Genomic DNA, 144179 nt, shown 5'->3' with positions numbered 1-144179 from the left:
ACACTCCACAGTTAGGCTTTGGGCCTCATATGAACCTATGAATCTATGTGCCTATGCAGGACTCACAACCTGTTGTCCCCCACATGGCCTGCTGATGTCATCTACCATAAGTATGCAGCCATGTAAAAAATCAGACTTGTGTCATGGTTCTTGTGTAAAGTACTGAGTTCTATAGTCCATTTTCATCGATAGATAGGGGTTTGTTCTCACTGCAGTCAACTGGGTTGGTATGTGTATGCCTCTACTCAGCAGAGTAGATGTGCTATCCTACAGTTACTTCTCCAATGGCATAGCTTGCTAATCTTTTCATACTTGCAGAAGCCTGCACATCCATTTCATTCAACCATCCCAACCTCCTGTCATGCATGGAATACATGCATATGACCGAGCGACCAATAGTCGAAACCTGGTTTCCCTAAACCTATATGTTGAAGCTCCAGGTGTCAAATGCTCGGAATGTCATAAAAAGTTTGGAATTCGACATTTCCAACTACTCTATCACCTAAACAAGCGGTACCATGGGTGAAAAAGGAGGGGATGTTTTCCGGTTTGACATAATTGCATTCACAATTATGCAAAGTCACCATACTGCCGTCAAACATTTTCCAGTCAGCAATCCACCATCTGACCAAATGCATGTATACCATCACACACATAGCCTGCTGATGTCATCCACTTTAAGTTGACCTTCAGACATGTAAAAATCAGACTTGTGCCATGGTGCTGGCATATAGTTCTGTGTACTGCAGTCTGTATACTTAGGTAGGTAGGAATTCTCTTCTCACTGCAGTCAACCATGTGTGTGTGACAGATGATACTTGATATTACAGAGATCCTTTTACACCAGCATGTGAGACACTTATCACCATATGCTCAACAGACAATGCTGATGTACCATCACATGCTCAACAGACAATGCTGATGTAATCAGCTTTATCAGATTATTGCATATGCAACCATCCCACCAGGGCAGGATGAGACACTGGCCTGGAGCCCAGTCAGATGTCACTTTAGGCTAATAAGAGGTTTCTAGGTAGACAACTGGTGACAGGTATACTTTGAGGTATGTCTGGTGGGGATTGGGAGTGGCGTTTGTCCCAAACTGTCTGGTAGCAGGTTGGTGATGTCCTCAGAGTCAGTATGAGTGGTACCATTCTCTGCTAGTTTGGCACAAAGCTGGCCCTTCACTTTTAGATTTCTGATGTAGCTAAAGAATGTCTTCTGATTATATTTAGTTAGGGATGCTATTTTAGGTTTGTATGTAGCTTTAGAGGACTTTTCAAGATAGCTAATTTCCTTGTTCAAGCTGTGGAGGGTGTCCTTCCTCTGCTGAGTCAGTTTCTTCTTGTTCTTTGACATTACTTTCTTCCACTTGTATAACCTATGTATGCTGATGTCTGCCAGGATAGCTTGTTTCTTTAAGGAATGTGTGTTTATCTGTTCATGTTCAGCTGGCTCTATACATTTGTACAGGTGTTTATACAGGCCATTTGTGTACATCTCTATACCAGCCATTGTTAACAATAGTAGCAGGGAGTTTGCAACTCTTTATGGCATTGGTTATTAACCTATAGTTTGCTTTGGATAAATGTTTCATCCTTTCTGCTCTTGATGGGGTGTTGGGTATGATTGCGAAATTGAAGAAGACTGAATTGTGATCTGACCTGACCAGGGTGACCAACACACAGGGTTTAGTGCAGAGAACCACTATGTTGGTCAGTACTAAGTCTAGGACATTCAAGCCCCTTGTGGGGGTGCAGACTATTTGTTACACAGCATGTGTATTAACAAAGTTCAAGAACCTTAGGGTTAGTGTGTTTGTGTACATATATGACTCAAAATTGATGGAATGACCAAGTAGGTCAAAGTAGGCAGAGGTGAGGGACCTGTAGCTAACAATGATATGGAAGGGGGTTTTACATGTAGTTAGCTGGACTTGGAGTAGGGCTACCGAGTTGTATTGACCAGTCTTGCAATGTATTTTCTTTAATGAAGATGTATACACCTCAACCATTGGTTCGTCTTTCACACTCATTTTGATGTGTGAACATTTGGAAAGCATTTCACCCTTGCATGGCCAGGGTGCTCTCTGTGGCCTTGAACCATGTCTGTATGACTGCACAGATATAGGCATCTTCCAAGCTAAGGACGTCTTCCACTGAGTGCAGATTCTGTTTTACACCCCATGAATTAAGCAGCATAACATTGAGCTTGTCTGTAGTAGATTCTTTTATGTTGGGACTTTAGGTTTTCTGACATTGCCACTATGGGGGAGGCAAGCACCTTCATATAGTACAGTTAGGTACGTCCCCAGTCATTCACTGCAACATGGACTATGACAGAGTCATAACAGTACCTGTTGCGAGACTTGAGTGTGTACATGATCTGACAGACCCTGGCATCTGACAGTCAGCTGACTTTGACCTTCTCTTTGTCCAGCCTGGCAAAGGGGACATCTGTGTGTCTCACTATGGAGTCTGTTATGAGCAAGACATTTGGTTTTGAGGTGTTTTGCCTAAGGGGCTTAATGACTGAGACACTGGTGTGAGTATTATTATGTGTAGTGGATTCTATTGGGTCTGTTCTATGTGCAGAAGGTTTGATCTTGGGAAGTCTCTGATCTTTAGTTAGGTTTCTAGCAAGTACCTCCATATATGTGGGTGTATGTGTTGTGAGCTTATGTGAAGAGGTGAATTGAGTTTGTTGAAAACATGTTTGCTATCTGGTGTGTTAAGTGAAAGAGTTGATTCCAAATTCATAGTATAGGTATAGTACAGCTTTCATATGTTGTATTAGTTTGTTTTAACTGTAACTGGTTGCCAGTATACATAAGGTAATTGATCTGTTGTCTTAGGATGCCCATATAAATGAGGCTGCTTGGAGAATAGTGGAAAATTGTCATCCATTATGGAAGGTATATACTGTAGTAACTAGTGGGGCTTGGTCTAGCTGGACCAGGTTTTGGTGTAAGACTAACAATGTGTATATTCCATGGAGGGCTTGGGTTACAAAAATGTGTCAGTGTTTCACAATGCACAACTGAGTTGCTCACAGGGCAGCAGTGCCAGCTCTGAGCAGCTACAGTAAACTGAGTGCAAGCCCATCCCCCAAAACACAACACTGGAATACAAGTAAAGTTAAACTATTTTAAACAAGTAAACAAAGGGAAAGGCCAACAGTGAGCCTTATTCCAGAAATCCCCAGCTCAGATGGGTTCTTGGCTGCATAGTTCTGCCACAAGGGTGAAAGGGGTCCTTCTTAATGTAAGATGGCTAGTTTTAGTGCTCCAATGATACCAAATAGTCTGGATTTGACAAGCCTGACTCAAGCCTATGCTACAAAATGCAGAGGTACTACAAATGCAAAGTGCAGAAAAACGCAATCACAACAGAACAAACAGTTTAAATAAAGCAGCAATTCAGTGGAATACTCCAGCAAGAGTATAGACAGCAACCCTTCCTAGTGTGAAATAAGTGGTGTGGAACCCAAGTGCTTAAACTTGAAGTAAAACACTTTCAAAATAACAGAAACAATAACCCTTCAAACAGCAATTCCCAGCTTAGAAGGGTATAAGTTATCCTCCCCTGCCACAAGAGTCTACACCACAAATCTTCCAAATGTAAAATAACTGGTTTGAAGGCTGAGTGCTTAAACCATAGCATAGACTTAGAACAACAGCCATAATCAATTAGATCGACAGCCACAATTAGCATTCAACCAGCAAGTCACAGCTCAGATGGGCAGAGGCTACTTTCTCCTCCCACCAGATTGTAGAGTACAAACTTTATGAAAGGAAGCCCAAGTGCTTAAACCAAAAGTAATAGGCTTAGAATAACAGTTACAATAACAGATACAATATAATGCAATACCAGACAGATGACAGTGAAATGTCTTTTAATCTACCCACATGCAGCATGTCATGGTTAGTAGGCCTGTGCTATCTTGATGAGAAAGCCTTGTGGTCTGTCCAGCTGCTGCATGTGTCTGGTGAGGTTCATATAAAACAGCATTATACTGTATTGTTGCTCTGATGAATTTGACTACAGTGCTGTCATACTATCTTGAGATTTGAATGTGATGGCTCTTCTTGTGTGTGGCTGGATATCAACCTCAGTGTCAGATTCAACCTGTGCACCCTCCAACTGTGCCTCAATTTTGTCACCATCATCATCATCAGTGTCTGATGAGATACTGACATCAGGTGGCACATGGCCCACACTCTCACTGCCATGATCACCTGTGATAAAAAGGGAGAAACACAGGCATACATTAATACTTGCATTAATACCTGCACTACTATAGTGCAATATATGCAAAACAACTAACAGTGCTACCACTATTACAAACAATACAGCAAAACACAGAACAGGCCTAATATGCCACAGCTTTTTCCCAACATTCCTATCTCTCTCTCTCTCCCTCTCTCAAAAAAAAAAAAAAATATGGGCACCTGTCCCACAAAAAATATCGTCACATACATAGCTCTCCATTTTGCACATATCTACATGACACACATGATCAGCCCAGTTCCCTTTACAGCATATTATGTTGTTGTCACCTCTCTCTCTTTGGAGATGACAGTCCAAATTTAGCCAAATAACACATTATATTCCTAGAAATTGATCTGCAGTACTGAAAAAACTTGATTTGGCTAACTATCTATCTGCAGAAGGCCTATGTTGATGGATTCCTGATAGTCCTGGAATAAGTTAAGCAAGAGGCAAGGCCAACATCACCATATTCAACAGTAAGACAGTGGGTACTACATGTATGAATGTATGTATGAATCAGCATGATGTGTTACTTCAACAGAAATGTGGCTGACAACTCCAAACTGAAGTTATCACTATACTAATATTCACCCCCCCAAAAAAAATCACACGTGACACAGAAGTGCCTTTTATTTCAATTGTTTTACTATACAACAGTATTGAACTGGTTATATAATAAAGCCTACCTGTAGGCTTTCCTGGGACTGAGAAGGAGGGGCACCGACATTAATCACATTGTGGGCCACTCTGCTGTGAGTTGTCCTGTTGTAGAAGATTTGCCAGGAATTCCTCATTAGGAGAGAGAAGAGATTCTGCAGCAGACCCACCCCTCATTACCCTATTGTCTCAGGCAACAGCAGCTGCACCCTTCCATGCAGATGTGGACATGTCAGTGGCCCTGTGGCACACCTATTCACAAGTACAGCCATGGCTTCCCATGGCATTTATGTTTGCAATGATCTGCTGCCATGGTCTCAGCCTCTCTGGCATATTGGGACAATCCCTTCCAAGAATAAAAGTGCTATGTTGATGGAGAACATCCACTATGATTGCGTTCTCTGCCTAACTAAAGGGGGGTCTGTGCCTCAGTGACGTTTTTGTTCCTAAAACACAGCAGAATGATAACACATATAACTATCACATAACTACAAAGTTACTGTTACCAGATAAAATAGTTAAGGTAGGCAGTCAGTAGTACCCACTGGAAAAACATAATACATATAACAGATGCAAAATACTAACAGGCAGGATACAAAACAAGGAGAGTAGCAAGGCAAACATATCCTTGTATGTGCCATAGCAGTAACTCAACTGTGCCCCCCCAAAAAAAGAATAGTCCATTCTAGTCTGTGATATAACAGTACCTTATCTTTGCTCCCCCCACCCACTAAAGAACAGGCACATGGACCATTTTGCTAATAAAGCACATTTGAAATGATAAACATGCATCAAAGGATCTGTCCCTGAAACAGCTGTATATATGTATGACACAGCTCACTATTTTTATATATTGTCAGTCATTTGTACCTCTGAAATGGCTTGAGAAACATGGCCATGCTATCAGTGCACTACTAATTAATGCATACAGATAACACTGTACAAGGCTTTGCATTGCATTATTCATTAATATATTCCAGCATATGCATTATGTAGATAAAAAAATGACAGCATACCTGCTGGGGTTTAATAATCCTCTGTAAAGATGGCTTGAGAAATATTTTGCTTTGGTGAACATACAGCAAGTATCCTCACCATCAGTTTGGGTATCTACACATTTGCCTTTCTATAATGGAGTAGATTATTAATGGACTGCGTCTGTCTAGCAACTCCTGACATGGCATATCTAAACAGCTGAATTGCATGGTAGTCAACCAGTCTGGTGGAGCTATTCAAGAAATTATAAAGCAACCATTTAGACTCCATGGTGGGTTTTTTTCCTGTGGATTTCAAAAGTAATGGAATACAGACGCAGAAAGTCTATATAGACAGAATGCTAGGAACAGCTGCTGCGTAACTCCATTTGTATGTGCTACAGGCTACAAGCAATGCTGCTGCTGCTGCCAATAGGCCTAGGCCTAGACAGAGAATGGTTTGCAGGTCACATTTAACTTATCACAACATACATGACATGGACATTATAGTGCTATACAGTGGACAGGGACACAATACAGGAATCCTGTGACCTCTGCCAGCCTCAACTCAGGGTCACAGCCTTTACCTCCCCATGTATTGTCTGTGTACCCATCACAGTCAGCCCTGAGCTAACACTATGGCAACTGCTGCATTTACAATGTAAATCCTGAATATCTCCTGTTTTGTATAATAGTAATATGAAATGTCCTTATATTTCATCACTTGGTACAATAAGCAACTACAAGGTGGGAAATTTGTACAGAAAGTAATGTCACATGTGACAGCAGAGAGTTATTTGACTTGTATGTGTCCATAAGCATGTAGTAGGCCTCAGGCCTCAAAGATTCACACATTGATACCTCCCCAGAATAGTGATCTCTGAATGCCCTCTGTTTAGCACCATAAATTTGAAATAGGAAATTATAACAGAGAGATGTTCGAAAGTAATGAGACACACAGCAGTTTCCAGCTTCACCACTCTCATAAGATCAAATCAGCAGGATGCAAAACAAGGAGCATAATAAGAGAAACACAGCATTTTCTGTGCCATAACAGTAGTTCAGCCTGGGTCCACCCCCTTGAAAGAACATTATACCCTTGCATGTTCTATGACAGGAACCCACCATTGCTCTCCACCCCCAAAACAGCAGTCTATGCTTGTTTGTGTCATCCAACCTTCCATTAATTTGATGACAGCTACAGATCATAATTTTCCCAGTGAACATTCTCACACATTTTAAGGTAAATGATATATACTGGATTACACACTGCATATCTATGAGGTCAAATAACTGATGAATGACCAAGAAACACAGAAAAGTAGGACACAGCTTTATATTTGCAAGGAATAATCATAGCAGGTTGTGTAATCATGAAGTACACTACATCCAAATATATCACATAGAATACATTTACAAATAACAGGTCATGCCTTGATATCAGTGTACATTCAGTTGCACTTAGTTGTGTGAGGAATTACATCATGTATTTGCTGCAAAGTGTTTGTGGAGCAAACATGGATAAGTTCCCCCCTCCTATTTTATAATGGTGCATTACATTGAGTGTTGGGATCCAGACCTATGCAGTCATGTCTCACATGTACTAACAGTTTCTCCTGTGTCATACATTGATTTTCCATATTTCAACTACATCTCCAGGTTTTATGCTTTTTTCCTTTTATTGAGGGGCCACTGTTTGTGCAATGCTCTGCTTAGCACAAACAGCTTTGGCTATGTGCATTTTGTGCATAGAGTGGCAATGCACAAACCAGATGAATGGGACACCCAGGTAGTAGATAGGACCCAGACAGCCACAAACATATACCAGATGCATTAAACTAATACTACTGGCCATCGTGCAAACACATTTCACTCCAGGGTGCACTCTCATGCAACACTTTCAAATGTTGCAAATCCAGAAAGTGTGCATTCCCAGTAAGCACTATACCTGCAGTTGGCAGGGAAAACATAATTCTATATTGGTCTTCATCTGTAATAGGCATGGCTAATGTACCTGGAGAGTTTTTGAGATTTTGTGCTCAAAGATGGAGTGTCCAGGAGTCCAAAGTGTTTGTTGGACTCCTAATGAATAAATACGGGCCCAGTTTGTTGTAGAGGGACTATCATGGCTCGGATTATAAGGCAAAGGCATGGAATAGTCTGGCCTTGGCTCTGACCAGTGCTACTGGTATCTTCCACATCAGTGAACAATGTAGGAATCACTACAGAGACCTCAGGATGAGAAAGAGGGATACCCTGAACTATTGGATTAAGGAATGTAGGACTTGGGGCACCTCACATATGTGTAAGTGTCACTTTCAGAGACTACATGTCAGAGTTAAAAGCTGGATATAGTCAAGATTGGTATGCTGAATGGAATTCTGTTCTGTTTTTTTCTGCAGTTGTCAGAGACCAGGAACTGAATGTGCAAACCCATGCTGCTAGATTGGCACAGATGCAAGACACATATGGTATAGATGCATTCCAGCAGTGGGGTTATTTTAGCATTAAAAGTTATGATGCATTTATTGGTTAATTATACAGCTGTATCAACTTGAGCATTCATTTCTTACCTGTAATAGGGAAGTATGCATGCATTACTCTGGAGGGCAAAACAACCATTCATTATTACACAGTAGGCATAGGTTCATAATCCACACTTCTCAAATATACAATACTGTTAAGGTGTCATTGATATTGCAATATAACATCAGAGCTGTAAAGCAGTGTCACCACAGGCTTGCTGTAAACTGTAATCAGTAGAACTGCAACAAACATATGTGCAATATATGCAGACAACACGGACTGGTGGGTACAATCTGTACAATAGAGTGTCTCTGTTATAAACTAAGTATTCTCAAAAGTAAGGAAAAATCTTGTTAGGAGTTTGTAGTGTTAAAACTAAAGGTAACAGAATAAAGTCAAATAACTGTATCAATGCTTTGTATGTCACATATGAAGTTATTAATATTACCCCTTTTTTCTGTCATCGCATCCCTTTTCTCTCTCTTTTTTTGTTGTGTATTTTGTTTATTTTTGTTTTTCCCAAAGCACAGAAGGGAAGACTGCCCCACAGGATCCACCTGGCCCCACTCCACCGGCACTGCTGCCCATCACATCTGGTGCAGAACCTGGTAGCAACCCCTCTGCCACCTCTGCACTACCCAGCCCCTCAGGTAGTTCTGCCCTGGAGGATAGTCCCATGGCTCCCTCCAGGAGCAGTGGTAGAGGTGGTGAGTTTATCACCCATGATGAATTGCTTGGGATGGTGCATAGCATTGTGTGTGCTACACTGTTTGTGCATGCCTACACCAGATGGAGGCACTGTTCTTCATTGTTGTATTAAATAACACAAGGAGATGCCGACATCAAACACTGCAGCCATCAACAAAATGAGGTAACAATGAGGACAGTTCACTGGGTGAGGACTCACTTCTCACTACAACTCATCTTGAGGTACATGGGTTCGCAATGCCCCCACCCTCAGCCCAACATTGGCATTCACCCACCTCATGTGTCCTTCATTGTCCCTGTCTCTTTCTTGTTAGTCTTGTCTGTCTGCAATTGCTTTCTCACCTGCCAAATTACTACATCCAGACATTCCTACATCCCTTCCCCAACAAGGGAAAGGAAGGAAAATAGTGAAATGGGGAGCAAGCAGGGGGGAAAACAAAGTGAAAGCAATGCAGGAATGTGCAGGAAGGATGTAGGAAAGAACCATAGCTATCCATTTCTTTCAGAATAAAACATGAACATATATGTACAAAACTGGCTGAATTTGGACTGTCACTTCCAGAGACAGGGGTGATCACAACACAATCTGTTGTATAGGGAATTAGAATATTGTGTGTTATGAAGATATGTGTGTGAAATGGGAAGCTATGTATGGGACATATTTTTGTTTTTTTTTTTTGTGGGACAGGTGTCATTTTTTTTGACAGAGAGAGAGAGAGAGAGAGAGGCATGTTCAGGAAGGGCTCTAGGAATGTCTGGGTGAGGTAAGTTGTGCAGGTGAGGAAGCAATTGCAGACAGACAAGACAAAAAACATGAGACAGGATGGTGAAAGACACATGAGGTAGGTAAACACCATGGATGGGGAGATGGTGGGAAATCCCAGTCCCATGTATGTCAGGGCAATTGACAGTGAGAACCTAGTCCTCACCCACTTGACTATCATCACTGTCACCTCAATGCATCACTGGCTGCAGTGCCTGATGTCTGTACTTATGACTGGTGCTCTGCAAGAAAATGAAGAACAGGTGGTCCATCAGGCATAGGCATCTGCCAACAGTGCAGCACACAGTTCTAAGCACCATCCCTGGGCAGTTTGTCAAGGGTGATAAACTCACCACCTCTGCCACTGTTTCTGGAGGGAGCCACAGGTCTATCTTCTGGGACAGAACTACCTGAGGGGCTGGGTAGTGCAGGGGCAGTAGAGGGGGTGCTACCAAGTTCTGCAGCAGATGTGATGGGCAGCAGTACTGTAGCCAGTGGAGTGGAGGCAGGTGGATCCGATGGGACAGTCTATCCCACTGTGCTGTGAGAAAAAAATAAAATAAAAAAAGAGAGAGAGAGAGAGAAAGGGGTGGGGTGATAGAAAAAAGGGAGAACATTAGAAACTTCAATGTGACATACAAAGCAGCATAAATGCAATGAATTAATTATTATTATTATATTATTAATTATTATAATAATTAATTATTGTAAGAAATACAATTATTGAACTTTTTTCTGTTACCTTTTATTTTAACACTACAAACTCCTAACAAGTTTCTTCCTTGCTATTAAGACTACCCAGTTTATAACAGAGGCACACTATAGTACAGACTGTAGCCTCCAATCCTTGATGTGTGCATACATTGCACATATGTCTGCCCCAATTATACTGACTGCAGTTTCCAGAAGGTCATTTGTTACAATTGGTATATAGGGATGAAGTTACATTCCAATAATGATTAAAACCTAACAATATTGTATATTTGAAAAGTGTAGTTTCTGAACCACAAACAATGACTATGCTAAAATACTGTACTGTTCTTTTGTCCTACAGACTACTGTATGTATACTTTCCTTTTATACTATGCTCATGGTTATTTGAGAATATGGCACCATTGCTTTGTGTACAGACTAAGGTATGCCTAGTTTATTTTACAGTTGGGATATGCATGCATTATCAATTTGATACAACTGTATTAAAAACAATTAAGTGGTCATTAAGTTTTAATGCTAAAAAATTACTATACAAATTATTATTATTATTATTATTATTATTATTATTATTATTATTATTATTATTATTATTATTATTATTATTATTATTATTATTATTATTATTATTATTATTATTATTATTATTATTATTATTATTATTATTATTATTATTATTATTATTATTATTTAGACAGAACTGTTCTGATGCATACATACCACATACTTCTTGCATCGTTACTAGACATGCGGCATGGATCAAACATTCGAGGGTCACACTTCAGCAGCTGTGGAAAAAACAGAACAGAACACCATTATGAATACCATTCTTGAATGTATTCAGCTTTTAACTCTTACAATTACTCACTGAATCTGTCCCCTGACTGAGATTCCCTGATCCAAAGGTCGAAGGTAGTCTGCTTACTCCTCCAGAGGTTATGAAAATGACGTATTTATTGCTCACCACTGCAGGGGATACCTGTTCCACTGGTGAATGCCCTGGCAACACTATTCCAAGCTTCAGATTTATATTCTGAGCCTGAATAGTCCCACTGAAACAACCGGGGCCTATGCTCTTTAACTAGGATTCCAACAACAATTTTAGACTCCAGAATATACTAATGCTGAACCCAAAAGTGTACACCCTCTCCAGCAACTCCTGACATGCCTGAGCATATCTAAACAATCCTACCTTGGTTTATAATTTACTGTGGAGTTGACTGGTAAGAGAAGTTTTATTTGTATTTACATTTTATTTGTTATCACTGTTTTTCACTGTATGTAGGTAGGAAGGGATAGCTTGTTAACAAGATTTACTTTTATTCATATTTTGTTGTTTTACCTTTAATTTCACTGTTGGTTGTTAGAAATGGATAGGTTTTAGACAGGCAAGCTCTAGCCACTCCAGGGGGCCTACACAGCTATAAAATCACAGACTGCAAAGAGGAAAATCCTGAGCATATCTAAACAATCCTACCTTGGTTGGTGATTTATTGATCTTTACTGTTAAAAAATAGTGTGACTGAGCAATAGTGAGCAGAAGCTACTGCTCACAATGTAAAGAAATTACAGTTTGTCTGGCTTGCAGAACTTGTACTGTCAGAACAACTATACTGTACTTACCTCAGTATTTAGTTGTATATTTATTGTGTGACTTTTTGTCATAGAAGTTGATTTAAGTTCTCTTTCAGTTCTGTGGATACTGATTTTGATTATTCTTTTCTTTTACAATATTTTATTTGTTTGAAGCTGAATATGGATTCCTTAAATTAGTATGCAATTAATGATTTACTAATCCACAAATATCTTGCACAGTGTAATAAATGGTATGCATATTTAAAGGTAACAGCTGATAACACTGATGATCTGTGTTCCTCGTGTCAAAAGTTGGATGATTTGCTTACCATTGTTAGAAGTAGATCTAGACTTAATGATGATGATTGCACTTGTGCAATTGGCATGGCTTGGAGAACTATTGTTTCATATATTAATGATTGGACTGGTGACATAAATAATGCTACGTAAACAACAAACCAAACAGATTTAAGAAATGATGCATCTATTGTCTGTAAAGTTCATTCAACCCCTGTGAAACAAGACAATGCCACTGACAACTCTTAAATTCTGGATGCAAGTATTCAGCAATCTGAGGATCTGGTTTGTTTAGAAGGAAACAAAAAGAATGAAAGAGAAAAGAAAGGAAGGAAGAAGTTCTCAATAAATAACAAGGAAGAAAAAGAAAGTAATGTATGTAAAGTAAAGAGAATATGTACTAAAAGGACACTGCTTTATTATGTAAAACAGAGGTTACAGGAAATTATAATATTTTTCTATCAGAAAACCTTCAGTCTACAGAAAAGGCCATTTTTCCAAAAGAGAAGATAGAAAAAGTAGGCAAGGGGCAGGTGAAAAGGAATAAAGCAAAACTGAATGTGGAAAGATTGAAGAACATTAGTGTAAGAAAAAAGATAGACACATACTGAGCACATGGCTCAGGCTGTGGATTTACAATACCAGCTGGATGAGAATTTAATACACAATGAAATCTGTGGAATTAATAAGATTACTGGTGATGAAGATCTATCCTTCATAACAACTGATAGAGCAGATATTACTGTATTAGACACTGAAGATTCTTCAGAGCTGGCCAGCAAAGATATTCTTGTAATTGGAGATTCAAATAATAATGGAACTGATACTTATATTTGCAGTGAAGATAATGAACACTGAATAGTTTTATGCTTGCCAGGAGCAAAAATAGAAAATGTGAGACAAGCCTAAGGTAAGGAAGAATGGATCAATTTTTATTCATGTTGGTACAAATTATGTCATCTGCAAGGATTCCCTGACTGTTAGTAGGGAACTGAGCGCCCTGTTAGATAGTATAGCTTGTACTGGTGTTAGGATGTATTTTTCACAAATCACTTATAGAAAGGATAGTCAGGTCACCGTGAATGAAACGATTTTTGGGTAAATACCTACATGGAAAAAATGTCCTGTTTTAAAAAATGGAAATGTGTAGAGCATCCAACACTATTTTTGAGCACACATGTTCAGACAGGATGGCATGCATTTATCAAGATCAGGGAAGAGAATTTTACAGTGGATATTTTGCAATATTTGACAAACACTAGGCAGGATTTTTGCCAGTTTGAAAGTTTAACAGTTCACAGATAACATTTGATGCATCTCTGATGGTTGCTAATGCTAGGAGCATTAGTAATAAAGTTTTCTTATTGGAAAATTTGCTACGTTCTCATAAAATTGCTGTTATTGTTGTTTGTGAAACATGGTTAAAGTACAATGATGGGAAACCAGTTCTGTCAAGGTATAAATGTTTTTACTGTAACAGACATTCTAACAAAAAATCAGGTTAAGTTGCTATAATAGGGATTAAAGATAATTATGAGACCTGTGATTATTACATGTTTAGTGATAACACCAATACTAAGATTGTGTAGCTGTGACAATAAAGACAACTTTGGAACATATAACAATTGTTGTAGTGTACAGACCACCAAAGTCAAGTGCAGATGACCTAGAGGAATTCATATATTTCTTGCATGAAACACAGAAGGGAAGATTAATATTAGCTGAGGACTTAAATTTAGCAGAAACAGACTGGAATATTTATTCAACAATGTTAGTAAGGAAATTATTTGCAATGTGAATTCAGGAACAACAATTGCTTCATATTGTAAAAAAAAACTCAGGGGACAGAACATGCTAGACATTGTCTGTGCTCCTAAAGAAATTGCTGTTGCTTCAAATAAAGTTTTACCACCGTTGATGTGCAGAGATCATGGGGTTATAAAGATTAATTTGTTGCTAGATAATTCAGCCAAACTGAAATCTAAACCAATGAACAGAAAGTTAATTACAGATTATATAGAAGCAAAAGAATCACTATGTAAAATTTACTGGAATGAGGTGTTCAGTAGAAAAACTGCAGCTGGAATGTGGAAAGTTTTGAAAGAGAAATTGTTTGAGAGCAAACTATCCAACAAATGTTTAACATCAGGATCTAAGCATATAATATCAGGGGGATATACTTCCATAAGGACAACATATCTGAATAAGGTGAGAGACAAAATGGAAGACAGGTTGAACTACAACTTGGAAAACTGAAATAAACAAGCTGGACAAACAGATTAAGCATAGCGTGAATCAAGATCAAGAAAAATTTAAAGAAAATTTGTATAAAGATATTGAGCATAATAGGAAACCTTTTTATAGATACATAAAATGTGGAAGGAGTAAAGAGATATAAATTGATAAACTATGTGCATATTCTAAAATTTATTTTCAGACACAATAGATTATATATATATTTACAAAATCTTATGCAAAACAGTTTGGCTACACAAAAGGGGTGACAGGTTGTCCTAGTGGCATCCAGTTAACCCCAGATACTGGAATCAAATTAGATTATATTGAAAAAGAACTGTGCAAACTGAATCCAAATAAAGCACAGGGAGGAGACAGAATTAGTAATGATGACCTGAGAACACTTCAGCAAGAACTTATGGTACTACTTTTATATCTATTATTCACTAGGTCATATAAATATGGGGAGATTCCTCAGGATTGGAGACATGCACTTATTAAACCTGTCTTTAAGGGAAAGGGGAGTAAGATAAACCCAAAGTCATATAGATCCTTAAGTCTACTTTCATATTGTGGAAAAATAATGGAGAAGGTAATATTGGATAAGTTATTGTCAGAACTGGATAAGTTGGGACTTGAAACCATATATCAGCATGCACATGTTGAAAATATATCCATTACCACCTGTAACATGATGTTCTATAACATTGTAGTAACGGCTATGAATGAAAAATTGTGCTGTGATGTAATTTATATAGATTTAACTTCAGCATTTGACAGGGTCATACACCAACCACTAATCAATAAATTAGTACAACTAGGTATTAATGTACTTTTGATAAGATGGATAGTTTCATGACTTATAAATAGAACATGGCAAGTATCAAACAGCAACTGGATAGGTGAAATCCTTGGTAACAGTCAAGGTGTCTCACAGGGCTCTTTCCTAGGCCCCTACTTATTTAGATTGTATCTTTCAGACCTAACTTTCATCTGAGGTGTTCTACAGTCTATATGCAGATGACTTGAAATTGGATAATCTGATTACATGTGTTACAGATAAGGCTTGTCTGCAAAATAACTTGACTAAATTGACCATTTTGGCACAGGAGAATAATATGCTGCGAAATTCATACAAAACTAAGCATATGAGATTTGGGAGACATAAATTGAAAGGTGAATATTTAATACAGCACACAGTGATTGAAACTGTAGACTCATTTAAGGACCTGGGTATATGGGTAGATCTAGTTATGAGTTTTTCTAATCATATCAACCAATTGGTTAATGATAGTTATAGAACTATAGGTTGTACAGAAATATTTATAAATTCTAAGGAATCAAAAATGATGAAGTCATTGTTTGTTAGTTACATTAGACCCAAACTTGAGTATGGAATAACAATATGGAAACCCTATAAGAAAACAACCATGAGTAAACTGGAAATAGTACAGCAGGAACATACCAAGGGCATCTATGAATGTGAAAATGTAAGTTATTATGAAAGACTAAAATATCTGAACTTGTACAGTGTCTCTTACATATATCCAAGAGGAGATCTTATTCAGGTATATAGGGCATTTAGAGACAACTAGCTCTGGGAATGTTTGGAATTATCAAAAAGTACTAGAGAATCATCAGACAACCTATGCAGAAGATTCTATAGGAATGAGAAATGTAATGTACTGATTGGTTCTCTATCAGAGTAGCTGTTGCATGGGGCAGACTATGAAATTACATTAAAGCAAGTACTAGTTTAGATATTTTTAAGAACAGCCTAGACAGTAATTATGTGAACAAGTGTTTTGTTATACTGGTAAGCTAGAAGGGCATTAATGCCCGTGCTTGAAATATTTGCATGCATGTATATATGTATGTACGTATACCTGCCATAGTTCAAGTTCTATGTATAATGAGCATTTTCCACCAATTCCATTTTATATGCTGCTGTTTTCCCACCTATTGCACATCTCGTGAATACTGAGAGTGTCCACATTTGGTTTTGCAACATTTGAAAATATTGCACATTGCTTACCATCGCCCAAACCCAGTAGGCGAGGGTGCACAATGCCGGGCACCATGATTGCTTGATGTTAAGCAATGTGCAACAGTGGTGAACAATTCAATTTCTAGATTATTAGGTATACAAGCAATTGTGTAAATATGCTAGTTAAATGTACCATATATGCAGTTCTCCTGCACTTACACCTATTACCACAAGACAGTTGAGAAAACAGTTGAGTATGTTGCACTTCTTTGCTGTAATCTGCAATCTCACAACAGTAAAACAAAATGTTCACACTTTGTACTAGAGTCCCCTGGAACATCTGCATTCCACACCTGCATTTAACACCTGCTTCTACAAGATTAGTTAGATGATATAGGTTCAAAGGTTCATAGGTTGGTACTAGGCTATCGGCCCTAGACCCTATACAAGCCTAGCCATAAAAATTCCCTGGCTATTTCTTCCCACAATATTTACTTCCCTGGACCCCTGTCTAGCTGATCCCCTGGGTGAACTTCCTATCTCCCATCCAATCGTCAAGATTCCCTTTGAAGAGGGCCAAAGAGGCACTCTGCTTGACATGTATGAGCAGTCTATTCCAGAGGCTGGGGAGTCTCTGGGTCAGAAAACTATCCCTTCAGCATGTTTTGTTCATTGTGATGACAAGGTTTTGATCCCTGGAGGATGTGGCTCTGAGGGATTGGGATTTCTTTGAGACCTGTCCAACAGCTCTGGGTTTGACATGGCCTTGTATGTTAAGCAGAGATCGCCTCTGAGTAGACAATATGTGACAGAGTATAGCTGGAGTTTTTTTTAGACAGTCAGCATAGGGCATCTGCTTTAGGCCTGTGATTCTTTTAGTGAGGTATGTCTGCGGCCTTTTCAGTTGTTGCAGATGTCTTGAGAGGTGCATAACAAACAGGGCATTGTATTCTATAATGGGTCTAATGAGGGATGAGTGCAGTGGGACAGTGACCTCCTTTTTTCTGGATGAAAAGCCCTTATTAATGAGGTGTGCCACATAGACCCCGCCACAACAGTCAGGAAATCCTTCTATGTCCCAGGGAAAACATTTGCTGTTAAATTCTCTGTTCAGAGAAACATACACACAACACAAGCACACCAAAATAAATAAACCACACTCATACAGTTAACAAAATCCAACCCCACACTAAACCATACATACATTACTAACTATCCCCTTACCTTAACCCACACCCTAACCCTATGGTCTGTAACTATCACACACATACCCTATGAAACTATACACAAACAAAGCAATTGATACACACACATACAGTTAACATAACCCAACCCTAGACTACACCATGCATACATTACTAACTATCCACTTACTTTAACCCGCACCCTAACCCTAAGGTCCGTAACTCTTGCACCACAGTGAAGGAAATAGCGAAGCCACGGAATGGCCCACCGAAATTTTGCCCTAGGTAAGCTTTTGATGTTCTGGGGCTTTGCTATTTTCATCATTCAATGTTGTGGGTTCGACGTTTTTACTTTCAATGTTTCACTTCTTCAAATTATTGATATAGACCCATTGTGGTGATGTGTTTATCAAAGGTGAGACCACTGTCCACCTGTGTCCCTAAGTCTCTTATCACACTTTTGGTGTTTAGTGTCCTGCACCTATGTGGTAATTCATGGGCATATGTTTTTTCCCAAAGGCGATAACTATACATTTCTTGGCATTGAGCTTGAGCCCATGGCTCTGGCACCAAGCATCTGTTTCTGTAAGGCCCTTTTGTAGAATAGCCACATCATTTGGGGATTCAATAATGGATCCCAGTTTGCAGTCATCTGTGGACTTTGTTAGCCAGAGTCCCTTAGTGTTGGCCTGTAATTCAGAGACGTAGATGCCAAACAAGAGCGGTCCCAGGAATGAACCCTGAGGTACTCCACTTATCACTTGTCTGGAGCTGGATTTGGAATTCGGCTACTTTTACAGTATGGGTTCTGTCAGTAAGCCAGTTGACAACCCTTCGAGTGACGTAGGGATTAATGCCCAGCTTAGTAAGTTTATCTATGATTCCATAGTGGGGGATGGTGTCGAAGGCCTTGGCAATGTCCAGATAGGCTGTGTAGACTGCCTTACCCTCGTCCACAGATCTGTTATCTTAGTAGTTATTGTAAGGATCACGCTGTTAATCTTAGTGCAACGCCACTTAACGTGTTTGTGCAATGTTCAATATTATTACTTAAATGCATCCAATTTATATGTGTGTCTGTTTGGGTCCTATGTACAACCTGGGTGGTCCATTCCTCCAGTTTGTGTACTGCTGTGCTTTGGGCAAACCAGGTGAGCACAGCTAAATATGTTTATATTAAGCCATGCATTGCCCAACCACTGTCCCAAAAAAACCAAACAAATAAATAAATAATAAATAAAGAAGAACTTAAAACTAAAAAGGAGACTGTCCATAGTTTTGCAGAATGTCCAGATATTTGCATCATATTTATGGCCTGTTCCTTGTAAAATGCGTGGTTTATTGTGAAATGTCTGAAGAGTGCAGTCAATATATAATGACATACAATTCTATTCCATACTTCATATCCTTCAAAAAATGCATGCTTGCCCTTTGTACCCCATTACGTTAGTGTCTGGCCACATTACTGACACTAAAAGGTTGGATGGAATAATCCACAATCAGTATACAGGTTTCATGGCCAGCAACACTAGGGCAAGCCATGAAACCTTGCTTACACATGCAGTACATCATTAATACTTATGGTGCGAGGCTGGACGATGTCACGTGGTAAGCAGTATCATGTAAGAGAATACAATCTGGGTAGGTTCTGTGCGGAACCTATCAGAGTTTATTGAATACCGACCCATGTGCAGAGTGTAGTGAGATGCTCACATAGTAGTAAACAGGTTTGAATTCAGTAAGCAGATCTACATGGTGTTTAGACCTGCACAGAGCTGTGCAAATAAGGTAAACACCATGTCATGTTAACTGCATAATGCTAATTGCTAATGGCATAAGCAGCTGAATTGTATGCTAATCAACCAATCCAAGAAGGAGGAGCTATTCAACAAGCTATAAAGCAACTGTATAGAGTCAGTGCAAGTTTTCCTGTGAATTCTGAAACCTATTGGAATACAGCCATGGAAAGGAGTCCACACAGAAACAATGTTAGGGGCTCCTGTTGGTTTTTTCATGTGTATATGCAACAGGCTGCTGCTAATAGACCAAGACCAAGAAAGAGAAGAATTTTCAGACCTCATTTAACTTATCACAGTCTACATGATGTAGAAATTGTAGAGCACTACAGGGTGGATAGAGCCACACTACAGGAGCTCTGCAACCTTTGTTATCCTCAACTCAGAGCCAGGACAAACCAAGGGGAACCCATAACAGTGGAAATAAAGGTGTGTAGCACTTAGAAGTTTAGCTACAGGCACCTTACAGAGACCAACATGGGACATGCTGGGGGTGCCACATTCGTCAGCATCCAGGATCCTTTATCAATTCCTGAATGCTATTCTTTAGCATGGCAGTGAACACATATATTTTCCCCATACTCGTGAGGAGAGGGCTGGAAATATACACAAGTTCTACCCTGTAGCACACTACCCTGAGGTACTGGGTGCCATAGATTTCCCACATGTAGAAGTCAAGGCACCACCCTGGGAACAGGGAAGGTTCTATATAAAAAGAAAGGGATTACTCTCTATCAACTGCCAGGTCATTTGTAATTCAAAAAGGAATCCTCTTGAACATGTGTGCTGGCAACCCAGGCAGTTACCACGACTCGCATGTCTGGCCCACCTCCTAACTGTATCATGTTCACTAGGAGTGCATCCCACAGGGTCAATTACTGGGGGATGCAGGTTATGCACTAAAACCATGGCTGATGATGCCCATTAGAAATGAACACACACCTGCTGAAGAATGCTCATGCTCAAGCCAGAAATATCATAGATCATGTGTTTGGGCTGCTGAAGTCGTGGTTCCAGTGCTTAGATATATCTTGAGGAGCCATACAGTATAATCCACATACATGTACTGAAATGTCCATTGTATGTGCCATGCTACACAACATTATCCTGAGAAAACAGCTTCAGCCTGGCTGTTCACCTATGACTGGCTACAAGATTTGGAGTGCTTCTGAGATCATCTGGAAATACAAAGCTGATATATTTATTTGCACTTGCTCTAACTGTATCAGTGATATTTAACAATCCTGTGCTGCATTTATTTATTTTGTTGAATTTATCACTGCTTTTCAGCCTGAACTTGTTAACAAAATTCCATCTACATGTTACTGTACTGCTCTTAGCTTGTTGTTTTACTAGTATTCTGTGAAAGCTGTGTTTTGTGAACATATCTCAAGGTTAGTGATTTTTTTCCAACGATCCTTGATATTGCAGGAATCCTTTTCTCTTCAGATTCTGTCTCCATTTTATTTTTTCCATCCCCCTACCCAACTGTTGTTGTATTCTTAAAACTTGGTGGCTTTTGAGTTGCCCGCTTTTACTACAAATTTGATATTGGTCACTCCTTCCAGTCTAATCACATCAGTTCATTCTCTTGAGTACAGTGAGATCATTTGGGAAGGCCCACTTCCTTAGTTTCTTAACCTTGAATTATCTTCTGCTTCCTCCCTTTCTACTTAATTATAACAAATACACTTTTTCAGCTGCTTTTACTCTATTGTGTCTGTTCCTTCTTTTTTACAGTATTTTGCTTTTGCTGGTTGTTCTTAAAAGTGTTCAGTTGTATTCATTCTACTGCATTACTTACTGTTTATTAGTAGCCTGATGAAAAATTACACTTTATTTAGCTGTTTTTACTGTATTTGTGTCTCTTCCTCCTTTATTACTTTATTTTGCTTTTGCTGCTTGATCTTAAAGTGTTCGATTGCATTTATTCTGCTGCATTTATTACTGCTTGTTAGTAGCCTGATTAAATTGTAATTGTAAGTCTCTCAATTTTAGTTTAAGGACTTGGGCTTCAGGTGAGTTACTTTACATTAAGAAGGTTTATGGTCTACACTCTTATGGATTGGAGAGCGTAGCCTCTGCCCTTCTGAGCTTGGAGTTGCTGGGTGAAGGCTTATTGTGTCTTTTGTTCTAAATGTCTTTGTTCTGTTTTAAGCACTTGGGTTCCAAACCAGTCATTTTACATTAGGACAATTTGTGGTCTAAACTCCTATGGCAGGAGATGATAGCCTACATCCTTCTGAACTGTAAATTTCTGGTTGAAGGCTCGTTGTGCCTGTTATTCTGAAAGTGTCTTAGTTCTGGTTCAAGCACTTGGGCTCCAAACCACTTATTTTACATTGGGAGGGTTGTGATCTAGAATCCTGTAGCAGGAGAGTGTGGCCTACTCCCTTCTAAGCTGGGAGTTGCTGTTGAAGGCTTATTGTGCCTGTTATTCTAAGTGTCTATTCTGGTTTAAGCACTTAGCTTTCTAACCAGTTACTTTACATTAGGAGAATTTGTGGTCTAAACTTTTGTGGCAGGACAGGTTAGCCTATACCCTTCTAAGCTGGAAATTGCTGGTTGAAGATATATTGTGTCGATTATTCTGAAGTGCCTTAGTTCTGGCTTAAGCACATAGGCTCAAAAACCAGTTGTTTTTCATTAGGAAGTTTGTGGTCTATAGTCTTGTGGCAGGAGAGTGTGGCCTACACCCTTCTAAGCTGGGAATTGCTGCTTTATTTAAACTGTTTTTTTTTTTTGCTGTTGTGAGTGATTTTATGCACTTTGAATTTCTAGTAATTCTACATTTTATAGCATTGGCTAGAAGTCTTGCTGAATCTAGACTGTTTAGCATCACTTGAACACTAAAACCAGCTCTTCACTGAAATACTGAAAAATCGGAGGCATCTGTTGCTTCCAACTAACAAAAAGTGCCTGTTTTTCTTATACTGCACTGTTAATTTTATATTGCACTTTTAATTTGTATTTGCATTCTACTGTCTGTTTGAATTGTTTAAACTGTTTTTGCTACATTTTACTGTAAATTGTACTAGTTCAGCTGTAGCATAGCCCAATTCCAGGTTTGCTGATTCTGGGTTTGCTTTGTAACTTCTGGGCATGAAATACAAGCCATCTTTTTGTTGAAGGCCCTTGAGCACCCTTGTGGGAGGGGAGTGCTGTCTGGGTCCCATCTAACCAAGGATGATTTAACTAGATCTCAGAGAGCATCCTTATTGGCTAGTTTGAGTTAAAAGGGTTATTTTTTGTTTTTAAGCCTTGTGTTTGCACTTGTTTGCATGTAGCACACCACAATGCCTGCCACATAATGGTGATTACTGTTGGTGATTATAGACTCAAACATTTTACTTGTTAAATTTTCCCTTAGCACTGTGGTCCTCCAGAGGTTTTTCATGGCCATGCTCTACTTTCAGGTAGAAAACTACCAACACACCTCTCACTCACTAGCCATTCCTAAGTGTGACCTATTTTCTTGATATAAATTTACCTAACACTATAGGACAATTTCTCCAGCCAGCTTGGTCAACATGGGCCTCCTGAGACAGTGTAGCAACTGCTTCATGTTCACGACAACCTTCTACTCCTAGCCCACACAAATTCATCTTGTGAGATGCAGCTATATTAAGAACCCTGAATTCATGCTTTCTCATTCACCAGTCAGTACATATGACAGAGTGGATTGTCAGCATGCACACCTCAATTCCTACTCTACTCACACCCACATCACACATACCTACATTTCTGGAGGTCCTCACCAGAAACATGCCTAAGCACCAGAAACCTTCCAAACACAAACATGCTACACATAATGCTTACTCTGCAGAACACAATACACATAATAGCTTATGCACCAGTGTATCACCTGTCAAGCCCTTAAGGCAAAACACAAAACCAAACATATTAGTCATAAGTCATTCCATTGTGAAACACACAGATGTCTCTGTCATAAGGCTGGATAAGGAAAAGGTCACAGTCAGGTGCCAGGTACACTATATCACAAATGCACTCAAATCTTTCAACAACAGGTACTGTTATGACTGTCACAGTTCATGTGGGTGTGAATGACTTGAGACATACCACACTGGACTATATGAAGAAAGAGATTCACTTCAGAAGCTTGAAAGTTCAAAATATTGAATTTCAAATGACTGAGAACAAAATCTTTAAAGTTCAAAAGACTGAAAACTCAAAATACTGAATCTTAGAATACTGAATCTCAGAATTCTGAAAACACACTGGATACCAACACTCACTATATTCCAGCAGAAGTACATACAGAAACAAATACAAGACAAACCATATTACTTTTATTATTTTTCTCCAAGTATAAGCATAGGGGCAAGCCCCTCTGCACCCACCATGTGGGGGACTGCACCCCCACACCTCATGCTACTTAAATATATTAACTCCAAGATCGCACTTCACTACACTAACATGAGTTATCTTGTAGTATAGCAAGTCAGAAGGTGACATGACTAAGGTTACAACAGGCAGTCATGAAATACGTAACACTGTTTGACATTTTTTTCTGTGGAGTGTGATCTTGGAGTTGATATATTTAAGTAGCAGAGGATGTGTGGGTTGCAGCCTCCCTCATGGTGGGTGCAGGGGGGCTCGTCCCCTGCTTATACTTGGAGAAGTGGTAAATGGTTTATCTTTTATTTGTTTCCCTATGTAGTTGCGCTGAAATATAGTAAGTGTTGGTATCCTGTGTGTTTTCAGTATTCTGAGATTCAGTATTTTGAGTTTTCAGTCTTTTGAACTTTCAAGATTTTGGTCTGAGTCTTTTGAAGTTCAAGATTTTGGGCTTTCAAGCTTCTGAAGTGAATCTGAAGAGAGATATGACTGAGCTCTCCGACTGTGTCTCAGGCAGGTATGTCCTTAGTCTTAAGCACCATTTTACCTTCACCTAGTATGATGCCTCAATGCAAACAGAAAATGATTGATTTCAATAATTGGTTTAGTTTCTGGTGTCATTCTGGGATGACATGATCGACAGACCTTGATGCTTTGCCAAAGGTGGTTTCATCTGTCACCCCAGGGATTTTGGCTACTGGCTAAGGCTCTTGCCACCCCTATAGTGCCTTTTTAGGCAGTATCTCAGTGACAAAATTCATGGCTTAAAAACTCCATCTAAAAATAACCTCAAGGTTATGCTGATAAATGCTAGGAGTCTTTATATGAAACTGAACTCACTAGAAGCAATCCTCACTTTGGAAGACACAGACATTTGTGCAGTCACAGAGACCTGGTTCAAGGTTGTGGAGAATACCCCAGCCATACCAGGTTACACCTCCTTCCACATGTTCAGACCATAAACTGAAGGTGTGAAAACTAAAGAAGGAGGTGGTATATCAATATTCATTAAAGATAAATACACCTCCAGATTGGTTATAAACAGTATGATTCTCTGGAGGTACTTCTGGTGTAATTGACTGTTGGTAGAACACCTATGCAAGTCATTGCAAGCTACAGTACCCCATCCATGAATCACGACACCCACCCTGCCTATTTGAATCTACTTGAGTCTATCAGGATACACCCAAGCACCATGGTTTTGGGTGACTTTAACTACCCCTCCATTGACTGGGTAAATTACTCATGCTCAAACTCACTTGCCCAAAGGTTCCTCCACTTCAACTCCAATGACCTGGACCAGTTACTTGACACCCCCCACAAGGGGTGCCAACATCCTGGATCTGGTGCTTACCAAAATGGGGACCACTGTAGCACCCCCACTGTGAGGTCTTCCCTGGTGAGATCTGACCACAAATTAGTCTCGTTCAAAGTAACTATCACACCTGACCCCCCCCCCCAGCAGCATTTAAAAACTTCTCCAAAGCAGATTATAATCTCATACTGGATGGTATAAAGAGCTTCACTGCATCCCCCCCCCCCATCAGATGGAACTGGCAACTATGCAGAGTTCTACACAAATGCTTTATATAAACACCTGTATAACTGCATTGTCTAGGCTATACCTGATAGGACCAAAACAAGCTCCTCAAGGAAGAGCAAACCTGCCTGGTGAATAACTGACATTAATAGCCTTTACAATAAGAGGAAGAAATTGCTGTCTAAGAGTAAGAGGGAGTGACCCCTGAACTGGAACACTCCCTCCTCAGCTTAAACAAGCAAATAAGACTTCTTGTGAAGTCCCCCAAAGCAAACTATGAATCCAGATTAACTTCCTCAACTAAGAACAACCATAAGGCATTATTTAGTTACATCCATAACCTAAAAGGAAAGGCATAGATTTGTGCCAAACCGGTAATTATTGATAAAACATATACTGAGCATGTGGACATAGCTAACCTGTTGGCCAACGGGTTCTTTGAAAACTTCACTCCCCTGTGCCAACCACACTTACCTCATGACATTCTTACCACCTGTCCCCTACCTTGTATCTCTAAAGACCAGGTAGCAAACACCCTCTCTAAGGTCAAAAACACAGCACTTATGGGACCTGATAACATGCCAGGCTGCATCCAGCATGGGCTCCAACAACAATTAGCAACACCATTGGGTACTCTTTTCAATTATAGTCTAAGCACCAGCTTTGTCTCAGATAAATGTAAAATGGCCATTGCTATTCCCTTGCACAAAGCAGGTTCTTCCACTGACCCCCTATAGACCAATTAGCTGGTCTAACCTTATCTACAAGGCCATGGAGTGAATCATCATGGACCTTATCAGAAAAGCTCTATGTAATCTCTAAATGCTTGAGCCTACTCAGTTTGGATTTGTCAAAGGGAGATCATGTCTATTAAACCTGGTGGACTTCTTCAAGACAGTCACCAAGACCCTGGATGAGGGAAAATCTGTGCTTACAGCCTACCTAAACTTAGCCAAGGTGTTTGACACTATCCCCCCCTCAGGTATCATTGACAAACTCCCCCAGCTAGGTATCAACTCTTATATCATTATATGGGTCACTAACTGGCTCACTGATAGAACCCATAGTCAAAATATGGGTATCCACCTCCAAAAGATGATCTATAACCAGTGGGGTTCCACAGGGATCAGTCCTGGGACCTCTGTTGTTTGGAATCTATTTTTCCAAAGTACAAGCAAAAAATAAAAGGTCTGTGGCTTACAAAGTTTTCTGATAACTGGGAGTGGTCACAGAATCTCCAAATGATATCAACATCCTACAAGAGGGTCTTACACAAATAAATGATTGGTGCCAAACTCATGGCCTTAAACTTAATGTAGAAAAATGTATTATCATCTCTTTCGGTAAGAGCAATGTTCTTGCTAACTACCACATCAATAGCAACACCTTAAGTAAGCCCTCAGTGGTAAGTGACCTGGACACACAGGTTGACCACCATGTCTACACAGTGGTAAGAAGCATTCTATATTGCTCATTTCATAAGTAAAGTTATTGCATCCAGAAAAAATGAAGTTATAACCTCCCTGTTACTCTTCCCTCACCAGACCAATAATTGAGTACAATGCCCCTTTTTGTATGTACCTTTCCAAGTAGCTGCAGCAGTTGGAGAGGCCACCAAGGTTCATTACAAGGAAAATTTCAATGTCATCTTTAGCATCTGTCCTATTTGGATCATCTAAAATCACTGTCACTTTATTCTGTTTCATAAAAACTACTCAGAGGTGATCTCTGCCTTACATACAAGGCAATCTCTGACACTGCTTTATTGTAAATGCTGCATATCTGTAAGTCAAATAGTACACAGGTTACTTGCTTTAAAGACATTAACCTGGTATGTGACATTTAATAGAACCTGCTGGAGGGACAGATCTGTCTCCCAGAGGTTACCACACCTTTGGAACAGACTCCCACTTCATGTCAAACAGAGCACCTTATTGGCCCTCTTCAAATGCAATCTGGACGACTGGATGAGTAACCATAAATTTACCCCTGGTGTTCCACCCCTCTTGGACAAGGACAGTAGGTGCTGCTCATGGAAATAAGGGGACAACTTGGCTAGGCTTGTAAGGGCCCTAGGGCCATTAGCCTAGCAACTTCCTATGATCCTATGAACAAGGGGAAGAGGCACATATCCAACCACCAATGGCAAGGCCACCACAGCCACATGCAAATGTTTGTGCTAATTTATGCAGCCAAGGGATTCTCTGAATCTTTTGTCTACATAAATGCTTTACTTAGATATTTCCAGTGGACAGCACATGGCTAATTAGCATAGGCCACTCTCCTGGAATGCCTTGTTAGCATATAGCTTGACAGAGGAGACAGCCCACTAAAGTGATCCTACAAACCATGTAGGATCACTGTGCTGATTCTGTCTCTGAATCAAAAAGGTTTGCCAGCAACAGTAGCAGCCTGTGTTAAGTTTACCTCTGGTGTCAGCCCTTTCTGAATTCAGCCCATTGTTAACTAGCTATCACCAATAATACTGAAGCTTAACTTAATTTATGTTGTTAGACTAAATTCACAGAAATTCTCAACAGCCTTCTGCTGATGACTGGTTATTGAGTAGCAACGATCTTTGCTATTTTTTTCCAATTTGCTTTAAATATTACTTTACATACTGAACACGGTTCACCTGTTAATTGACCAGGAATATAAGAAGCCAAACAGCGTCTGTAGATTGTAATGATCTTCTGTTTAAGTTATCATGGCAAAAAGTTTGAATCATCAATGAACTTACTCAAAAAAGAGTCTGAAGGGAAAAGTAGAAAAGAAATAATAAATTACAAAAGGATAAGCACAGCCCTCCAGGTTTGTGCTTCACAACATCCACAGGTGTGCAGTAATATCTGTACCATGCACACCCTGTCATGCCCCACCCTTAGACTTTAGAAGTTTACATTACTAGCTGTCTTATTGTTTTTCTCACTGAGAGGGCCATATTTACCATGTTTATTTATTTATTTATTTATTGCTTTGCAGTAGTCACTATCTCCCTGTATAGAAAGGAATAACTGGAGATCCCAAAGGATAAATCTGCTGACTAGTACTGAGGACAAGCATATCTGGTTTCAAGTCACTATCAGTATAACATTTGCCAGGACAAGTGGTACAGAAATCAGATATATTTTTTGCTGGCTGGATGGTTTGCTTGATGATACTATCTATATCATCTTTTGCATTATTTAGTCAATACTGATGAATGACTGTTCTCCATAATGTATGCACTATATATTTACTCTCCATTCCGAACTGCCTTCTTAAAATTGTTTTATTTATTTTTCAATAATTGTAGTGGATGCATGGTATGTGAGCTCATAGGATGATAGGTTTTCAGTCTTTCTGTCATCATATGGTAACATGTTTTTGTAATGCATAACACTTCATAATGGGTGCCACTAATTTGGTCACAGCATGCATTTATTCCATTCTGCTGATTAGGTTAATTTTTATCGACTGTGAAAATGGTGCATTATATTACATTTGAACTGCAACAGTTCAACTGTAATATACTTAAGGAATTTCTTTCGTTTTCTGCAGAAGTATGACCATAAAGTTAATATATTTAATTTCTGGGGGTAGTAGTGGTGAAGCCTCTTTTGTAAAAGCCAAGGTTTCATTTATTTTACTTGATGTGACATGTCTGATTACATTTGTGGTCACTTTAATTTGATGTTTTCTGGTTTTGACTGCCGTGATCATGATTAGCTTGTACAACATATTTTTTGTCATTTTGTCTATCAAGTTTTATTGATTTAAAGAAATATTATATTTGTAATAGTTCTTGTGCAGAACAATGACTGTGTAAAATTTGGACCTTTAATGCTGTCTGAGAGTTACACATTGTTTTTGGCATATTCATATAACAACAAATCTCCATGCATATCTCTGTTTCGATGATGCTGTAAATTAATTCAGTACAACTTTCCTGAATATCCTAAATAGCCTTGCATCTCCTAGAAGGAAGAGACTAAAAGCAAATAATGCAGTTTGGCTATTCAAAAAGAGTATAATGCTAATGCAGGATATATAAAAAGCATGGAAAAAATAGCAAAAATATAAAACACCACAATATCTTGAAAACTCAAGAATGCTTTGCAATTGTACAAAAGAAAGCAATTAAATAAAGACAAAAAACTATACTATAATAACTTTCAGAATAATAGCAAACGCAATCCTAAAAATTCTGGACAGCCATTAAAGAAATTGTGTGTCCGGGCCAAAAATTCAACTCTAATCCCTCTCCCAATAACCCACCACTCAGAACTGCAATACAATTCAACTCTTATTTCATAGATAGCATAGCATCTCTAACCAAGAACTCCCCAAAATCTACTTCTATTAATGGCCTTGTATAACCACATCCATTTTCACCTTCAAACCTGTGTCCACATCCTATGTAAAATACTATTAAACAAATACAAAACATGCTCTCCTACAGCTGATGACCTTACAAGTGATTACCATAAAATAGCAACTGATAATATTAACTATCCTGTCTTAATCTTTATAAATAAGTCAATCCGGAAATTTCACATTCCCTCTCTCTGGAAAAAGTCACACATTATCCCTCTGCAAAAAGGAGGAAATTCAACATACATTACTAACATTAGACCTATATCAATCTTATCTCCCCTCTCCAAAATAGTTGAAAAATGTATTCAAAAAGAATTGCTAAACTATCTCTTGCAGTAAGAACTAATATCCCCCACACATCATGGCTTCTATCCTTTGCATGGTACTAACAATGCACTTCTAACCTTTATAGATACTATCAATAATGCTGGATTTAGTGATAAACTAGTATACTCCTTATTTCTAGACTTGTCTAAAGCCTTCAGCACAGTTTAGTGCAGCTAACTTCCACATCAAATGTGTTCATTAGGTCTCTGTCAGCCTATCCTTCTGTCATTCAAAAGCCACCTATCCAATTGGTATCAGTCAATAAAATAGCACTCCACTGTCTGTCCATATCTTTCAGTCATCAGTATACTACAAGGCTCTACCCTTGGTCCCCTCCTTTAACTTTCTCACCAACACCCTCTACACATCTATACAACAGGCCTCCCTTATACAGATCAAGGATGACACCACACTCATTTGCACATCTGACAACATGGCACACCTCTAAAAATTACTTGGGAAGCATTAACAGCCACTGAAACAAGGCTTTGTAACTCACAACTTATGTGCAACCCTAAAAAAATATTAAACTCTTACTTTTTTCCCCAAATCCCTCTCATGAAAAAGCAAAATTAAGAAGTCCTCTCTCGATAAAACAACCACTGAAGTTACTTCTCAGCGCAAATTATTGGGAATGATAGTGGATGATCATTTTAAATTTAGCTTGCATATACAAAATTGCATAAAAAACATCAACAACTAATGATGCTTTCCACAGCCAAAAACGTTCTCATCAGCCCAGCTAAAACTACACTTGCCACTACTTATCTCCTCCCCAAACGTCTTTATGGCACTCCCACCTTTATTAACCACCAGGTATCACAAAAATCAAAATTTGAACAATGCTATAACAAAATTGCAAAATTTATTGCACATACACCTTTCAGAACCTACCACTGTATAGCACTAAAATGCCTAAACTGGTTAGAACAACCCCAGCAACTAACATATACACAGCTTCTTACCACCTATAAAATTATCCAGCATCCAGCTGCTTGTCCAGCACTAAATAACATTCCACTCAGCTATGTTCAGAGTCAGTCATTATGATCCAGTGACCAAAACCTACTGCAGTTCCACAAACCTATCAAATCTGCTAGGCATTGTTTATACTTATACCATGTTATTAAGGCCTGGAACTCCTTAGCTATAGGTTCATAGGAGATTACTAGGCTAATTGCTTAAGAGCCTTTACAAGCCTTGCCAATATAACCCAATTTTACCCAATGTATTGCCCATAGGAGCAAGAGGATGGCCTGGATCTGTGCCTGTGCATTGAGTATTTTATAGACTGCCCCTCTCTAAGGGACATGGTCACTACCCCATGTGTGCATTTCAGATTCGTCATATGTTGATCCAGATTGTGTTTGAAGAGGGCCAGGGAAGGGCTCTGATTAATGTGAATAAGAAGCCTATTCTGAAGAAGGGGCAATCTCTGAGACACATCTGTGTCTCCAGCATGCTTTGTTTGAGTCGCTGAGTACGTTTAGATCCCAAAATTAGATGACCCTCAAGCTGTTTGATATGGTAGTGTGTATCAGTTCCATCAGAGCTAAATTTGTGAGTGCCTTGTAGATCAGGCATAGGCCACCTCTTAATAGCGAGTTGGAGATAGAGTAAAGGCATAGGGCTTTTAGTCTAGCCACATAGTTCATGTTGTTTACACCCTGTATTTTCTTGTGAGAAACATCTAAGGTCAGTCCAGTTGCTGTCAGTGCCTAGTTAAGTACATGCCAAATGGTGCATTATACTCCATTATTGGTCTAATAAGGGCTGAGTACAGTGGGACTATAATTTCTTTGGATCTGGATGCTATATCTTTACTTATATGCTGTGCACATTAAAGGACCTCATAACCACTATGGACACATTGCAGTCAAAGTTCAGGCTAAGATCTATCTGTGCACTCAGATCTCTCACATCTGAGTCTACTTTTTGGGGGTGTGATTTTGATGTTGAAATTTTCAGGGGTATTTCACTTCCCAAAGGGTAAGATAATGCATTGTTTTTCATTTTGTTTGAGGTCATGATTCTGGCACTAACCATTTGTCTGATCTAGACAATCCTGCAGGATATCTAAATCAGTTGGGTTTTCTGTGATTGCACCCAGCTAGAAGTCATCAATAAACTTTGTCATCCAGAGGTCTTCCACTTTTGCCTTGACTTTAGAGAAGTATATTCTGAATAGGACTGGTTCTAGAATGTAGCTCTGTGGCACACCAGTAGTTGTCCTCTTGCTGGATCTGGATTCACCCGCTTAAACCACATGTGTCCTGTCCATGAGACAACTGTTTATCCATTTGGTGATGTAGGGATTTATGCCCAGTTTTTTGAGTATGCATCTGGTCAATACTCTCCCTACCATCAATCAAAACCATTCTGAAAGACTTCCTAGCCAAAAGCTGGATCTGTTTTTTCTCAACACTAGGATAAACTATTTCCCCTAAATGTGGAAACATACTTATTCATACAGTACACCTCCATAGTCTCCTTTCTTCAATCACTTCCTTACTTCTATTAATTTCTCTCCCCTGGCTTTCTAACTTGCCTTTAATTTCTTTATAAACTGGCTAACATGTCTCTACATATTAAATCATTATCATGTCACTTATGCCCATTCTTAACCAATGCTTTCATATGTCTATTTTAGTATAATTATTTAATCTGTACATGTTGTTTGTATTATTTTAGAAGACTGTAAAATTATTGTTCTTAAAATGTTTTTCTCCCTGGGACTCCACTAAAAATGAGCTCCTACTCGGTCATTCTTTCCTGGTAATCAAATGTCAATAAATAAATATAAATACAAATAAATATTCCTGGGGATTCAATAAGCTCTGTGTAGGCTTCACATGAAGCCTACATGGAGTTTGCATTTTTGCTCAGTGACCAGCAGTGCTAATTACATATTCATAACATAGACGGTGTTTAAAAGTAAACAAACATGGTTTCATGGCTAGTAACAGTGCTGCCAGCCAGGAAACTGTGGAAAGTAACATGGATAGCAGCAGACATGTAGACCTGTTTTCCTACAGGCAAACTAGGTCTGTGGGATTGCATGTAATGCCACAATGATTACCAGGGTTAATAGTATAGCAATGTATATGGTCCAAACACATTACAGGACAGGACTGCAGTACAGAGTATTGTGGAGTCCCATTTCAGGCATTCTGTACAAAAGTTGTGTAAATGATCCTAATGTTACATGGACTGCCATTTAAAATAAACAGTCAGGGGAAGTGTGTGTACTGAACAGGAGCACACAAATGAATTGTAGGAATGAACACAGGAAAAGAGGACAAGTGAAACATCTTAATGAGGACTTGTAAATTAAGACAATTGTAGCAGGAATACTAATCACATATTGACTTAATACAGTATGAACTGCACTGTGGAAATGTATATTGTATGACTGTCACACAAGGTGACATAAAAATGGAGAAGGATTTCTTTGTGATATAAGCATCCTGAAATGAACAATGGAGAGGACATCTATCAGGGATGTTATATACAATAGGGGCTATGTGAATATTGTGAAGCTGTGCAAATTAATTGTCCGAATATGACTAATGTCAGCATAGGTCTCCACCAAGTGGGACAGATAGCTACCTACCATGCACAACAGTAATCAGAAGGACGTTCATGAGAATATCAGAATAATACCACCAGTAATTCCATGTCTATGACATAACATATATGATTTTGAGTGATCATAGATGGTTCTGCATGAACACACTTGTACAACTATTGTGACATGTCAGCAATCTATAAGGTTTATCAAGTTCACCGTCCTGACAGTGTAACATCTCCAGGAGGTGTTAGGGGGACACTGCTATACACTAATGTGACATTATGTTCAATCCAGGCTAGCTGACAGATGTGCATGGCATATATATGGCACAATCCACACTGTCACAAATGTAACCCATGCCATCAATGTTGTCAAACAGCTATGTATGAAATTTGTGCATCACAGGAACAGGTATCACAGATGAATCTGTTATATCACCTTGATGGGGGTTCCACACCATCAAGCAGTAATGTTTATGCAACAAAGAGAATAACTAGGTATGGTTAATAAGATGTGTGGGAGCTCACTGTTGCAAAGGTGGTACACTTGAATTATGCAGCCTTGGAAGATGAAGAAGGGTGCATTGTACTCAGTTACTGGTGTGATGAAGGTTGTGAACTATGGAAGGATTATGGCCTTTAATACATATGGCCTGCATATACTCAAGGGTTGTGTTACATACAAGGCAGTAGTCACTACTGTGGGTACATTCTGGTGGATGTTCTACATACCATCTACCTCAGTATGCTGGTAGCATGCACTTGATATTCTCATAGGTGTGTGATGTCTGCATTATCATTTAGTTGTGCATTCGTTTTCATAATGTAAGAAATCCCCCCAAGTTTTTGTTTAATTTCATCTGTCTTCATGGCTGTGGCAGCAATCTTTTGTGTGTGTTGATACTGTCTGTATTATACAAATAACACAGCAGAAGTCTGACTTGGAGAGTGTTGGATAACAGTTTATAGGTGATGACATCAGCAGTATCTGGTGAGGAGAAGATGGCAGTAGAAGTGTCCCACCTGCTAGTGTAAAATGCTCTAATATCAAACAAGTGCACAAACACACACACACACACACACACACACACACACACACACACACACACACACACACAAACACACCAGAATTCAGTACTTTACACAAGCACCACAGCACAAGTCTGACTTTTACAAGGTTGCAGGACAATTTATAGTGGATGCCATCATCATTGCATGTTTGACAACAGATGTTGTGAGGCCTGTCTGAAATGGACAGCTAGCCATGTGAAACTGTCAAGATCTTAAAGTTCTGCATGTTACCAGACTGATGAGTGTGAAATCTATACTATTTGCTGTTGTGTTTCCAATGTGCACAGCTTTACAAACTATATGCAAACAGCTGTCCACTATTGGAAAATCTGATGAGCATGGTATATAAGAAATCATTTCTTATTTATTTCTGCAGTGTATTTGATATATTTGTGAAGAAGTACTGAGAGACCAAGTTTGAAGTCCGTGTGTGGAGGTAACAGATGGATGCAGTGTAAGTATGTTATTTGCTTAAAAAATGCCTTCCCTTTGTTTGTGTTTTACATGTACCTTTACGGGATGAAGGCTATATATATATATATATATATATATATATATATATATATATATATATATATATATATATATATATATATATATACAGTAAACATAAATAATACATGTTATTGTGCACGTTCCATAGCACACCACCGAACATCTGGGTTGCGCAACTGATGGCAAAGTGTTTGCATGTGCAAGATGCACATTTATACTGCTTTCCACATTTGCATGTTAAGTGCCAAGCAAATGCTAGCCTAATTGATAAAATTCTGAGAGTTCTGAGTACTGAGTGAATGAAAAACACCTGCTGCTTAGCTGACTCTGTTGCAGTAGGTGTAAATGCATTGACAGATTTCCTTTGGAGCCCAGATGATATAGGTTTTGAATCCAGGTTTATCTAATAGTTTTAAAAAAGTATTGATAATGGAATGAAATACTTTCTTATTCTGCATTTACTGTGTGTCACCTCTGCACAGTGTGTTTGAGCAGCACTGTATGGAGGTAACCACACCAGGGAAGAACCGTTCATTGTCGCTTGGTACTGGTGTATAATACCAAACTCTGCTCAAACAAAGATGACAAAAGGTGTAAGACTTGATTGCTTTTTTTTTTTTTTACTTATGTGCTTTGTGTGTGATTCTATTCTTTCAACAAATTAAAGGTGTTAAAATGAGGTACATAGGAAAATGATGGTTTGGGGAGCAAGTATGGGTAAGAACAAAGGGAAAGCAATATATAAGAATGTGCAGGATGGAGGTAGGAAAGAAACAAAGCTACCCATTTTCTCAACAGTGTAAATTGAAAATATGTAGAGAAAATTAGCAAAATTTGGACTGACTCCTCAAAGAGTGGTAACAGCAACACAATAACGTTGAATAGCCAATTGGATCATGTCAGGTGTCAAGAAGACATTTGTGAGAAGTGGAGAGCTATGTATTGGGATAATTTTTTTTGTGAGAAAGGTGCCCATTTTTTTACTCCACTAACAGAGGAATGTTGAGTAATGGACATAGGTATTTCTGGGTCAGGTAAGCAGGGTAGGTGTGGAAGCATATGCAAACAGACATGATGAACAAGACAAGACATAGGTACCATAAAACATGGGGACTGTGAGAACCTAGCCCTCACCCACAGAACTGTCATCATCATCCCCTTATCCACTGGCTGTTGGAGTGCTTGATGTCTCCTCCTGTGGACCATAAGGGAAAGCAGCCTCTCCAGCTGGCATAGGCATGCATCTCCTGGCAGGCGATAAAGTCCCCACCTTCACCAGTACTTCAGCAGGGTACCACAGCACCAGCTGCTAGGGTAGTGCTACCTGAGGGTGCAGGAAGTGTAGGGGCAGCAGAGGCAGTACTGCTAGATTGGGTCCCAGATGTTGCTGAGTGTTGGTGCCAGAGCAAGTGGGGCAGCCTGAGCCACTGGGGTTGGCCTACCTCCCTGTTCTTTAAAGAATTTTGTGATTTGTTTGAGATGGATGACATGGAAACAGTTTGATGATACATAGATGAAAAATAATTAGGTTTGGGGTGAGAGGAAAAAAGAGAAAATGAGTACCATCATATGTGACATACAATGCATTACCACAATAATAACAGCATTTAAGTATACTTCTTAATTTCTACAAACTATTATTAAGGATTGCTCAAAGTAATCCTTGGACTGTGCAGATATTACACATATGTTTGGTCCAATTATGCGGATTAGGTTAACAGCAGAGCATTTATGCCACTTGTGTACAAATTAATTTAATAAACTAAACTAAAACCAGTGGCTCCAACCAGTGTAACAACAAAAAGTACAAGTGCAAAAAACAACGCAAACATTGAACACCACTGAAAATTCTCTGTAGGATTATTGCCAATGGTTAATATTTTTCTGCCAAAAACAATGGCCTTCATCAGAATATAATTATTTCCTACTAATTCCTGTTATCACATTTACTGGTAGTGTGCAAATCTGAACAATAATGCCAATCATGTTTGCACAACATTAAGTGGAGCACAACAGTGCAAAGAGAGAGTAAAGCAGTTTTTTCCACAGCTGTGATTTTCCATATTTGCCACAGAGGAAGTGCTTCTCCACATAGTCATGAATTATATATAAATACTCATGACAGATTTAGAGGTTAACCATGTAGGTGAGTGACTTGACAAGGTCCTGTTTTTTACATTCATGAGTATATGAGACTTACTGAAGTCTGAAGGCTGTGCAAGGCAAGATAGCACAATTATAATTACAGAAGCATAGCAGTCTATATACCCTCAGTCATACATATAATTCATATGAGCTCCACTGCTATACATACTTATTGTTATTGTTATTTATAATTATTTTAACTTGTTTTATGTGACATTTAATACAAACTGAAATGGAACAACAGTAAAAATAATTGGAATTTCCTGTATTATTTCCCAGGCCTACTTGTATTGCAGCCCTATGTTTACACATGCTGCCACAGGAATAATTAAATAACAGTTGGATATTTCCCTATTCATTATTAACTTCTGTGTTTTAACTGCCATGCAACACTGGTTACAGTGTTTGTGTGGTGTACAAGAGAACCGATAGACTGTATCCATTCTGAAATTGTTGATTGCTTCCTCTCTGCAGGTACTGTAGACATGCATGTATTGGGAATGGTTGCTAACTGCTGTGCAGCATCACAAAGTGGTGTTGCATGATAGAAACCAAAAAATGCAACAATGTATCCTTTTTGAAATTAAGAATGTCTGCATCCTGTTGGTAGGTGATCTGTCTGCTTCATGTGTGTGCCTTTACTCCAAATTTGTGCAAAAGTAAGAATTGTGCAAACAAGATAACCAAAGCTAAACTTGTTTTAGCCTTGTGAGTAGTATTTAGTGGGTTTCATCCTTAAAAGACAAAGATAGGACCTGAACTCTGATCTACAGACAGAAAATGATGTGTATTGTGTGGATCAATGTGGTTAACAGGTGTGCTACACACAAGTGGTTCAGAAGTGTAGTTGATCTATTCATTATCAAAGAAATACTTTATATGACATTTATTGTGTTTATCTGTTTCTTGTGTTTGTGCTAAGCTGTGCACTATGCAAATACAGGCATTTAAAAAAAGGAAGAAGTCTGTAAAATAAACACCACTACAAAATATATGTTAGTACACATGAAAATGTTTACACAAGTCTAAATTTGAACTCTCACACCAATGAACCTTCAATACACAGTAAGGGTGTTGTATCTCTATTTGCCATAAAAACAGCTTTGCAGTAGAGAATAGAAATCATTGTGCATACAAGCATGTCCAAAATCTTCCACAATATCAACAAGACATATGGCACTTGTAAACTTCTGATTTGTTGGTACATGTATTCATTTCAGGTATAGTTTAATGAGTGATCACACAACCATGTATGACTACTGTTTGCAGAAATGTAGCTCTGCCTTATCTTTGTATGGTGTTCATTCTTCTCTTATCTGAGCAGTAATCTGAGACATGCAGTCTGTAAGGCATTCTGTATCATTGTCCATAAAATGTGTGAGAATATTAAATGACAGTGGTGGCTGGTGACTTCAAATTAAAGGGGGGCTGCAGGAGACACCTGAATGTGTAGGGCCAAAGGGAAGGGGGTGTGGCCAACTAGAAAGGAGTGGAGCTATGCTGAAATCCACAACAAATGGAACTTTAATTAAATATGCTGCCCTGGGTGCCAAACCGTCATTACAAGAATCAAATCAAGACAAAAATGAAGTGTAGAAGAAAAAATATTTCAATAAATTGGCTACCTGACAGCTTACTTCATATCTAGATGGAAACATAAAGGTTGTGAGGCATGAAAAATTAAATTACTTTTTAAATACATTACTGAATGCCAGTCAAAATCAAATATAAAAAAACAAGCAGCACTCAACTCAAACCTTTTCTCCTTACTCTGCAGTTCTAATTATAATTTATATTCAGCTTTATAAAATTACCAAGTAGCATGCTGAAAGTAGCAATCTCTGTGATACCCCCACTTGTAAAAATGTTTCTTATCCAAAAATGACTTGCTGCCTGACAACAACTATCTACTATAGTGAAGACATGATCAAAGTAAAAAATGAACAGCAAACAAGAAACAAGCTCAAGATAAATTGCTTAAAGGATTACTGCACAAGTTATGGACCACACATGATAGATTGGCATTCTGTTTAGTTTATGGGTAAAGCCAGCAAAGATGATTGCAATTCTCCAATAAATGTACTGAGCTTCAGAAAATACTGTAATCCTGTCTTTTATTACAAATACTGTCATATGCATTTCAATAGCTAAGGCTTATAAGTTATCTAGTTATGTAAATATTCTCTGCATGGCAACAACAAAAAGGCTTTCAATGTTGGTATTTTAACAGTATGCTTATTAAATCTTACTTGCATCTTACAGTCTCCAACAAGCTTACCTGATAGTCATTAAAGCATTGCTACTTAAACACAGAGCAACATGGCACTGCAACAGCATGCATTTTCTGAGTAATAAGAAGCATAAATTAACAGTATAAAAATATGACAGAAAACCAGAACATTCTGCAACGTCAAGGACAGATGAAAAGCCACTATCATACTTGTGTCTACCTTGGATGGGTGAATACTCAGCACACTTACACTGCATAATTGCTCCTTGCCTTGCTTGGACACATCCAGAGTCACTACATGGGGGAGTGGGGTGAAACAAATATGTCACAATTTGAAATGTCTCTGGCTGATGGTGATGGCTCTGAAACCCATACCTCTCAACCTCAGAGCAAGAAATCTGGACAAAGCCATACATAGAAGTGGGACACAGGCCCAAAAATAAGGACACTTTTTAAATATTGCTCTTATAAACTTAGAAAGCTAATAGAATAGTAGTAGATCTTGCATTAGTATGAATTTTCTGAAGGGTATGAAATCTGAAACTCAAATGTCTGCCATTATTTTCTAACTTCAATCCTTAATGATTTGCCACTAATTTGCCAGAAAACACATTTTTATGAAACACAGACCAAAAAATGTGATGCAAATATATAAAATTGCCACACAATACAGCTGGGAACCTGTCAAAGAAGGGACACCTTTTTAATATTAGTACTGTTAACTTGAAAAGCTGGCAAAATAAGAGAATTGACATGCATTTTGGAAATAAAAGTAATCTATAACTCTGATCATTATAGTTATTTATAATTGTAAACCCTCCACGTTTTCTTCCAAAATTGACATTTAGCAGAGGGATCATTAGGAGGAGAGCAACATTTTGAGCCAAAATTGGAGACAGTTGAGAGGTTTGGATATTCCTAATTCTATAAAGTGATTTATTTGCATGTACCTCTCAACCTCTTAATGCAGGAGATCTGGACAAGACCAAATATATTGGGGGAACATACAAACAGTATTAAAAATTGCTCTTGGTTAAACTTAAGACAGTTGATAGAATAACAGGTCTTGCTTTAGCATGCATTTTTCTGAAGATTATGAAGTCTGAAACTCAATGTCTGTCATTATTTAGTGACTTCATTCCTAAATGATTTGCCAGAAAACCACAAATTTTATGAGGAACAAACCAAAAATAAGAAGCAAAAATCTATTCAGTCTGCAAAAATCTGGACAGTTTAGAGCTATAGTAAAGCCGGGGCTGTCTTTGAATTTGCTGCCCTTCCCCCTCACAAAATCATGGTCGAATGAAGCCTCCCCCCTGCAGCCATTCCAATGTCCAATTCCTTGGTTATTTCACCCCATTTATCATTTGGTTATTTCACCCCATTTATCATAAACACTGTAATGTGCATACTGCTTTACTTCTGTGATGATTTGGATTTGAAAGTTTTATTGTGCATTTTACAGCACAAACACTAATAGATATCTGCTAAACAAAGCAATGCAGTCTCACGATGAAAATATATTTAGCATTAAAACTTCTCTGCTCTTGAAACTCACGTTCATTGAAACAGCATCGAAACCCACATTCAAAGAAAATACATTTTGCCAGTGGCAGATAAAGATTAACTTTGGGCTGTTTTCAAATCATAGACCCCTTGCACACAAAACATACACATGCTCTTTGATACACCTTCCTGACTGTATTAAATTATATTCCTTGTACAATACAGTACAGTTGTCAGAGGGCATTTTAAATTTATTGTTTTGAACATTTTTCCAGTAAACAATGAAATAAAATGCATGCACCTATAATGGCAAAACTGCCCAATTCAGAACATTTCAATCACAAAAGTCTACTCAAACTTCTAAAGTCCATCAGTATCAGTAAATATGCACAATCTCTGAAGAAGTAGAAGTCATCTAAATAATTCCACATTAAAGAAATCTGTAACTAATGAAGAGGTTGCTGCTAGCAAACAACTTTACATTTCATTGTTTCATCTACAAATAAAGTCCCTGTTGCCCTTGAGGAATAAATTGCCTATGTTGCATTAAAATGATACGCTAGTAATATTGCAATAGGGAATGGATGGCATACTGATAACAGGTTCATAGATACTACGTATCTTCACCAAAAAGGGCTGCAGCATCCATACCATTTACAACACAGTACAGCATCAGCAATGCATCTACCTACTGTGGGTGTAGAACCCACAGCCTTCTGCATCAAAAGCAAATATACTTCCTCTTGTGCTATTAACAATGTAAGTCAATTTAGCATATGCAGCACTAAACTTTAGTTCCCCTGCAGCTCTCAGCTTCTTGTAAAATCTACTTGACACTCAGCTGTATCTCTGAATTTTGCAGCACAAGAAATCTGGAAATTTATTGGGGGGGGGGGCAAAAGCCCCAAAACCACGGACACATTTTAAACATTGCTTGTGTATAAGTTGCTAGAATAAAATGCTGTGTTACCACCATATATTTTACTGCCAAGTATTGAACCCGGGATTCAGTGAAAAATAGTCAAAGAAACATACCACTATGCCAAATCATCTGCATTGTGAAGGAGAGGAAGACTTAAACTGAAATGGCTACCATTTAGTGAATTCAGTTTTTACCATAGCTGTCAACCTCTTAGCACAAAACACCTAAACAAAGCCAATAATGGGGGAATACAGCCCCCAAACATATTCAGTGAATTCAGTTCTCACCATAGCTCTCAACCTTAACACAAAAATCCTTGACAAAGCCAATAATGGTAGAATACAGTCCCACAAATAGGGACAACTTTCAAATATCCATGTTATAAACTTAGAAAATTGTTAGAATAAAAGGTTTTGTGTTACCATGTACTTTCTGAAGAATATGAATTTTGAAATTCAAATGCCTGTCATTTTTATTTATTTAACATTTGTTAATCAGCAAAGTCTGACTTGGAAAAAAAAGCCAATTTTCAGCAGAGGCCCAGGGAGAAACACTCTAGACATACATCTGTGTAAGGTGGAAGAACATGCAGACTCCACACAGAAGGCACCCCAGCCAATAATCAAACCAGAAAACCTATAGCTATCAGGCAACAATGCTAGCAGTGCACCACTGCACTACTGACTGCATAAGGAAACAAAAATATAGAAATCACAGACTTTATGAGGAACAGAACAGAAAAGAACAAATATGAGGCAAACATCTGCAATTTATTTTAGAAATGGTGATGGGTAGGGAATTCAGGCCCTTGCCACCTCCACCCAAGGTACAGGGTTCAAGCCTGAGGTATTCCCTACCCACCAGTATAATGCAACTGGGGCATTTCCCACACACCAGTCTTCTTTTGCTTGTAATACACTTACTTAGTTTCATAGTATGGTACTAGGCTATCTGCCCTGGGGCATTTATAAGCCTAGCCATAGTGATGTGGCTTTCGCCACCCCATGTAATGGTACAAAAGTGTACAGAATAGATTTAGAATACTGTGCCTCTGTCTGGTAGTGACACAGTGAAGACCCCCTACATAATACAATTAGTTTACTGTGCCTCTGTCTAGTAGTGACACAGAGATGACCCCTGGGGTAAACCTACAATCTCCCATCCACTCGTCAAGATTTCTCTTGAAGAGAGTCAGTGAGGGGCTCTGCCTAACATAAACTGGGATTCTGTTCCAGAGTATGGGAAGCCTCTGAGTTATGAATCTGTCCCTCCAGCATGTCCTATTCATATTTGTGCTGAGGTTCAAATCTTTAGCTCTCGTGGTTCTGATGGATTTGGATTTTTTGAGATGGAGCATGCCCATCAATTCCTGATGGGACACGGCCTTCTACGTCAGGCACAGATCACCTCTGAGTAGGCGGTATGCTACTGAATAGAGTTGGAGTTTCTTTAGTCTGGCAGGGTTTGCTAAGTTACATCCCATGAGATGTCATCAATCCTGTGATGAAGTCCTTCTTTCCTGCGAGAGCAGGCCAGCCTGCAGATGTTGCAGTCCAATCCCTTTCCAGTCTATGCAGTTGTAACTAACTACATAGACTTCTGGGATGCTCTTGACTGCTGTGTTTCTAATCCAGACTGCTGCTGAATCAGTCTGGAGATCTGTGCATGCTCTGGACTGTTTCAGCAGCAGTCTGGATGTCTTTTTTCTTTCTTTTACAGCTGGGGGAGCTGCAGTCCTGCAGTCCAATAGCATGGGCTACTCCTGTTAAATGGCAATAATATACAGTTTTCAACAAATGCAAGTGGAGGTTGGATGTTACTGAAAAGAAAGAGGAAAATGTATGCTATTTACATTTAAAACCTTGATACAATTACTTGTATATCTTTTTAGTGTAACCTGGCTGATACACCTACTGGAGGTAAGGGAGTCTGAATTGTTGTTGTGTTTTCATTCTCTCTACCAGTAATCATTTACAATTGCAATCCATTAGCAAAAAAAAAAAAAAACAGAGGGAATGCCTGAACTATGTTTACATCTGCTGCACAGAGTCAAGAATGTCAGATTTAGAAATTCTAATGAGTTCACACCTCATTTGCATCTTCAACATGCTCACAGGCCTGAATCTACACTATAAAAAGGGAACTGTGCAGTTAGGGAATTTGAAGGTGAGAAGACTTGTTTATGTGGATAAGAAAGAAGAAGATTGCTATTACTTAAGATTTATCTGCACAGAAGACTACTGATCTTGATAAGGTATGATTTTATTTTTCATTTATATACTGGATATGCTCAGATGTCACTTAGAAATATATTTTTATATATGCATTAGCAAATGCTACTTTTATCTGCATGCACTTCTTACAAGTTTACTGATGGTATAGGCATTTTTTCTCAGGGCATTTTACTTTCTCAGATGCACAGCCTTATTAACTTTCATTGTAAGTGTTAATGTTACTACTGTTTTTCTTTACACACTTCTATTGATATTTCAGTGAAATGTAAATGCCCTATATTGTCAATGACACAGGGGGGGTTAACCTTCTCGGATAGTCCATAGATATCTCTAGGGGAGTGCTGGCCACAGGTAGAAATGATTGGCAATTGCATAAATGTGCATGTTTGTGGTAAAAGAGTTCACATGATTGTGGGACAGTTTCTTTGATAGCACTTATAACAATGTACTGATCTTTTATTCATTTGTTTGGTACCAAAATGTCATTTGCCTGCTGTTTTGAGGGTTGAGGAGACATGTTCCATGTCTGTGTTGGCCCAAACAAAATTGTTTGTAAAGAAGTTTGCTTTGCTATTGTTACTCCCCTTGTTTTGGATCCAACCTTGCTTTGTAACTGTGATAGATTACAGTCACATGAATTCTTTTTTATATTTGAATATATTAAATGTTTTCTGTTTCTCCAGTGGGTAATATTGAAAAACTACTTATGTGTTGTATCTACCTAAGCAGGACTTTATTTATGTAATATTATTTATGTGCAGTATCCATCTTTTTGTTTTATTTCACCTAGATTTATGGCACCCAAGCATTCAAACCTCCCTTCAGTGACTGTAATAATGATGCCATTTTCCAAGCATTTAGGTGACATGGTGCCTTTCTGCTTAAGAGAGGATGTGGGGATATGTCTGGAAGAATTCAAATTTGGCAACAAATAGTGGAAGATGTAAACACTGTTGGGGTATGCAGCAGGACATATGATCAGGTGCATCATAGGGCCACTGACATGATTTCATTGGCTCGGATGAGAGTAGCTTCAGTGGCCCATGGAAAGATGGCTACTAGAGGGGCCTGTTGCAAAGCCACCACAGACACCAAATGAAGAGTTCCTGTCTACTGTCAGGGATCAAGAGAGCTCAGTGGAAGGAACACAACAGCATGTGACAGATGTTCATTATGCTGTTGCAGGGAGGAAAAATATGTCCCAGGAGGAGCTTCCAGGTAGGCTTACCTATGTCAATTGTTAAATATTTCTTGTATAGAAAAATATTGACAACAATACTTAAGTTTGTATAACATTTTTTTGTGGGGACTATTTATACACTGAAACAGTTAATAACAGATTTTGATTTATTACACATGGGTTTGGGTGGATGTGTTATCCAAGTTTCTGTTAAATGTATTCTTAATGGACACATAAAGTGCCAAAAGGTTTTCAGCTTGTGTTACTGTTATTGTTATGATGGTGTCTTTACATTTTGCTTAAACGTTTTCCAGCACCATTCTCCTTATGAAGTGTGGACTAATCTGCACATGGTAAACCAAATATTTTTATTTCTGTACTGATGAGCAGGTCATAGAAATATTTATTTTATCTGTATGTGTGATGTAGGTGTCAGGACTGTGTGTATATTGTTATACTGTCTGTAGCAGTGGCACTTAGTATATATTAAACTTTAGTAGTGTAGCTATTAATTTCTTTCCTGTGTTTTTTACTTATCACAGGTGATCCTGACAATGGGAGCATAGGATTCTTAATACCTGATATCAGAGCATCAGCAGACTCTGATAATGGTGGGCAAACAGAGGCACAGTCAGGAAGTGCAGAGATTGAATCTGACACTAAAGTTGACATCCATCCATTCCCTGTAATTCCATTAGACAAAGTCAGTAGGCCTATGCCAAGCCATTCCAGTGAGCCCTCAGATATTGGACAGTTGGAGAGTGAGACACTCTATCAGGACAGTGTGGTTACTGTGGCTGCACTGTCTGTTGACTCTGGCTATAGCCAAAGTGTGGGTGAGGTGCCATGCAGAAGAGTTGTTAGGGGTGTTCAGAGGAGGCCTTCTGTCCATCCTCCCACTGATCCAGGTGTGTCTTTTTGTGCCATACAGCACATGGTAAGGGTTATCATGGAGGCACAGGCATGTTACAATAGGGTCTGCAAAAAAAACATTTAGGGCTGTAGATATGGGACAGGCTGACATGTGTGACTGGCTCCACCATGTTGCTGATTCAATGGATCAGAAGAAGGACACATTGGAAGAGGTGGTGTCTGTGATGGAACGTCTGCTGGGAGGGGGATGGCATCCATGTGGCTGTAGGTCAGCCATATCATCTGATGTTAGCCAATGTGGCTATGCCCAGTCATGCTTCCATAGTGGCACTACTTCCTCTGCTCTGTAAGTGGTTGAGGTGTCCACACTCAGAAGGGATAGACTATGGGGTCGTGGTCCTGGGTATACCCATAAGGAGACCTCATCCAGCAGATATCAGTCACATTCAGTTAGCAGCAGTGCATTTGACCATAGGTGTTGGCATGCCAGTGAAATTCCTAGCAGAGACAATTTTTGTGGTCGGGTATGATGAAGATGAACTGCCACTATGCAGACCATCTCAAAAAACTCCAGCTTTACTCCGTCGCATATTGCCTACTCAGAGGTGATCTCTGCCTAACATACAAAGCTGTCAAACCCAGAGCTGTTGGACATGCTCCACTTAAAGAAATCCCAATCCCTCCGAGCTACATGCTCTAGGGACCTAAACCTTGTCAACACATTAAACAGAACATGCCAGACAGATAGATGCCTGTCCCAGAAACTTCCCATACTCTGGAATAAACTACCTATCTATATCAAACAAAGTTCCTCATTAGCACTCTTCAAGAAAAATCTTGATGATTGGATGGGAAATAGGAAATTCACCCAGAGGATCACCTCTGTGGCTCTGCGAGACAGTGGCACAGGAAAATCTTTTTCTTGGGTGGCAAAAGCCAGGGTACCTTTTTGGCTAGGCTTGTATAGGCCCCAGGGCCGATAGCCTAGTATCTACCTATGAACCTATGAACCTCTATCATGCACCTCTCACACCTGTCAACATGCCAAGACATAGATCTAGCACAGACCTTAGCTGTCTTCCCTCTCCCCCTGACACCCTCATACCAATTTCTCCTGGAATGCCCATACAAACACACACAAACACAACAGTTACATTGTTCAATCATGAGGCTTAAAGCTCATTGGCCATTTGATACTTTATCCAAATGTCTGCCTGTTTCTATTTTTTTCTCTCACTCACTTACCTTTTGTGTTAGTCTAGACACCCCCCCCCCCCCCAACAAAACCCTGGGGAAAAGATAATAAATGTGCTATATCCTTGTTTTCTATCTTTTTGATTCAGGGATACATAAGCTTTGTTTCTGATGTGCATAGCTGACTTACTGCTTAGTATATCTGTGCTTGTGATGCTGTTTTTGCTAATTGTGCTGCTTTCTCACCGATTTTTATAATGTGTACATGCCTCACACATTCTTCCAGCAATAAAGATGACCTAAGCCATAAATAAAAGTGGAACAAAGGCTAAAATAGGGAACGTTTTTAAATATTTTGCTCTTATAAGTTAGTTGATAAAGTCAAACAGTTTTTGCATCACTAGTTTTAAAATATTTTTGAGGGGTATGAAGTCTGAAACTAAAATGTGTTTCATTAATTTCTAACTTCTCTCTTTAATGATTTGCCAGTACAAAAGTATGAGGCCAAACTGAAGACATTCGGTGACCATCAGTACTTTTCGGAGGTATAAATGTTTGAATCTTTGCCTAAAGGCTATTACTTGATAGAGGACACATATATTCACATTTGTCACTGCTATCACATGTTGAAGTCATTGCTTTAAAAATCAACCACCTTTTGCTTACTTATATAACTAAGTAACAGTATGCAAGGATGTGCCATTCATTCGTATTATTGCACATTTTTTTTAATATTACAGGGTCAACACCTACCTTGTAAATCCAGCAGTCGCTGCAGTTTTAGTTTAGGGCTGAGTCTGTCTGATGTTAGGAGTACACAGCCATTACTTGGGTAGGTAAAGGTTGTGAGTGTTGCCTGGCATCAGTGTTACTGTATGTATGTGCATAGGATGAAAGTTGTAGCCCCTTAGGTGGTGAGTCACTGTGCTATGCATTGCCTCTTAGCCAGTGCAAGGGCATATTGAGCACACCTACATCTGTCTACACCCACAGCAGCTGCTGGTTCCCCCTCTGACTCCTCACCTGCATCTCACCATGGTCACCTTTCCAGTGGTGGTGGGATATGTGCCTCTTCCCCTTGCTGATCCTGCTGAAGTTGTTTTCTCAAGATAATGATGTGAAGCAAGGCACAGATGGAAAAGATTTCAGTACATGTATGTGGATTGTGCTGCAGGGCTCCTTCAGATGTATTTTGGCACTGGAGATGCAACTTCAGCAGCCCAAATACATGATTTATGATATTTCTGGTATGAGTGTGTTCCTCATTATAGCATTCTTAAGTTGGTGTGTGTGCATCTCTGAGTATCATCAGCCACAGTTCCGGTGCATAACCTGCGTCCTCCAGTAAATGAACCTGTGGGATATTCCCCTTAGTTACATCTCATACAGCTAGGAGTTGAGATATGTGAGTTGTGGTAACTGCTTGGGTTGCCAACACACACATTCAAGAAGATTCCCTTAGCGTTACACACAGTTTGGCCAGTGAATGAGTGGAAGCCCTTTCTATTTACGTATACCCTTCCCTGTTCCCCAGGTGGTGCTTTGATTTCTATATATGTAAAATTTATGGCACCCAGTACTTCAGGGTAGTGTGCTACAGGGTAGAACTACTTCATATTTGTGGCCTGTCCTCAGGTACACAGGGAAAATATGTGTACTCTCTGGCATGTTGGAGCATAGCATTTCAGGAACTGATGGAGCATCCTGGATGCTGATGCCTGTGACACCACCAGTGTAACCCTTGCTGGTCTCTGAAAGGTTCCTTTAGCTAAAATTCTAAATGCTACACATACCTTTATCTCCACAATTATTGGCTCCCTTCAGTTTGCCCTTCATCTGAGTTGAGGAAGACAGGTTTCAGCGTTCCTGTAGTGTGTTTCTATCCCCACCCTGTAGCACTCTACAATTGCCACCTCATGCATATTGTTATAAGTTAAATGGGGTCTACAAACTCTTCTCCTTCTTGGCCATGTTCTACTGGCAGCAGCAGGAGCAGCAGTGGCATAGACTTCAGCCTGTTGCACATACATATGAATTAAAGCAACAGCAGCCCCTAACATTCTTTTAGTGTAGACGCCTTCTTGTGGCTGTTTTCCAATAGATTTTGGAATTCATAGGTAATGCCAGCACTGAATCTACACAGTTGCTTTATAGCTTGTTGAATCGCTCTGCCATCTTGGATTGGTTGATTAGCATATAATTCAGCTGTTTAAACTGTAATTAGCATAACATGGTGTTTACTGCATTTGCATGGCTCTACACATCATGTAGAGCCTCTTACTGAACCCAAAAAGGTGCGCTACCATGTGTGCGTCACTCCACAACATGAACACAGTTTTAGCAGATCATGTAGGCCTTATTGAACTTGCCCCAGCTGTAAAGCAAAGATGCTTCTAAACATGGATAATAAACTTTAAAAAAATATTTTTAAAGGTAGTTAAGCACTGTTATAATGAGGTGTTCTGCTACAGCCTAGGTTTAGAAGAGCAGCAGAAGGTAAAATAGCTTTTAAAGGTAGTTTGATGCTTTGCTTTGCCACATTTATACACAAAAATGTGGCACAATGAAGTCTCTAACAAATTTTAAAGTCATTAGTTCGACAAAGGGGACTTTATTATTGCCTGCTGTCTGCCTGACATAGGCAAGTACTTTCCTAGCTTTCAAAGCCTTTGAATGGTCATAAAACAATCCTACAGTTAGTGCATGGAATAGAAAATCTCCATGCAGTACAGACAATTATGTCTGGGTCTCCAATCAAAACAAGCTTTATGAACTCTTGGCATAGCTGTGAAGATTTACTGCCCAACCTTTCCTTTCATGTTGAATTTTCTATCTTAAACACATAACAAGCTGGTTATGATTGGAGACCCAACCATAATGATCATAATTATTTGCAGTGAATGGAGCTTTACCAGCTTTTATGTACTTTAAAAGTTAGAGACAAAAAATAAATAAATAAAAGTTCAGGATCACTAAGATGTCTACAGCATTGAAAGCATTAACACATTTACCTTTGCCACATAGACAGTGGCCACCACAGAAAAGTGGAGGGAAGTAGAAACGGCTTTAAAACATACTGACACATCTCTGAGTTATGTTTTAACATGTTTTAAAGTTGTTTGTGCTTCCTGCCACTCTTCCACGGTGGCTGCTGACTGTTGTTAATGCACAAAACTAGAGCTTAACAGTTGTGAGGGTTACTTAACAAAACCATGTTAAAGTCATTACTAAAGGTACTTATGTTATAGCAGTCAGTAAACTTTAAATACATTTGTCACACCTTTAAGCCTTTGAAGCCTGCTTGTATATATAGTAAGAGTAAATGTCAACAAACCAGAGTTGTTACAACATGTTTCTGATTGTTGCAGTCTGATAGAGTAATCTACCTACAGCCTGAAGTATCTCCAACTATTATATACACTAATAATGGACTTGTAGTAACTAAAAGCAAGGGCTTTATTTGATTTTATTTTATTTGCTTAGAATTTAAGAACTGGCTTACTAGATAATTGAAATCAACGAGGCTTTCACATTTTATATCAGGTATCAGTTTTAATGACTCAAAGGAAAAGATGCCCAAGTTTGTTGTAAAATAATGTCTTTAATTCTTTGGATTATGCCTGTAATTTGGGCAATTAATGAAATGGATTATAATTTACACTTATGCTGCAAACTTTACTGAACATTTGTTGCGCTTCACTACAAAACAAGAATCTGTTTTCCTAAAATGATTTTTTTAGTGGTACTTGTAGCAGCAGTCTCTATGTTTATTTCTTATACTGTTAAGAGAACAAAATTAATAGTATCTGCAATGCATAACCTCTTTGTACCAATTATCTTCTTATACCATTTAATTTCTGAATCTTTGTTGTCTGTGAAGAGCACACCTAAGTTATTATGGCTTTTATACAATCACTGCATTTTATAAGTTGCAGAATACCATCCATATAATTATTAAAGAACAGAAACATCACATAGTATGCTGCAACTGGTAATATAGGAACAATACTGCAGTGTTAAATGTAATTAAGACAAAACATCATTTTACGCACCACTGTACTGTGCGACATTGGCCAGATAACATACTCTGTCCATACATATCTCATTCATATTTCTATTTCATTACCATTTTTACTGCATATTGAAAAGTAAAGGTAGCAGCAAACCAAATGATTTTGCTATTGTTAATGTGTGAAAAAGGCTCATCAACCCACTGGGAGGAGTGCCAGCACATATGCCTGCGAACAAAGCAACGGTTTTGGAAAAGTGTGTAAATATTATTCATTGCTAAAACAGTCAACACTTTAGATTACAAAGGTAGTTTACATCTGGTTATTTCTGCAGAGACATTATATCATGTGGGGGTTAATGGACCGTAGCTCCATGTATCGGAACAAGGTTACTTTAGATGATTATCCATCTCCATTTAATGAACAGTTGTTTGGTCATTAATTCCTGATCATTTTCTTTTGTGTACTAGATTAAGGAGACTGTATTACCTGCATTTCTGTATTGCATAGTCTGCTACTATTTTTACTCCCATTCTTAAGCAGTTTATTAATTTGAACATACTAGTCTGATTTATTAATATGTAAAGAAAAAAATGGAATGCATAAGCAAACTGTACTGCTATACAAACCTCAGTTTCAAGCCATAATGTCTTCTGTCAGAGGACAGTGCAAAATTAAATCAAGCAGCAAGGCACCGTGATCCCATCTTTGTAATAAAATGTGCATTTCTGCAAGTCTAAGTGGATGACAGGTGGCCACTGTGCAGGGAATGAATCAAGTTGTATGTCTGTATGCACTTCCTAAAATGGTCAGTGCAGTATTTTAATAGAAAGAGCCCATGGACCTTAAATCTACTAACAGACAAAATAAAACAGCAGCCATTAATCTGCAAGATGAAATCCAAGTGAAATGCTTCACCTCTTTGGCACAGCAAAAACAAAAACAAAAATTGCATGATTTTATGTATTTGAATACGTAAGGGAAAAAGGAATATAGTGTGTTTGTGTTTGTATAGACAAACTTCAAACTCACAATTTCAGTGCAGTACAACATATTATGTAGGGGAATAATTGTAAAACCTAGTTCTAACAGAGGGCCTGCCTCTGCACAATTAAACTATAAAACTAGTACCAAATTATAGATATTGACAATTAAACTATCTATATCTCTATCTCTATCTCTATCTCTGTATCTCTGTATCTCTGTATCTCTGTATCTCTGTATCTCTCTGTATCTCTGTATCTCTGTATCTCTGTATCTCTGTATCTCTGTATCTCTGTATCTCTGTATCTCTGTATCTCTGTATCTCTGTATCTCTGTATCTCTGTATCTCTGTATCTCTGTATCTCTGTATCTCTGTATCTCTGTATCTCTGTATCTCTGTATCTCTGTATCTATATATATATATCTATCTATCTCTATCTATCTATCTATCTATATCTATATCTATATATCTATATATCTATATATCTATATCTATCTATATATCTATATATCTATATATCTATATATCTATATATCTATATATCTATATATCTATATATCTATATATCTATATATCTATATATCTATATATCTATATATCTATATATCTATATATCTATATATCTATATATCTATATATCTATATATCTATATATCTATATATCTATATATCTATATATCTATATATCTATATATCTATATATCTATATATCTATATATCTATATATCTATATATCTATATATCTATATATGATGTTTGCTCGAGTGAGCAAACGACCGAAACCCAAATGGCCGGGCATACTTATGACAAAGTGCTTTTCACCGAAGAAGCACTTATGAGTAAGTATGCCTGTTGCCGAGGCTGTACTACAGTGCAGGTAAGGGAAACTTCCCTTTACCCCACTGTAAGTGCGGTCTCGGAAGGAGAATATTAAAGTAAGGGGTATGGGGGGCCCCATGCTAAAATGTAAATGTAGTGTTTCATTTTTTTTTTTTGTAACACGCTTTAAAAAAAGTGCTTTTTTGATAAAAGTGCTTTCATTAGTGTGATTGGTTATTATGGATTTGGACGTTTGTTCACTCGAGCAAACGTCCTAGATCCAGATATATATATATATATATATATATATATATATATATATATATATATATATATATGCTGCACATCATTTTGCGATTGCACTTAGTGCAATTTACATTTGTGCAAAAGTGACGTTTCGCAGAAAGAAAAAAACGAATGCCACAATGTCGAACCTTACAACAGCGAATGCAATACAGCATTCGCTGTTGTAAGGTTTGACATTGTGATGCAGATTGCACTATAGTGGGGATTGGGAAATGTACCCTCTCCCTCACTATAGTGTGATCCCAGAGTTTGTATATTTAAGTAGCTGGGGTAGTGGGGTGCAGGGGGGCTTGCCCCCCAGTGAACACGTTTTTTACTGTGCAAGTCACAGTAATATTGTTCCCAGAAGTGTGGTCAATGTTCAAATTATGTCAAATTTGAACATTCACCACTTCAGAGTTCGACTTTGTGTTCAACTGTTCAACATTATAAATTCCACATTTAGTTTTGAACTAGTAGCAATTTGCCATTGTTTAATTCGGCGAAATAATAGTAAACCATATATATATATATATATATATATATATATATATATATATATATATATATATATATATATATATATATATATATATATATATATATATATATATGGATCTACTATATTTGCTGGTCGAAAATGATTTCAGGCAGCCCACTTCACTGAAACCTCATTTGACTGAAAACACATTTGGTCGAACTACATTTGGTCGAAAATGGTATTTAGCCCCTGCCCCACTGCAGTGCAACCCTGGAGTGAGAATATTCAGTAAGGGGGATGTGGGGGCAGAGCCCCCCACATTGGGGTGTGTGGGGGGCAAAGTCCCCCACATAATTGCAGTTTATGCACTATTATGTACGTGTATCCATTAAAAATACATTGAAACATATAACAGTAAAAACTGGTTGCACATCCCCCCACACCCCCCATCTTTATATTCTCACTCCAGGGTTGAACTGCAGTTGGGCAGGGGCTATATTCCATTTTCGATCAAATGTAATTCGGCCAAATGTACTTTCAGTCAAGTGAGGTTTCAGTGAAGTGGGCTGCCTGAAATCATTTTCGACCAAATGTGATTCATCTAAAAGCAGTGGACCCATTATATATATATATATATATATATATATATATATATATATATATATATATATATATATATATATATATATATATATATATAATGTGTGTGTGTGTGCGCATGTGTGTGCATGTCTGTGTGCATGCATGTGCATATTTGTGATTTTTGTTTTAATGCTTTTCTCCCACTTAGCCTGCAAGCCATTTACTCTTCCACTCTGGACAGTCAACATACAGGCAACTACAACTATCAGGGATTTTGTGTTTAGACTGCCAGACTCTACCTAGTGAGTCTTGTGAGCATCTGCATCCCTGAATGGGCATGCTATGCCCACCCTGGCATGTAGGTTTATGATCTTTGGCTTGTAACAATCCTGTATTCCCTGAGCATTTGTCTGTTGTTGTTCTGATGAGCAATTTGACTAATCAGGACCATACTTTTCTTCCTACAGAAAAGACAAGCCAGCATAAGACACTAACAGCTTTTCCTGCCTCGCTCTTCCTTCATCCAAACCATAAGTTAAATATTGTATAATGAAACAATATTGAACTCCATGACAGAATGCTTCTTACATCCTTGAAACTTTCCAAGAAATGTTATCTTCACATAACTAAACAAAGGTTTACCTTTGAATCATATACTGAATACTACCTCATATTATGTTGGACTCCATAATAAAAAGAATATTTGAGATCATTAAGTGAGGACAGAGCCTTGCCTAGGTGGATGCTAGAATTTTTCTCAGTTACTAAGTTTGGTTTCTGTTCTACTATGCTTTTGGTTTTCAGAATGGTAATTATTACAAATCTTAATTAGCCAAAGGCATTTGTCTATCAAGTTTTAATTCCTAAAACATAGACTATTTCCTGGTCTTTAACAAGTATGTGAAGAGAAGAAGACTACAACAGTATAGCCTGTATTACTGCCATTTTAGATAGTTCACTAAGTGAATATCATCCTTTCCTTCTTATGCACATGCAATGTGTACCTGCATTCATAGTAAACACTGAACCCCTCTTTGAAGAAACAGACATCTGCAACAAAAGTTGTACAACTACATGAAAGTCAAAAGAATGCACTATACTGTGTATTGACAGAAATGTAGTAATTGTAAAATGGTTTGGCCTATGTCTCCCATCATCGTGCACACTATTATGAAAATTACTGTCATCTTTTTACACTATGTTGTTATGCTTCCTTTTTATAACTTTGTCTGTCTTGTCAGTAAAACCATGTCAAACAATATTAAGTTTATATCAAAACAACAAGCCTTTCTCATTTGAAAGTTTGAAACTGACTTGCACAGGGACTATGAACTATTTTGCAAGACAGAAGCTCTTGTGGAGCAGATAATGTTTGCATTTCTCGGTTACTATGGCTTTGATTTTTGTCAAAAAGATAATTATGCAACTCCAAATAAAAAAAAAAAAATCAATCTGGTTTATTAATTTAAACAAAATCTCATTGCTGCTCATCTATATTTTAAGCTTAGAATTCTGGCTTTATAAATCTTTTAGCTATTTATTATAGCATTACAAGATGAACATTTAATGCTGTTTTTTTATTTTCTGTCATCTGTGTTTTATACATACTGTTTCATAGTCTCCAAACAGTGCTGTATAAATTACACACATCAATGCCAAGAAACTGTAGACTTAATCTTGCAACACTGACCTGCACAGTCTATTCCTCTTCTGTTCCCCATTTCTTTTCTGACTTTAAGATCGCACCTTCTTTATATAAAGTTCTTGGGCCTAACTTCCTTTATCGCACACTCCTTGTCAAGTTGACAGGAATGTCTCTTACAGGTATTTATTTGACCTCCTTAGTTTTAGTACCACTACATGGTTGTGGATATTGCATGAAAAGTAGAAGAGCTGGTACTACTTCAGTTTTGTTGATGTTATAGCAAGAACAGTCACTCTTGATGGCTTCCAGAGACTAGATTATATCCATCAAGCATTTGCATTTAAATCAAACCTGCACATTTGCTAAGCTGCTATATCATTTTGTAAAATTTTGTGAATTATATTGTAAGCTAGGATAGCTTGTCTATTTTGAATAGCGTAAGAATAATTTTCTTTATTAACCTTAACTTTTTGAAACCATCACTGAAACAATTTTTAAATCTAGTAAAGAAGTCCGCTATATTAAAAGATGCATGCTTCCTGCACTCAGTCCACCCTTTCTTCAGACCTGACCATAAATGAGCTGGATACTAACTTTTGCGGCAGCATTAAAAAACAAAAAAACAAGAGACAAACAAAAAGGCCTTATATCCTGCATGTGCAATGAGACATTTCATTGTATTCATAGATTTGGACGTGCTATAAACAGATAAGCTCTGAATGTGATTCATAGGTTCATAGACTGTTACTAGGCTAACAACCTGGAGGGGCCTTTGTAAGTCTAGCCAAGTTTTCTGTAAAGAATAATGAGGTCCTGCATCCAAATAGGACATTGAGGGCCAGACATTTATAAGCTATCTCTGTCCATAAAGGACATGGGTGCCAGGCCAGGTGCAAATTTCCTATTCCCCTTCCACTGGTCTAGGCTGCACTTAAACTGGGTAATAGACAAACTCAGCTTCACATGGATGGGAAGCCTATTCCATAAGATGGGCAGTTTCTGGGACACATCTGCCTTGTCAGCATGTTCTAAGTCAAAGACAAAATTCAGGTCCTTGATTACTGAAAAAGACCAGCAGTTCACTAATTCAACCCAGTTATCACAAGTTCCCACCTTCTCTTCCCTTCCCAATCTTCCAGTGTTCTATCTTTGAATCTTCAAAGGTCCATGTTGAAATTTGTTCTTGCACTGGAAGGCTATTCTGAGGTCCTGTTAACATCTCTACAAGAAACAATGTTGTTAACTCTTATACAAATGTTTCATCTTTCAGCTCCCTAGCTAACAGGGTAAATAAAATTGCTAATGAAAAAGAGATAATGTATGGTTTTGCTGAAAACAGACCAAAACTGAAAGCAAACTGACAATAACCACATGCCCTATAAAATTTCTCTGCAACCTAAACCAACTTCACCCATTAAAAAACTTCTACAACTAAAACCAGCAACACTTGCCCCAGACAACATACCAGCAGAATATATTAAAACTGCAGTAGGTGCTTTAGCCTCTCCTGTATCTATCTTAATCATCTGGTCTATCACTGAAAGCTATGCTTCAATACTCTGGAAGAAATCTTACATACTACCAATCTATAAAGGAGGCAAATCTACTGACTTCATCAAGTATTAGCTCATAGCCATCCTTTTTCCATTACATAAGATCCTTGAAAAATGTATCTATCTCCATCATCAACTTCTCAACTCCATACCTGACAATAAACTACTTTCTCCTACCCATTGTGGATTTTGCCACATCACAGCACCATTGCTGCTCTCCTCAGTTTCTCCATCTCCATTAATTTACATAGAAATGGTGGTAACCTTGTATCTGCAGTATTCCTTGCCCTATCTAAGACCTTTGATACTGTGTCCCACCCTAAATGTCTGAAAAGACTGTCAACATTTGGACTAGCTACATCCTCTCTCTCTCTTATGATTGGCCAGCTATTTATTAAATGGGCAACAGGTTCTTAAATGGCACTCAGAAATCTTCTCCTTTCTTTATGTATCTGTCAGCATTCCCCAACAGTCCATCCTTGGCATACTCCTCTTCAATATTTTCATCAACAATCTACACAAAGCCAGCAAACATGCTACCATCATAAATTATGCTGATGACTCTATGCTTATCTGCACAGCCAAAACTCTTGAAATACTACAACTTACCCAAGAATCCATCATCTTTGTAGGGACATGGCTCACCAACTCACATATCCTATTGAACCCCATGAAAACCAAACTACTACTGTATACATCTAAAACATACAATGACAGGAAATCTCTTTTATTTAACTTCCTCCAACAATACCACAATTGAAATAGTTTTCCACACCAAACCTTTGGCATCCCTATCTATGAAAACATGAATTGTGATCTTCAGCTAAAAAAAGCTATAAAAAAACATCAAAAGCTCAACATCAGCTACAGAATAAAGCCCTATTTAATATATGAAGCAAGGAAACATAGCTACTGCTTATCTACTCCCATTTATTTAAGGAGCTCCTGTACTCATCAACCTACAGTCTAGTCAATCTTACCTACTTGAACAGTTGCTATAATAAAATAGGAAAGTTTGTTGCCAACATTACTGTTTATCCCTAAAACATCTCTACTGAATAGAACTCCCTCACTACCTTGTTTGCTTGCTCCCAACTATTAATTACTTACACCCTCATTTACAACCCTGGAAAATGCCCAAGCCTAGCCCATATTCTCAAACAGTATACACCAAACATAGCCCCTCCCTCGAGAGATAAACATCTACTAAACATAGCCAGATCCAGCAATATAGGAGAAGACTCCCTATTCTCATGCCACGTTGCAAAAATGTGGAACACCATCCTGTTCCCACTAAAACAACTAAGTAAAACTAAACCCTTTAAACAGCAACTTAATCCACATCTGATGGATGATTGGTTCTGCTCTTACTCTACTCCTGGCTAAAAAGAAAAAAAAATGCCACATCTTAAATTACCAGCAACAATAGCACTATGTACTAACCTGCCTCACTTGCCTCTTTTTCTCCCTGTCACTCTCACTGTTAACTGCTAACATAACCTCTGCCTCACCCCTCCATTATTACTCTCTTCATTTTCCATCTTCCCCACCTTCCCATCTTCTTCCCTTTATTGCTAATACTCTCTGCCAGGCCTGCAGTTCACTGCTCCTACTGCTCTTGCTATGTTGTTCTTGAAAGGACCTATATCAGTTTGTTGAAGTCTAATTACAATGAAAGGCTGTTCATCTAACTGAAATCAGTGAATGGCCATTCATTGAATATTAACATCAGTGAAAGTTTTTCCCAGGGAAGGAAATGATTCAGCCAGCATATGGAAATTTGTCCTTTTCCACACTGTATTGCAATCTCAGAGTTGGTATATATAAGTGGGGGGTGTGTGGGGAGAGTATCCCCCCACTTTGGTGGGTTTGATGTACTGTGGTGTGTGTGTGTGTGTGTGTGTGTGTGTGTGTGTGTGTGTGTGTGTGTGTGTGTGTGTGTGTGTGTGTGTGTGTGTGTGTGTGTGTGTGTGTGTGTGTGTGTGTGTGTGTGTGTGTGTGTGTGTGTGTGTGTGTGGGTTCATCTGATGGCCAAGTCATTTTATTCCCTGGGAAAAACATTTGCTGATGTGAACATTCGAAGAACGGCTGTTGGGTGATTTTGGTTCTATGAACAGGCGTTTTCTGTAATTAGACTTTGACAAACAGATATAGACCTGCTTTTGAATACATCTTGTAATATAAAGTCACTCGCACTAAATTAATAATGTATTCCTTAGCTAAGCCCATATAACTATCTGTTGACTGCTATTTAAATGCACCTTATATAATGTTATGGTGTGTATTCTGATTTGCTAATGCCTCCAGTTTATATTAATGTGTACATTAACTTATTCTGTTGGAGCTTTTATCTCTGGCCTTATGCTGGAAAGGAGCTCTGATCAATAGGGCTATCCCTAGTGATCAAAAATAAATAAATAAATATATAAAATTTAAGTCTGTATACCCTTTATAATTCTGCCAATTTTCATATTAACCATATCATGTCACCCTTCTCTGTTCTTTTGCCATAAACATATGCAAGAAGTACATTCCATCTTTCTTAATTATTCAGATCCTGGCCCTCTTCTATTCTGTTGTCTTGGTGATCTCAAGTTAACATTTTTTCATAAGCAGTTTCTAAAGCCTCAGGAGTAGTTTACAGTATTGCATGAATAGGTTTATAGCTGCCATGTTCAGTGGAAGAATATAAACTGCTTCCTCTTACATCCATCTTCACTAGACAACTATGTTAATATTTATCACAGCTCATTGTGTTAGATCTGCCCACAATGTGATGTTCAAAAACAAACAGCCTTCTTGTCTGCACTTGGAAAGTCTTTTATTGATCCATCAGAGAAGTCTGTAGAAGCTTCTGTACAAAGAAGCTCTTTTTATTTTAAAATGTGGCACTTTAACTCCTGTGGGGATTAATGCAGTTTGTAATTGCAAAGTTTTAGTATAGTTGGTGACTGATTAATTGTATAATTGCTTGATTGATTAATTGTGTTGTTTCTGATGTCTAAAAGATGTGGTTGTGTATTGACATTTTTACTCCATTGAAGGTATTGAGTCGAGGTGCCAGAGGATAGTAAACATTTTTTGTGAACACTGGATTGTCGTAGTTGTATTTCATCTTCCATTGTTGATGTTGTATTTGAAGTCTGTACATTATATCTGGATAAACCCCAGAGCAGTATCAAGAAAGTTTGCTGGACTAAGAAACATACCAGTTTAGTTCCCCCTCCACTGTCAATGCACAATCCTGATCATTTAATGACAACTGGCAACATTTTTTTTTCTAAGGTTGCAACAAGTCATTACAAAGCAACTTAATAAGTCACTGGTGCCTTTGAAAGATAAGAACTAATGATAGTTTGCAAGCTGCCACTGAACAATTAGAGTTGCTTAATATTTACTCACTGTCAGACTGCTCAATATTCACTGCAGGTTGTGACACAGGTTAGACAGTCCTGTGATCTCCCTCCTGTGTCTCTGATAACTCATCATCCTTTACTTTTTTACATTGAGTCACTGTCACCTTTCTGCCCACCGTATTAGCTTTACTACACATATTTTATTCCCCTGATTCTGATTTCTGAGCTAATTTGTTATCATAACAATCCAATTTATTTTGCTTTTGACACCACCTTTCGTTTCCCATGACACCCTACTAGACACTGGCTTCTAACCAATCAGCTATCAGCAGTCATGATTCTCCAATGATCTGTCTCTTATTTGATATAAAGGCTGCTATACACAATATTACATTGCCAGCTTTATTCCTCATTTTCTTCACCTGTACTTAATATTGATTGTTAGCCATTGACTTACTGAAATTGAAATATCTGATCAAAGTGGTAGGCAATTAATATCCACAAATATAATGTGCCTACTCTGAAAAGTACTTTTTATAACTTTTCCAGGTTTGGCAGTAACTTGAACTAGTCTATAATGGCTTAATGCCTTTCAATGTTCATTCCTGATACCATTACACCACTAGAGTCAAGCTACAGTTTTCTAAACATAACCTCAAGAGTCAATGGTATTGATCCACACTCACCAGTAACAGTATTCAAATAAAGATCATTCTAAATCATCTGATACCCGCCTCAAATCAATTTACCTTGACCTCAGCTTATCTGTTTCTTTCTTAGACACTTATCCAACTTGTGATTCTGCCAGCCCAGCTAGCTTGAATTTTGTAACTACTTGTATGTCATATCTGAATATTGCTATAATTTATACAGAACTGCATGTTATGCACTGAGCTTCAAGAATGTAACCACAGTGTACCCTACTGGAAAAGAAAAGAAATGTATATAAACTATATACCTGTGCAAATGTATGTTTTAATAGTAAAAGCTGGAACATGCAGAGTTAATAAATCCAAAAAACTGGAGATACAACCTTCCAAGGCAACAAATAACAAAAGGTGGAAGGAAGCACAAGGAAATCGAAGTCCAAATGCCAACAATTTATTTACCTCTAGAAAACACTCCACATATGTTTTAATTCATAAAAACTTCATCAGAATGCAAATATTACCCACATGTGATCCTAATACCCTGATTGACTCAAGACACCACATCAGAGTACTCCCCAATGGATGTATAAAAGGAATGGGAGAGGTGCTTCTAATTGATTCCGAAGAGGTCTCCAGTGTGGAGACGAAAGCGCTAAATCCATTTTACTGAGTTCTATTTGTCCAATAAACAGTGTCTTATCTGTGAAAAACGAGTGAATTTTGTGGAGTGTGGCTTTGATTTTGTGGTTTTGGAAGACAGCCTTCATTGGTACCGAACTGTACTACTATTTTTTGTGGAATTTTGATAGTTTATTTCATATGTTTGAGAGGGTATATAAACAATATAATGTTGACCAATGGCTCTGGATATTGTTCCTGACCCCCTTGTTCCATGGTAAAGCTGTAACTGTTACCTCCAAATTGTCTGCTACTAATTGTTTAAATTATAATGTTGTAAAGAACTGTTTGCTAGAATGTTTTAAGTTAACACCTGAAGCTTATAGAAAAAAGTTTTGTGAGCATAGAACCAAGGCAGTTGAAAGTGTGGGAATATGTTGCTCAACTAAGCACTTATTTTCATAGGTGGGTGAGTAGATGTCAGGTCACCACTTTTGAAGGGCTAGCAGTCCTTTTGGTGAGGGAAAAAGCCTTTAGCACTTTGTCTGACGACATGAGAATCTGGTTAGCTGATAGTCAATGCACTACTGCAGATGAGTTGGGGAAGAAGGGAGACTTATACCTGGCAAGCAGGGCATCACTGCACAGGAAAGAGATGCCCAGTGCTGCTCAAGGGTGTAAAGGAACCCATGGTGGGCAGCCCAGACTGCCACAACAGAGTCCACCAGTAGTAGGGGAAGCCACTTGTCCAGGTACACATCCACAACCAAGGGTTAAATGTTTTAAATGCAACCAGTGGGGCCATGTAGGATATAGAAGTCCATGGAGGCCAGGTGAAGATCAAAAGGTGGGAGAGCCAATAAGTGGGAATGACAAAATACCAACAGTAGGTTGTCCTGAGACAACAAGGGCACCAAACTACCATAAGTGATTATATCATATCTTAGTGAATGGGAAAGAGGCCATGGCTAAGAGAGACACAGCCACTGACCTAACCATTATGAAGCCTGCAATGGTTAGAGGAGCACTAATGCTTGGGCAGTCTACTCCAGTCAGAAACCATTCCAAATACCTTTGGCTAGGGGTCACCTTGACTGTGAGGATGGAAAAGGAAGCCAGCAAGTAGGTGTGTCTGAGTATATCCCTGCAGATGTCCTGATAGGGAATGACCTTGATAATGCAGTACAGTGTGTGCATGCAGTCACATGCAGTCAGTCTTGGAGACAAGCATGTTGGTCTGGTTCCCTGGGGAGACCCAAAAAGACCACACACTTGCAGCTAGGACTGTTGAGGTGGTTACTTCCTGTAGAGAGCTACCCTGTAGCAGTGAGACTGAAGGTGAGCCACAGCTGCTTGTGGGTACTGATGTTCCCTTGGACAGTGTGACTGGAAGGGCAGAGGTGAGTAGTAGTACCCAGGCTGACAGAGGTACCTCTGTCTAAGGATACCAGACTTTCTTGGGAAGGAGAGCTGGGAAGGGTTACTAAGAGAGAGTTGAGACAGGCTCAGCTCTCAGATCCTACATTACAAGGCCGGAGGGAGGTCGTTAGTGAGGCACCTGATTCTCAAGGGAAGGAGGAATCTGTAAACTGGGTCAAAGGTTTACTGTATAGAGAGTGGATCCCTGAAGGGCTAGAGGATGAGAGAATACAGCAGTTGGTAGTGCACAGAGCCTACCATCTGGCACTTCTAGCCATAGCCCATGATATTCCCTTGGCTGGTCATATGGGCATAAAACATATGAAAAGACGTATTATGCCAAACTTCTATTGGCTTGGGATTTCCAGAGATGTAACAGGGTAGTGCAGGACCTGTGAGCAGTGACAAAAGGTAGGCAAGGCAGGAGACAAGGTGAAAGCTCCATTGATGCCTTTGCCTGTGATTGCAGAGCCATTTCAGAGGGTAGCTATGGATATTGTGGGGCCTCTGAGTACCCCAAGTTCCAAAGAGGAAAAGTATATCCTATTGTTACCAGATACCCTGAAGCAGTGGTTCTGTCCTCCACCGAGCTAGAAAAAGTGGCAAATGTTTTGTTAGAGTTTTTAAGCAGGGTAGGTTTCCCAAAAGAAATAGTGACTGACAGAGGTGCCAATTTCATGTCAGACCTGCTGGCTTGTCTGTGGAAGTACTGTGGGGTGAAGCGCTTAAAGACCACCCCCTACCACCCCCAGACTAATGGTCTTGTTGAGAGGTTAAACTCTACACTCAAGACAATGTTACAGGCATTTCAGAACAGTTTAAGAGGGATTGGGACAAATATTTGCCCCATAAGTTATTTGCTTACTGACAAGTTCCCCAGGAATCCATAGGTTTTTCACCCTTTCAATTGCTGTATGGGCATAGGGTGAGGTGGACCTCTAGATTTGATTAGAGATGAGTGGGAGGGTGAATGTGAATCCCACAAGGAGTCTGTTGTGGCATATGTCCTAAACCTCAGGACAAGGCTCAGGAAGCTTATGGGCTTGACCCAGAAGAAACTGGCAGAAGCACAACAGCAGAACAAGGTCTGGTATGGCAGGAATGCTCGAGCTAGAGAGTATGGTGTAGGGCAGCAGATAATGGTTCTCATTTCTGTCAGACAGAACAAGCTGCAGGCAGCTTGGGGGGGGACCCTACAAGGTGGTAATGAAGGTCAGAGAATTTAACTACATAGTAGAACTGTTAGACAGGAGGCAGTGGCACAAATTGTGCCATGTTAACATAATGAAACCTTATGATGTTAGGAAGGCCCTTGTGCTGAGTATTTGCAGTGGATTGCAGGAATAGTCTGAGGAGGATCTGGTGAATGATGTCCTTTGTGATACTATGGCTAACACCTCAGTGGAAGGGGTAGAAATCTCCCATCATCTATCCTCTAACCAAGTTTGAAAAAGCAATGTTACAGGAGTGTGGAGAAATGTTCACTAGGAAACCAGGGTGCACCCACCTGGTGCAGCATCATGTGGCTACAGAACCCTAAAGGCCTACTAAGCAGGCCCCTTATAGGGTGCCTGAGAGAGTCAAACAGACTCTGAGGGGGGAAATACAGGAAATGTTGCAACTAGGGTAATTCAGGAGACCAGCAGTCCCAGGGCCTCCCCAGTGGTGCTAGTACCAAAGAAGGATGGTAGCACCAAGTTCTGAGTGGACTACAGGAAATTGAATAGTCACACAGAGTCAGATGCTTACCCCATGCATTGGACAGATGAAGCCTAGAACAGTGGGGTGGAGATAAGTATCTTACCACCATTGATCTTAACAAGGGTTACTGGTATGTGCCCTTGACTGTGCTAAAGAGAGGTCAGACTTTGTGACTCCTTTTGGCTTGTATGAATTCACAAAGATACCTTTTGGGATGAAAAAATGCTCCAGCAACTTTCCAGAGGCTGGTAGATCATATCCTAGCAGAAGCAAGAGATTTGCCCTTGCTTACCTAGATGATATTGCCCTGTACAGCCATTCCTGGCAAGAGCACCTTCAGCATGTCAGGGAGGTGCTGTTCAGACTACAGAGGACAGGGTAGACCATTAAGCCCAGAAAATGTCTTGTGGGAATGGCAGAAGTCTCCTACCTGGGACATAGAGTAGAGAGTGGCAAGATCAGGCCAGAACCTGCCAAAGTGGAAGCCATTCAGGCACGGCCTTCCCCTGTTACCAAAAAGCAGGTGAGGGCATTCTTAGGGACAGCAGGTTACTACAGAAAGTTTGTCCCCAGTTGTAGTGCCATCACTGCTCCCCTCACAGTCCTGACAAGGAAAAACAGGCCAGATAAGCTAGTGTGGACCCCAGCATGTAAGAAGGCATCCCATCCCAGAAACTTAAAGGAGCTTTGGGCGGACCCCCTGTGTTAGCCAGTCCAGATTACAGCAAAGAAATTGTTGTGTAGGTGGATGCTTGAAACCATGGGATGTGGGCTGTACTTAGCCATGTTTCTACAGTGAGAGAAGAGCACCCAGTGGTTTATCTCAGTCATAGGCTCCAACCCAGGGAGGAATGCTATGCAGCTGTAGAAAAAGAATGCCTAGCCATAGTGTAGGCACTGCAGAAACTTCTGCCTTATCTGTATTGAAGGAAATGTACTGTAGTTACAGAACACAATCCCTTAAGATGGCTACATCGAGCCAGCCAGCAAAATGCCAAGTTATTAAGGTGTAGCCTGGGGTTGCAAGCATATGATATGACAGTGCAGCACCACAGTGGGTTTAACAATGCCAGCACAGATGGGCTCTCAAGACAGGGAATGGGGTAAGGTATTCCCAGATAGGCTCAACCCTTTCAAGCAACGTTCCTCAAGGGTTGATTGAAAAACTACATTGAGTTTTCAGTGGGGGAACTGTGATGCTGCCAGCCCAGCTAGCTGCAATTTTGTAAATAATTCTGTGTTATTTGTGAATATTACTTCAATTTATACAGAACTGTATAATACGTACTGAGCTTCAAGAATGTAACCATGGTGTGCCCTACTGGAAAAGAACAGAAATGTATATAACCTATATACCTGTGCAAATGTTTGTTTTAATAGTAGAAGCTGGAATATACAGAGTTAACTTTCAAGGCTTCAAGAAAATAGGTTGGGATCAGAATGTTTTATGATGTGCTATAAAAAGTAGTTTCAGTGCAACAAGCAGACACAATGTCTTGAGCAAGAAGTTTCTTTCTATTGTCTTGGAGAGAAGTAATTACTAGGTCTAAAATGTAAAAATATTTAATTGTTTTATGACTTCCAGTTATGGGCAAACATCTGAGAGATATGTATTTTCACAGAGAAATGTTAAATTTTGTTAAGTTTCTGTTAGCCTGCGAAGTGAAGGCACATGACAGAGTGATGTCATCTAGGCTAACCCATCAGTAATGTTTTGATATTAATTTGGGAAATCTCTGAGTCTGTGCAGTTTGTATCTTGTCTTGGATCTAGAAACATCCATTCAGCATTTCTCATCTGCATTTGCCTTGCTAATAGTAAGTAACTAGATTACAGTAATATCAATTAAAGCTAGATAGGAATATAATAAGATTAGTTTAGATGTTTTCTGTATTTATTTGAGACTGTCCTACAATGTTGTTTTAAAATATTTACTGTGATTCTGAACTCTGTAGTTACAGTGTTAATAGAGTATTGTCTTGTTTGTTTATTATTTATTATTAAATATTTAAACCTTTTAATTGTGGTGGTTTGTTTAGAGATATTTAAGTTCTTAGAGTACTTTCATATGTATTTGGTGACACTGTATAGGCCACTCCAATAGCCTTGAAAGTCATGGTCACACTTACCATTTGGATTAATAGTAACATTACACAGTAAGATCGGGCACCCTTTGGTAAGGGCCTTAAAAGTAGCTGATAAGTAAGGGTGACTGGTGGCAGCTGGTACTTCCTTATAGTCTGGTCAGAAGGGGCCATAGCTAGTGAACCTGTGCCACCCTTCCTCAGGTGTGTGTTTGTATATAAATCACAACTCAAAGTGTGTTTGTGTCAGCTACTTGGGCAGGGACATGAAGAGCTGGCTGGATAGGCGGGTGGTGGAGATCTTTGCTTGGCCACTGGGCTAAGATCTTAACCCTATAGCTGTGCCAGTGGGGAGTCTTACTGGCGATGTGGAGAAAGAGGCAGAAACCAGCCCCAGACTGACTGTGATCTCTGTGTGGTCTTAAAAGAAATTGTACTTTACTGTGTGTGTACTTGTCATCCTCCCAATGTGACATCCCTTTCTGGTGCTAGTGGTGAGGATTGAGGCTCCTTGATTACTGAGCCAGTGCAGGGGTGTCACATATTAATTGGTTGTCAGTGGTGGAATATCCACATCACATATTAATTGGTTGACAGTGGTGAGTTAACAACATCACATATTAATTGACTTCTACTGGTGTGGATATTGAATTCCTGTAGCCTGTGTACAGTGGTCACTGAAGGTATTTGTACTCTCTATTAACCATGCAGTGAACATTCAGAGTTCATGTAACAATTGTTTTATTTTGTTTGTTAGCTTAGTTAGTCAGGGAGAGCAGGCAAGCATGTCAGCAGAGGAGTATGGCAAGCTGACAAAGAGCCAGTTAGCTGAGATGTGCCAGGCTAAAGGAGTGGGGCATGCCAACCTGACTAAGGCAGACACAATTGCAGCTTTAGTCACAGCTGCATTACAGAATACCAACCAGGAGCACAATCAGACTGGCCATGGCTATGTACAATTTTCGGAAAATGGACAGCTCAACTTTTCCACAGAGGACTTAAAAATCCATCTGGAGTTAAAGAGACTTGACCTAGAGGCCAAGCTTTTGGAAATAGAAGTAGCAGAGAGACTGAGACATCTTGAGGTGGAGGAAAATGAGAAACTGCAATGCCTGAAAGATGAGGAGAAGGCTAGGCAGAATCAACATGAAAAGAAGATGCTAACTCTTCACCAGAGTCATGGAAGTAATGGGGAAGGGAGTAACCGAACCCCAGAAGCAACATAGGTCAGTAAATTCCTTCCACAATTTACAGAGAGAGAATTTTGATAGTTTCATTCATATGTTTGAGAGGGTAGGTAAACAATATAATGTTGACCAAGGGCTCTGGGTAAGGTTCCTGACCCCTTTACTCTATGGTAAAGCTGTAACTGTTATCTCCAAATTGTCTGATACTAATTATTTAAATTATAATGTTGTAAAGAACTGTTTGCTAGAATGTTTTAACACCTAAAGCTTTTAGTAAAAGGTTTTGTGAGCATAGACACAAGGCAGATGAAAGTGTGTGTGTGAATATGTTGCTCAACTAACACTTATTTTCTCATAGTTGGGTGAGTAGATGTCCAGTTACCACTTTTGAAGGGCTAGCAGGCCTTTTGGTGACTTTGCCTAAGGACATGAGAATCTGGTTAGCTGATAGACAATGCACTACTGCAGATGAGTTGGGGAATAAGGGAGACCTATACCTAGCAAGCAGGGCATCACTGCTCAGGAAAGGGATGCCCAGTGCTGCTCTTGGGTCTAAGGAAACCCATGGTGGGCACCCCAGACTAGAGAGAGGTCAGCCGTTTTGACTCCTTTTGGCTCATATGAGTTCACAATGATGCCTTTTGGGATGAAAAATGCCCCAGTGTCTTTCCAGAGGCTGGTTGATCATATCCTAGCAGGAGGAGGAGATTTTGCACTTGCTTACCTAGATGATATTGCCATCTACAGCCATTCCTGGCAAGAACACCTTCAGCATGTCAGGGAGGAGCTGGGAAGAATACAGAGAGCAGGGTTAACCATTAAGCCTAGCAAATGTCAGGTTGAAATTGCAGAGGTCTCCTACCTGGGACATAGAGTGGGAAGTGGCAAGATCCAGCCAGCACCAGGCAAAGTGGAAGCCATTTAGGCATAGCTTGCTCCTGTTACCAAAAAGCTGGTGAGGGCATTCTTAGGGACAGCAGGGTACTACAGAAAGTCCATCCACAGTTATAGTATAATAGCTGCTCCCCTCACAAGACTGACAAAGAAAAACAGGCCAGATAAGTTAGTGTGGACCCCAGCATGTAAGAAGACATCCCAGGAGCTTAAAGGAGCTTTGGAAGGACTCCCCTGTGTTTGTTAGCCAGTCCAAATTAAAGCAAATAGGTTGTTGTGCAGGTGGGTGCTTCAAACCATGGGGTGTGGACTGTACTTAGCCAGGTTTATGCAGAGGGAAAAGAGCACCCAGTGGTTTATCTCAGTTGTAGGCTCCAACCCAGGGCAGAATGCTATGCAGATGTAGTAAAAGGAATGCCTAGCCATTGTGTGGACACTGCAGGAACTTCCACCTTATCTGTATGGAAGGAAATTCACTGTAGCTACAGACCACAATCCCTTAACATGGCTACATAAAGCCAGCCAGCAAAATGTCAAGTTACTATGGTGGAGCCTGGGGTTGTAAGCAAATGATATGACAGTGCAGCACTGCAGTGGGTTTAGCAATGCCAATGCAGATGGGATTTCAAGACGGGATGGGATAAGATATGCCTAGATAGGCTCAACCTTCTCAACCAACTTTCCTCAAGGGTCACTTGAAAACTAGCTTCAGTGTTTGGGGGAGGGGTAATTGTGATGCTGCCAGCCCAGCTAGCTGAAATTTTGTAAATAATGCTATGTTATTTGTGAATATTGCTTTGATTTATACAGAACTGTATATTATGTACTGAGCTTCAAGAATATAACCACAGTGTACCCTACTGGAAAAGAACAGACATGCATATAAACTAGATACCTGTGCAAATGTATGTTTTAATATTAGAAGCTAGAACATACAGAGTTAACTTGCAAGGCTTCAAGAAAATAGGTTGGAATCAGAATGTTTTATGATGTGCTATAAAAAGTAGTTTCAGTGCAACAAGCAGACACACATGTCTAGAGCTAGAAGTTTATATTGTCTTGGAGAGAAGTAATTACTACGTCTAAAATATAAAAGTATTTAATTGTTTTATGACTTCCAGTTCTGAGCAGAATTTTGAGAGATATGTATTTTCACAGAGAAATGTTACATTTTGTTAAGTTTCTGTTAGCCTGGGAACTGAAGGCAAGTGACAAAGAGTGATGTCATCTAGGCTAACCCAGCAGTAATGTTTTGATATTAATTTGGGAACTCTGTCAGAGTCTGTGCATTTTGTATCTTATCTTGGATTTTCATTAAAGGTTTTGGTGTTTCTTTTAGCCATGGTGGTCGGTTATTTTCTTTTGGTCTGACATGTAATCTACATCCAAACTATAAACCTGAGACTGATCTGCCTACACTAACACGTCTTAAGTGTATAAGCATGTTTTTCAGGCAGTGAAAAGAGTAAATATTATGACATTATCCTGATGAGAGATGGTATACCAAGAATGATCTTGGTTTATGGTTGCAAATTATGAACATGTGCTGCTCATGTAGCTAAACTGTTTTGAAATTACATTCATGTCGGCACAGTGCTAGAGAAATTAACAATAATTGAGATAATCCATTCCTCACACAGTGTTGTAACATCCAACTTGTATGAACAGAACTATACATCACTGTACATTATAGATACAGAAAGGGTATGTGTAAGGAAAATTATTCCTTGAAATTACACATAACTAGTTAATGACATACATCTTCCCTGCCCTTCATTGCAACTGTTAGTAGGCCCATCACAATCCTTCTAAACTGCAGTTTGAGTATGACTTCAATTGACTTTACTATTTCATGACAAAGCAGTGTTTCACAGAATTGTACTCTCAGTTAACTGCAGTGGCGGCTGGTGACTTCAAATCAAAGGGGGGGGTGGCAGGAGACAGCTGAACTGGTGCAGTTAATGGGAATGGGTGTGACCAACTAGAAAAGGGAGGTGCTATGCTCAAAACCACAAAAACTGTAACTTTAATTAAATACGCTGCCCTGGGTGCCAAACTATCATTATGAGAGTCCAGTCAAGACAAAATGAAGTGTAGAAGAAAAAAAATATGTCAATGCATTGGCTGCATGACAGCTTACTTAATATCTAGATGGAAACAAAAAGGTTGTGAGGCATGAAAAATAATTTCCTTTTTAAATACATTACTGGAATGCCAGTCAAAATCAAGTGTAAGAAAAACAAGCAGCACTCAACTCAAACCACTTCTCCTTGCACTGCAGTTCTAATTATAATTTATATTCAGCTTTATTGTAGTACCAAGTAACATGCTGAAAGTAGCAATCTCTGTGATACCCCTACTTGTAAAAATGTTTCTTATCCAAAAAAGACCTGCTGCCTGACAACAACTATCTACTTGTTTCATGGGGAAAACATGATCAAAGTAAAAAATGAAAAGCAAACAAGATACAAGCTCAACATACATTGCTTAAAGGATTACTGCACAGGTTATGGACCACACATGATAGATTGGCATTCTGTTTAGCTTGTAGGTAAAGCCTGCAAAGATGACTGCAAGTCTTCAACAAATGTAATGAGCTTTTTAAAATAATGCAATCCTGTCCTTTACTACAAATACTGTCATATGCATTTCAATACCCAAGGCTTATACATTATATAGTTATGTAAGTATTCTCTGCATGGCAACAACAGAAAGGCTTTCAATGTTGGCAAGTCTTTAACAGTATGCTTATTAAAACTTACTTGCATTTTAAAATCTTAGACAAGCTTACTTGATAGTCATTAAAGCATTGCTACTTAAACACAGAACAACAGGCACGCTCTGAATAATAAGCATAAATGAACAGTATAAAAATATGACAGAAACCAGAACATTCTGCAAAATCAAGGACAGATGAAAAGCCACTGTAGTACTTGTGTCTACCTTGGATGGGGGGATAATCTGCACATTTACACTGCATAACTGTTCCTTGCCTTGCTTGGACACATCCAGAGTCACTACATGGGGGAGTGGGGTGCAACAAGTATGTCACAATTTGAAATGTCTGTGGCAGATTGTGATGGTCCTGACACATTTGTCATACCTGTCAACCTCAGAGCAAGAAATCTGGACAAAGCCATACATAGAAGTGGGACAAAGGCCCAAAAATAAGGACAATTTTTAAATATTGCTCTTATAAACTTAGAAAGATAATAGTAGGTCTTGCATTAATATGAATTTTCTGAAGGGTATGAAATCCGAAACTGAAATGTCTGTCATTATTTTCTGACTTCAGTCTTTTATGATTTGCCACTAATTTGCCAAAAAAACACAATTTTATGAAAAATGGACCAAAATTTGATGCAAAAATATAAAATAGCCACACAATACAGCTGGGAACCTATCAAAGAAGGGACACTTTTTAATATTAGTACTGTTAACTTGAACAGCTGACAAAATAAAAGAATCTACATGCATTTCTGAAATAAAAGTAATCTATAACTCTGATTATTACAGTTATTTATTAATTGTAAACTCTCCATGTTTTCTTCCAAAATTTCCATTTTGTGGAGGGATTATTAGGGGAAGAGCAACATTTTGAGCCAAAATTGGGGACAGCTGAGAGGTTTGGATATGTCTAATTCTATAAAGCAATTTATTTGCACGTACCTCTCAACCTGTTAATGCAGGAAATCTGAACAAGGCCAAATATATTGGGGGAACATATAAACAGTACTAAAACTTGCTCTTGTATAAACTGAGACACTTGATAGAATAACAGGTCTTGCTTTAGCATGCATTTTTGTGAAGGTTATGAAGTCTGAAACTCAGTGTCTGTCATTATTTAGTGACTTCATTCCTAAATGATTTGCCAGAAAACCACAAATTTTATGAGGAACAAACCAAAAATAAGAAGCAAAAATCTATTTATTCTGCAAAAATCTGGACAATTGAGAGGTATAGTTCAGCCAGGGCTGTCTTTGAGTTTGCTGGCCTTCCCCCCCTCACAAAATCATGGTCGAATGGAGCCTTCCCCCTGCAGCCATTCCAATGAACCATTACTAGGTTATTTCACCCCATTTACCATAAACACTAATGTGCATACTTCTTTACTTCTGCAATGATTTGGACTTCATTTGAAAGTTTTATTTTGCATTTTACAGGGCAAAGACTAATAGATATCTGCTAAACAAAGCAACACAGTCTCACAATGAAAACAGACTTAGAATTAAAACTTCTCTGCCCTTGAAACTCACATTCATTGAAACAGCATTGAAACCCACATTCAAAGAAAATGCATTTTGCCAGTGACAGATAAAGATTAACTTTGGGTTTGGGCTGTTTTCAAATCACAGGCCTCTTGCACACGAAACATACACATGCTCTTTCATACATCTTCCTGATTGTATTAAATTATATTCCTTATACAATACAGTACAGTTTTAGAGAGCATTTTAAATTTATTGTTTTGAAATTTTTCCAGTAAACAATGAAATAAAATGCATGCACCAATAATGACAAAACTGCCCAATTCAGAACATTTCCATCATAAAAGTCTACTCAAACTTCTACAGTCCACCAGTATCAGTACATATGCACAATCTCTGAAAAAGTAAAAGTCATCTAAATAATTCCACATTAAAGAGATCTGTAACTAATGAAGAGGTTGCTGCTAGCAAACAACTTTATATTTCATTGTTTCATCTACAAATAAAGTGCCTGTTGCTCTTGAGGAATAAATTGCCTATCTAACACTAAAATGATAAGCTAGTAATATTGCAATAGTGAATGGATGGCAAACTGATGACAGGTTCATAATTACTAGGTATCTTTTCCAAAAAGAAATGCAGAATCCACCCCCTTTACAACACAGTACAGTATCCACAATGTATTTATTTACTGTGGGAGTAGAACCCACAGCCTTCTGCTTCAAAAGCAAGTATACTACCTGCTGTGCTATTAACAATGCAAGCTGACTCAGCATAATTAGCACTAAACTTTTGCTCCCCTGCAGCTCTCAGTTCCTTGTAAAATCTACTCACTCAGCTATATCTCTGAACTTTGCAACACAAGAAATCTGGAAAAAGCCAAAATGTATTGGGGGGGGGAGGACAAAAGCCCAAATACCAGGGACACATTTTAAACATCTTGTATACTGTTGGAAAGTTGCTAGAATAAAATGCTGTGTTACCATGATACATTTCAGAGGCAAGTTTTGAACCCTGGACCCTGTTCAAAACAATCTGAGCAACATACCACGATGCCAAATCAGCTGTTTTGTGTAAAAGAGAAAGACTGAAACTTAAATGGCTACCATTCAGTGAATTCAGTTCTCACCATAGCTCTCAACCTCTTAGCAGAAAAAACCCGTGACAAAGCCAGTAATGTAGGAATACAGCCCCAAACATATTCAGTGAATTCAGTTCTCAACAAAGTTCTCAATCTCTTAGCAAAAAACACCCGGACAAAGCCAGTAATGGGGGAATACAGCCCCCAAACATATTCATTAAATTCAGATCTTACCATAGCTCTCAACCTTAGCACAAAAAATCTGGACAAAGCCAATAATGGGGGAATACAGTCCCAAAAATAGGGAGAAATTTCAAATATCCATCTTATAAACTTAAAAAAATTGCTAGAATAAAAGCTTTTGTGTTACCATGTACTTTCTGGAGAATATGAAGTCTGAAATGCAAATGCTTGTCATTTTTATTTAACATTTGTTAACCGGGAAAGTCTGACTTGGAACAAAAGCCAATTTTTAGCAGAGGCCCAAAGAGAAACACTCCAGACAGACACATGCCTTTGTAAGATGGGAGGACACCTGTGAACGACATACAGACTCCATACAGAATGCACTCCAGTCAAGAATCAAACCAGAAAACCTGTAGTTGTTAAGCAACAATGCTACCACTGCACCAATGCACTACTGACTTTCCAATGGCACAAAAATACAGAAACCACAGATTTTTATGAGGAACAGAACAAGTATGAGGGGAAAAATCTGCAATCTTTTTTTTTTCTGCAAATGGTGGTGGGTAGGGAATTAAAGCTCTTGCCACATAGACCCAAGGAACATGGCTCAAGCCTGTTTTCTATTCACCACCGTATAGCACTTGGGGCATTTCACCCACACTACAATCTGGCAAATCAGAGGTTGAATTATTTATGATACCTGCCACACTGTGAAAGGAAACTTCACTACATTCATTTAAAATATACACCATGCTACAATCTGAGAAATCAGAGGTTGAATTATTTATAATACCTGCCACATTGTGAAAGGAAACTTAAGGAAACTTCACTACATTCATTTAAAGTGTATTCTGCATTTTCATTCTCATATGTAGTCAAGCTCATGTGTTCTGTTGATGAAATATATGCCTTTTGGCCTGCTGTACTTTTTGCCTTCCAAGTTATAGGGGAAGTGTGACAATGTGACACCAAAAAGCCTGACATACATTTCATATGCTCATATTTTGGAATGGTACACCAATGCATTTTTATTTCTGAAGTTAACATGTTACCTTTAAACGTTTAGTCCCAATATATTCGCTGTCTGGTTCGATTCTCAGCTAGAGCATCTTCTGCTTGGAGACATGCATGAATGGGCATACCTTCGTTGAAGGTTGTGCATCAGGGCTGGTAACTCGGCATGTAAAAATCAACTACTAATCATTAGAGGACCGGAGTTCCGCTGTGGCAGCCCCTAACCGGGAAAAGCCAAAAGATACAACAACCTGTTGAGAGAATCCTTCACTTCAGTCACTGACACTTACTGTCTGATGAAATAAAACCCCAAATATACCCCAAATGTCTATGAAGCTCGGCCTTACCACATCATATACTGAATCTCTCACATTTTCTGTATCTCTTACCCAAAACTTTGACATTCCCTACCTGTTAACATCATGAACATACCCGCCGTTCCAGCAAAGCAAAAAAGCAAGAAAACCCTACTTGTTAGCTAACTTACCCACATAACTACAAAATAGTTTATTTATATATATATATATATATATATATATATATATATTTTATTTATATATAGATATATGTGTATATATATATATATATATATATATATATATATATATATATATGTGTGTGTATATATATATATATATATATATATATATATATATGTATATGTATATTTATACATAATCACAATTAAATACAGTCTAAAAGGTAGAGGACTGTGATAAATATAACACTTCTGCAATGTAGTTCCTGTTAGGATTCTGAACATCACATTTATTAAGTGTTTGCACATACCTCCATGCTTTCCGCTAATTGATTTCATGCCTATATGCTTAATAGCATACTGATACTGAAAAAACAAGTACTTTTTAACCTTAATTTAACTTCTAAGTCTTTCTTACTTCATCTGTTTAGTACTAAGCCAACTGTAGCTTTTTACTTTGAATAAATATTTTCTGTAACTGCCTAATATTTGTCTAATTCAGTGTTTGCTACATACATCTGAATTCTTCTGTCTAATGTAATGTGACTTTGATTAAACTGTTTTCATTTATTGCTATAGCTTGTTTTTAAAAATGGACTCTTGTGGCCCAGTCAATCTACCTAAACAACCAATCTTCAGCCATATAAATTGTTCTACTACAAGCATTTAAGTCCAAAGTGCTTGAAGACCACTGTCTTAAAGCCAGGGAATCGAGCATTATGAAGCTCGTACATGCTGTCTCATGTACTTAAACTTGGATAGCAGTTCATGCAAGCAGCGTCTACACCTTAACCAAAATAATTATTCAAGTCTGAGTGAGGTATGTGTGACAGCCATTGGGAAACAGTAGGAGGGGGATTTTAGGGTTATGGATAGGAGGTGGATTTTAGGATTAGTGAGCAGGAGAAGGGATCTATGGGCTATGGAGTTAGAAGGGATTTTAGAGTTAGGGAGAAATTGAAGAATAGGTTCATAGGTTGGTACTAGGCTATCGGCCCAAGGGCCTATACAAGCCTAGTCATAACAATTCCCTGGCTATTTTTTCCCACAATATTTAGTTCCCTGGACCCCTGTCTAGCAGGGAGACTGATGTTATCCCCAGGGTAAATTTCCTATCTCCCATCCAGTCGTCAAGGTTCCTTTTGAAGAGGGCCAAGGAGGTGGTCTACTTGACATTATGGACAGTCTATTCCAGAATATGGGGAGTCTCTTTTGGATAAGAGAGAGGGGTTGAATTTTAGGTTTACATAGTGATCAAGGGAATGAAGTTTTGAGTAAGGGAATGAGAAATCGGGTTTAGAGCAAGAGATAATGCTCTGGTAGGGCTATATGGTTTAGTAGTGTTGGTAGGACTAAGTAGTTAAGCAAGTTTGAGCTAGTGATACTTAGAGCATTTACCTTTTTGTGCAAATGGCTTTGAACAAGTATCTCATGACTTAACAGCATTTGAACACTTGTACTAGACTCCATACAAACAAATCAGTAATTTATCTGGTAATTAATCTATGACGAGAAAAAAACATATCCCAGAAAGATAGATTCTTTGGTTGCCTTGCTTTCCTCAGAGTTTAACTGTGGGCTTCCACTGGATATAGGGAATGTATAAGGTAAGACGGTAAAGGAAAACAAGGATACAAACTAATTATTAGAACATAAGATAAAGGAAAGTGATAAGGTCAGTCAAACCAGAGGTCACTGATTACTTTATTGGATATACAAAGGCAGCAAAAATTTTGTCAGTGCTGGATTGATGATATGGCTAGCAGTCTATGGACATATATTGAGTGGAAGTCTGAATTTCTTCCCCAAGCACCATCTAGATATTACACAGTCAAAACATAATTTCTGGACATTATCAACACAAAGATAAACTCAAAAGTATGCTTAAAATGTGGACTTAGTAGATGCACACAACATATACATTAACGGATAATCAACATGCAGCTGAGATCTCCATTGCAGTGTAATGTGCTCTTGCCTTGATCCAGTAATGATGTTTATTGTCGCACTATTCAGACTGACAGAACATATTTTAAATATAAGACATTATGTAGTCTGTAGATAGACAATGGTAATTTTATTCCATTCCTCAACACAGTTAAATATGAGGCTATGAAATAAGCACATTGTAGTTTGTGAAGTATGAAAAGGATATATTCTTCTACCATAACTTCAGCCATTAAAGTCTTTAGGAAGACATTTTTGAATCAGTTACATTTGTGAAGTTTCACGTTCATTGAAACCATCTGCTGTAAACAGACATTCAGTTGTATACACATCTTACAAAGAGAAGCATTTAAATTAAAATGCCCATAATTACATCATACAATACTTTTATCTGTTGCTTGGACACATTTGAAGGCTATGATAGGAATACTAAAATCATAAAAATTCCTTGTTGGCTGTTATCATAAACATTGTTAATGTAAAGCAGTTAGAAAACAATCTCAGCCATTCCTGTTTTCCTGCACTACTCAGAAGTTTACTGAGCTTCACTGTATAGCAGATTCATAACCTTATGAAACTTAACAGAGTTTACTAGACTGATACATTTACATTTTAAGCAGTTATACACTGAAAAACACTATTTATTTCCTGTTTGTATCATTCTTCTCTGAACCAGAGACCAAATTCAATTAGATAGTGGATCGTTATTAGTTTAATGTCTTCTGAAAATATGTCTATTAATGAAATTTAAGGTTATTACTGATGTATGTCTTGATTTTTATTGTCTTTTGGAAAAATGGTGAAATAATACTGAACTGCACAAAAGTACACTAAGCCAATGGTATTTGAAGGCTATTACATAAGTTATAACTCAGAGCAGCTTACAGACCTTTAGGCAAGCATGGTGGTCTCTCAGCTTCCCATCTGAATGGGATCATTTGGTTTCCTAAAATGTGTCCATTTTGATATTAAACTATATGTAAATACATATGTGTACACACACACACACACACACACACACATTTCAGTTCCCTACCTGTGCTGAGAGACGGCTCCAGTAACAGTCACCTTTCGCTCCCGTTCCCTACAAGGCTCCAGTAACCATCTGCAGTCCCGTGCAGGCTCCGGTAACAGATTCCCCATGAGAGCAGGCACCAAAGTCAGCCCCCCCCCCCAATAAGAGTAGGCTCCAGCCTGTGGACGTTGCAGTCCAGACGTCTTCCATTCTGTGCAGTCATCACCGCATAGATGTCTGGGTTTGCAGGGCAGATATGGTCTTTCCTCCTATCCGGACTGCTGACAAAGCAGTCTGGAGTTCCCATCTGTGAAACTTGTTCTTGTAATAGGAATCCACTGAAGACATAATAGCTATCAACACATTCATAACAAAATATATGAAATACACAGTCGTCCACAGTCTAGGCACTATAGCGATGCATGAGGATAGTGCATATGTGAAATTATTTAGTTAAATGTTATGAAACATATGTACATCTTCATAGTTGTTGTTATGAATTAATTATTAGATAAAATGACAACATGGGTATCAAACCCATAGTGAAGAGGACAGTGAGTACAAACTGCACTGAATTATCCCATTAGATAATTCACACATAAGCTAAAATGTGTTTATGGAAAATGTATATAATACATAAGGGTCTGTAAAACCCATAGGAATACTAAGGAATATGTAGAATATTGGTACCTATTAAAGGGATTTATGGGCTGCTTCCTCACCTTGTCAACCCTCCTTCAAAGCTCAGTTGTGTCCCCCTGATGCAGGTCATCATAGTGGTGACAAACCTGCACTCCACTGAGGAAGATCCCCATCCTCTGTTGGTGCTCCCTCATGATCCACTTCCACACATCAATTATAGTGAAGTTCCTGGGACTGGCTCTAATCCTCTGCTCTAATCCAACATAGACCATCAACATCTATGTCATCTCCTCCTCTCAATGCACAAATATGTTGCAGCCTCCTTGAAGCTGCCATCGTTATTTGCAATTCTTTCAAATTAGAAAAACAGAAATACAAAGAAGTGCTCACCGAGGTACCACTCACTTCATAGTTAGCAATGGTCTGATCAATAAATATATCAGAATTAGTATTTGAAAGCTATGCTGATATCATGTTCTAAAATTATTGGAAGATAATGGGTACATGCCACACATGGCTACTCTACAAAAGGGCCTTACAGAAACAGATGCGTGGTGCCAAAGCCATGGGCTCAAGCTGAATACCAAGAAATGTATAGTTATCCCCTTTGGGAAAAAATATGTACCTGTAAATTACCACATAGGTGGCAGTACACTAAACACCGAAAGTGTGATAAGGGACTTAGGGACACAGGTGGACAGTGGACCCACCTTCGATAACCACATCACTACAACAGTCAGGAAATCCTTCTGTATAGTACACCTCATCACTAAGGGCTTTTCCTCTAGAAAAAAGGAGGTCATTGTCCCACTGTACTCATCCCTCATTAGACCCATTATAGAATACAATGCCCCATTTGGTATGTACCTCTCCAGACATCTGCATTAACTGGAAAGGCCGCAGAAATACCTCACTAAAAGAATCACAAGCCTAAAAGCAGATGCCCTATGCTGACCGCCTTAAAAATCTCCAGCTATACTCTGTCGCATATCGTCTACTCACTGCTTAACATACAAGGCCATGTAAAACCCAGAGCTGTTGGACATGCTACACTTAAAGAAATCCCAATCCTTCAGAGCCACATGCTCCAGGGATCTAAACTTTGTCATCACAATAAACAAAACATGCTGGAGGGATAGGTTCCTGACCCAGAGACTCCCCTGACTCTGGAATAGACCACCCATGCATGTCAAGCAGACCGCATGTTTGGCCCTCTTCAAAAGGAACTTTGACAATTGGATGGGAGAAAGGAAATTCACCCCAGGGATCACGTCAGTCACCCTGATAGACAGGGGTCCAGGGAAGTAAATAGTGTGGGAAGAAATAGCCAGGCAATTGCTAAGGCTAGGCTTGTATAGGCCCTAAGGCCGATAGCCTAGTACCAACCTATGAACCTATTTATCAATACCTATTGAGTGTTTACATGGAGCAGCTGTTTTTCTTGGCACATAACTGTGTTTTCTGTGGATGTGCATGACTGAGATCCAAAAAAACATGAATTTTACTTAACCTCATTAATTATGTATGGTGCAAAAGATGCTTAAAGGTATGTGCAAACAAAGTGCACTTTGATTCTGTGAGTCTGAATGAGATTTACTTTGGAAACTGGTGGAATTTCTTTAGTGGTAATTAGTACATCGGTTAAAGTTAATCATTTCAAAACGCACATGTTGAAAGTTGTATTTAATCCAAATGTTAGGTTTTACAGAAGTTGTCATAAGTTCCTAGAGTCATGTTGTTGTGAAATGTATGCATACAAGTGTTACTCTTCTAAATTGTTTACTTCAGTCACATATGCAGTTGTATAGATAGACTTCCAATGCAAGTAATACAGTAAATGGAGAAGGATTTACAGATCATCCACAATTCTTACTGGTAATTCCTTGCACTCTGTGGTCTAACTACAGAAACCTACAGATTACAACAACATCCGTATCTAGTATGTGATGTTGGTGTCACAGATATTTATTAAATCATGACTCCTAAAACAGTTTTATACCATATTCTGTTACTGTTATGGACATTTCTTCAATAATTCTTCATAACAAAGGTGTTATCAGAACTGTGTCATGTACTATGGATCTGTACTACCTATGGATCCAAAGGTATTCTGCCGCTTTCCGTAAGTTGTTTAATTGTTAGGTGATTTAGTATTGTAACAGGCAGTGCAAGCAGGCTGTGTTGGCATGATGGAACTATTGTAAACATATATGTAATATCAAAAGTTCAGGAGTTCAAATCCCTGTCACGAAGTATATAGGTATTGCAAGTTATGCTGTTTTTACAAATGTTGTATAGCACCATTTGTGATACTTTTCACTTCATGTCAATATGCCTCACAGATAGGTTTATAAAGATGTTTGCATTGCACAGGAATGCATACTGTTTATTCTGGTATATGCTGTTCATTGAATCAATTATGATGTGAGTATCAATGTTTTCCAGAGGAACCACCATTCTAGGGAGGCAATTTTACTCCAAGAAAATGACATCATCATTAATGCTCTCTGCCAACATGGAAGGAGACCCCTAGGCCATTCAAGGCATACTGTGTGAAGAATCAAAATGAGGATGGACCTTACCAACATGATCGATGCCAGTGGAGGCCACAAACAATCCCGTGAGGCCTGCAGATGTCACTGCTCAGACATGATTCTCCATGCAGCCAACAGAGTCACATATTATGAGAAGTTGAGGGATGCCACAAGTGATGGACCACCACTAACCCCCTGACAACATCACAATTTCTTTTGGCCTCGATACATAGAGCAAGAAGGGATCAATGAATCCCTGGTGGTGAGATTAAAGTGGGTGTTCCAGGATGAACATGTATGTATCCATGTTCAGTACAGGGATGGATGTTTTGACACTCACTGTATATTGCTTAAGCATGCACATTCATGTATTCCTGTGATTGATTTACAGCAGCAGGGTTGAGCCATGAACAAACATCCACACAAAGTGAGGATAACAAACGTAAGTATAATTACATGTATTGGAAGAGCTGAGTTACAGACAGAGCAGTGCAAACTGCAGTTGCAATGTTTATTGCATTAATATTCATAGGTCCATTTTCTTCAAGACTTGGAACAGCAGGTGAGTATCTCTATACTGTTGCTGTGCATATTACCTTGTTAGTGCCCACACCTCATGTAATGGCATTGCTGTTTACTGTCACATTGCCGTTTCCATAACCTTGAGCACTGCAGGTACATCTAGTGAAGGGGCAAACCACACATTATCAAGTGAAGAAATAGGAAGTATGTTACAGTGACACTGTCAGAACTTTCAACAACGTTTAGCATACATGATGACTGAAATCTTTATTAATATTTGTCAGTACAGGCCCTTCTGGTGTACAATTACAATGTACATCACATGAGTATTTGCAGCCCATATAACTGTGTTGTATATATGATGTCAATATTAGTTTTGATAACTACATGACTGTGCTGCCTTTCTCTTTACTTTCCCAATGCAGGATCCGCAGTACAAACTATGACTTCTACACAGCAAGAGAACTTGTGCACTTATGAGTGGTATGTGTATGTCACACATTGAGCATTTTTTAATTGTGTTCACCTGGTATATGTTGTGAATGATATGATCTGTAATGTCTTTTTTCCCTACATTAGTTGAAGTTCAGCATTGTGGATCAATAACACCAACCCATGAGTCTTTGCCAGGTATGTTGCTATGTTTTTATGCATCACATATGTTATATATGCTGGGCATGTTAATATATTATGTAATTATGGTACGTACATTCTGTGAAACATATATCCATTAGACGGCAAGTGAGGTCAGTATTATTTGCAAAATTGCAGTGAAATATATACACCAATTGTGTTTTATATTCTTCATGTGCTATAGACATATTTTCCTGATCCATGTCTTTGTATCTTGTAGCAAATCAACTGTCTTTATCATCCAGTAGCCCATCCAGTGACCATGATGTCTTTCATGATGTGTCTCAGCATGGTATTATGGCCCATGGCATGGAGGGCAGTCAGTTGTTTGGAGAGTCCATCCATGAAGTTGACACAGTTGTTACACCAGAGCTATACTTAGATGCGGAGGTCAAATTGTTGATGTATTCAGTGGATGATGATACAGCGAATGTTGAACAGGCTGAGGCCATTGATCAACACACCACAGTTGGGAGCACTGCTGCTGGTGGATTCACACAACAACCAGACACAGGGTTTCACTGTAGACATAGATGAGCAGATGTTGGTCATAGCCAAGTGTCAGAGGGTGCGTGCCTCCTGCTGCAGACAAATGAACAGGCACAGCTATACCATCATTCAGACATCCATACATTTGCCCATGCCACATATTGTGGCACACCAGCTACATGTCATGCATGATGGACAAGAGCATAGATACAGACAGATTATGGCTGTAATGGCTGCTCAGAATGAGAGTCTGCTGGCTGTGCCATGGTCAGTGGAATACCTGACCTCTATAGTATTGCAGCAGTGTTGTACTGCAAACAGGATTCTGTTTTCCATGACAATGCACAAAAGTTTGCAACCTGTGAGAAGCAGACCACCTGTCCTCACAACAATTACTTACCATCGGGAATCCCTGTCCATGGTCCAACCTGCAGAGATGTCAACTGCTGGTACATCTGCTGAGGTCCTGTCAGTCAGAAGGCCTTCAACTTCAAGTCATGCTCCTTCATATGAAGATGGTATCATATCCTTATCCATCTCCTCTGTGGAGTAACCAGGGCAGGATGTGTTTGTATATGGTCATGGCAGGGTAAACCATGATGTGAATCATCATTGAAGTTGACCAAGACTGTGTTAAAGTGTGTTCAACAGTGTATTACACATAGCTGACTCATACTATTTCAATATCACTGTGCTGTGATATGTGTTTCTGAAATAAAAGTGTCTATTTTTTCATGTTATGATATTGTACAGATATGTAAGTGTAGCAATGATGTGTGTTCCTTATTGTTGTACATACAGTGATAAAACAGAATGAGTGTGTATGCATACCTGGGTCTGCTGTGCCCTGACTGATGTTTTTATTTTAGACAAATTTGCATATGTTTGTGTTAGAATATGTTAAGCTCATGTTATGTGGGATGCTGTGTGTGTACATCTAGTGTGTACTAGCTATCAGATGCAATGTGTGTTGCTGTTGTGGAACAACACTTGAACATCAATGTTTAATTTGTGTACCCATGTACATGTGGCTTGTCATGACTCAAATGTCTGGGTCAGACACTGCCATGTAGCCCTGGCCTGCACTTGTTGCACCTCACATTACCTACGCTTGTGACTTCAATGCCAATGTCCTCCTGCTTCACCTCCGATAATTGGGGGATGTCCTCTTAAGACATTTGTGGTTCTTATTGAAGTTCACCCACACCTGCAGCTGGAAATCTGCCATATGCTCAGATTAGCATGTTGTGCAGCATGGCACACACCATTATCATCTGTGCTGCCATCTCAGGATTGTATTGCAGTTGACCCCTGGATGTGTTCAGACATCTGAACCTAACTTTCAATACACTGAGCACATGTGCTATGGTGTTTCTGGTTGTTGTGTGTGCTCTGTTGTAATTTTGCTGTGTAGGTTTGGTGAATCATGGTATGGGGTCATTAACTATGGCTCAATAGGATAACTACAGTCACCTATTGGGGGAGTAAAAACAATTTTGTTCAGACTGGATATTGTTGATAGGGGGATCCTTAAGTTGCAGCCTAGCTGTGTTCCTGTACTTACCCAAAAGCAATCCCTCTAGAATTTTGCCTTGCTGGAATGCAGCCCTAAGTCCACTTTCTATCCAAATGACAGCATCATGGATTCTCCTAGGGTGTATTGCTGTGATGTTTGTTATGCTGCCATCTGATGCGTATACACTTTGGCTGTTGGTGGAAGGCTAACCCTTTCTGTTTATGTATTGGCCTACTTCTGGATGTATTGGTATCTTGACAGGTATGTTTGTGCAACCTTTTGCACTGAGTACATGGGGGGAAGTTTGCAATGCTGTAGAAAGGGTGCATTACAGTTCTCCACTCCATTGGTGTGGATGGGAAGTGTACTGTAGGTATTCATCCACCTTGCTGCACATTGCTGACAGGAATTTAGCCAGGATATGACTGACAGTTGTCTGTGATACTCCCTCAGCATCCCCACGTGTCTCTGGAAAGTCCCAGATGCAAGTACTCCAGGCTGAGACACACTTTGATTTCAAGGGGATGGGGTTTCCTTGCAGGGTTTGCACAGACATGTAGGGAGCACACATTACAGACAGCCTGCGCCATTTGTCTGTCTAGGTAGCGTCTGTCAATTATTTCCTGGTTTGACAATTGGTTTAGTCTCAGCCTTGCTCTGACTCTAGCTGGCTACCTTCTAGGACACATAACTACATCCTCATTTATGGCTTGCATCACTGCTGCTTGTTGCAATATATTAACAGCAGTTTGCATTGTTATATGTTTTTTTCCAGTTTTTCTATGGATGTTGCCATAATCTATAGTATTAGTGTGAAATCCTTGGGGTCCGTAATGTATTCGCTAAGAATTTTGGAAGTTGAGTCGGCGTAGCTATTTGTCGTATTTGTTGCATTTTGTGCGCACAATGTGTTTTGGAATCACACTGGTATGTGAAGAATGCAAAATTATCCTGCACTGAATACTTAAGTAGCTGGTCTGCCTTCTGGAATTGTGTCAACAGCAAGTGCACTGAAGTCTTCCTTTGGCACACTGTACTGTTTGCAGATAGCTTCTTTGAGCTTTATGGAATCTGGCCCTCTAAGTTGATGTGTTTGGAAATATAGTGTTTAATTGCCTTTAGTGAATTTTGTAGAAATGTATTAGCAGATCTTTAGCATCCTCAGATAACAGCATCCTCAGATAACTTCTTATGAACATCATTGCCTAGAAAAGATTGCAGTGCAGATTCAATAAAGCCTACATGGTCCACTAAAACCAAGTGCACTGTTTTGTATTTAGTAAGTGACTGTACACACAGTGTAAAGCTGCACAAACATGGTAAACACTGTGGCATGCTCATTACAGCATAAGCAGCTGAACTATATGCTAATCAACCAATCATAGATGGAGGAGCTATTCAACAAGCTATGAAGCAATTGTATAAACTCAGTGTGTGTTTTCCCTGCAAATTTGAAAACCTATTGGAATACAACCACAGAAGCTAGTCTACAGGGAAAGAATGTTAGGTTCAGCTGTTGCTCTTATTCATGTGTATATTCAACAGGCACAAATCTATGCTGCTGCTGCTGCTAATAGACCTTGGCCAAGAAGAAGGGTGTTTAGACCCCGTTTAACATTCCATGGTCTGCATGAAGCAGAAACTGTAGACTGCTACAGGATAGATAGATGCACATTGCAGGAACTCTGCAACCTTTGTCATCCTCAGCTGAAAGCAAGGACAAACCAAGGGGAACCATTACCAGTGGAGACTAAGGTATGTGTTGCACTCAGAATATTAGCTACAGGAACCTTCCAGAGACCAACAGGGTCATGTTGTCAGTGTCACAGACATCAGCATCCAGGATCCTACATCAGTTCCTGAATACTATGTTACAACATGCCAGTGACTACATATATTTTCCCCATACAGCCTAAGTACAGATCCACAACTATACACGAGTTATACCCTATAGTACACTACCCTGAAGTCCTGGGTGCCATACACTGTGCACATATACATATCAAAGCACCAAGCGGGGAACAGGGAAGGGTGCACATAAATATAAAGGGCTTCCACTCCATTAACTGCCAGGTCATGTGTAATGCTAAGGGAATCATCCTGAATGTGTGTGCGCTGGCAATTCAGGCAGTTACCATGACTCACATATCTGTCACAACCCTCAGCTGTATCACTTTTTCTAGAGGGGATATCCCACAGGGTCATTTGCTGGGGGATGCAGGTTATGCACTTGAACTGTGGCTGATTACACCCATCAGAAATGCACACAATCCAACTGAAGAATGCTATAATGAGGCACATGGTCAAACAAAAAAATATTGTAGATCGTGTGTTTGGGCGGCTGAAGTCACAGTTCCAGTGCCTAGATACATCTGGGGGAGTGCTACAGTACAATCCCTGTATATGTACTCACATTTTCATGGTCTGTGCCATGCTTCACAATATTATCCTGAGAAAACAGCTTCAGCAGGAACAGCAAGGGGAAGGGCCACACATCCAACTACCACCGGCAAGGTCACCACAGCCACATGCAGGTGAGAAGTTAGGGGGGAACCATCAACTGCTGTGGGTGTAGGCAGATTCAGGCATGCATAATATGCCCTCGCACTGGCCATGAGGTAAAAGGTAGCACACACACTCTTACCACATAAGGGGGCTAAAACCTTCAACCTATGTACATACATACATATAGTAACATTAATACCAGGCAATGCTCACAACCTTTACTTACTCGTGTAATGGCTGTCTACTGCTAACATCAGACACAGTCAGCCCCAGATTAAAACTCTTGTAATTTCTGGACTTCCAAGGTAAGTGTTGAATCTAGAATAGAAAAATAAATGTCTAAGAACACAAATGAATGGCATATACTTGCATAAATTAGATAAGTATGAAGTGGGTGATTTTTACAGCAGTGACATCAATAGGTGACAGCACTGACTTATATGAATACTTGTCCTCTATCAACTAATAGTCCTCATGCATAAAAGATTCATATATTAATACCTCTCAAATATACAGATTTTCAGAGAATGTCCACAGCTGGCCTCATACTTTTGTACTGGCAAATCATTAAAGATTGAAGTTTGAAAATAATGACACAGATTTCAGTTTCAGACTTCATATCCATCATAAAAATCACATGGTAATGCAAAACCTGTTATTCTATCAACTATGTTTGCAAGACCAGCATGTTTAAAAATTCCCCTTATTGTTTAGCCTTTGTCCTACTTTTATGTTTGGCTTTGTCTGGCTTTGTTGGTTTAAGAGGTTGAGAGGGATGTACACATTACAAATCTGTAAGAAAGAAGTATAATTTGCAAACAGTATCACCAACACAGATATACTAAGGGGTCTATATTATGGCAGCAAAATGGCATTACAGCGAATGCCATTTTGCTGACACATATAGACCGAAATCTTAAAAGAGCAAAACCCTAGTTCACCGATTTTTTTTTCCCATGGAAAAAAATCAGTAAACCAACAAAACACAACATACCACTTAAAACATTAAAAAGTAATAACTAAATATACCATAATATACCAACTAAATATACCAACTCTGAGGTCGCACTACAGTCAGGTAAAGGGCAATGTCACAGCTCAGGCCAAGTGATTTCTTTCCCTGGGAAAGGAATCACTGACCTGAGCTTTCACTCTTTTCCAATTGTGTCGTGTCTGCGAAATGGCATTCGCAGTAATACCATTTCACTGACATGATATAGACCCGTACTAAGCACTAAGTCAGCTATGCACCTTGAGTATCAGGGGAGGTGTAGACTGACACAAAAGATAGTGAGTGGATGTGAGTAAGAAAGACAAACAGGCAGATATTTGGATAATTTATCCAATGGCCACTGAGACAGAATAAGCTGTAAGCTTCAGAACTGACCCATGTAACTATCATGTGCATGCATCTGTATGGGCACTCAAGGTGAAAGTGGTGTGTGTCTGCTACAGCACAGCCAAATTGTCTCCTAGCTCTACATCCTACTATGCCAGACAGGTGGGAACTGTGCATGGTAGAGGTGTCACTTCATTGTTGTCATCCCCAGACTATGAGAACTGGCTGTGCGAGGAGTTGTATAGGCACATTAATGCCCATGGCCAGATGCACTCCTCCTACCTGAATGTGACTGATGTCTGCTGGATGAACTGTCATCATGAGTATGCCCAGGACCACAACCCCCATGGCTTACCACATCTGGGTTTGGACACCTCAGCCACTTAAGGAGCAGTGGAAATAGTGCCACTACAGGACCATGATCAGGCATGGCCACATTGGCTAACATCGGATGATGTGGCTGACCTACATCCACATACATGCCGTTCTCCTCCCAGTAAACCTTCCATCACACCACATTTTCCAATGTGTTATTTATCCTATCCATTGAATTGGCTACATGATGGAGGCAGTCATTCATGGCAGCCTGTGCCACATCTAACACCCTAAGTATTTCCTCAGATGCCCTAATGGAATGTCCCTGTGCCTCCATGAAGGCACTAAACATATGGATCAGGTGGAGGGTGGACAGCAGCCCTTCTTTGAGCAAACCTAACAACCATCATGTGTGGCACCTAACCCATTCTTTGGCTATGGCCAGAGTCAACAGGCACTGAAGCTACACTAACCATACCATCTTGGTCAAGTGTCTCACCATCCATCTGTCCAACATCTGAGGGCTCACTGAAACAGGTTAGTGCAAGCCTACTGGAAGTGTCTGATGGAAATACAGGGGATGACTGAATGCCAACCTCATTGTCAGATTTAACTTCTGCACCCCCATATTCTGCCTGCATTTGACTAACATCATCAGAGTCTGCCAATAGTTGGTAAGAGTCCTACACTTACACCATCAGGATCACCTGTGATAATAAGCAACAAACACAGGGAAGAAATTAAAACCTACATTACTACAGTTTAATATACACTAACAAACTAACACCAGTGTCAGTATAACAAATGGAAAAGCAATGCACACACACTCCTGACACTCACCTCACACATGCCTATAAATGCATATGTCTGTCAAGTACTCATCAGTACATAAATAACAATGTTTGGATTACCATGTGCTGATGGCACCACATTTGCCAGGGTGGTTGGCCCTTGAAGAAGTTAAGCAAATTGTAAGGGCACCATCATCACAATACCAATAAAAGAGACAGAGAGAGAACAATTTTTTGCCTTTGTATCTCCATTGACAATACTTTTGACTGAAACTTGGCTGACACATCTACGCACAGCCCATGTATAATGAATGAGAATATGCTGTTAACTGTATCAATCTATAGATAGCCCCTCCCAAAAAATAATTATACCAACTTTACTATTACTTTCAATATTTTCTATAAAAGAAATTGTTAAAATTGACATAGATAAACTTACCTGGAAATTCCTTCTGGGACATACTTGTCCTCTGTCAAACAGCAGCACCGACATCATTCAAAAGCTTCTGCGCACTTACCACTGAGCTCTCTGGATCCCTGACAGTGGACAGGAACTCTTTATTTGGTGTCAGTGGTTGCTCTGTTGCAGGTTCCCCAGTAGTCAGCTGTCTACAGACCAATGCAGAGCTATTGTCCTCCAGGTTGATGAAATCATATAAGTGGCCCTATGGTTGATCTGATCATATGTCCTGCTGTGCTCCCTAAGGCATTGATGTCATTCAATATCTGGTTCCAAAACTGCATTCTGCCAAATATATTCCCACATCCTCTCTCAAGCAGAAAGGCACCATGTCACCAAAATGCTTGGACAATGACATCATTCTTAGAGTTACTGAAGGGGGGTTTGCAGGGATTGGGACACTTAGGTGCCAAAAACCTAGGTGACATAAAACAAAAAAGATGGCTACCATACATAAATATCATATAAATAAAAGTCCTGTTTAGCTATACACATATTATTAGTTTTTCAGTATTACCCACTGGAGAAACACTAAACTTTAGTTATTAAAATATAAAAGGTTATGTGATTGTAACATATTATAGTCACACACATACCAAGGTTTGATCAAAAACAAGGACTAACAAAAGCAAACTTCTCTAAAAAATGTTTTTTGGTTGTGGCAACACAGAAATGGAACTTGGTTCCCAACTCCCAAAACAACAAGCAAATGACAGTTTGTACCAAGCAAGGAATAACACATCAGTCAATTCTTATAAGTGCTTTCCAGCAAATTCTCACAAAATGTGTACACATTTACCACAGAAATGTCATTTTTATACAATTGCCAGTCACCTCTACCTGAACCCAGCACTCCACTAGAGATGTTTATTGGCCATTCTGGATGGCTGACACCCCTGTGTCATTAACAATATAAGACATTGACATTTCACTGAAATAACATAGAAGAGAATGAGATAAACAGTTATAACAGACTTGTGATGAAGGTTAATTAGGCTATGTATCTGAGAAAGTAAAATTCCCTGAAAAAAATGCCTTTTCCATCAGTAAACATCTAAGAAGTACATAGAGCATTAGAGCATACAGGTAAATGTTGCATTTACTAATGTGTGTGTGTGTGTATATATATATATATATATATATATAATATATATATATATATATATATATATATATATATATAATATATATATGTGTGTGTGTGTGTCTATATGTCAGAAAATGAAGTATTCCTCATCAAGATCATTAGTGTTCTGTGAAGCTAAATCCAGAGTAATAGTAAACTTCTTCTGTGCTGTCCACATACACAACTCTCCTCACCTTCTGGTTCCCTAGCTACATGGTTACCTTTTATAGTGTAAATTCAGGTCTCTGAGCATGATGAAGATACAAATGAAGTGTGAACTCATTAGAGCTGCTGAATCCCAAAATCTTGGCTCTGTATAGCAGGTGTAAAAATAGTCTACCTCAGTATTATTTGCTAATGGATTGCAACTGTGAATGATTAAGGGTAGGGAGAAGGAAAACAACAGCAACTCAGACTCCCTTATCTGCAGTTGGTATGTCACCCAGGTTACACTTACAGAATGTAGAAATAATTGTATCAGGGTTTTAAATGAAAGTGAGCAACACACATTTCTCAGTTTCTGTTCACTAATATCCAAACTCCACTGCCTTTGTTGAAAATTGTATATTATTGCCATTTAATATTCTCATACATTTTAAGGACAATGACACAAAATGCCTTACAGACAGTATGTCTGAGATTACTGCTCAGGCAAGAGAAGAATGAGCACCACTTAAAAAGAAGGTAGAGCTGTTTTGCTACAAACAATGCTCATAAATGGCTGTGTGATCAGTCATTGCATTAAATCTGTAGTTAACACATGTACAAACAACTGAGAGTGTACAAGTGTTATATGTCTTGTTAATACTGTGGATGAAATGGGACAATGATTTGCATTCCTGTGCAAAGCTGCATCTGTGGCAAAGAAGGATATCAAACTCTTACTGTGTTTTGTAAGTTCATTGATGTAACAGTTCAAATCCAGACTTGTGTAATAATCTTTAATGTGTGCTAAAATTTATTTTGTAATGGTGTTTTTCTTTTTTAATATTACCATTTCCATGGTGCGCAGCTTAGCGTAAACACAGTGAAACTGATACATTAAAAAGACTACATAATGTACACCTGTGAATCAAGTGTGTGTGTAGCACACATGGTAAACATAATGAACCACACAATATATGCTATCTGTAGATCATGTTTCAAGTCACACATTTGTCTTCTAAAGATAAAACCTAAAAAAAACACTTCTTAGAAGGATAAAACAAGGTGAGCTTTGTCTGGCATGATTGCACATCATTTACCCTCACACAAACCTGGCCTAATGGCCCACATATGAAGCATACAAAACACCTGCAAACATGAAGCAGACAGTAGTGAAATTCATAACGGATATATTGTTGCATTTTTTTGCTTACTATCACTTAAATGCACCAAGTGGTGTTGTGCAATGGTCAGCAGTCTTCCACAAAACCTGTAGGTCCAGAACAACTGCAGGCAGGAAGCAAAAGTAGACAATTTTGAAATGGATACACTGTAACCTGTATGTGTTGCCAATGAGCAAACACGTTAAGTGGATTTGTGCAGTGGTCAGCACATAAACAGAGTAACAAATATGAAAATAAAGAGCTGCTGCCTAGTTGTTCCTGTGGCAGCAGCCGTAAGTTAAGGGTCCTCCTGTAGGAGTGCCTGGGTTCTAATCCAGCTAAGCCTAAAGTTTTTACTGATGTCCTACATTCAGTCATGTTGTTCCACTTCCCATTATAGTCAGTATCACTTAAAACACTTGACATACGGTAGCTATTAATTATATGCATGAGGGCTGATACACTAATATTGTGTCAGTTATTTCTTTATTTATCTATGTATTATCACATTTATTATCAAATGTATGACTGTGGGATTTACTGTGTACTATTTTCCTGTAAGTGTATTTCTGCTTCCTGGACTGGCATGGCCTTCACATTTGACTGACACACTCACAAACGTGTCTGTGCATCAAATTACCTTGAAATTGCATTGCTTGCCAATGTTGTGCACCTCTTAACATTGCTCACAGTGTTTGCAGAATTGTGCACAGTGTGCAACAATTTCAAACAGCATGCATACTCCCAGTAAATATGATAATTGGAATTGTTAGGAAACTATCAGTCTCCATTGCCCTTGATCCATGGAAGACATGCCAGGCATTCATGGAGAGGTTGTGAGATTTAGGGCTCAGAGACAGGTTGTCAGGAGTCCAAGATTATTTTTGGACTCCTAGTGAAACACCACAGTGCCAGGTTGCTGCAGGGGGACTATTCTGGGTCTCAGTATAAGTCAGAGGCTTATGATAGTTTGGCCTGGGCTGTGATCAGTGCCACCAGTATCCCCCACACTGGTGAACAATGTAGGCAGCACTACAATGACCTCTGGAGGAGGAAAAGGGGAACCCTTGATCCTTGGATTGAGGAATTTAGGACAGAGGATGTCCCACACATGTCGAAATATCAACTACAGAGAGTACTTGTAAAGCTTAAAAACTGAATATAGGCAAGACTGTATTTATAATAGTATTTTGTTCTTTTCTCTTTTTCCCACAGCTGCCATGTAGAGAGAGGGTAATTTTAGGACCCATAACTTTTTTGGTATTTTATACAGTTGTATCAAAGTGAACATGCATATCTCAACTGTAAAAGCAAGTATGCATTAATTAGCCTGTAGTACAAAGCAAGAGTACAATATTAGAGTTTAGTTAGAGGAGGTGGTGGGTCTAAATACCACACGTCCCAACTGTACAATAACTGTTAAGTCTTCAGTTATGTGAAACTTAAAGGAAAAGTTGTATACCAGTGGCACAAATGCCTGCTGTAAATTGTAATCTGGATAATTGGAACATGCATATGTGCAATGTATGCACATGTAAAGGAGTACTTGCTACAATCTGTAGTATTGTGTGCATCTATTAGGACTTGCTAGTCTTAAAAGTAATACGTCATCTGTTAGGGGGTGGTAGTCTTAAGAGTAAAGGTTAAGATAATAGAGTCAAATAATTGTATTAATGCATGGTATGCTACATATTAAAGTAGTAATCTTATCTCTTTTTTTTCTCTCACCCCAACACTTATCTCTTTTTTTCTTTTTTTTTTTTTTTTTTATTTTATTTTATTATGTGTATCAAAATGTGTCCATGTCATCCATGTGTACTACATCACAAAATGCTCCACAGCACAGCAGGTAGGCCTGCCCCACAAGATTCACCTGCCCCCACTCCACCAGCTCTGACACCATTGCCCAGCACATGTGGGAACTGACCTGGCAGAACCACATCTGCTGCCCCTGCACTACCTACCCCCTCAGGTAGTTCTGCCCCAGAGGGTAGACCAGTGGTTCTCTCCAGGAGCAATGGCAGGGGTGCTGATTTTATGACCAATGCTGAACTGCGAGGGATGGTATGTAGGGTTAGGAACTGCACTGTTGGAACATGCCTACACTGGATGGAGGGGCTGCTGTTCCTCATTTTACATCAGACCAGCAGGAAGAGGAGACATCAAACACTCCAGCCAGTGGTGGAGTGAGGTGACAGTGATGACAATCCTATGGGTGAGGACTCAATTCTGTCAACCAGATTGACATCCATGGGTGCTAGATGTCCCCACCCTTACCCCATCCATGGTGTCCACTGACCTCTTGTGTCCATCACTATCCCTTTGTCTTGTCTGTCTGCAAGTGCTTCTTCACCTACCCAACTTACCAGACCCAGACATACCTAAGTCCCTTCCCTAATATTCCCCTCTCTGTCTCTCAAAAAAAAAAAAAAAGGGCGCCTGTCCCACAGAAGCATAACATGGCAGATGTGTCTTCTTCACACACTTGATTTGGTCCAATTGGCTATACAATAAGATTGTGGTGTGAATACCCCTCTCTCTGGAGGTGACAGTCCAAATTCAGATAATATTCTACATATATTATCAGTTTTAACAGTTGAAGAAATGGATAGCTATGTTTTTTCCTACCTCCCTTCTGTACATTCCTGTATTGCTTTCCATTTGTTCTTCCCCCTGCTTGCTCCCCATTTTACCACTATCCTATCTTCTCCATTTCTTTTTTTAATGTATTATTGCTGGATGGTGAGCATTGTGTACCAATGTGCACCAACGGTAAAGTAAAAGTAGTTAAAAGTATTAGATACAGCTGTATTCAAACCCAGTACCATCTGGCCCCAAAAGGGAACATATCACTGCATTAACACCTGCTGCCACAGAGTCAGTTAAGTAATAAGTGTATTCCACAGACTTAATACTAACTGTCAGAGTTTAGCAATGCTGCCACTGAAAGAGTTACATGACATTCCCTTATATTCTAATCATCCTTAAGGTCTCCCTTTTGCCAATCGAGTAGCGCTGCACAAACAAGATAAGCATAGCCAAACCTTCTATTATTCCTCCATTGGTCGTGAATGCGCTAAGTGTTGCATCATACAAACAATGGCCAAAAATAATAAAATAATAATAAAAAATGACAAGAGAAAATACAATTTGCACACAAATGAAGAGAAGGTTGGATGTTAATGAAACAGAACCTGTGAATTGTGTGCTGCTTACTTGCATTTCCAAACTTGACAGAAATACACGTAACACTTTATAAGTCTAACCTGACACACCCACCTGATGTAAGCATTCACAGTTGCCATCCATTAAACACATACTGAGGGAGTGCCTTCACTATGTTTACATCCATACATGGATCCAATTTTTTTTGATTCAGTCATTCAAATGAGTTCAGACCTCATTTGCATCTTCACCTTGCTGACAGCCCTGAATCTACACCAGAAGGCAACAGTGTAGTTAGGGAAACTGAAGGGGGGCCAACATGTCATGAACACAGAGGAGTACTGATTTTAAGATGATATACCTGAATTTTGTCAGTTACATATAGCATATACTGACATGTAACTATGAATAGTCTTTTTAATGTTTTTTTATAATTATTTTGATTAGCACATGCTTTAACACTTCTGTCTGCATTACTTACACATGTACTGTTCATTTGGGGGTGGGGGGGAGCAAAGCTGTATTTGTGTTATTCCACAAAAAAGGATTTATGTTGCTATTGCTGCTCTCCTTTTGTTGCATTCAGCCTACTGTCACATGTTAAAGTCTGTTCTGTGCAAATCCTGCACATTTTACTTTTTATTCTGTCCAGGTAGACTCATTTCCTTGGCTATATTCCAAAAGTTTTGGAATTCATGGGAAACACCAGTATGGAGGCTACATGGTTGCTTTATAACTTCTTGAATAGCTCCAACATGTTGCCCTGGTTGATTAGCATGCATTTCAGCTGCTTATGAAGTAATTAGCATGCCACGGTGTTTAACTTGTTTGTGCAGGCTTCACAAATTTAAAAATTTCTGACACGCACAATGTGGCAAACTACCATGTAGGCTTTACTGAGTCCCAAAGTAAGTATTTTATAAAGCTTTACTCCTTTATACACATTTTTCAACAATTAATACATTTTTGACTTCTCCACCTAAGGTTCTTATAGCATATATTTCATTTTAAATTATTTTCTGCAATATATAACTATTGAGCAAAGTATACTTATTTTCTACAAAATGCAGCAGTTTTTAGGAACTCTTATTTTATGTCTGTTGACCTGAATACTATGTGACCCTGATCCAGTAATGGAGCAGTAATAGCTGAAAGTCATCAAAAATACAGTTAGGGAGCTGCATAGATTCAATCAGTGAGCCTGAAAAATGAACCTTTGTGAAATAAGTAAATAATAACACACAGATAATAGACACCTCTACTAGGACTAACAAACTCAACAACAAAGAAAGTATTCTTGACTGGATTCTCGTTAACAAACCACTTCTAAAATATCAATCTGGAACTTTACCCGATGACTTTAGTGATCACAAACTTACCTACATTCTACGACAAAAAAACGCCGCTAACAATACTCCCACCTATTGGACCCTCTGAGATCTTAAACGTTTCAACCCCATTCAATTCAAAAGTGAACTAAATGCCTGCAACTGGAATCCACTAAAGACACTTCCTCTTGAAGAAGCTGTCCTTTACTTTAATATCACATTCCTAACAATTCTAGATAATCATGCTCCAAAACGCTCCATCCGAATTAAATCTAAACCTGCCCCTTGGCTATCTAAAGATACAAGACAAAAAATGTTACTTAGAAACAAATCCTGGACGAAATGGCGAACTAGCAAATCTCCAACAGACCATCAGACATTTAGGCACCTAAGAAACATTACCAAAAAAGCTATCTTCTCTGATAAAAAGTTATTATAGTAATCTCCAGCAAGCAAATCACAATAACCCTCAAAATTCTGGTCAACCCTAAATAAACTTCTTCACCCAGGACAGACTACCACTCCATCCCCTTCCGGGTCTGAAAAGTATTCCGCCCTTGATACAGCCAATACCTTCAACTCATTCTTTATTAATACTATTAACTCCTTGGCCTCTCATCTCTCTAGTGGCAACACTAATATCCCTGACCTTCCATCCCTCAAACTACCAACCTTTAGGCTACAACACATCCCTACTTCCTTTATTCTTAAATGTATCCACAGACTCAAACCTTGCTCCCCCTCAGCTGACCAACTGCCATCTGAATTCCTTCAAAAAGCAGCCTCTGAAATAGCCTATCCTATATCCATTCTCATTAATAGAACTGTTAATGAAGAAACCATACCTGATATCTGGAAAATCTCTCACATTATACCCTTACATAAAGGAGGAAACTCCTATGACTATTCTAATTATAGACCCATAGCTCTCTTATCCCCACTAGCAAAGATCATGGAAAAATGTGTTCACCATCAGTTAATGAACCACTTAATAAAAAAACAACATTCTTACAAACTGTCAACATGGCTTTAGGCCTTTTCATAGCACAACCACCGCTCTCCTCTCCTTCACAGACTTTATTAACAAAATCGCAATAATAACATCCTATCTTCAGCTCTCTTTATTGACCTGTCCAAGGCCTTTGACATGGTCAACCACTCTCTCCTCTTAAAAATTCTCGAATCTCTTTCCTTAGAACCTAACGCTGTCCACTGGTTTAGTTCCTATCTCACTAACAGGAAACAGGCTGTCCTCTGGAATAAGGAACTCTCATCTCTTCTCCCAATCTCTCTCGGAGTCCCCAAGGCTCTATCCTTGGACCCCTTCTTTTCTCCCTCTTTATAAATGACCTACAAGTAGCTATTCCCCAGGCTACTTGTATACAATATGCTGATGATTCCACACTAATCTGCTCTGCTAAATCCATTTCTGAACTTCAAACAAATACTCAAGCTGTATTTTCAAAAGTTGAAACTTGGTTCTTAAATCGTTGCCTACTCCTAAACGCAAAAAAACAAACTCTTACTCTTTAAGCCTACGACCAGATCCCCAACTTTAGATTTCACTATCTTATCTAACAATGGAACCATTATAACACCCGACCCTACTACCAAACTGTTAGGTGTCACAATTGACAACAATCTTACCTTTGACTGTCATATCAACAACACTATTAAATGTGTAAATAGGAAACTTGGCTCTCTATAGAATTAAGACTTTCTTAACCTCCCCAGCCAAAACTACTCTTGCTCACTCTCATCTCATTTCCACTCTTCTCTACGCTTCTCCCATCTATACTAACCTCAAGAAAAACAATCTTTCCAAACTGTCTACTACCTACAATAACATAGCTAGATTTGTTACTGGGAAGCCTTTCAGAACTCACCACTGTCTGAATCTGCAGCAACTGAACTGGCTTGAACTGTCAAACATGTTACTTCTTTCCCAACTTACATTTGTCCAAAGAGCTTTCTACCAATCTCTTAACACACCTGTACTTTCTAACCTCTTAACCCCATACGCTAATCTAAACTCACTCCGCTCATCTAGCAAACTGCTAGTTACCCTAATCAAATCTAATAACCTAGCTGGTGACTCCCTCTTCTCAAACTCCATCGGTAAACACTGGAACCAACTTCCTACCGAACTTACTTCCATTCCAACTACTTTTCTATTTAAACAAAAACTCAGAACATACCTCAAAAGCCACTGGATGTGTCCCTGCTCTAATCCTGACTAAATGTTGTTTCCCCCCTTAACCCTCTTTTCTCTCCCTTCTGCTGTGCCTCCTCATTTCTCCCTTTAGCTCCCCTCCTCCCTACATACCTCTCTCATATTTCTCTCCTCCCTATTGACTATGACTCTTTTCCTATAAACCTGTATTTCCTGTCTCTCTCTATTGCTGTCTCTCTCTCTTCTCCTTGGTCTTCCTCTTTCTTTACCTGCTGTTAAACTTAAGCAAAAATGTTCAATATGATGTTTTTTCAGATTATCCAGATAGTTAAACTCCTTTCCTTTTGGTAACAATGTACATTTCTCTGCCTTTGGTATTTCAATTTTTTGCTCCTTGTTTTTTACACTATGTAATAATATTCTTTATGATCGCATTTAGATTGTATAGAAATTTTTAACTTCTACCCTTGTTTGGATAACAATATTCCTTGTCTAAGTCCTACCAGTCTGTAATCTGTTGTCTCTATATGTGGAGCTTTTCTCCCCGGGCCTCTACTGAAAATGGAAATATATCCAGCTAGACTAGCCCGGTTAACAAATGTAAAATAAATAAATAAATAAATAAAATAATTCCTGTTTTACATTAAGTCCAGAATAGTTAAGTATGTTTTCTATAATTAATTCACAGTTTTGTTTTGTGTCAAAATTATTCTTATATTTCCTTTGGTGAATTCATTAGTTAGAAGTATTTCAATGAGGTCTATATCACGTAATCGAACTTCCAAAATTTCGAACACCATAAGTTCGAACTTGGAAGATCGAAATGTGATAACACTGAAACATCAGAACAGCAAATTTTTTTCCCAGGGAAAAAAATCACTGTTCCAAAAAACACACACACAACACAAGCACACCAAAAATCTTATAAACCTACACTAAACCTTACACACACAACTATCTATGCACTAACCTTAACCCAAACCCTAACCCTAAGGTCCATCACTATCACACACTTACCTTACCCGCACCCTAATCCTAAAGTCCATCACTATTGCACACTTACCTTACCACACCCTAACCCTAAAGTCCATCACTAACACATACTTAACTTACCTGCACCCTAACCCGAACGCCCATCTTAATTGCACACTTACCTTAACCTGTTCCATAACTTTCACACCACAGTGGAGAAAATGTTGAAGCCGCAGAAATGTCCAACCAAATTCTTTCCCTGGGAAAGAATTCAGACTTCCAAGGCTTCGACATTTTCAACTTTCAAACTTCCAAGTTCGAACTTCTGGTGTTCGACCTTCTGGAAGTTTGATTACGTGATAGGAAATCTTGCAATCTTATGTCAAAGATGTTACTCCCTTCACCTATTGTTTCTACATGGTTACATCTAAATAACAAGGTATTATAACCAACAGTATATTAGCACACTAAACCCTATTTCCTGATGTTATTTTTCTTCTTTTTCTGTCATTCTCTATCATACAATGAACAGTTTCTATGCACATGAATAACAGATCTTTATGAAACATGTGTACTAGATGATGCACTTTCATCCATTCAACCCAACCTGTTTAGATTTTTATTCTTTCAGTCTGCAAAACTCCTGTCCCCAAAAAGCACACAGTTAGTATAATAATAATTTCTAGACAATAATATAATAATGTTTTAGCAGAATATCAGATTTCCAAAATTATATCAAAATACATAAGTAATATCTATATACTTCTATCTATCTATCTATCTATCTATCTATCTATCTATCTATCTCTAGTTGTTTGCCTGCTTGTCACTCTAAATAGAAATGCTCTGAATTTAAGATCCCTTTCTCTAATGTGTTCCATCCACTGCCATATATCTGCATATCTATGTATGTATTGTCATATTTCACATTCTTTTCTCTCAGACATCCTTGAAAATAATGTTATCTTTTCATATTTGTTTTTCAGGCACAATTCCATTATATTGTAGAGAGACTGTAATACCTACTATTACTGATACTCTCCTATTGATCTTACTAGAATGTGTTGCTTTCCATGTTCTTATTAAATTTTAGTATAATCCTTGGATTTCCTGTCCTGATCTTAACAGTAAAGTACTATAAGTGATCACTAAGAAATCATCCAGCCATCCATCTATCCATAACTCATTTTTTCATTTTCCACATGGGATTGGGGAGAGGTCACTTCAACAATGACAGTCAAGTTAGAAAAATAAATATATTTAATAGTCTGAGAAAATCATCTGCAAAAAGTCTTCTAGTCAAAGACTAAGAATTGGTGACAGTAGAAGCAGTTACTTGTATGCTATTGTGTTGATAGGTTTACTATCAAATGACTGAAAATGAAAAGACTGAGTCCCATAAAGACTGAAAAATCAAAATATTGAATACATTTTTAATGCAAGGGGCAATCCCCCCTGCTCCCCTCATGTGCAGGGCTGCACCCCTACCCCCCTGCTAAATATATATACCAACCCCAACATCGCATAATAGTGGAGAAGGGGCAAATTCCATATTCAATATTTTGAATTTTCCGTCTTTTTGGAATTCAGTCTTTTGATTTTCAGTCATTTGATAGTAAACCGTGTTGATAATGCATTGATAATTCATATTATAAAATGGAAGACCTGATTCTACACCTAAAGCCTTAACATTTTTCTTGGCTCTTGTAATGAATCACCTGCTATTGTAACTAAACACACAGTTCAGTTAGAATACCTGGTTATTGTGATACTAGCTCAAAAAGAAACTCCAACAGATTATTTTTATTGTCTGTCATATTGGTTGGCTTTAAAATACAACATCTGGTCTCTTTCTAAAGTAGATCTCTTGTTGTTATAATAGTTATAACTGTAAGACGTTTACTTTTTCTCTCTGTAAATAGGCCATGGATAAAGTGGGGCACATGAAAGCCAGTTCACATACTAGACAGTAAAAAAATAAAGTTTTGTTTAAAGAGCTCAAATTCTACTCTGTAAGCAGCTATGACTGCTTGAAACAAGTTGTATCCACTCTTATAAAGAAATGCTAATGACTTTATGTTGTTGTTGTTGTGTTTTTCGGCTTTTCCGGGTTAGGGGTCGCCACAGCGGAACTCCGGTCCACTAATGATTGGCAGTAGATTTTTATGTGCCATTTTGCCAGCCCTGATGCACAACCTTCAACGAAGGTACGCCCATTCACGCATGTCTCTACACAGAAGATGCTCTAGGTGAAAATCGAACAGGACAAAGTCTTACTGTGAGGCGACAATGCTACCGCAGCACCACCACCTCAGTCTATGCATTTAAAAAATATTTCACACACATCTGGTAAGTAGAAAATATATACCTTGAATTTCACTAAACCCACTATTTAGATTACATATTACTGTTAGAAATTATACTGCGGTGGTGGTGCTGCGGTAGCGTTATCGCCTCACAGTAAGACGTTATCCTGTTAGATTCTCAGCTAGAGCGTCTTCTGTGTGGAGACGTGCATGAATGGGGGTACCTTCATTGAAGGTTGTGTGTCAGGGCTGGCAACTTGGTACATAAAAATCTACTGCCAATCATTAGCAGACTGGAGTTCCGCTGTGGCGACCCCTAACCGGGAAAAGCCAAAAGATACAACATTGCCTTTAGAAATTACTGAAAGCTAAGACTTGGACTAAAGTTTCTGTCATAGTAAGCCCTATCAGGTGAATCATGTGGGAAGTAATTGAACAAATGTATCGCAAGATATGATTATGTACTTTGCAAAAAGTAACCAGCTGAGACAGACTTGGATTATGATAGCTGAATTGTTTGTCTGTACCTTATGTAATACATCATAACTAAAAAGGGACTCTGGGCCAGTTCACTCATCTGGTTATCAAATGCAAAACAAAAAACAAACAAACAAAAGCATTCAAATAATTGAACATGGTATGCTGAAATCTTCAATGCCAAATTGTTTTAAAACTGTAATATGAATGGCCCTGCATGAACTTAATGCCATAGAGACATCTAGCTTCAGCAGGTCTCAAAGTTCTGCAAAAAAGTTTTAGAATCACTTGTTGAGGGTACCATAATTTGTAGTTTGACAGTATTTTTCTGTAATGGAGTTATACTTTGAGGATCCTGAAATATTATTTACTTAGAAGAAGTCCAACAAGGGATTTCTGTCACTGAATCTACCTTTAAACGTTTTTTGTCTGAGAAGCATTATCTTTTAGCTTCTTTTTGACTTCTCTTAATGCAGACTGCATTTTTTATGTATCCCCCATTATTGTTGAGATTTTTGTGTCATAGCCTCATCAGTTGGGCATTCTCTGCATTATGTTTAGGTATGTAGCACAGCTGCCATTCCAATATCCCCGTCCATGTCTTCCTCCTACCATTATCCTTTTATATTCTTAAAAATGGTATCTATCCCTCCTACACATGCATGTACATGTGTGTATGTGTGTGTGTATGTGTCCATGTGTGTGTATAAATATAGATAAATACTCTTCTTCCTCACCTGCTCAATGCTGCTGTCTTGTTCCTGTTGCCCTTTTGTCTGTACCTCTGCCTGTCCCTTCCTCTTTCTTATTGCCCAAAAATGTTGTTACCTTCTCTTTTATAGTATAAAACCAATTAACAGTTTTTATGTAGACCTTGTATAGATTTAGGAAAAAAAAATCATTTTGGCTATGGACTATAATGCATTTGGAATTTTGTATTCCACAACATGGATATGTGTTTCTGAGAACCTAGGTGACTCAAGTGTCATTTAAAATATTAACATTTCAAAATAATAACAATTCACATGCATTTCAGAATAACTTTTACTATTATCATATACATTCCCATCCATTGTTCCTAATGGTAGCAGTGACAGAGATGAGCTGCACAATACAAAATGTTTATCTTGTAGTTATGTGAGCACATTTTGCACTTCTTCAGTGCTATCTCATAACTGAGTTTTGCATGCCTCAGTCATCTAAAGCACAATAGTGTAATACATAGCAATACAAGCAATACATAGCAACCAATTACCAACCATGTTGTTCTGCTTGTTGCTTGGTACCATCTGCAAAGTCAGTCTGCCATTAAAGATTCATTCTTATTGTCAAAGGATCAGGAGTATTTCCCTTCACCCCTTCAACAGTCACACTTTGGCAGAGAGGTGGCTTATCTCCTTGCTACACCATGTTTACCTGAGAATGTTTATAAGCAAAAGTTTTATGAGCTAAACAGAGAGAAGCTTAGTTTGGTTCTGTATTGTTGAGATCTGGTGATTGATACAGATGCCTGGTGCTGTATGCTGTAGTTCTTGTTGTACAGGGTTGATTCTCTGGGCCTTATTTTGGAGAGGTATTTATGTTATATATTTAAAAAACAAGGAAAGATAAAGTGAACTTGCTGTATTTGTTTTTTTTATGGAGGATGGCACAGAGGGCTAAGACTGTGAGCTGTTATTCCTGTGGTCATGTTTGAGGGGTGCTTTTGTATTTTATACAATGGATGTTTTTTATATTTTAGAAGAAATTCAGAATTAAATTTATACTTTTGATAGACAAAGGATTGCTTCTCTCAGGATGCAAACAGTCAGGCTATTGGAGTATTTTTGCAGACAAAACATTGTGCAGTATAAAATAAAGTTTTGTCTTCTTTGGTTGCTATGCTACTTAACTAAACAGCAATGGCTGTTGAGCTGTTGGTGGCCAGAGATTTTTTTTTGCTTCGAGCCTTCATTTGTTTATATCAGTTGTTTACTTTACTAAATAAATAAACAAACAAATAATAAAAATAATAATTAACAGATTGTGATAGATAGGTTTGAACATGGATTCCTGCAAATCATCTGCAGTAGGTGGGAACACCTCCTCATTTTATCTACAGCCCTCATTTAGCAGGCACAGATTTCATGTTGTGTCCACCAATGTTCTGCAATACTGCTGCAACAGCTGTGCAGGGATTGGCTCCCAGGATTTTGGACGGGGTCTAGCTACTCTGGCTAGGTAAGTTATGTGTGCAACTCCCCTGCAGGAACCATGGAGTTTATTTGTTTAATACTTAAACACCAGCCACTCAACTGTTCAAATTTTCACAGAATGTTAGATTCTTGCATCATATTTTTGGTCTGTTTCTCATAAAATGTGTTGTTTTCTAGCAAATCATTGAGGATTGAAGTCACAAAAGAATGAGATTTATTTAAGTGTAAGACTTAATATAATTAAGAAAATACATACTAACACAAATCCTGTTTTTCTAATAAATTTCTAAATTTATGAGTGCAATATTTAAAATCTATTCCTAGTTTTGGGCCGCTGTTCTCCCACTATTTTATGGTTTGTCAGGATTTCTTTCACTAAGAGGTTGAAAGGTTTGATACACACGCGCATGCACGCACACACAAACACACAAACACACACACACACACACACACACACACACACACACACATATATATATATATATATATATATATATATATATATATATATATACGGATCTACATGAAAATAATGAATTACTATAACGTCGAGTTGCAAAATGGCAAGATGGAAACAAAACAACTCTATATTCACGAACTTCCAGATCATCATAAATTTTCAAATAAAACCTACTTAAGTAGGGAACTTTGCCCCCCACCCCCCAGGTGCTGGGCTGCACCCTACCACACCCCTTAACTAAATATACCAAGTCTGAGATCGCACTACAGTGGAGAAAAGGGCAAAGTTCACCACATTGGCCAACTGACTCCTTTCATGGCCAAAATTTTGCGTATGATCTGGACGTTCATGAGTATAAAGTTTTGTTATTTCCATCTTGCCATTTTGCAACTCAAAGTTATGGTAATTCGTTATGTTGACATAGACATATATATATATATATCTAGATATATATATATATATATAGATATAGATATAGCTATAGAGATATATGTGGGTCAACCTTGTTTTAAAACCATATGGCCGAGCCAACATGATTGGAAGTTTTCAAACTTCGAACACTTTGAATTGAGATTGCAGCATGGAATGGGAGATTTACCATTTTTCTCATTGTAGTGTGATTTTGGAGTTGGTATATTTAAGTAGCAGGGGGTGTGGGGGCTGCAGGGGGCTTGCCCTCTGCAAAAATGTAAGGGAGAAGCTTTTTGTTTAGGTTTAGTGTTTCTGTTGTAGTTTCGAAGTTTTAAAAATTTGATAAATATATATATATATATATATATATATATATATATATATATATATATATATATATATGGTTCCCCTTCACAATCACGAATTACTGAATGCTGGAAATTCAGTAACTCGAGGCTGTAAAGTCAAAAACCCATAAGCACGAATCTGCATAAGCGAGAATTCAAATATCTCGAATTCACGCTTATGCATGTCAGTTATGGGATGGGAAGTGTGTGAGTCGAAATATGTTACGGAAGTGAAGGTAAGTGAGTGTATGTGTGTGTTTTGTAAGTTGTGTGTGTGGGTTAGGGTAGGTAGGTGGGAGTATGAGTGTGAATGGTGGATGTGTCTGTATGTGTGTGTGTGTGCGAGGCAGTTTAAAATGTCTGTGTGGTGTTTTTTATTTTGGTATTAGAGAAATCTCTGAGTTAGAATATATAAGTAGGGGGTGTGGGGGGGCAGCCCCCCACATAGGGGGTGCAGGGGGGCTTGCTCCCCTGCGTGCATATAGTGTAGGGCTTGTAGTTTCTGTGATGTGGGTTGTATGGTGTAGGTGTTGTGTGGTGTATGTGTTCTGTATGTTCGGGGTTTTTTTGTTTTTGTGCTAGTGGGTTTCGGGATTTTTGTTGGTTCGACTTTACAGTTTTGAGTTACTGAATTTCAAGCATTCAGTAATTCTAGATTGTGAAGGGGAACCATATATATATTTATATATATATATATATATATATATATATATATATATATATATATATGGAGAGAGAAAGAGAGAGATGTGTGTGTATATATATATATATATATATATATATATATATATATATCTATAGATGCATATATTACAGGAACTTTCCAATCTCTGCCATCCTCAACTCAGAGCCAGAGCCAACCGAGGAGAACTCATCCCAGTGGAGACAAAGGTATGTATAGCCCTTAGAATCTTAGCTACAGGTACCTTTCAGAGACCACCAGGGGACATGCTGCCGGTGTCACAGGCATCGGCATCCAAGATTCTCCACCAATTCCTGAATGCTATGGTCCCACATGCCAGTGACCACATATATTTTCCCTGTAATTCTGAGGAGATGGCCAGAAATATGCAGGAGTTCTAACTGTATCACACTTCCCTGAAGTACTGGGTGTCATAGATTGCACACATATAGAAACGAAGGCACCACCTGGGCAACAGGGTAGACTCTACATTTACAGAAATGGCTACCATTCTATTAACTGCCAAGTCATGTGTAATGCCAGGGGAATCATCTTAAACACGTGTGCTGGCAACTCTGGCAGTTATCACGGCTCACATATCTGGCACACCTCTTAACTGTACCAGATGTTTGTTAAGGGGGATATCCCACAGGGTCATCTACTGGGGGATGCAGGCTATGCACTGGAACTGTGGCTGATGACACCCATCAGAAATCCACTCGCAGTCAAGGAAGAACACCATAATGAGTCACACTCTCAAACCAGAAATATCATAGCGAGTGTGTTTGGGCTGCTGAAGTCGCAGATCCATCTGTGGGAGCTCTGCAGTACAATCCACAGACATGTACAGAATTATTCACAGTATGTGCTATCATCATAAGGAAACAGCTTTAGCAGGATCAGCAATGGGAAGGGGCACACATCCCAGCATCAATGCCAAGGTCACCACAGCCAAATGGCAGATGAGGTGTCAGAGCGGGAACCACCAGCTGCTGTCGATGTAGGCAGGCATAGGCCTGCTCAGTAAGCCCTCACATTGGTTAAGAGACAATGCATAGCACACTCACTCACCACTTAGTGGCCTAAATCTTTCCTCCTACACATACATATAGTAACATTGATGCCAAGCAACTCATACAGTCTTTATCTCCCCATGTATTAAATGTGTACTTCTTGCAACAGACAGAGTCAGCCCTGAACTATAACCATGTAAACTGCTACTTTTACAAGGTACATCTCTAACCTGGAGTGTATTTTGTAATAATACTAATGAGTGGCATATCTTATATCACACTAACTGGAACTGTAAGCAAGTAAGTGGTTGGAGATTGATACTGAAACTATCTTAAAATGTGACAGCAGAGATCTGCACAACTTATATGTGTTCATTATTAAGTAGTTGGTCTCAGGCATCAAGGATTCATACAGTCACACCCCTGACAAGTAGTGAAGGTCCCTGAATGACTGATTTTAGCATCACACATTTGTAATGGAAATTCATTAAAGAGAGAAATTAGAAAGTAATGATACACATTGCAGTTTCTGATGTCACAACCCTCACAAGATCATTCACAATAAAGTTAGGAAGTTTTGATGACCTCAGTTGTGCAACTTTCCAAGGCCAATACGTTAAATGTAAAATTACCAGTTCAACACCACAAATGCAGATATAGTAAGCCTTTAAGTCATATGTGCACCATGAGCATCAGACACAAAGCTTATGTATCAAAAGCCACAACAGAAGAGCAGAATACAACAATTCCACTGACCACTGAGTAGAAGCATTTAGTTTATTCCCCTCTAGCGTCTTGGCTAATGCCTTCAAGGCTTAATTAGTTCATCAAAAAGAAACAGTATATATACAAAATCCTAAAACAAATAATTGAATAATAACATAATTAGAAAAATCAATCAATTAATGAAATAAAGAACAGTCTATCCTTGTTTGTGCTATAACAGTAATTCACCTTTGCTTCCCCCACTCTCAAAAGAATAGTCTATCCTTGTTTGTGCCAAAATAGTAACTCAGCTTTGCTCCCCCCAACAAAACAACAGTCTATCTTTGTTTGTGACATAACAGTAACTAATCTTTGCTCCCCTCCACAAAAGAACAGTCTGTCCTTGTTTGTGCCATAACAGTAACTTGCCTTTGCTCCCCCATTCACAAAAGAACAGTTTAGCCTTGTTTGTACCATAACCATAACTCACCTTTGCTCCCCACCCACAAAAGAACAGTTTATCCATGTTTGTGCCATAACAGCAACTCACCTTTGCTCCCCCACCCATAAAAGAACATTCTGTCCTTGTTTATGCCATAACAGTAACTCACCTTTGCTTTCTCACCCACAAAAGAACAGTCTATCCTTGTTTGTGCCATAACAGTAACTCACCTTTGCTCCCCCACCCAAAAAAAAACAGTCTATCCTTGTTTGGGCCATAACAGTAACTCAGCTTCCCCCCCACCCACAAAATGACAGTCTAACCTTGTTTGTGCTGTAACAGTAAGTCACCTTTGCTCCCCACCCCCAAAGAACAGGAAAATGACACATTTTGCTAACAAACTATCTTGGAAATGCTAAAAGCTATATCAAAGGAATTGCTCTTAAAAAATTGTACATATTTATCACAATGCATTCCATTTTCATGTATTGGCAATCATGTATACCTCTGAAATGGCTTGGCAAACATGCCCATGCCATCAGTACACTTCCAAGTAATGCATACAGATAAAAGTGTAAAATCCTTTGCTTCAGAATTTAAATACCTTCCAGCATATGCAGTATGGAGTTGAACAAATGGAAGCATACCTTCTGATGTTCAACAGTCTTCTGTGCAGATACATCCCAAAGTAATAGTGTATCTTCACTCTTCTCCATATAAACAAGTCTCCTCACCATCCGTTTGACTAGCTGCATGGTTGTCTTTTTATACGGTGTAGATTCAGGGCTGTCAGCATGGTGAGCATGCAGATGAGGTGTGAACTCATTAGAATTGCTGAATCCCAAAAAATTGGATCCATGTAGGGATGTAAATATAGTGCAGCCTTTCCTTCAATGTTTTTTTTTAATGGATTGCAACTGTGAATGATTAGTGGTTGGGAGAAGGAAAACACAGAATCACTACAGGCTGCTTTACTTCTACTGGGTGTGGCAGGTCAGATCTACAAAGTGCTAGATGTACGGTGGAAATGTAAATTAGCAGCACACAAGTCACAGGTTGTGTTACTTCACATCCAGCCTGCCCTTCATTTTTTGGCAATTGCATATGATATTATTTCCATTTAATATTCTCACACATTTTCAGATCAATGATATAGAATAGTTTACATACTGCATGTCACAGATTACTACTCAGATAGATGACGAATGGCCAACAAACACAGAAATGTAAGACAGAGCTGTATGCTTGCAAGCAATAATCATGCTAGGTTGTGTGATCACTAGATCCACTACACCCAAAACTACTAAATGTAGAAATAATGCTTGAATGGCTTGTTATGGCTTGTATAGCTTGATGTGGATGGTGCAGTGGTGCAGCGGTAGCATTGTCATCTTACAGCAAGAGGTTCTGCGGTTTCATTCTTGGCTGGGGTGCCTTCAGTGTGGAGTCTGCATGTCCTCCCTGCATTTGTGTTGGTTTTCTCCCACATTACAAAGGCATGCATCTGCAGCATTTCTCCCATGGCCTCTGCTGAAAATTGGCTTTGTTCCAAGTAGGCTTTCCCAGTAAGCAAATGTAAAATAAAATATCACTCTAGATGCTTTTGTAGTTGGTTGTGTGCATATTGAGTTAAGTTCCTTGCTGCAAAGCTATTTGTGTGGCAAAGATGGATAAGGCACCCATCCTATGTTCTGAAGGTGCATTGGAGTGAGAGTTGTAATCCAGACCAATATAGTAATATGTCATGTATACTAAAAGTTTCTAATATGTATGTCATAGGTTGCTTTTCCTCATTTCAACTACCTCTTCCTTTTCTTTCCTTTTTTTAATTTTTCTTTTTTTTTTTATTGGCTAGTGTTTTACATGATGCACCACTTAGAGAAAGCATGGAAGATGGAGGCAAATGAATGTCAGCTTTGGCTGTACTTATATCATTTGGTGAAGCGTGGCACTGTGTAAACTGGACAGCTGGCCAGACAGGACCCAGGCAGCCACAAATAGAAACCAGATGCATTCATTAATACTACTGGGGTTCATGCAAACCCACTAAGCAATGCTGTGGTTAAAAGCGAGGCCTCAAGAATGATTAGTAAAATAGGGAATGTCATGTAAATAGTCCTGTGGAAACAGGTATTATGGGTAGAGCTGGAGTTCACATAGTCATGGGTTCTAATATAGGGTGTGCAACTTTTGTTTTACTGTTGTGACATTGCAGTTTATAGCAATGAACTGCAACATAGACAAGATGTTTCTCAACCTTCTTTTGGCAAAGGGGTAAGTGTTTGGCTGTTATATACATGGTTTTAGGTTCGAATAGAGTCTGTTCCATAACTTTTAATGTTGTTCCATTTCCCATTATAGTCACTCTCACTTATAACACTTGACATGGTGCAGCTTGTATTAATTATATGTATGAGGCCTGAGGCACTAGTATTGTGGCAGTTATGTATTCATTTATCTATCTCTTATTACATTTATTCTGAAATGTATGACTGTGGGTATATTGTGTACTATATTTTTCTTAAGTAAATTGCTGCCATGTGGACATGCCATAGCTTTCACATTTGTCTAACACATACATACACACTGCCTTTTCATCCAGTAACTTTGAATTTGCTTCACTTGCTACTGTTGTGCTCTGCTTACCATCGTGCAAACACACTGCTTGGAGGTGTGCACTGCTGAGCACCATGTTTGCACAATAGTAATTGCAGCACATTTTCAATCAGTGTGTGTACTCCCAGTTAACACAATGACTAGAATTGGCAGGAAACCATCACTCTTCATTGCTCTTGATACATGGCAGACATGGCAGGCATTTCTGAAGAAGGTGTCAGATTTAGGGCACAGAGATGGTGTGTCCAGGAGTCCAAGATTTTTACTGTTCTCCTAGTTAAACACCATAGTGTCAGGCTTCTGCAGAGGGATTATTCTGGCTCCCAGTATAAGTCAGAAGCTTGGGATAGTTTGTCTTGGGCTGTAACCAGTGCCACCAATGTCCTGGTGGAGGAAGAGGAATACCCTCAGTGTTTGGATTGAGGAATTTAGGACTGCGGACATCCCACTACTGTATAAGTATCAACTACAGAGAGTACTTGTAAGACTTAAAAGCTAAATATAGGCAAGACTGGTTTTCATAATGACATTCTGTTCCATTTTGTTTTTTCCACAGCTGCCGTGGACTGGGAGGCCAGTGTATGAACACATGGGGCTAGATTGGTGAGGATGAGGAAAGTATGTAGTATGTATGCAGCAAAAGAGTGCTGTTATTGTAGCATTAAGTTAAAGATAGCTTTTTTTGGTATTTTATAGGGCTGTATCAACTTGAGCATGTATATCTAGACTGTAAAAGCAAGCATATATGCATTAGTCTGTAGCACAAACTTAGAGTACAATATTAGACTTTAGTCAGAGGTTGTGAGTTCAAAGACTACAGTTCCCAACTATACAATACTATTAATTCTTCAATTATGAGTAACTTAAAGGTGTAAAGTAAATGCTCTATACTAGTGACACACATGCCCTGCTGTGCTGTAAACTGTAATTTGTATAAATGGAATCTATATCACTGCATTAACTGTTGTAATCTGTAGCATAGTATGCATCTGTTAGGAGCTGGTTGTCTTAAAAGTAAAAGTTCTTTGTTAGGAGGTGGTAACTTAAAAGTAAAGGTTAAGATAATAGAGTCAAATAATTGTATTAATGCATTGTATGCCACATATGAAGGAACTAATCTTATTCTCTTTTTTTATTTTTTGTTGTATTTTATGTGTCATTAGAATGTGTCCATGTCTTCCATGTGTACCACATCACTAAATGCACCACAGCACAGCGGGGTAGGCCTTCCCCACAGGATCCACCTGCCTCCTCTCCACCAGCTCCAGCACCATTGCCCAGCAAGTCTGGGAATCAACCTGGCAATAGCACCTTTGCTGCCCTGTGATACCCTCTGGGACCAGTAGCAGAGATGTTGATTTTATCACCCACAGCGAGAAGCCAGGGATGGTGAGTAGGATTGTGCACTGCACAGTTGGTGAGTGCCTACATTAGCACCTTTTGGGATTATTGAGTGCCTGCATCAGCTGGATAGGCTGCTCTCCCTCATTTTATGCAGTAGGAGGAAGAGGAGAAGGAAACATCAAGTACTCCACCAGTGGCGCAGTGAGGTGACAGTGATGACAGTCCAGTGAGTGAGGACTCAATTCTGATTGGCACCCAGCTTGATGACCATGGATTCTGGATGTTCCCAACCTCAACCCAATCATGGTGTCCCTCAACCTTTTGTGTCCATCAGTGTCCCTTTCTCTTGTCTTGTTTGTCTTGTCTGTCTGCAATTGCTTCCTAAACTACCCAACTTACTAGACCCAGATGTACCTACATCCCTTCACCAACTTTCCTCTCTGTCTTTCAAGAAAAAAATGGGCACCTGTCTCACAAAAAAAAAAAAATCAACCTATACACAGATCTCCATTTCATACACATGTCTTCTTGACACACTTCATTCAGTCCAGTTGGCTATACAACATGATTGTGTTTTGGTCACCCATCTCTCTAGAGGTGACAGCCCAAATTCAGTTAATATTTTGCACATATGCTTACTTTGCACTGTTAAAGAAATGGATAGTTATGGTTCTGGTTCTTTCCTACCACCGTACTGCATCTTTATACCCTGCTTCCCCTTTGTTCTTCCCCCTGCTTGCTCCCCATTTCACCACTGTCCTATCTTCACCTCTTTCTTTTCTTTAATGCCTTATTGAGTAATGGCTTGCATTGAGCACCAACACACATCAACGGTAATGCAAAAGTAGTTAAAAGTATTACATGCAGCTGTATTCAAACCCATTGCCATCTGGGGCCAACAAAGAATACATCACTGCATTAACTGCATTAACATGTGCTGGCACAGAGTCAGTTAGGTAGCAGGTGTATTCCAGAGACTTAATACTAACTGTCAGGCTTTGTTCTTCCCCCTGCTTGTTCCTCTTTTCACCACTTTCCTATTTACCCCATTTTATCACCTTTAATCTGATCCAAAAATAGAATCACACACAACACACATACTGTAAGTAACAGAAAAAAACAATGGATTCATTCACTGTTTTGCTCCATATTTGCAAGGAGGTGCACATTGACACAGCAATGGTGAGCGGTGGCAAAATACTGCAGTTATCTTCATCCAATGCCGCTTAACCCCACTGCGCTATGCCAACACACAGCAACACATCTCGTATGAACAATTCATGTCAATGCATTATCACTCTGTAATGAAAATTATTTTACAGTATTAGATACACCTGTATTCAAACCCAGTATATCTGGCCCCACAAAAAAGGAATGTATCACTGGATTAACACATGCTGCCACAGAGTCAGTTAAGCAGCAAATATACTTCATAGACTCCGTACTAACTGTCAGGCCTTAGCAATCCATTTGTGCACTGCCTAGCTACGTGCAAACATGTATCTCACATGCATATGCACTTTGCCAACCATGCATAAACCCGATAATCACAGCGCTATGGAAGTGTACTTATTATGCTGTAGTATTGCTGTTTGCTGTCCATTTCCTGTGTGTGACTTGAAATTACATGTGGAAGCATTACAAACTGAGGGCCCTATCTAACAGTATGTCACATATTTCATCTATCTGTTTGCCCCCCCCCCCACCCAAGCATTGCATCCCTGCGGTCTCAGTACTTTTTCTATGCATATATCAACCACACTTCAAAATGTAATATCAAATGTTGTGTGCTATGCAATGCACATCAATCTGGTAACATGCAGAACTAAAATCAACTACTGACCTATGTACCTAAAAAGTCTTATGTGCAAGGCTAGTGCAGGAGTCAGCATGGACCATATCCACATGGACATGGGTGACCTTCAACACACTTGACCCTACACATTTTGTTTTTTTTCAAGGGTAGATCTTGCTTATTGATGCTTGTGGACCTCTTGGATACTAACCCCCAAGACCTGCATGAGGTATAATAAGACATAACACCTGTGCTGAGTTATACAAAGCCTTTGACACCATCCCACATTCATGTCATAGTGAGGAGCTCCCATCTGGGATTTGGGCCATACATTACTAGAGGGATAGCCAACTGGCTCAATGACAGAACACACACTATCAAAGTTAGGGACTGCACCTCCACCACCACTACAGCACTCACCAGTGGAATACCACAAGGATGTCCCCTGGGCCCTCAACTCTTTGGAAAATACTTCACTTAGGCACAGGCAATAGTAAATAGCCAGTGGTTTACCAAGTTTGCAGATGACTGTTAACTGGATGCACTTGTATAGAGTCCCCTAATGATGGTAACACATTACAGAAGGGTCTGGCACAGACTAATGCTTGGTGCCAAATTCACAGACTGAACCTTAAAGCATACAATGATTCATTTTCCCCTAAGTCAATGATGTACCTCTGCTAATTATGATATACATAGCACACCCCTCATGTCCAAACACAGTGCTGTGAGACTTGGGAACACATGCTGATAGCAATCTAACTTTCATTACTATCTGTGTGTTTGACGCACATAATCTGCATTGCACACATCATATATATGGACATCACATCCAGGACCAGAATAGTCATACCTCTGCTGTATTCTACCCTTATTGCACCAATAATGGAGTAGAATGCTTACATCTCTCTGTACCTTACCAGACACCTGCAGCAATTGGAGAAAACACAGGGTTGTGCCTGGGAGAATACATGGAAAGACTGAAATACCTGTCACTGTACTCAGTATCATGCAAGCTGCTGAGAGATGACCTATGCCTGCCCTGCAGAGCAGTCTCAGACCCTGCCTTTCTGGAAATGATGGACATCTACAGTTCAAATATGACAAGAATAATTTGCCTGAGGGTTCTCAACCTAGGCTGTGACATAAACAGAACATGCTGGGGAGACAGCTATATCCCACAATGATTCATACTCCTCTGTAATAGGCTCCCATTGCATGTGAAGCAGTGCTCCTCAATGACCCTGTTTAAATGCAATCTTGAGTACTGGCTGGGTGATTGTAAAGTCACCTTTGGGCTGGCATCTATGCCCCTCATGGACAGGACCATTTGGTGCCAATCACAAATGTGCTCTGCTAAACACGACCATCTTGATATGCTCAATAAGGGTACTTGTGTTTTTACATAGCTAGGCTTCTAACACCTTAGTGCTATTAGTCTAGTGGCCTCATATCAGCCTATGATGCAATCTGCCTATGCCGGTCTTCCAACCTGTTGTTCCCCACATGGCTGGCTGATGTGTTCTACTATAAGTTCACCTGCAGTATAATACAAGTCAGACTTATGATGTGGAGCTTGTGTAAAGTACTGGGTTCTGTAGTCTGTGTACTTATATAGAAGGGGTTCTGTTCTCACTGCAGTCAACTTGGTGTGTGTGTGTGTCTAGACAGAAGAGTAGAAATGTGATTCCCACAGTTACTGCTCCAAAGGCATAGACTGACAGTATTTTTATACTTGCAGATGTCTACACATCTATGTAATGCAAACCACCCAACATCTTGTCTTCAACATGGCCTACTGATGCCATCTACTATAAATTCACCTGCAGTCTTGTAAAAGTCACTCTTGTGATGTGGCAGTTGTGTAAAGTACTGTGTTCTGTAGTCTGTGTAGGGTTTCTGTTTTCACTGTAGTCAACTGTGTGCACGTGTGTGTGTGTGTATGTGTGTGTGTGTCAGCTGTTGCTTGGCATCACATAAAACATTTTACACCAGCATGTGGGACACTGTTATATTGTCCTCAACAGACACTGCTGATGGCATCAGCTATAAAGTGTGGTTGAGAAACTCCAAGTTCGACTTGAGCTGTGGTGCATGCGCAAAGTACTGAGTTTTGTAGTCTGTGCATTTTGATAGGCTGTGGTTCTATTTTCACTGCTGTCAAGTGTGTGTGTGTGCACGTGTGTGCGCGTGTGTGTGCGCGTGTGTGTGCGTGTGTGTGTGTGTGTGTGTGTGTGTGTGTGTGTGTGTGTGTGTGTGTGTGTGAACTGTTGTTTGACATTATGGAGAGCATTTAATATGAGCATGTGGTACACTGCTATATTCTCTTCAACAGACACTGCTGATGTCATCTGCTATAAAGTGCTGTCTTAGACACTTAAAAATTGGTCTTGAGCTATGGTGCTTGTGTGCCATTCTGTGTTCTGCAGTCTGTGTACCTTAAAGAGATATGGGTTCTGTTCTCACTGCAGTCATCTGTGTTAGTGTGTGTGTGTGTGTGTGGGTGTGTGTGTGTGTGTGTGTGTGTGTGTGTGTGTGTGTGTGTGTGTGTGTGTGTGTGTACACTCTTGCTTGACAATATAGAGAGCATTTCACCATGATGTGGGACACTGTTATTACCATATTGTTTTCAAGAGACACTGCTGATGTCATCACCGATTAAGTGTTATCTGAGGTCCTCCAACTCGGACTTATGCAGTGGTGCTTGCATAACATACTGAGTTCTTTGGGCTGTGTATTTAGATAAGTAGGGGTTCTATTCTCACTGCAATCAACTATGTGTGTGTGTGTGTGTGTGTGTGTGTGTGTGTGTGCGCACGCAAGCTGTTGCTTGACATTAGAGACAGCATTTTACACCAGCATGTGGGACACTGTTATCTTCTCCACAACAGACACGCTGATGTCATCAGCTATAAAGTGTTGTCTGCCATACTCTAATTTGGACTTGACCTGTGTCACTTGCATGAAGTATTAGGTTCTGTGTCTATGTAATTAGATAGGCAGGGGTGCTATTCTCATTACAGTTAAATGTGTGCATGTGTAAGCTGTTGCTTGACATTACAGAGAGAATTTATACACCAGCATGATGGACACTTACATTCTCCTCAACTGATGCTGTTGATGTCATCAGCTATATCACATTTATGGATATGCAGTACTCCCACCAGGGCAGGTTCGGAGACTGGTCTGAAGGCCAGGCAGAAGTCACCTCATCCTACATAGTAAAGAGTACAATGACATGGCTTTAATTTATCCACATACATGATGGCATGGTTTTTAGGCCCCATGTTATCTTGCTGAGAGAGCTCTGTAGTGTCTGCATCTGATACATGTTTCTGGTGAGGTACATGTAAAAAAGAGCATTGTACTCTATTAGTGTTGTAATGAGGTTTGACTACAGTGCTGTCATACAATCCTAAGATCTCAATATTATGGAGTGACATAAGATATTCACAACACAGGCTTTCAATACCAGTGTGGACATTTGGAGGTCAACTTTCAGATTGGTGTCTACATGTGTTCCCAGTGCTTGCATTACTGAATTTCTGCGAAGCAGGACTGTTGTCAATGCTGTGATTAACATGGAACTCCACTTTTCAGATGGACAACATTAAAAATGCACGTCTGCATTTATTTATACAATATGTGCCTTTATCACCATTCAGTTGTGTGTGTTAGCTCCTCCTGTACTATGTTATCACCATTGGTGGACTCAATGATTGCACACAATATCCAAGAATCAGCAAACTTGGTAAGCCATATAGTTTAGCTTGAACTGTTGAGAAATGCAGTTCAAACAGTGAAGGGCCAAGCAAAGATCCTGGGGTTTGCCAATAGTGACAGCTGTAACAGTACAGGCTGAGTCACCAAATTTCACATGATGGGTCTGTCAGTGAGCCAATTGATTATCCATCAACTCATGTAAGGGTTAATCCAAGCTTGGGGGTTTTCTCAATGATGACTGCATGCCTGATTGCATCAAAACCCTAGAGCGGATCACAATAGGCAGTATGCACTGTCTTATCTTCATCCAGGCCTATCATATGGAATCAATGGGCTATGACAACATTACAGATCACCTATGGCAAAACTCCTTACATACACCTTCCTGATAAGGTTGAATACATAGTTCAACACACCTTCCACATGGTCTATGTTTCCAAACAAGGGTTTACATCAAAATGCATCCACCTGAGTTGGGAGGACAGCACCTAATGCATGCATGTATAGAGATATCCTGACTCTCTTCAACTATGAGGTAGACTGACATGTCATCGTAGACCACTTCTACATGTTCACTACTAATATTACAGGCATGTGCAAAATGAATGCCACAATGACCACCAGGCATGAGTTGTTAATGCTACATCAGGTCCGTTAGATCGGACAAATATCCTGAATGACATAATCAAGGGCATGCATGATGACAACAGTATCACCTTGTGGAACTTGAACAGGTCAAGGCATTTGACACAATCCTCACTGAGGTATTCAATCAACACTGTCAAATGTGGTCATAAACAGTTATATCACCAAATGGGTAAACCAGTGTATGCCATACATGGCATCTCACTATGTTGAAATCTGTGATGTGAGACATATCTCAGGTCCAGTGATCAGTTTGGTACATCAGGGGTATCTGCTAGTCCCTTTTCTGCCCAGTGGTTAAGTGATGGACATCACAGATAACATACAAATGATGTGTCCAAACAGCTGCCTGAAAGACCACAGCTTGTGGGCAATCATTGACTTCATCTGTGATATTACTATAATACAGACAGTATCAATACATACCAGAAACTGCTACCATAGCCATGACAGTACCATGCAGGGACTTGTTAATTCTGGAAACATATACACCACCCAAGTACAATGTGGATAACACACCCTATTATCAGACCAGTAGGTAAGTGACCTGTGTCCTGGGGTAGAGAATAAGCGGTACATCCACCAGCATGTGGTCACAGGGCTGACTACCCCCTTGAATGTAATAGAAGTACTCAGTATGTGAAGGACATGCACATCAGAGGCCATAATACCTTCATGTTTTCCAACCTTCATCATACCAATAACTGTGTACAATGCACTCTTCTTCATGTACCTCCCAACACATCGTCCAGTGATGTTTAACTGAAATGTACCACTTTTGTCACAGTACACTGTCACATAGTTTATTGTACAAACCTAAATATTCTTTCTGTGGAATATACATGACTGTCTGATGGTGTGGAACACCAATCAAGTTGTTACCAGATGCATGTGTGCTAACTGTTCTGCTTATGCACACACTACAAACATAGGTGTTTGACAGTATTAATGGCATGTATCTCTTCTGTGGCAGTGTGGATTTATATATATATATATATATATATATATATATATATATATATGCCATGCACACAATGCAACTAGCCTGCATTGCCCCCATGCACACAACGCAACTAGCCTGTATTGCCCCCATGCACACAACGCAACTAGCCTGTATTGCCCATACTGTTGCAGCAGCACCAAACTCATATCTATATGGTGCAGTATGGACCATACATTAAAAATGTGTTGCCAGTGACTGTCACACAAAGAGACAAAACAATGGGGAGGATGTGTGTGTGTGAGATAAGCATCCTTACATGAATAATGCAGAGGATATATATTAGGGATCTGACATACAATTGGGGTAGGGGCATATTGTGAAGCTGTGTCCCTCCTAATGCCTGCAACAGATGTTACTGTGCCAGAACAGTGTGCATGGTTACCCTCAATCATAGAATGTGGATGTATCATAATAGTTGTTCAAGTGTGTGTGTGTGTGTGTGTGTGTGTGTGTGTGTGTGTGTGTGTATGTAAGTGTGTGTGTGTGTGTGTGTGTGTGTGTGTAAACTCATCTCTTATCACTCTGCATCACATATGTTATGTCAAAGGCATGGGCTTAGTGGTGATATTGTCAACGATTGTGATTGTTCTTGTAATGTTTCCCATGATCCTTTATCTGTGACCATCTTGCTGGAGACATCTGCTGAGACTATACTCATATTCAAGCATATTAGTTTACACAGCTTCACAATATGCCCCTACCCCAATTGTATGTCAGATCCCTAATAGATGTCCTCTGCATTATTCATGTAAGGATGCTTATCTCACACACACATCCTCCCCATTGTTTTGTCTCCTTGTGTGACAGTTACTGGCAACACATTTTTAATGTATGGTCCATACTGTACCATATAGATATGAGTCTGTTGCTGCTGCTGCTACAACCTTCTTCCATTGATTTGACCTCCTCTGCTGTACACGAGGGAGTTTCACCTGTCCTCTTTCCCTGTGTTCATTCCTACGATTCATCTATGTGTCCTTAATGAATACACATACTTCCCCTGACTTACCTTTTTACATGGCAGTTCCATGTCATGTTACAGATCATTAATACAGCTTCAGTACAGAATGCCAAGAATGAGATATCACAATACTCTGCACTGTAGGTACACTGTCCTGTACTGTGATTGGACCATGTACTTCACATTCATACCTCTCAGTTGTCCAGATATTCCCAGGATGTCCTTACCAAATCTTTGGCTTTCTGCTATATCACTGGGATGATCTCTGCGCTCATGTGACTCAGTATTACATACATTGAGTGCAAACCTCTCAACTGTCCTGATTTATGCAAAATGTCTAGATTTTGTCTCATATTTGTGATATTTTCGTCATTACATTTTTGTTTTCTGGTAAATCATTGGCATGTCATTGTGGAGTGAAGTCAGAAACTGGTGACTGAAATTTGAGTTTCAGACTTCATGTTCTTTAGGCAGTTCATGCTAATGTACAGCCTATTTATTCTATCAACATTTTAAGCTTGGAAGTGCAGTATTAAATATATGTACCTATTTTTGGGCCTTTGTCCCCCATTATGTATGCCTTTGTCCCCATATCTTGCTCAAAGTGGATGACAGGTATGTTTGAGTTTCATTCTATGGAACAGCAAGCTATGGAATAATCTCCCTGCCTCATTCGGGGCTATCAGTTATTCCACCACTTTTAAAAGATCCCTTAAATTGCATCTCTCCTTGCACTGGATATGCACCTGCACCCCTACTGACAACCCCATAACCTGACCTTCTCTTACAATCCTTAATCTGTCCTTACTCTGTCACACTCTATAACAAGCCTATCTTCCTCTTCCCTCTATCAGACCATTTCCTTCCGCTGTCACTTTACCCTCTGCTATTCCAACCTCAGCCTTCTATCTCCCTCTCTCATCCTTCATCCTAAACTCTTCTCTCTGCTAATAGTATTACTTACATATAAACACTTTTTTATTCTTACTGTCACCACTGTATGAAATAACTCTCCACTGTTGTTATCAACTGATTCAATGTTATTATCACATTATCTATCTTGTCATTCTTTACTTGATGTGCTACTATTGTCTTATAAATGCTGCATTAATTCTATAACATTTTATTTGTATGTAATTAAATGAGGAGCTTTTCTCCCTGGGCCTCCACTGAAAATGGGCTCTTTTCAGGCCCAGTGGACTTTCCTGGTAAACAAATGCAATAAACAAATAAATAAATAAATAAATACAATTCTACCACGTCTATGTGACATCTATGGTAGTTATGTTCCTATTTCTGGTGAAATGTCATTGCATTATGTTGGCCTTTGTGGAGATATGTTGATCTAACAGATTCACAGCTATCTGTGAAGGCCTGGTGGTCATTGTGGCATTCCATGCAAATCCACGGATGGTATGTGCTCTGTTTTACAAGGAATTGATATCCATGGTCAATTACATGGTTTCCTGGCCAGCAATACCATTGCCAGCTATGAAACCTAGCTTGCCACACCTCATTAATACGCATTGCCCTCTGCTGCACTCCTCACACCATCCTGCTAACATGTGAAACTCTGTGTAGTCTCTGCACAAAGCCCACATGGAGTTTATTGAATCTTGTGGGGTGTCTATCAGACTTTAATTGAAACAAATAGTTATATCACTAATTATAGATGCTTATTAACAATAGTCACCATTTATTTCACTTAATGCCAGTTCTAAAGGGTAGCAAGGACCAAATTAAATACCTTAACCTAGAAACAGCAACTTCTTGGACAATCAATGGACACCTTAATACATACTCCTAGATATAGGAAAAACTATAGATAGATAGATATAGGTATACAGGAATGCATTAATTATTAAACCATTGCCCTTTTATTGGCTTTAATCTACATAGCTATATGCTGTATATATTTTAGACATACACATATTAAGTTTAAATACCTAATGGCATTTTTAAGTGAGCTATGCCAGTCTACATTTTTTTTATTCAAGCTATTTACCTATTTTTTTTTTTTTTTGTCACGGCTTTTATAGATGAGTTCAGAAAGCCTGATAGGATCAGAATGAAGTTCATTCCTCTTCTTTTTTAAAAGAAGCTTCAGTAGAAAGCAGCCAACCATCTGGATCATCAGGCCCTATTGCAGCAAACAGGGACACATCCAATGTTACAGAAATGTCAGGTTTGGGTGCCCCAACTATTGCTAAGAAGCCTAATTGAAGGAGCAATGAGGGCACTCCAGAGGTATCAACACTGGAACCCCCAGTAGTGGCATCACAGTCTGGGTAACCTGGATTCAGGCAATCAAGATAATATAGATTTAGTGCAATTATCATGGGCTAAAGAAATCATAAAGAGGAATATATGGTAACATTTTTAGAGGGTAGTAGGGCTAGGTTATTTGACATGGTGATTGATAAAGCCTTTGGGCATCTTCAAAAAGGTATTAACTTGTTGAAGGAGCTGGGGGGTTCCAGAGGGGAGGCTACCTTGATACAGCATTCCATTCCTTTTCTTCATGTTTTAGGTATGCAGACATCAGCGAACAAGTCATGAGAAGGTCAGTCTTTGGCATCCCCTACCATGCTGGGCTTGCCCTGAGAGCATGTATCTCCCCTCTTATTAAACAAAAAAAATTGTATGGTGATTTTGTTGATATTTTTGATGTAATTCATCCAGCTGGAGTATTTGGGTAACTAACTAACTAACTAACTGGAGTAACTAGTAAGGGAAGGGGGGACTAAAGATCTTTTGGTGGCTTTAAAAAACATTGGATGCATACAGCCCTCCAGGGTCAGGATCCATAGTCAGCTGGATGCTTTGTTTCATATACTTTGTGGCTGTTTTGATAGAAAAAGACTCTTCACAAGCTTTGCTATATTTGCTTCCTATTAGACAGGCCCATTGTTTCAGAGGCGCCATAACATGGTACTTGGTCCCTGTACATTCTAAAAAATCAATCCTTACAAAATGGTGATATCCAGCCTAACCCAGGCCCTGCAAATGTCCTACCTACTGATCCTTATACCTCCAATCCCTCTATCCCACCCAGCCCCATTAAACTCCCCAACTCTCTTCTGATAGCACATCTCAATATCCAAAGCATCAACAATAAAGTTCCTCATCTCCATTCTCTCTTAGACATATACTCTTTTGACATTTTATGTTTATCAGAAACTTGGTTAAAACCACAGACCCAAGATAATGAGATTATCTCACCAGGATATAATATATTAAGAAATGACCAAACAAAAAGAAAGGGAGGGGGAGTAGCAATTTTTTTCAAAGAAGGGCTACATGTTACTACCTCACCTTATACCCCACCTAAGGAAAATAATGCAGAAATCCTTATTTCCAAGATTCAGCTTAATTCTAATAAATCCATAAATATCTTATGCACTTATCTACCTCCTGGAAATAATATTAGCACCTTAGAGAATATTCTTAGCTGGGTCACAGCAATCTTCCCACAAGAAACTTTAATCCTAGGTGACGTCAATATAGATTGGAAGTGCATCAATACTGAGCATCCTACTTCTCATATTAATCTTCATGGCTTCTCTCAGGCCATTACCTCCCCAACTAGAATTAACAAACCAAACCAAAAAGAGAGCACCATAGATTGGATTCTGATTAATAATCACAACCAAACATACAAAGTAGGCACCTTCCCTGATTATGTAAGTGACCATTGCTTAACCTATATAATTAGGCAAAAAATAGATATCTCCCACCCAACATCATATAGGACTTTACGTTCCAACAAGCATTTTAACCAAGAACTATTTCTGAGCGAACTTAGTGCCTATAACTGGACTTGTTTAAAAACCCTCCCATTAGAAGATGCTGTCCAATACTTTAACTCTAAATTCTTAACTATCCTAGACCAACATGCACCTATACATAATATAAGAATTAGGTCAAAACCAGCACCATGGCTCACCAAATATACCAGGCAAAAAATCCTGCTTAGAAATAAAGCCTGGACTAGGTGGCGAACTACCAAAAGCTCATCTGCTCAACAGACATTTAGACAAATAAGAAATGCTACTAAAAAAGCCATACTCTTAGACAAAAAAAAAAAAAACTTTTACTACAAAATACAGCAAACACACCAAAATAACCATCAATGATTCTGGGCAAATATCAATGGACTCCTATATCCAGGACACTCCAGTATACCAACACCAATAAGAGCTAACCATGAGACTCCCATCCAAACTGCTAATGACTTTAACTCCTTCTTCACAGATGCCATCCAAACTCTAGCCAGTCAGCTATCTCCTGACACCTCTAGCATTCCCACCCTCATAACAAGCACTCTTCCTACCTTCCTATTACAACCTATATCTCCTAACTTTATTTTCAAACTCCTAGCAAAACTGAAGCCTTGTACACCTTCAGCTGACCAAATCCAAGCTGAATACCTGCAAAAAGCAGCCAAAGCAGTTGCTTATCCTATATCCATCCTGATAAACAGAACCATTAAAGAAGGATATATCCCTACCAGTTGGAAAATCTCACACAATATTCCCCTACACAAAGGTGGCAACTACAATGAATTTTCTAACTATAGACCCATAGCCCTTCTATCCCCCTTAGCAAAAATAATGGAAAAATGCATTCACCATCAGCTAATAGGTTATCTAACTCAACACAACTTACTAGCTAAGGGCTAACATGGTTTTAGGCCATTCCATTGTACCACCACTGCCCTCCTATCCATTACAGACACCATTAATAGAAACTGCAATAACAATTTACTCTCTTCAGCACTATTTATTGATCTTTCAAAGGCTTTTGATGTGGTAAACCACACATTGCTTATCAATATTCTCAAATCGCTTTCCCTGGATACTCAATCTGTAAAGTGGTTTACTTCCTACCTGAGCAATAGGCAACAAGCAGTGCGCTGGGAAAATAATCTATTATCCCACCTGCCAGTCACACTGGGAGGTCCCCAAGGCTCCATTCTAGGTCCTCTCTTATTTTCAGTTTTTATTAATGATCTCTACTTGGCTATTCCCAATGCAACTTGTATACAATATGCAGATGACTCTACATTAATCTGCACAGCTAAATCTGCTTCTGAACTGCAATGCCAAACCCAGAAAGTATTTAGCATAGTTGAGATATGGTTCTTAAAGCGCTGCCTCCTATTGAATCCCAAAAAAAAGCTCCTGCTCTTTACTCCTACTTGTAGGTCTACACCAATAGATATCTCAGTTATTTCTAACAATGGTACCCTCATATACCCAGACTCTACCACCAAACTCCTTGGTATTACAATAGACAACAACCTTAACTTCGACACCCACATTAACAGCACTATAAAATCAGTTAACAGAAAAATGGGCTGCCTGTACAGAGTCAAATCCTTCCTTACTCCAATAGCAAGAGCTACCATTGTCCACTCCCATCTAATCTTTACTCTACTCTATGCCTCACCAATATACACTAACCTATCCAAAAGGAATCTTCTCAAACTTGCTACCTCTTATCATAATATTGCCAGATTTTCCACTGATAAACCCTTCAGAACCCATCACTGTCAGAATCTCAAGCAACTTGGATGGCTTGAACTTCAAAACCAGCTTCAACTCAACCAACTTACAATTGCCCATAAGGTCCTTTACCAGCCAAACAATACTCCAATACTCTCAGACCTCATAACCCCCTACAAAAATCTTAATGCCTTGCGTTCTTCAAATAAACTCCTAGTTAACATCAACAAGTCTCACAACATGGCAGGGGACTCTCTATTCTCAAACACAACTGGGAAAAATTGTAACCTTCTACCTATTGAACTTACTTCCCTTCCTTCCTTACCACTCTTCAAACAAAAACTTAAAACCTTCCTCAAAACACACTGGCTGTGCCCTTGTATCAACCCTGACTAACCTATCATTAATGCTACTAATATCTTTTCTAGCTGTTTCTCTCTCCACTAATTTAATCTTCTGTAGTGCAATAGTAAGCATCTAGTAAGAACCTGGATACTATTTTTTAGCCACTAGCATATTGATATTATCTTGCTCTAAACTTTGTATATAGTTTTATGTTATTTACTGTTAAATGTATAAAATATCTTCTATATCTACGTCTTGTTTTTTTTTGTAACAATTACTTATTGTCTGTTTGTATCTGTCTTGGGAGCTTTTCTCCCCGGGCCTCTACTGAAAATGGAAATATATCCAGCTAGACTAGCCCAGTCAACAAATGTAAAACAAAATAAAATAAATAAATAAATAAATGGCATGATCAAAAGCTTAGAAAATTGAAGGCTGTCAACAAACAGCTTAAATGGGTGGAAAGGCATCCAGGAACCTTGTTAAATCTCATAATCAATAGATCATGTGCCATCCCACCAACTACTATGGAAGATAATAGAGGGAAGTATAGTTTTTGTTCTAGGCCTGCAAGAAATTACTACATTTTTGGCCAGCTAGCCATCTTAGTCGTGTATATGCCAATAGTGGTAAGAAACATCTTGCAGTGAGATGCTGGTCCAAAGAGGGACTCACTTTCCTCAACAATGTTAATGAAGGTAGTACAAAGACCACTACTGATAATGCTGAACTTCAGACTCTTGACAATGCCCATTAACAGGTTAAACAGAAAATGACAGTTTTTTTAGAGGCAATCAGCATAGGTAACAGCTAACCTGTGGCTGCTTTCACAGTTGTTAAAATTATACCCCCTGACCCTCAGTAAAATAAGGACTGCTCTAAGGTTTTACACTTCATTTTTCATTAAAGACTTAGGCCTCCCCTTCCACAGTCATTTGCAAAAACTAAAGTCTGTCAAAGAAAAGGAATCAAGGAGATGATGGCAGGCAGAGTTCTTGTGACTCTTGAGGATCCCCTTTTCTTCCTCTTTAGGGTGTGCCCAAATAGATTGATGCCTAAGAAACAGGTGGGTAATTTCATTTATCCATCATTTATTCTTTACTGAAGGGATGTCTGTTAATGATGGTATCAGCAGGGAGGAAGCTGCAGTCCAGTACTCTTTCCTGGATGGTGAAATTGCTATCATCAAGAGCTTTCCTGATTCCTAATTGTGCAAGATGAACATTAAGACGCTTATCGTTTTGGTCATGATTTTGGAACAATTTATTTATTTATTTATTTTATTTATATATATATATATATATATATATACATATATATATATATAGATATAGATATATATATATATATATATATATATATATATATATATATATATATATATATATATATATAGATAGATATATCTATATATATATATATATATATATATATATATATATATATATATAAGATTGGCATCTTCTAAGATCATTTGCAACCAGTTCTTATCAGGCTTCTATGAGGTGGCTTTTTGTCAAGATGAGAGGACCACTTCCCAGGAATGACACCTTTTTACAGGTGCTTAAGGGGGATGGGTATGTAGGACTGTTGCAAGGACAACTGGTTTTCTGCCTGTGATCTGGCTCTTGGTCTGAAGAAGTTTAAGTTTGCGTAGTTCCATATGCAAACCCATGAAAAGAATCATCATGAAATGATTAGTAAGGACATAGAAAACCTCAAAACTTGGTTTGGTTACATCAAGGGTAGATTGTGTTTAGTCAACCTGGTGGACTTCTTTGAGAACAACATCAAGGCAAAGGATGATTGCAAAACAGTGCATATTGCCTATCTTTACCTGGCTAAGGCATATAATACAATACTCCCACTTAAGCATTGTAAACAAACTCATGGATCTAGACATAAACCCCAGTGTTATCCACTGGATAGCCAGCTGGATCTCAGATAGGACCCATGATGTTCGGATAAGGGAGACCACCTCCACAAAGATGATGGTCACTAGCAGAGTCACTCAGGGCTCTGTGATTGCTCCACTCCTTTTTGGAATCTACTTCTCAGAAGTCAAGGCCAATGAAAAGTGTGTCTGACTGACCAAGTTTGCTGATGATTGCAAAATATCAGCAGTCATAGAATCCCCCCAAGGCAATAACATCTATCAAGAACTAACACAGACAAATGACTGGTGCCAAAGCCATGACTTAGAACTCAATGTCAAGAAATGCATAATAGTGCACTTTGGGAAGTCAGCCACCCTAGGAAATTACCTCATTAATAACACAACCCTAGGAATAGAACAAATAGTCAGGTATTTTGGTATATATGTAGACAGTGACCTGGCTTTTGACCCATATGTGTTTAAGACAGTAAGGAAACAATTCTATGTTACTCAACTTCTAAGCAAGGGAACGGTATCTAAGTCCAAGGAAGTTATTGCTCCACTGAATTTGGCCATCATCAAGCCCATCATTGAGAAGAATGCCCCTTCAGTGTGTACCTGACCAGTGCATATGCAACAACTGGGACATCCACAGATGCTCCTCAAAAAAAAAAAAAGAATATAGGCTGCAGACAACATCAAACCCCTATCTGTATTCTCTGTTTCTTAAAGACTGTTGAGAGGCAATCTATGCCTGGCAGACAAGGATTCCTTGGATCCCACTCTCATGGACCTTTTTGTATACCCACAAAAAGAATACCATCAGAATTACTCAATCTAAGGTTTTAAACTTTGCTAGCAACATAAATATGACATGTTGGTGGGACTGGTATGTAGCTCAGTGAATTATCCTTTTCTGGAACAGACTGCTTATCCATGTGAAGCAAAGATCTTCCCTAACCGGATAATCAGTGGATTGGAAAACAGAAATACTCTCCAGGTTTATCACGTATGTCTCTAATGGACAGATACAATCCATAAATCTCATCCTGGCTCACATATACACCTTAAAATAACACTTAATGTACACAGACTTGTGTAATACATTTGGGATGCTTGGCTAAGCTTATAAAAGCCCCAGTGGTCAGTATGCACCTATGAACCTATAAGAAAGATATCACAGTTTTCGAATTATTACCAAGTTGGATGACATCAGTGGAATGGCAGGATTTGTTCTGCAACCAGAAGGTTCTTTTTCACTCAGACGACCTGACAGTTGTTTAGGTGCTCAAGAAGAAGTATTCTAAGTCCAGGAGATCCGGTTCTTACTGCAGGATTATTTTTGCATAGCCTCAACATTAACTTGTCATTTTCAGGCAAGCACATCCCAGGTAAATTCAGTAAGCTAGCTGATGCTCTTTCTCCTTCATAGAGTCACTTGTTCTTCCACCTGTGTCCAGAGGCCTGGTCAGAACCAATGGCCATCTCAGGACACCTTGGCAGATTGGAGAAGATTGGTCTCATGTTTGGTTGGTAAGTCCTAGCACAAAAAAAAAGGTGTTTAAGTCTGCCCTATTATCTTTCTAGAACTTTATTTTACCCTTTCTCCCCATGGGAATTTGTCTCTACTGCTCATTTTCCATATGCATGTTACAAATGCTACTGCAACCAAGAGATTAAGTCCATACATATTAATTTGGCTGCTTTTAGCCTGTTAATAAAATGTTTGTTTTCCCAAAATTTAACAATTTTTGGATTGTTTTCAGGCTTTTGAAGATTTGGGATAATGTTTGTGAGGAAGCAGTTGCCAGCTGGTGGTCTATTGGCAAGGAAGTATTAGGCGTCCTTATTAAAGGAGTCCATTTATGGTTTAAGGATATCTCTCTATATTGGTGTGGGCCTGCATCTTTTGCTCCTTATACTTGAGTGCCTTCAGAATCAGAAAATTCATGTCCCCCACCGATGGTAGGATGTAGTCTTTATTGAAGATTCAGTCAGGATATGGATCAGCATATCTCTGGTAAAGGCCAATATTTGGACCTGTCAGCTCCCCTCTCAGATAAATTTCAGTTTTCTGTTTCAATTCCCTCCTCCATGTCTTGTTCGTCTCCATCTTTGGAGAATCCAGTTTTCTTCCTCCTGGGAAGAAAGGCTATTAATTCCCAGGACTGAGATCACTTATTACAGTTACTCATATCTAGTCAGGGGATCCATTCCAAAGGTTTCTCTTCCCACTCTTTTGTATTGGCCAAGTATCTGACTTGGCAAAGGAAGAGCAATCCATTCAGGTCATTAATAGGTTGTTGGTTGTTTTTCCTCTTTGGTTTTGAGTTATGTACATAATTTATTGAGTATTGCTACTAGTATCTCCATTTATTTTCAGATTGTAGGAGGATCATGATGGTGGGAAATTCCTTTGTTCGTCATGTTTCTGTAAGACTGAAGGATCATCCTAATTGTGTCAGTTTAACTTTGGACCCTTCCCACTATGAGACACTCTGGAAGATCTGTCCAAGTTTATCAGTGGAAGATCTCCTAGAGATCTAGGATGTTATTTAACACCAGCTAGGGCATCTTAGCTTATTGATTATTCATAAAGAAGGTGACAGTGTCATCTATACTGGGAGTTCTGATGAAATCCATGGAGATCCTTCCAGGACCACACACCGTACAGTCTTTTATTATTCCTTGTGTGTTTTAGAGACAGGCTTATTCCCTGACAACTCTTGAGTCTTATCAGAATTCTATGAACCATTGAGTGTCCAGGGTCACATGATTATTGAGCTTTACAGTCTTAGAATGTGGATTTTATGGCCATGAATCCAGTTTGCTTTGCTCCAGAAAGGACACATCTGTCTCCAACTGGCCAGGACGTGTTAAATGTGAACTTAATTTTATGAATCCATCTGATTTTGGATTCCATGTAGCCACTGTTCAGCTTTTTTTCTTTCAGTTTATGTATTCTTAGAATTATTATTTCATAAATCACCTTTGTTTTGTTTTTCATTATATTTATTTATATAAAAATTCAAATGGATAAATATAAAATAAAGATATATAAATACACACACACATGCATATATGTATGTATACATATATATGTATAAAATAGCTGAAAATGATGACTTTAAGCAAATATGACATTGTTATTTGAATTCACTCTGCATATAAATGATGAAATTATGGGAATAATTATGATACTATTTGGTCATAATGTGTCTTGTTCTGTTTTATGGTCAGATCGGGCTTATAATCTGGAATATAGTAGTAAAATGCACATGAAAAAGAGAAACAATGTCTCAATTTTCTCGCATGACCAGGAAAGAAGAGAAAGGCTTTGGACCCTGGTGAATGGACAATTGTTAGTCTTTACCCCATTTTGTTCCCATTTTCTTTCCTAAGCCAAATAAGCTATGTATAAGCCATTGCTCTTCATGTGGATCAAGTATTCTGGAAGATTTTGCGTATGACATTGTGGTCGGATGAGCCAGTTATGATGGTGGTGGAGAATCCCACCCATTTATAGCTTACTTGGTGAATCTGAAGTTTGTATACTAGCAATGAATTGTTGTAAGCTCAGTTATCGGTTTAGATTTAATACAACTGTTTGCAATGGCTACACTGTCTGGTGTTTTACTGGGGAAATGAACACATAGACATTGAAGGTCTTGGTGAGAAAACTCTTTATCATGAACCAGCCAAGTCCATGGGGTTGAGGACTGATGGGGATTTATGTCTCTCCTCATCTCTTTGGTAGTTGCACTTCAGTCAAAGTAGTGGCTTCTCATCCTTTCCACAAAATCTAGAGCCTCTCAAACTGGACAGGTGATTGCCGGTCTGTCTCCCTTTTAATTCCCACACCCTTCTTTTCTGAGACACTTGGAATATGTGCCAGGCCTTGAGAGTGTAGTGTTTCACACAGCTCAAGAGATCAAGTATGCAGTGAGGATTTGTCTTATGGCATTGTAGTTGGACAAGCAGGTCGATAGGGCAGTGTGGCATACAATCTGCTCAAATGAGCCATCCTGTTTAGTGGAAATATTTATGGCTTCCTTGGTGAGTTTTAAGTTTGAACATTAACAATGCATTGATGTAAATTCAAATATTGTTTTGAATTAAGTAAAATTGGTCAAAAAGAGTACCCTGTCTTGTGTATTATTGAGGAAGTGGGCACTTAGACAATGTTATGATGGTTACCGATATGTAATATCTAACATGTAATAAATGCAGAAGCCTTTATTAATGTTTCCTTTTTCACAAATATACATACCCAACACCCACACAGATAAGCATACACACTACACAGTAGTAAGCCAACCAGCACTGAAAGGAAGACTTGACAATGATACTCAAGATAAAAGCAGGTTTTATTAAGCAAATTCAGGAACATAAACGCAAAAATTATCCACACAGTGTTTTCGTCAGTTAAAAACAGTCTTCATCAGATAGAGCAAGTTAAGTGATACTGCTTGTTAAATAGTGAACCTCATTTTGGTCAGCCAATAACACACACACACACACACAGAAACACACACGCATGCGCACACACATGCATGTACACCTTAACACACATATACATACACACACATAGAGTTTTTCATTTTATTGTATCTGATTTCAGATAAACATTGAACAACATACTTGCCTTCACTTGACTAAGTGAGAGTTCCGCAGTGCTTACAGGCTACCAGGATAACATTAGTCTTGCTGCATATAAAACATCTTGCTGTATGAATATAAAGGAAATCCAAAACGAAACACAACGCAGGACCACCAGGCTTAAACATATATAATCAAATTTATTGTGCAATCAATGGATAAGTGCTTTCACATGTAAAAACATGCTTCATCAGATCTCAAAAAGCAAAAAACAGTCAGTTTAATTTAAACAAGTTTAAAATTATGTTGACCAATCAGATTTGCACATATTTCATTAATTAATTAATTGATTAACCCTTTAAGCAGTGAAGCAAATACTGACTGAGAATATTTAAAACACATTCCATGTTAAACAAACAAGAAAAAGCATATACGTAAATGCATATTATATATATAGAAGCAGCATTGTCAAGAACATATTTGCAGATGACATTGTGATCTGTAGTGAGAGTAGGGAACAGGTGAAGGAGATCCTGGAGAGGTGGAGATATTCTTTAGAGAGAAGAGGAATGAAGGTCAGCAGGACTAAGACAGAATATATGTGTGTGAATGAGAGGGAGGATAGAGGAATGGTGAGGATGCAGGGAGTAGAGGTGGTGAAGGTGAATGATTTTAAGTACTTGGGATCAACAGTTCACAGTAATGGTGAGTGTGGAAGAGAGGTGAAGAAGAGAGTACAGGCAGGATGGAGTGGGTGGAGAAGAGTGTCAGGAGTGATTTGTGACAGACGTGTACCAGTAAGAGTGAAAGGGAAGGTCTATAAGAGGGTAGTGAGACCAGCTATGTTATATGGGTTGGAGACAGTGACATTGACAAAAATGCAGGAGTCAGAGCTTGACATTGCAGAGTTGAAGATGTTAAGATTTGCACTGGGTGTGACGAGGATGGACAGCATTAGGAATAAGTATATTAGACGGTCAGCCCAGGTTGGAAGGTTTGGAGACAAAGCCAGAGAGGCATGATTACACTGGTTTGGACATGTGCTGAGGAGGGATGCAGAGTATATTGGGAAAAAAATGCTATGGATGGACCTGCCAGGTAACAGGAAACAAGGAAGGCCTAAGATAAGGTTTATGGATGTGGTGAGAGAGGACATGCAGGTGGTTGGTGTGACAGAGCAAGATGCAGAGGACAGGAAGAAATGGAAATAGTTGATCTGCTGTGGCGACCCCTAATGGGAGCAGCCGAAAGAAGAAGAAGATTGTCAAGAACATAGAACATAAATCAATATATAAATATAAAATTATAAAATTAGAATGTCTAAATGTGCATCATATAAACAAATAAGCACAAAATAAAATCAAATAAAGTAGTGACAAAAACAACAACAAAGGAATCTATACACTATTATAAAACATAATATAATGTATTCTGTATTCATGTTATTTACTTCATAGTATTATTTTAATTCCATTATAGCTAACTATTTCACAGTTTCTACTATTGTATTATTCCAGTCAATGTTGTTCTATTTTGTTTTAAAGAATGTGCTTCCAGGACTGGTTTTAAGCTAACATGATTGTTGAGCCCTGGAAAAATATGAGCATGAAGTCTGAAGATACATTTTACTTCCACCAATTCTAATTGACTATTTAAATTGCCCCCACTCATATTAATAGGCACTAGATGTAAAACTCTAAAGCTAAACTTATGAGTATTGAAATTAACTATAAGTTTAGCTAACGCGTTTTGTTGATTCTGATTCTTGATATCATACAGTTGATTATAAATCCTGTCTCTTAACCTTTGTGTAGTCTTTCCTACGTAAAAACAGGTACAACAATCACAAGAAGCAAGATAGACCAAATTTACACTATTACAAGTGGCAACAAACCTAGGAAAAAAACTAAACTTTAAGGCAGGATGATCAAAATGCTATGTAGTAGTTATAACACTGCACATCCTACAATGCTTACATGGAAAAGTTCCTGGGGTCAGACCCCTATCTAACTCCTGGTTCCTATTAGAGCACCCCATTACATCTTTACATAAAATACATTTCAGATTATTATTATTTCTATATGTGAAACGCGGAAAGTTTCCTACCAATCTGGCAGTGGCTGGATCCAATAGCAAAGCATGCCAATTACGCTTCACTATTTCCACTACATGACCAATGTCTCCTGTATAAGTAGTCACAAAGTGAAGTCTATTGCCATTATTACAGTGTATCTGATTCCTTGTTGAAGGAACCTTCATCCCCATCACTTCTTCTCTTACATTTATCAAAATGGATCTCCTGTAGCCTCTCTCCAAAAATAGCCTATCTAACTCATCTAACTGCAGTGTTAGGTCATCTGGATCTCTACAGATTCTCTTCAACCTGTAGTATTGGCCCTTAACTATGTTTGAAAAAATAATTCTAGGATGCATGCTATTGAAATGCAATAGAGCATTCATCCAACAGGGTTTTCGATATAGTCTAGTGGTTAATAATCCAGCAGAATCTTGACCTATGGTGACATCTAAAAAATCTACAGAAATACAAGAAGAAGTCATACTAAACTCAAGAAAATGGGTAGTAGAGTTTAAATATGCAACAAAATCATTTAGGCTCAATTCATCACCTCTCCATAAAAATAGAATGTCATCGACAAAACGTCTATAGATGGAGATGTTTAGAAATCCAGGATGGTTAAATAAAAAGGCCTTCTCCCAATGATACATGGCAAGATTAGCATAGGAGTTCACACAAGGGGTGCCCATGGCAACACCCTAACATTGCAGGTACATTTTCCCATTAAAAATGAAGATATTATTAGTCAATACCATATCAAGAAGTATAGTAATAAGCATAGTTTCTTCATTGGACATGCAATCACAGCCAGTGAGAATCTCTCTAACAGCTTCAAGGCCAAAATAATTGGGAATAGAAGTAAACAAGTTCTTAACATCTAAAGTAACCAAAAAACATTTTGGGCAAATAGAATTACTATTGTGAGTCTCAATATCATCCAAGAGTTGAAGAGTATCTTTCAGTATAGTAGGAATCATTTTCACTAATGGACCTAGCTTATACTCAACGTAAACCGACATGGTCTCCGTCACCCAGCCACTGCCAGATACAATCGGTCTCATAGGAGGGGATGTCAAAGACTTGTGTATCTTAGGCAAGCCTTTAATTAAAGGAACCAGAGGATGTTCAATACATAGATAGGAATAGAGTTCAAAATCGATCTGTCTACACATTAGGAGATCATATAGGTTATCCCAAATTCTTCTAATAATTCTATCCAAAAATGAGGCGTCCACCATCTGATAGGTGTGAGAATCTTGTAACATAGTTACCCTAGCATCAACATAACTAGAAAAATCTAGAAGGACAATACCCCCACCCTTGTCTGCAGGTCTTATGGCCAGAGAATTATTAGTTCGCAGTGAAAAAAGCACCCTACGTTCATCATTAGACATGTTAAAATAAGAATTTTTGATTCGAACCCCATTAGAAAATGAATCATAAAAATCATATTCACATAATTTGAGAAAAAAAACAACATGTGTTGGAATAACTGGACAAAAAACGCTCTTTCTTCTTAGCCTAGGACCAATCTCAGTATTGTCAGTATTCATGGAATCATCATTAGAATACATAAGCTTTAAGCTAAACTCCTGCCAAAAAGTCTAAGATCTAAAAGTAGATCTGTAAAATTAGTACCTGTAGAAGGAATGTAGGAGAGACCTTTATTCAATAAGGTACATTCTGCTGTAGTAAGAGTGTAATTAGATAAGTTAAACACTAGTCCATTCACTTTCTGGTTCCTCGATCCATACTGTTGTTGTCTCCAGAGAACTTCCTCTTCCATCGCCCCCCAGTTGTACCCTCTCCAATATAAGGGAAATGATTCAGTGAAACGCCTATACCTAATTTTTTAAAGCATTCCAATAAAATGCAGCAAGAATTTTTAATAATCAAAAGGATAAGTTATCAGAATTTAATTAATTCAGTGTACTTACACACAATTTCATATACCAACATTTACAACAAAGTTCTTCATATGTATATATATATATATATATATATATATATATATATACCTTCATTTCGTCGAACATGGTTTGTGTGATGTCCTTTCATCGAAAGGACACCCGGACAAAACTAACAAAGGCGAGTAACATATGTTCGAATGGCTACAATGCGAATGCATTTAGCCATTCAAACACATGGACAAATGTCAAAAATGGTTCCATCTAAACCATTTTCAACATTTGTAATCCGAGGCTTTCTGTGATTCACAGAAATGCCTGCTCGCACAAAACATGTTCACTAAAATAAAGGTAAATATATATATCTATATATATATATATATATGTGTGTGTGTGTGTGTGTGTGTGTGTGTGTGTGTGTGTGTGTGTGTGTGTGTGTGTATATATATATATATATATATATATATATATATATATATATATATATGTATATGAGTTCCCTTTGGAATCTTGAAATACTGAAATGTTGAATTTCAGTATTTTGAGACCAAATTGTTGAATCTGCAGTTGCGTGAAACTGTAGAATATCGAACCCGGAAATGTTGAACCCGCAGTACTGATGCCGCGTTAGGTAAGTGTTATTTTTTTAAGGGTTTTGGGGAGGGTTTGTGTGTATGTGAGTGTGTTGGGGAGTGTTAGTTGTGGGTTAGGGTAAGTAGGTAAGAGTGTGAATGTGTCATTGTTGAGAGTAGTGGTGTTTGTATGTATGTGATGTGTGTTTGTGCAAAGGAGGGTGTGGAATGTGTGGTGGTGGTGTTTCTGTCTTTCGGTGTTTAGTGTGGCCTCGGAGTTAGTATATATAAGTAGTGGGGGTGTGGGGGGCACAGCCCCCCACATGGGGTTTGTATGGGGGCTTGCCCCCCTGCTTATAGGAAGGATAGGTGCGTGTGTTTGCTTTGTTGTGTTCATGTGTGTTGTTTTGCTTTGTTGTAGTGTCAGGAGGTAGGTGTATTTGTGTTTGTATGTGTGGTGTATTGTTTTGTTGTCGTTCATGGTTTTGAATTTCGTGGTTTTGGTTTTCGGGTTTGTGAGTTTTCGGCTTTATAGTCTTGAGATACTGAATTTTGATATTTCAGTATTTCAATATTATAAAGTGAATCCATACACACACACACACACACCCATATATATATATACATATGAAGAACTTTGTTGTAAATGTTGTGTGTGTGTGTGTGTGTGTGTGTGTGTGTGTGTGTGTGTGTGTGTGTGTGTGTGTATGGATTCACTTTATAAGCAAAACCAGTTTATCTCTCTTTTCCAACTGCACAAGGGAATCATTTTTTTTTGTTTTAATTTTTTTTTTAATCACACCAGTAAGGCAACATTTTAGTAGCAATTTATACAATATCATGTCTATATATGCGTTCTTTATGAGGCCAACAAATACATAGTAGCATATAGCATCTTCCTCATTTTAGATATACATGTGAACATATTTACTGCTGCTTGAAAACAAAACTTGTAGTCTATTATTAATTATATGACACCCTCTCTGTCTGTCAGATGTAATCTCTCAGTGCATTTTACATATTACAGTACAGTATGCAGGCGTACATTATATATTCAATATGGTGTGACTCCAAACTAAAAGATTACAATATAAAAAGACTTTCTATCTGTAAGTGTGACTAACTTTTTGCCATAAATCAGTATTTTATTTGTATTACTTAATAATGTCTGCAGACTTCTGCTGTGGCTATTATTCTAATCTGCTGTATGATGATGCTCCTGCACTTTCTTGGTCACCTTTAGTAATTTCTATGTACAATTTAAATAGCTTTTGATGTATTATTTCTTTCACAAGGATGCATAATCTTTTACTTTCCAGCATTTGCTGACAACTTGATCAGATTATGAAAAATAATAATACCTCTTTATCTGAGAAGGCAAATGATTTGTTTTCCTGTATTACACTACTGTATAAGGAGAATATCTGAATACATTTACTGAGAAAGAAAACTCTGCTTTAAAAAAGATTTATTTGCATTTAAGGAGATTAATTTCATCTCTTTGTTTTTATTTTTCACTTGGTTAATCCATGCATTTAGAATTTAAGGGTCACGTACGTTTCAAAATGTTCAAATGCAAATATGACTATTTTAAAATGTAGATAGATATAGATACCCATGTGTCTGTGTGATCATAATTATATCACTGTTTATTTATATATTTTCATGTGTGTGTGTGTGTGTGTGTGTGTGTGTGTGTGTGTGTGTGTGTGTGTGTGTGTGTGTGTGTGTGTTACAGCAATATACTTACAAACACAAACACTCAGTGTTATTTTCTGCTCTTTTACAGCAAAAAATACAATGTAGCTGGAGTACAGAACACATTAATCTCTTTGACCATGGGAGCAGATATACAGAAAAAAAAATCTAACAGCTACCTTTTTTCTATGATTTCTGGAGATAGTTCTGCTGTTTGCATTGCAGATGCTAACAGTATAAGCAGTGCATACTAAAAATATATACCTATGAAGAGAATGTTTACTAGGCCACCTGCATCCATGTTGAAAAGACACAGTTGCTCAGGTATCTCGTAGCAGAACTTTTTTTCCCTTTTACTCTGACCTTGGATGTCATGTTCCATCTCAGTGCACTATTACCCTCCCAGCTATGTAACACAGGAAAAAAAAAATAAAATGAGGAACAAATATCTGGCTCAGTCTTGTGGCATATAGTCTAAATTCATCTCAGAAAGGTTAACAGAGATTGTAAAAGAAGTTGTAGGTACACATAAACAGACAGATCATTTCCAAATGTTGTTTTTAGATCTGAGTTTTGTGCTTGCAGTATACTGCAAGCACAAAAGTCAGATCTAAAAACATTTAGAAAGTATCTGTTTTGACAGTCGTGTTATATTTATTGCTCATTCTAGCTTGTGCATTTGATGAGTTTCAGTGATGTGGCTGTTCATTTCTTTCATGATTAACAAGTATTTTGATCATAATATCTCTCATGCCTATGCAGGTATGTATTGTACACATTGTGTTTGTTATCACTCAATATTCCCAAGGAAATGCATAGAGAACAATGGAGAGACAACTTGTGCTGTAATGTTGTTAATGGATTTTATTATCTTATAAGCTTTAGACCATAAAGCACCCTTGCTGGTACAAACAGGTTGATGACATTAAAGCTGCCCTCACTCTAGTTCCAGCAGTCTATATATACTGATAACACAGTATTTAAAAAAGCTGGGTATGCATTGCTAGTGATGCAATTCTAGCAGGAGGACTAATTGCCTTCCAACAAACATATGTCATCTGCTCCAGTCTAAAAGTTTCTCCTGATATTATGCATCCACTACATCTCAGAGATGGTTGGACTCTTTTTCAGACTGTATGTTCCATTTCCATCAGTGAAGGTCAAAATAACTCAAGACCCATTTCTGAGATCTCCCCTCATTAAACACAGTTTCTATGGGATTTGAGCTTTTTCATTGAAACCCCTTAGTCAGTAATTTGTTTTTTTTTTGAGATATCCAGACTTGTAACCACAAACTGGAACAGCTGCAGTGTTTTAACCCATTTATTCACAATACAAAGGTACAAAAGATACAAATGTTACAAATAAAAACTTCAAAAACCTTCAAGAAATATACTTCATGTGTTAAGTGCTTTTCCCATAAAATATGGGACTTCTCCAGAACAAACTGAACTACAAACCCAGCCACTTAAATACATATTCCCTCCACGCTTAATTACATTCCATTATCCATAATTTAATTAATGTTTTAAAGGGATACAGACTCTCATACATACTTCAAAAACTTAAAAACACAATGTAAGTTAAAAAAACAATGAAACACGAATATATGAATAAATCAAGCATAGCAATGCTATAATATCTATATATTTTTATGTTTTAATGTGTTGTTTGGTCTTTCTGTTATTTATCCCATTATGTTCCTTATTTTTAACACACTAAAAATGCTTACATTTTCATTAATACCTGGATAGTATGTAGCATCCAACTGCAACTGCCAGGAATGAATCCAGCATTCTTCCTTGTGTGTCTTTAACTAGTTGTTGTAAAACTAAAAACTTAAATTTATGACTAGGGAATTCCTTCTGATACCTGCTAAGTGCATTAGTCATTTTACATTTTTTTTCATATCTGTTAAATGTTCATACATCCTATCCCTTAAGTGTTTACTGGTTTTCCCTATATAAAATGTAGTACAGCCCTGAGACGTAACTATATAGACCACATTGGTACTATTACAATTGAAATGTCCCTTAAAAAATATTCTTTTCCCATTTAAAAAAGGAAACTTTCTCCTGTCTCCAAAATATAAGGACAGTATGGGCACATACCACTTTTACAGTTGCCTAACTTTTTGTTTCCATGTCCACTATTGTGAAAACCTTCCACTATGTTTTTTTAAACATCTATCCTTCCTATACACTAGTACAGGTTCTTTCCCTACCCTGTTGCCCACCAGATGATCAAACTGCAATATTTTGCAGTTGTTCCTTATAATTTCAACCATATAAAATTAATCTAAATTATAAGTTGTGATGAAACTAACTCCTTCCCTCATCCTGGTTTCTCTTTCCACATGGTTGCACCTCCATTTTCATTTCCTCCTAATAATGGTTGCTACACACCCTCCTGTCGTTTTTTCACAACCTCATCTTTGATTTTAATTAAATAATTAATAATTGCAGAAATGCAAGCAATGGGAACACATGTAAACAGCAATCTGAACTTTGACCTCCATGTGTCCACACTGGTATTGAAAGTCTTTGATGTGCACATCATAAATCATGCCATCATACTGAGATCTTAGGATTGTATGGCAATACTGTAGTCAAACCTCAACAGAAAACTTATAGAGTATAGTGTTCTCTTTTGCATGTTCCTCACCAGCCACATGCAATAGCTGGAGAGACCACAGGCCTTTCTCAGTAAGATAACACAGGGCCTACATACCATGCCATGATGTATGTGGATAGATTAAAAAACATGCCACTC

This window comes from Protopterus annectens, chromosome 3.part0 (genome assembly GCF_019279795.1).
Source record: "Protopterus annectens isolate FY-2018-M chromosome 3.part0, PAN1.0, whole genome shotgun sequence".
Lineage (NCBI taxonomy): Eukaryota > Metazoa > Chordata > Ceratodontiformes > Protopteridae > Protopterus > Protopterus annectens.
Note: the sequence above shows the minus strand (reverse complement) of the source record.